The following is a 142352-nucleotide window of genomic DNA, read 5'->3' on the forward strand; positions in this document are numbered from 1 at the left end:
GCTATGAAAATTGCCTCATGCTAAAAGTATTACACCATCAACTGTCAAATACTTATTCAAAATTGTTCTATACGGTTTTCTGGCCCATCTTGGCATGGAAATCTTACTTAGAAAATTATATGATTTTTAATAAAAATTTCTAATTAGAAAAATGTTTCGAAAAAAATGAGGCACTAAGGTCCTTATATTTCTACTAAAAATGTCTTTTTAATATTTATTGAAAAAACCACTAATGGTCTCTAGAAACGTATTTCTACTAAAATGTCTTTTTAATTTCTTCAAGAGCCATGAGTAAGGGACAAAGAGTTTTTTTTTTTTTTTTGTACTTGTTTATGATCTTGCACGTGTGAAATCGACTTCACGCGGGGGTGGGAAAAATTATTTTCTCCCAACTTAAGTATCTCTCTATACTCTCATTTTTTGCTGATACGATGCAGAGCGAAGGCGAGGGCCTGTCGTTGGCGACGGAGGCATCGACGATGGAAACAGAGAAGACGAAAACAGAGGAGGCGAAGAAATCGAAGGAAGATAAATAAATCAAAGGGAAGGGGATGTAGCGGCCGACGAGGAGCTGTCGACGGCGAAAGAGGCTGCCAAAGAGGTGGATGGGAGGGCTCAACGTTCCCCCCTGGCTCTTTAACTCAAACGAGCCGATTTCGGATCTCGAGTTCGGCTCGAGCTCGAGAGTTACCGAATCAAACTGAGCCGAACTGAAGCTGCTCGCGAACTGGATCTGTTTGAAGCCACCCCTAATTATTACCACGTACCTTTGTATGTTCTTTACTTATATGAAAATTTGTAGGCCTTAACTCCTTTAAATCTCCATTTTGATGATGACTTTGAAGTTCTTATGAAACAAAAAGAAAAAAAAGAAACACTTACCAAGTCTATCACACTTGCCTCCAAAATCCATCTTCGAGTGGAGTTTATTATTGGGAAGCTTCTCTCATAGTCTCGTTGGTTAAATATTGTCTGATTGGTTGGCAAACTCATATTATAAGAGAGATAATATTTAACAAATGAGACTATGAGAGTAACTTTCCATTTATAAACTTCATTTAAAGAGTTTTTGTTAATCTATTTTAAAGTTAATTGATAGAAAGAGAAAGGAAAAATATGCCAAATTAAGGAGTATGTTTAATTATTAACATCAAAGAGACGCACAAAAGAGGTTTAACTTCAAAATAAATGGAAAAATGAATATGCCCAAGAGCTGAAACCTGAGTTGGCAGCAAGCCAGAAATGTTAATGGACACGTTCGAAGGAGCCCGACATTGTCGTTTCCTGCAAGTTCTTACCTTACGGTAACAAAAGCACCGGCAGGCCAGCCACTCTACATTGACCGCTCCTATTCAGAAGCGCTCCAATTCGTCAAAGCGAGTGTCACAGTGCCGTTACCGTCAGAGAGCCGTCCTGCTTTCCAAATCCCAAGGAGACCCGGTTACGTAACTCTCTCTGCGTCAATTTCAGTACCACCTTCCTATGTGTCGAGCTTTCTTTGCCTCCCTGCCCCCTTCTCCCTTCGCTCTCTGCTCTGTCCATATTGTCAACTCGGCGGAATAGAAGTGTTTCGACACTCGGGTAGAGATAAAATGAGTATCGATCTAGAATCTCTTTCAGAAGCTACTTCTGGGGCAGTTGGAGCTCTTTTGAGTACTACAATTTTGTATCCGCTCGACACTTGTAAGACTAAGTACCAGGCTGAAGCCCAAGCACAAAGCCAACGGAAGTACAGGTGGCTCCCCTTTTATTCAAATATTGATCTAGGTTTCTCTTCTTTTTTTTTCTTCTGAATTTTACCTTTTTTATTGTTTTTCTTGTAATTCAGTTCTCTTTTTCTTCGTCCTTTTCTCTTGATAGTCTATTCTACATGCTTGTATTGGGTTTAGTTTTCGTTTGTTTGAAGCACTGTTTAGTGTTATTTCTGATTTACCAGTGGATCATGGTACGTCTTTTTTCACATGCGAGTCCTTTTTAATGGAGAATTGTCGTATGATCTCTGTAGCTTGAGGATTTTAATATATTATTTTTTGCCGTATCTTGGGCCTCTTAAGGGCCTTCGAGTGTTATTGCATAACTGATTCTTGTATCTTTCAGAAATATTGTTTCTTTTGTCTCTCCCTGTGGAGGATAATTCTATTAGGATATGTATGTTGTTCATCATTGTTTTTTTCTTCAAATCATTGCCTTTCTAGGACTGCCGCATATATGTCTAACACGTATCTCTTCCTTTTGTTTTGTTTAAACTTTTAATGGGCATAACTTTCTGATCTTGACAATTTGACTTATTTTTCTGCCCCTTGTGCTTGTTTTACTCTTACTTTCATCAAATTTGTTCTGATTATGCGGTAGCTGGTGAAGAGGACTATTAGAATTTTAGATGAATGCCATCTACCTAACATTTGGATCCCTTTGCTTGAGAATTTCCTTGTGGGACTTAATTTGTTCTGATTATGTGGCGTAGCTGGTGAAGAGAACCTATTAGAATTTTAGATGAATGCTATCTAGCTTAACGTTTGGATCCCTTGGCTTGAGAATTTCCGCTTGTGGGAATTTTGAGTGTTAGACTTTTTCGGTTAGTGAGTAAATCAATGTGGGATTGAAAGCTATAACATATTAACCATCGGTTGGGTTAGTTCATGGATTGAGTATGTCGTCGTAGTCGTGGTTGTTTCTGTTTCACTGTTTTTGTCTTCTGGAACAGTGCAGATATAATAGTGGCCAATGAACTCTTAAAATTTGAACCAATTAGTGCTATTTAAGGACATTCAGAGCTCTTTCTCACCTGAAAGATTTCACATTGTCGTGTCCATCCAGCCAATTCTGAATATCAGAGCCAAATGGGACTCTGTGTTCCTACCAGAACTCATGCTATCAGATTTTCTTCTGAATCTAAATACTAAGTGCTTTCACATAGTTCTAACGTTGTTATTCTTTTGCTTTTCGGTATCATTTTGTGTGAAAATTTTCTTGGTTGTCGTTCTGTCTCCTTTACTGCAAATCAAGGACAGACGGTGTAAGAAAGACTTTTTCTTTTGTGCAAAACGAAAGACTTGGAGCATTTCATGGAATTTTGTGATACTTCTTTCTATCAACCTGATGCACGTTTTGATATTCTTATTCACTGCTTTTGTAGAAATATAACAGATGTCTTATGGGAAGCAATCTCAACTCGCCAGGTCTTATCCTTATACCAGGGACTTGGGACCAAGAACTTGCAGTCTTTCATATCCCAATTTATCTATTTTTACGGTTACAGTTACTTCAAAAGGTTATATTTGGAAAAAAGTGGGTCGAAATCCCTTGGAACCAAAGCAAATTTGATAGTTGCTGCTGCTGCTGGGGCTTGCACTGCTATAGTGATCCAGGTAACTTGTTCGCAGGATTTGGAGAACATACTGAATTTATATGTTGTGATTTTGTCTGTTTTTTCTTGTTTGATGGACCTAACATCTAACTTGATGTCTAGCCATTGGATACAGCATCATCCAGGATGCAAACAAGTGAGTTTGGAAAATCCAAAGGACTTTGGGAAACTTTTTCAGGGTGCTCTTGGAGTGAGTTATTTGATGGCTTGGGCATATCTCTTCTATTGACTTCAAATCCTTCTATTCAGGTAATTGATTATTCAAGGTTGAAAAAAAAGAAATAATAGCAGTTATGTGAGAATTTTTCCAGCCTGTAGTTCTGAGTTGATAAATTCCTCCCTTAATTGACTAGTACATCCTGCAAAGTACAGAGTAAATAGATTTTTCTGGCTTTCCTTTTATTTTTTCTTATGTTCTGAGTGTCTTTGGTTTTTTATTTTCTGCTGGCTAAGAAACTTATGGTACTGGTTGGATAATATGACATACTTCATATCTTAATCATGTCGCTGGATCTAATTTGAGTTGAGCAGTTCGTTATATCTTATATCTTCAAAAGCTTCTTAATCCTTTTTTACATTAAGAAGATAACAATATTGAATGGATTAAAGGAGAAGAAAGAGAGAAAAGAAGGAGATAAGAGAGTGGGAGAAGCAGCACTTGAGGCTGCATTGAATGAGGCTCAGAAATCGAGCCGTCTCTTTTTATAAGCTCACTTAAGTGAAAAATACAAGGAAAGGACAATGCAAACCCTTCATTACAAACACACTCATAACTTCATAAATATAAGTCAGAATTCAAGGAAAATTGAAATCTAGAGTCCTAATATGAAGTCTAGCTTGTTGGAACTTTATGGGATCTATAACATGTGAAATGACCAAAATACGCTTCACCAATATTTAACACTCTCCCTCAAGCTGGAGAGTAAGTATCAAACGAGCATGGTTTGTTAGAAAACACCAAATGTTCACACTTTCCAAAGGGTTCCATAAACACATCGCTGAGTTGTTTGGAAGACTTCAAATATGGAGTAACAACCTTCCCTTGCATAATATTATCTCTAATGAAATGACAATCAACCTCTATTTGTTTGGTCCTCTCATGGAATATTGGATTACTGGCAATGAAGATAGCAGTCCAATTGTCACACTTCATAACCATAGGCTCTGGAATGTCAAATCCAAACTCAATAAGAATGGATTTTTCTCGCATAAGTTTACTAATTGTGTGAGTCATCGCTCTGTACCCTGCTTTAGCGCTAGATCTAGCCACTACTGCTTGTTTCTTACTCTTCCAATTCACTAAGTTACCCCTAAGAAAACAACAGTACCCAGTGGTGGACCTCCTATTTATCTTGCACCCAACATTGTTTGGATTAGAATATTCTAACACATTTATCTTCTCATGGTGGGTATACAAAAGACGTTTTCCAGGAGCATCTTTCAAATACTAGAATCCTCTGAGCAACTTCTACCTGGGTTTTCCATGAATTGACTCACCACTCTCACTGCAAATGATATATCGGGCCTAGTAATAGTGGCATAAATCAACTTAACTACTAGACGTCTATAGTCTTGTCCTTGAGTATAGGATTGGGAATCATGAAGGCTAGCATTGACTTCCATGGGAGTATCCATTGGTCACGTGCCCAAGAGACCATGTGCCTGTATCATATCTAAAACGTACTTTCCTTGAGATAAAACAACTTCTTGCTTACTTTGAGCCACCTCAATACCAAGGAGATGGTACATTTTTTCTAAATCCTTTTTTTGAAAATGGGTGGGCAAATATTTTTTTAATTTCTCAATTCCTTCAAGGTCACTCCTTGACAAAACAATGTCATCCACATATACAACCAGAACAATAATCCTAGGCTTACTTTTAAGCAAAAACATTAAACGGTCATAGTGGCTCCTATAAAAACCAATCTACATCACCACATTACTTAATTTTTGAAACCATGCTCTCAGACTTTACTTAAAGTCTATAAATGGTTTTCTTTAACCGAGACACTTTCTTCGTCTCCCCTTGAGCAACATACCCAGGAGGTTGCTCCATATAAACCCCCTCCTTTAAATCACCATATAGGAAATCATTTTTAAAATCTAGTCGAAATAGTGGCCACCTTTTGTTAACAGTCACAAAAATCAAAATATAAACTGAGGAGAGTCGAACAAGTGGAGAAAACATTTCAAACACATCAACACCAGGTTTGGGTATCCCTTTGTCATCAATCTAGCCTTGTATTGGTCAATGGTCCCATCTGCTTTGTACTTACTTGTGTACACCCAGTGACATCCCATGATAGTGGCCCTTGAAGGTGGATTACAAAAGACTCCATGTTTCCCTAGACACCGAAGCATTCATCTCCTCGTCTATAGCTTGTTTCCACTCAAGTGAAGCCATAACATCCTGTACTAAACGAGGTATAAGAGACATTGGTAATGATAGAGCAAAAGACTTGTTGGCGGGTGACAATTTTTTTTTTTTTTGAAATAAGGTGTGAATATATATTGCAAGATGAAGAAAGTATACATACCTAACTAAAGGAGGCCTTCCTCCACAACAAGCTGTTGGAGGGAAACACTTTGTTTAACCTGATTATCTACTAAATGATTAACAAATCTAGGAATATAATTCCATTTACAATGCATTTGGGTAACTAAAGTACAGATATCTTCAAATAATTCCCAATGCTGCCAAGGAAGTTTCGAAGAATTCATACACCAATTGACGACGAAAATCAACGGACATAAATTTCGAAATGGGCTGCGAGTACATGACTTTTTACCTTTCTGAAGACCAATTGTCAAATCCAAATCAGATGGAATTAGACCTGTAGGCAAAGAGGAAGATGGTTGGTCTTAAGGAGGGGCCTCATGAGCAAGAATGTCAAAAACCTCTGGTGTTGGTAATAGGTGACGAGAACGCCTGTTGTACACTTGAAGTGGCAGAGAGGAACTTGGGGTTGGTGCATCCATAACAACAATAGAAATTGGTTCATCAATAGATGGGCCAGATGATGGCTGAGAATTAGTAGAAGATTCAAAATAGGGAGTGTTCTCAAAATATGTAACATTAGCAGAAATTTATTTTTTACGCTTAATAGAATCATAATACTTATATCCTTTTTGATGAGGGGAATAATCGAGAAAAACACATTGGTATGGCGAGGAGACAATTTATCCACAGAGTTACTGAACAAATGAACAAAACACATTGACCCAAAGATACAACGAAGAACATAAAAAGTTTACACTTCGTTTTAAAACATACGTAGGAACTTGTCCTTTCAAAGCAGATGATGGCATACGATTTATTAAGAAACATGATGTTAACACTACATCACCCCAAAGGTATTTGGGAGCATTCATGTGGAATAGCAAGATATGAGTAACTTTAAGAAGATGCCCGATTTTTATTTCAACAACCCCATTTTGTTGTGGAGAATATATGCGGGAAGTTTGATGAGTAATACCATGTACAACAAAAAATGAATTAAACTTGTGATTGAGAAACTCAAGGCCACAATCTGTACGAAAAATATGAACATTAATGCCAAACTTATTTTTTATTTCATTGAAAAATTTCACCAATACATCAAAGACTTCGAACTTCTCCTGCAAAAGATACACCCAAGTAACTCTGCTAAAATCATCTATAAAGTACACAAAATACTTTTTTTTTTGAATGAAGATGTATAAGCTATTAAAAAAGATGAAGATTACAATACCTTGCTTACCAGGGCCTATCTCCACAACAAGGTGTTGGAGTGAGTGTCAGAGGTGGTTCCGGTCCACCTCTCTTGATTAGGTTGGCTTTCCGCACTTAAATGGCTAGTCTTTAGGTTGTATTGATCAGCCTCTTGACATGGTATTAGAGTCAGATCCGGCACATCCCACCTTCGAATCCCGCGGGGAGCGGTAAGGGGCGGGGTGGGTGTCAGAGGTGGTTCCGGTCCACCTCTCTTGATGAGGTTGGCTTTCCGCACTTAAACGACTAGTCTTTAGGTTGTATTGGCTAGCCTCTTGACAGTGAGACGCCTAATTAGCCTGTGCATCAGCTAAATGATTAACTGATTAACTGATCTAGGAATATAATTCCATTTACAATTTAAAGCAGAAGCTAAATTACATATATCATAGAAAGTTAAATCCTTTTAGATTTCTGAATTCCTTACGCAGAAGGATCCACGCAGAGACTTGAGCAATAATTTTTTCAACCAATGTATCTTCAGGAATAAATTTTAGATTAAATTTGCGATTATTCCTTTCTTTCCATAATGTCCAATAAGATGCCCAACACAACAAGATATTAATAATTTTCCGAGCTTTGGGAGGTTGGTATTTGTAACTGAGAGGATGGTAGATGAGAGTGGTGTGATGGTGACAGTGTGAGCGAGAGCCAGAGGGGAGAAGCAAGAGATCGAGAGAGAGAAGTGGGAGAGCAAGAAGTAGACAATGAGGGTCAGAAAGATGGCGAGAACAGTGACAAAGACAACATTTCGAAGAGACGAGACCTGGGAAGTCATCAGATTGGTGACCTCTAGAAGACTGCATCAAGACCTAATGGTGAACATCGACAGGAGCAGGAAGTTGACTTTGAAGCTGTCTTTCACTAGAGGTGTTGATTTCTAGGGGAAACACATAAACACAAGAGTTCTCAAGGTAAGGAGAGAAGAGTAGAATTCTAGCTCTTGGGAGAGAGGAGAGAAGAAACCAATGGAAAGAAGGAAGAGGAAAAGAATGAGAGGTGTATGGATGAATTTGAGCCTAGAGGAAGAGGCTCGAGTGTTCTACCCCATGCCTTGAGGTTATATTTATAGTTGTGTGAATGTGTTTACAATGACTACAATGTCCTTAGTGCTACATGCTTCAAAAGGAAAAGGGCATAAGAAGACATACACTAGTTTGCATAATTACAATTCTATGTCCTCTAGAAAGTTCTTTGTTTACTAGCCATGTCAGCCCTACACACGTAGATAGAGAGGAAAGGGTGGAGCGGCAGTGGCCTTCTCCCTATTCTTGTCCAGAGGGGGAGCCCACTTCTTTTTGTGAGGCTCCCCTTCCCCTTCCCTCTTTGGGTAGAAATAGTGGAAGTGGTCCCTTCTCCTTTACTGTGATAATAGAGATGTGCTATGCCACCCCTCTCTGCCATGGCAGAATGGGGGGAAGTCCTCTCCTCTTCCTCTTCTCAGTGTAAAATTTTATTATTTTGCTTTTTAATATTTAATCAAAATAATTAAAATTTTAGGGCATTATAGTAAGTTTATTCTCTTCCAAGTTAAGCAAATGATAAGGTCATCATTGACTTTTAGATCCTAATTATGAGGTCATGTTGGGAGATACACCATCGAGCCAACTGCATTGGGGAATATGGGATTTAAGAGGGCCATATTTGGAAATTGACCAAAAAGTTTTTTCAGATTTGACTTTCAAAGAATGTTCGTGTTGCATCATTGGTGTGTGAAAATCCCTAATATGCCAGCTTCTTGTTTATGACCAACCCAAGATAAATCTGTTGGTCTAACTGCACTGCTGGTACCTAATAGATTTTGCTGGTTATCTTTGAATCTGACTCCACCTTTCATCTCATGCTGGATTTTGGGAAAGTACTGAACAGTTGCTGTTTTTCTGAATTAGTTTCTGTTTGGAGTTTTATTATCATTTAGTTTCTGGGTATATAGTGCTTTTGTTAACAGAATTCTGTCTCGAGAAAAACTCCACATTTTGGTTTGCTTTCTGATTACCTCATTTGTGCAGTACACAGTATTTGATCAATTGAAACAAAGATTACTAAACAGTAATAGGAGCAAATACTCTGAATCAGCTCCAGAAGCTCTTTCTGCCTTTAATGCTTTTGTACTCGGTGCTGTTTCAAAGAGCGTTGCAACCTGCTTGACTTATCCTGCAATCAGGTAGCCAAGTATTGTTCTCCTCTACTACAGTGAGCATTACTTGCGCCTGTATCATTGGAGAAATACTTTTAATACCATTTAACTTCTGTCAGTTATTATCTATTAAGAGATGCTTCATATGTATTTATTTGCAAGCAGGATAAAAGTCATGATTCAGGCATCTGATTCAGAGGATGAAACAACAAGAACCCAGTCAAAAGCTCCGAAAACTGTGACAAAAGTACTCCATTCGATATGGAAAAGAGAAGGGCTTCTTGGGTTTTTTAAAGGGTTGCAAGCTCAGATCCTAAAAACTGTTCTGGGTTCTGCTTTGCTTTTGATGATCAAGGAAAAGATCTCAAGGGGCACTTGGGTTCTGATTCTTGCCATTCGGAGGTATCTACTGGCGAGCAGGAGTCTGCTAAAGACTGCTTAACTCATGGGCAGTCATATCATTCCCCTGTAGATATAATAAACTAAAAACAAGTGTTTGTTTTTTTATAAATGCCGAAACGTTCTGTAGAAGAGGGCTGTAAGAAATGAGGGGATCAATAAAGCTGTTTGTCCACTTAGGAGATCTTATGTGATGTTCAAGATTTGTAGTGCATGGTTAACTTGCAGCTTTTAGTCGGGTTTTCTCTTCCTCAGGTTTTCTTCTGATACAACCAGAGAAGGGAATAGGTTTGGTGGAATCCCATTCAAACCAGTCAATTTGGTCTGAGTCTTATAACACTAATGAAAAGGTAATATTGTAATAATAAATATATAATAACAGAAAGCTCAGGTTTACTCATCTTTAAATTTACTCATAAAATTTGAACTGAATGATTCAAAATTTAATTTTCTATTTCATATTTATTTAGTATCTCATGCATTGTTATGATGGTTAGCTTTATTTTTTATTTTCGCTTTGGCTCAAAGTTAGGAAATTTATCCAAGTAAACCTAGAGTAATCATCCATTACTACCAAGGTGTAGCACTTTTCGTTTTGGCTTTCGAGTAGATCCAACTAGATCCATATGGATTAGTTGTAGTGGTCTCGTGGTAGGAACTACATTTGTAGATTTAAATAAGGTTTTATATTGTTTTCCAAGCTAGCAAGTATAACAAGGTTTTTTCCTCACAAATTTCTAGTTTATTAGTTCTCTCACCAAATTTTTCTTTGTCGAACTTGTTCAAAGAATCCATTCGAATTTGTCCCTGTCGTTTGTGCCACAACAAGGGTCATCAAGGTTAGCACCCAAACATATAAGACTAGTTGGGGGTAATTTTAAAATGTTGACAACATACAAATTTTTGTTCCTATGACCTTTGAACATAATTTAATCATTTTCATTTTTCACAATGCATTTATCTCTTTCAACTTAGCAATGTTTCCTTTGTCACAAAATTGACTTATACTTAATAAATTATGTATCAACACTTCAACATAATATACATTGGTTGTAAAAGAGATGAGGTACACATTTTGCCAATTCTTTTTATGGTACCTTTTTTATTATCTCAAAAATTTATATGACCCCCATCTTTTGGTGTATGTTCCATGGACTTCTTTTTATTATAGGTCATGTGCCTTGAGCACACATTCTTTGGTGCTTCAGCTTGGAAACATACCTACAAATAAAAAAAAGATCATCTCTTCGAGCTACCAATTAAGTTGGATCCCTTTGGGCAACCATTAGCTCTAACATTTTCTTTGGGCTTCTAAATTTTGCTTGCCTTGGATTTTTGAGTTAACACAATATTTGATTTGATTTGAGTACCCACTTTTGTGTACTGTCATAAACATTCCTAAGTTTGTAAATGTGAGCATAATAGCCTAATTGGTTACAATAATAACATCTAATATCAGGTAGAAGAAAAAAGTTATACCGCTTATTTTTACTTCTCCTATTGTATCTTTTGGGTACATTCTTGTGAGTAGAAGAAACTTTGAGTTTTTGTTTTGGTTTGCCATACTCAAAATTCTTGTGAGTAGATATTGCCATTTTGATCTTTTGTTTCAGGTAAATTCTTATGCCATACTCAAAAACAAACATCATTCCTTTCAAAAGATTTATTGAGCTTTCCTCACTAATAGTCCCCTTCACGCTAGATTTTGCCTTAAAAGCAAGATTTTGTTCTCGTAGGTTGTTTTCCCTCTTTTTTTTGGTTCCATCTCATTAAATTAGGAGGATACCTAACAACTCTTTCCAATCGCATGGTTCTAACATTAGCATTCTCCCAAGTAGCAGTCTTCCTCATGTCCCATGACTTTCGAAGTGCCTTGAAAGCTTGTCATTTCTTCTATAAGGGGAAATTTTTTTCCCCAAGGAAGTTGAACTCATATACAATAAGATTGAATCTAGAGTCCATGTCATAATAATTCACCCATTTGCATTTTAAATTCGTCATATTGGGAAACCAATAGGCTAATTATAGAATTCTTGACCCTAGTGGTTCCCTCATGGGTCACTTCCAACTTGTCCCAAAATTCTTTTGTGGTTTTGCAAGTTGAGACCCAATTGAACTTATTTGGTCCTAAGGCACATATGAGTAGTTAATAGCCTTAGAGTTTATTTTAAGCTATTATTTATCTTCCCTAGTAAGTTCTCTTTGGAAATGTTTCCCTATTGGTCATCTTGTGAGGGCCAAAAGGTCCTCTATTTGTATTGTGCCAAATGTCTCAATCCATAAATTGAAGGAATAACACATTCTTACTTTCCATTAAGCGTCATAGTTCCATTTAATATTGGGTGACAATTGGTGGATTTCCCTTCAAGAAAATACATCTTATCTTAAGATGTCATTGAAATAAATTGACAAATGTAATATAGATTTTATATGATTTAGGCTTGATCTGATACCAATTGTTGACTCACATGACTTTCTCAAGAGGGGATGAATTAGAAATCAATACTTTAATTGCTAAATGTGCAAATAAGAATTGGAGGCATAAACAAATATGCACACACCACAAGGAGGCCAATAATTTTTGTTTTTGATGTTCCAATATTGATAGTCACTACCCAATAACTCTTGCTTGGAAAAATTTCATTAATAAGCTCTATTAATTGAAAATACAAAAGGTATTTTGACTCCTTTAAGCCAAGTGTAATACCCAATTACACTACCCCGAAGAGATCTAATATAACTAGATTCTAGCTCTAGTGGACAATTCCCTTCTACACTTAAAAGTCTCTAGAAAACCCTTTTGAAGAAAGTGAAAATACAAAGCCGAAATGTAAAAACTTACACTTTCTTAGGAGAGATAGCCACTCCACTTCTCCAAGCTTCTAGCACTTTAGGCGTGAATGAGAGATGATTTTGGAGCTTAAAGGAAATAATAATTCCAAGAGAATGTAGGAGTCTTGAAGAATTTGGCTAGAATCTGATTTTTCTCTTACAAATGTGTAAGATTGAAAGTTTGCACTTGAAAGCCTTCTTTAAATGAGTAGGTTTGCCAATAAACGCTCTTTAATTATTAAGGGCTCTATTTATAATTTTTTGGATGAAATTAACCATTTTGGATTGTTATTCAAAAAATTGCACCAAAGGTTGATTGATCGTACCTTGTCATTGATCGATCAATGACCTCTAACAATTATATTTTGGAGTTCCTATGGCCTTATGATTAATCAAAGCAAAGATCAAGGTGAATTTCTAAGCTTTTATGGTGGGGTTGAATGACCATGCTTCTATAGTTGATGATTAATTCTTTATACATTGGCCTGACAATTCTTCAATTGATTGTCCATACTTTACAAAGGTTGATCGGTCATGTTTTATAACTTCTTCCTGCAACATTCCGATTGTTCAATCATTCTTATAGAGGTTGACCGGTCAAGCTTTATAAACTGACATGTCGGCATTCTAGTTGATTGATCATGCCTACAAAGGTTGATTGATCAAGCCTATATATTGAAGGTTTGTTACTTATGTATGATTAATCAACCTATATATGGCTTGATCTATTAAGCCATATATTGGTTGATCGATCATTTTTTTTGTAGTGTATAGAATTAAGTACAAATCAAGATTTTTAGGGCAATTTTAAGTGAATGAAAAATTCCAAAACATTTGTAAGAGCTTTTAAAATATGGTTTTGGAAATAGTTTGCATGTCATATACTCCAAAATCAAATTCATACATAAGATCCAAAAACTATATGGCTAATCTCTTTACATTGCTAGAGTTCTTGAAATTTTTCTATTTTACTTAAAATCTTGGTCTTCAAATCTTTATTACTCATCAAGATGCTTCTTCAATGCGACTGAATCTTCTTTTTAGCTTGAGGTCTTGTGTTTCCTTTGCTTGCTATTCCTCATAGATTTTGTAAATGAGTCTTGAAGGAATTGCGTTTGAAATGCTATAGATTTCAATTTTGTTAGCTTGCTTAGCTTGAGTTATCATCAAAATCTAGGATTGAATCAACCTTAAGTCAACAATTTCCCATTTTTTTATGTTGACAAAACCTAACTAGTGAATATGAAAAATTTGGACCATTGCTCAGGGTCCAAATTTTGATGATTAAATTTTCATATCTACACCTAGATACATAGAAGTATAGATACCTCAGACAAAAAATATGACAAATTTATATATGATCCATTTGGTGAAGCATGCATGGGTTTTAAAGTGACTCCCTCAATTAGCCCATGCATGACAAATGTAATGCAGAAATTTAGAGTTTTGTTCTCCCCCTTTAGATATGCTTATGTTCTCTCCCCCCCCTTTATTCATAATTAAAAAAGAAATAGAAAATTACATACATGAGATAATCGAACATATTTTTCATTAATTTCCAAAATGTGATTACATAAATCAATATAGACATCAAGTAGATATATATATACAAAAAGAATCAAAATACAAGATGTTGGTGAAAAAGCTTAGTAGCCAAAAAAGCTATTCCTCAGGTGGAGGTGGTGGTACTGATGACAGGCAAGCTAGGATAGTGTGAAGGAGTTGTTAGATCCTTGCTTGATCTGCCCGTATCTCCTTTTGGTTTTCCTTGATCTCCGCCACATCTTCTTCCAATTGGGTTAAACAGTCCAAACTAGAAGAGCTTTTCACCAAACTTCAGCTTGACGAACGTGAATTGCTCAGTTTGCTTGTGTACCGGGCTCGCCTCGAAACCAAATTTTCCAACCCATTCCCTTGTGAACCAAGTTCAAGGTGAGGACATTTCCCGTAACGTCCATCATTCTAGGCATGGTGAAGTAAGCATAGTCCAACTTCACTCCTTAGGATAATGCCCACATCTAGAATACTTCGATTTCTCGCAGTATCTCTTCCGTCATCCTAAGCTCTCTTCAGCATTGCTTTAGCGAGGATAAGAAGATGCTTGTAAATCACTGTGGATGGCTGGATCCTGTAGTGGGATGCGAGACACTGATCCTTGCCTGAAGAAGATAGCCAAGATAAGGTTCTCTTCTCTTTCTCATAATCTCTAATACCCTCGATTGGTTTCATTTATTTGCCATTTTCTTCCCAATTTCTCCTCTCCCACTTCAGCAAAGACGGTTGCTCATTGAGAGAAACTATTCTAGACCTCAGTTCTACTCTCGTATCGTTTTTCCATGATTCCCCTCCAGTGTATATATCAGTCACTGGTCTTCCCGAGTCTTCTGTATGTCATTAACAGACAGCAACCTCGTACGTAAAGACTACCTTCCCTCCAAAAAAAAACTAAAAAATTCAATGAGTAGAAGGAGCTCATTGTATGCCACTCATCCCTTCAAACGATGAGTCAGAACTTTATTTCCAGGAGGATTTAAACGCCCGGAAATAAGAGTGCCCACACGTGTTAGAATTGTGCGCTGACGATGTGCTGGCGAGAGAGGATTCTTTGAAACGATTGATTCCGCGGTATAAAAAAATGGGTTGGGATTGTCATTCTTGAGAGTGACGACAAAAGCAGTGGAAGATTATACGAGGCTGCCTGCGCTTTGAATCGGTGATCAGGGATACAGCGTATTTAGTTATTTCCGAGAGAATTGACATTGCTTCTGCAGTGGGTTCGAGTGGAGTTGTGCTATCTGACAAAGGTTGCTGTTTATCATATTGATATCATTGTTAATTTGATGTTGATTTTTTTGATAGAACGATTCCTTCAGCTGCCAAACGTAATTGCCCATGTATGAGTGACTCCATAGGTAATGTGCGAAGAAAGACAATAAACAATTTGACAGATTCTAACTTTATAACAGTTTGGTGTTCTTGGATACTTTGATGGGTAGGCAGAGATTAGAAGATGATGACAATGGCCTAAACGAAAAAAAAATGCATGATGAACCTTTTTAGTTTCCTATAGTAATTCTTAAATAAAAGACATAAAACCAGATCAATTTCTGCATCTTATATGTTCATTGTACAAGAAAAGAAACTAACATAACTAAATCTATTAGATGTCTCGTTTACATATCTGGCTACTGCACTGACCACTGAATTATAACTTTGATCTTGGTTGTTCCTGCTATTTGTGGGTTGCTATCATGAAAAAATCATGTTGGAAAGTTGGCTGCGAAAATTTGAGAGATATCTGTTCTGTTTTAGGCCACCTTGTGGGGAGCAAATTTTGGAGCTAACATATATTATGTCATGACTTATTTATTAAGACAAAGGCAACTTTTTTCACTCTCCTTACTTTACAAATCCATTTGTATAATGGAAATGCCATATCTATAAAGGTTTTGTGGCATTTACTTGTGTCTTCAGAATTGTCTACTCAAACTTCAGTGGTTAGTGTTTGATAGTTAATAGTTGCCTTTTCTTTTCGTTTTCCCACAAATCTTCCTACCATTGTTGCTAGAAATATGTTGAGAGTATCTAAACCAGAATCTGTCATTCTTCCTCTGGTAGCAAAAAATTGTTCAAAGTGCTGACTCTGCTTTAGTGCATCTCACTCTGAAGGTGCAGATTTCTTAATCGTAGAAAATGATGGAAAAAACTCTGCTAAGATGTTGGTCAATGCTATATTTCAGGATGTGAAGGTATTGGTTTTTATTGACTTGGTTGGAGACTCTGTCCCTGTTACTGATGCATCAGAATTACTACAATCAGGTGCTAGTGGGATTTTTATATTTGTGAAGCTTATGGAGATATTGAGTGATGATATTGTCAACAATTTATTTACTTCTACATATGTGGCAAATGAAAGAAGCCATGATGGACTTCTGAGCTTCAGCAGAGTTGGTTTGGCAGAGTTAGAGAGAGCATCTCATGAGAAAATGGGCTCTGTGGAGCTTAATCTATTCACAGAGAAGAAAAAGAAATTTGTAGCAGCAGAACGGTTGGTTTTGCTCGTACCCATCACTACTATCTGCAAAGCTGCATCAATGGTGATAATCTTATATCTAATACTTGGTAGTTGAAGATTCCCATCAGATGTTAGCTGTTGTTTGATTTTTTCCTGTCTGCTTTTCTCTTACTGCCATTATTCATCTGGAATGACAGATGGAGGAGGCTTCACTTCTTGAGGATGCAGTGTCTTGACTTGATGATCTGTTTTTGCTAGTTATAGTGGTAATTGTGTGTTGAACTTCAGCAAATCATCTTACACGGGCTTATAGAAATTGGTATTAGCTCTGAATTTCATAGAACTTTCTTTTATACTATCACAGTCGCATAAAGCTTTTCTTATTGAACTGATGAAACTCGCCCAAGCAATGACTTCTGCTTGTGGGCTGTTTATCCTTTGTTTATTGTTATTTTTTTTTAGTTGTTAAAGAGTATATAGGAAGAAGAAAATTCAAAATTTTGGGACTTCAATATCTGGCTCATGATTTTGGTGCCAAATGCAAGAAATTATTGAGAGAGAGAGAGAAAAGGAAAAATATAATTGACGAGTGAAAGATGACAGAGGAACAAATGATGGTGGAGATAACGCTGTAGTTGAAATCGAGGGAAAAGATGAGTTGTGAATCTTTCTCACCAGTTCAACCCCCCATAGAGGGAAATAGGAGCAATCCTGTCCAAATTTGATACCAAACCAAGATAGGAAACTCTGTCCTACTCTAATACCTAATAGCTTGTGATACACTTAAAATGAAAGCTAGAAAACCCAATGTAACTATTAATCCTATGAAATCTATGTGAAGAGAAAAAAATAGAAACAAGGACTTCTTATTTGTACATTCAGGCTAAATTAGGTGTTTCACTCCAACACTTTGTTGTGGAGAAAGACCCTGTTTAGTTAGGTATTGTAATCTTTTCCTCTTTTTAATAGCTTATACATCTTCATTAAAAAAAAAAAAAGGACTTCCTATTAGTCTGTAATTTCTAGCATGGGTTATGCTGATTTTAGCATATGGTGTCGGAACAAGTGATAAAATAATATCAGTTTTATTAGCCATTGTCAATATTGTTTGAACTCATAAAATTTCTCAAGAAAATGTCATTTTTAATAATTTTACAACAGAATGTAGTATTTTCTATCATCCTAGGTGATCAAATCATGGTCTCTTCTATTTCCAATGAGAAATATGTGAAAATCCTGTTACTCGCAAAAAAATTCTCCATTATGAGAAATCCCTCTAGACACTCTTCTGTTAGAAAGGTGCAATAATGGGTTTCTCTTTACTGTTAAGCTTCTCTACTACCATGTCTGAAACTTCCGGATCCTCAAGTGTTACAGACTACTATAACAAATTGCAAGGGTTGTTTACAGAGATAGATATATATCAGTACATAGAAATAGAATCTGCTCCAGATGTGGAAAAAAATAAAAGACATGTAGGAAAGGGTGAGAGTGTTCCAGTTCTTGTTGGGACTCAATCCTGAATTCGACCAGGTATGTGACCATGTTCTTGGTAAAGAACCCTTTCCTGGTCTTTCTGAAGCTTTTACTCTTGTTTGAGGGGTTGAAAATAAAAAAGATAAAGGGTAGTGTGACTATTGCAATAAACCTAGACATACCAGAGAATCATGCTGAAATTTTACATGGCAAACCTCCCACTTGGAAGAACAAATATGGTAGAGGTTTGCAGGAAGCTACACAAAGTTAGGGAGCAATTCATCCTAATAGTTTCAAGACAGCTTTATTCAGTAAGTAACAGTTAGAGCATCTCTATTGACTACGGAATCAATCCAAATTAATCCCAGTACCTCTGTTACTAGTTCACTTGCTTAAAAAGGTAGTTCTCCTGTTGCCCTTAACTCTTCTTTTGACCACACACTATGTATAGTTGATTCAGGTGCTAATGATCATATCATCAGTCTTTCTCATTTGTTCTTGTCCTATACTTCTTGACTGGTACTCTTAAAATGTATATTGCAGACGGATCTTTATCTCTAGTTGCAACGAAAGGTTCTATCGTTCTTTCTAAGAATCTAATGTTGCAGTATGCCTTACATGTTAGTATTTATGGGTGATTTTTTCCTTGGTAACGTAGTGCTGCCCTTAAAAGTAGTGGTTTTCTATTGCCATTAGGTTGTTGTGGCTCAATGCAAGCTCTTAATAGTTCCAAGCTAGGTTGTCTTTGCTGGAAAGATTTGCCCTTAAAAGTAGTGGTTTTCTACTGCCATTAGGTTGTTGTGGCTCAATGCAAGCTCTTAATAGTTCCAAGCTAGGTTGTCTTTGCTGGAAAGATTTGCCCTTAAAAGTAGTGGTTTTCTACTGCCATTAGGTTGTTGTGGCTCAATGCAAGCTCTTAATAGTTCCGAGCTAGGTTGTCTTTGCTGGAAAGATTTTATGTGGTTGAGAGTGTCCTACATAGTCTATTCAAGTTTTCCTACTAATTGATTTTTATCACTACTTTGTGTTCAAAGTCATATAGTGTGTTGTTTTTGAATTTTCTTATTTGTGTCACCCATATATTTTGACCTTTTTTTTCCTATGAGAGTCCTATTTGTTGTTTCTTTCAGTGTGTGTTGTCCAATTGGATGTTTTGAGGTGCTCTATTATTCAGAGGGAGTTGGAGGAAGATGAATGTTACTGGACCTAGAGTTTCTATTTTGTTTAAGCGAGGGATCATTGGCATATAGTCCCTTCCTTGACGGAGAGAAAGAATATAAGTATGCTAGTACTGATGAAGTTAATTCCAAGAACCGCCCTACAAGTGCAAGTTCAAGAGTTGAAGCTACAAAACAATGACAAGCTGCAAATCTTGAAGACCAAAATTTGTGTACTTTTTCCTTTATGCTGGGAATGGAGAGTGGTGAGACATATTTTCTAACAAGCTGAATCTATTTCTGTAGCTTGAAAGGGAGTAGTAGAAATTTTAATTAGAGTTTATTTAGTGTTGCTTATTTTCTAGGAAAGTCATTGCTTGGAGGAAATATTTTCCTAGGGTTTAAAGGGAGTATGAATGTGATTGTAATTTTGCATATTGTTTTATTTGTAAATAAGGGAAAGATGTTCTAAATTCTAAACCTCTCCCAACACTTTTCTCCTGCAAATTTCCACAACCACCTCATCGATGCCCTATGTAAAACAATCGAACTATAAAGTGGTCAAAGTCGGATTTGGAGAAACTACGAACCATGCCATTTGTATCCTTTTCCTAATATTGAATTGATAAAACAGAAGTTCTGAAGCAACCTAGAGTTTGTTTGGGCATTTGTCTAGTAGAGCAATAAGGAGCTTTTCTTCCACATCTCGAGTCTGGACGCCTGATTGCAGCTTAGAGTAGAAAAAAGCTTATGTTTCTTTACCTGAAAACTTTAGCCCGTTACTAGCAGGGTAGACAGCGAAAGTCTGAACAATGATGCTTACTGTATCTACTTTTTTTTTTTTTTTTAAATGAATCTTACTGTATCTACTTTTCAATTATGAAATCTGGATCTTGTTGCACAATACTTCCTCCAAGGGAGGAAATTTGGTTCTTTTTTTCCTACCTCAAGGATTCATAATGAAATTATTGGTCCTGCACTTTCTAAGGCTTAGGCAAATCCTGCCTGGTAGTTTTCCTTTTTTTCTTCTTCAATGACTGGTCGTTTTCCTTTTCCTGAAGGAATTTTGCACTGTGTAATTGAATATGCATTCATACTTTAAGCTGTATTTGAACTTTTGAAGCCCTGAAGATAGCCCAAGTCCTCATTGTTTTTGTTGAAGAGCAAATATGGAAGAGTCTTACATGACTCTCACAATAAGAAGTCTTACAGAGCCACAATTATTATGGAAGGAGGTCTCATAGAAGAGTTTCAGTTTAAAGGTGTTTTAGTTATGTTAGTCTTCTATTTATGTTGGGTTATTTAATTATGCTAAGACTTATCTTTAAGTGTTAGAGTTTGGGTGTAATTTGGACAAGGGTAGTTTAATTGTAATTGGATTCTACTACTTTCCTCTATTATAAATAGGGGTTCATGTACTCTGATTACAACAAGTCAATGAAGTATTTCTCTTTTCCATGAATTCAACATGGTATCAGAGCAGGTTCTATGAGTTGACTTGGTCAATCCACAGAGATAATGTGATCCTTTTCTGATCTATTATCTTTAGCAGTTTAGGTTCGTATCTATCTTTTTTCTCCCTTTTCAGTCCCTATACCCATCATTCCTAAAGTTGTTCCCGTCATCCTCACTCTGCTGCTCTTTGGCTGTTCTACGCTGGCATCGTCTTCAATCTTGTCGAAAATACTACGACAGTAATCTTGCTGAATCCTCTCCAAAATAAAGAGCCAAAGAATCTGCATTTCCTCCCACTTCAGAATACAGAGACCTGCTGAATTAACAAGATTTTCTGTTGTCTGGAAGATTATCCCGCTGGCATCTTCACTCAGGAGCTTCGGCGAGGAACCAGCAAACCTACAAGCACTCTACCATGTGAGCAGGTTCGTGATTTCTGCCGTCATTCTGAGTTATTGAATCTGATTTATCTGCCGAAGATCTTTTGTTCGCTGGATTATTTCCCCCGCCGAAAACTTTGGCAAATAACCATCCAAGAATCTTATACTAGCTGGTTTATTTCCTTCGTCGAAACCTTCAGTAAATACCCATGATTTATTATCTTTGGGAAATAATTGGCTGGGTTGTTGTCTCTGGTCTCCCGCTCTGTTCGGCACCGTGAGGAAGACGATGACTATTGCGAAATTACATGTTTTCTAAGTTAGGAAACTTATTTAATCCAGTGCTAGTTCTGTCATCCTGGACCAGACCTTGCCGGGTCAACCCATCAAACCAGTGACCCACCAGACTCATTCTGTTTGCTTGGGTTAATGTAGCAGGTCGGACCAACTCAGACTGAGTCAACCCGGTCCGGGTCAACCTGACTCCGTCCACTTATTTTCTGCCTCGCTTATACGGGTTCGGGTCACAAGGTTTATTCTTATTTTCCTGCGACTCGACTATATTGATTTGATATCTTACTCAGTTCGACTTGGTTCTCTATCTCCGACTAGATTATTATCTTGGATTATTACTCGGTTCCAACGTACTATTTGGTGCAACTTCCTTATTTACTGATGGACTCACTACGGACTATTTCATGTGTCCTTATTACTCTTAAGGACTTTCATTATTTAACAGTTATCTACTGCTATATTACTGCAAATTTGGTACATATTATTTGGGCATTGGCCCATTTCAGCTGTTGGTATTGTGTCTCTTTGATTGAGACGTTATTTCTGAAGAAGAACTCCTCAGTTGCTTGCCTTAGGTTTATTATTTGCTGACTATTGTTGGCATTGGTTCATCTGATACGGAATTTGAATTTCTTAGAAAAATATAGCACATGGTGGCCTCAACATTTGCTCTTCTATTTTTCCCATTACCCATTTGTTATTTGGTAGCCCTTCTCCTACCATCTTTTATTTGATTCTCACATACCCCTTTGGGCCAACCTTTTGTGTGTTGCTTCAATTGGTTTACCTTTATACACACACACACACACACACACACATATATGTACATATAGGTGTTTTAAGTCCATTGAGACTTTTTATATGTACCCGTGGGTCTTTCATCTCCGTCTTGTGAATGACAAACATTACCCACTTATCACCCATTTCTACCTTTGAGAATCGGTGCCTGGGTTGGGACATTATGATGGAGGAGCTTATTACTACACATATGTTATTTGGTTCAAGCTGGGATCATTGTCATTACCTCCCAGCTTGAGGGGGAGAAGTACAAGAAAGAGGTATTTTATTCCATATGTTATGGTAAGTTTTATGTGACCAAAATATTCAAGAAAGGGGGAGCACACAAGACAGTTTTTCATCTATGAAGAATTGTATTTGTCAAGAATTTTTTTCAGCAAAAGAAAATTGAAGACCAAGAATCATTTTCATTGCAAGCTGAAGTTATAAACTCCACCTTGAGGGGGATTGTCGAATAGCATATGGAAGAGTCTTATATGACTCTCACAATAAGAAGTCTTACAGAGCCACAATTATTATGGAAGGAGGTCTCATAGAAGAGTGTAAGTTTAAAGGTGTTTTAGTTATGTTAGTCTTCTATTTATGTTGAGTTATTTAATTATGCAAGGACTTATCTTTAAGTGTTAGAGTTTGGGTGTAATTGGGACAAGGGTAGTTTAATTGTAATTAGACTCTACTACTTTCCTCTATTATAAATAGGGGTTCATGTACTCTGATTATAACAAGTCAATGAAGTATTTATCTTTTCCATAAATTCAACAATTTTTAACTCTTTTGGATCAAGGAATTTGTTCTAAAAAAATAAAAGAAGTTTAAGGAGTGCATAATTCTAGATTATTCTCGAAAAGAGAATTTCTTTTAATAAATGTATGATTCCATTAATTTGTGACCGACTGTAGGTATAGATTTGCAATTTTAAGTGCTTACAAATATCTTTTCTAAAATTTAAAAACTTATCTTTACTTACAAATGGGACTTAGCTGATGAGAGGTTTTTAAATAAAGTAATGGTAGTTTATAATTTTTAAAATAAACCTTAAAAGGAGGCTGATATTGTTATTTTGTGTTTCCTTTGATTGCTTTTGCACTCTGTCTAGGCAATATTTTAAACGAGTCATTATCGTATGGAGAAACATATAATCTTAGTCCTCTTCTGGAAATAAGTCATATTTACGTCATCTTTTAGGATTCATTGAAACATATTTGGCAAGAACCCAAAAATAATCATATATTGTAAATATAATATATTGTGAATAATGAAATATAAATACTACTTATTTTAATGTTTTAAATGCAAATAATAATAGTAGCAGCTAAATCTGAAGTCAGAATAACTATCAGAATAGCTAATAACAACAACTATATACTGCATGAGGATATACCATCACTGTTTCAGAAATTTCACCTAGCATGTAAACCCTCTAATGGGGTTTGTAGGAGCTTCCTTTGAGCTGGTACAGACCAAACTTGAAGATTGCTCATAAGATACTAGGAATGGTTCAAAAATAAATAAAAGTACTAAGAGTAATAAGAAATAGTAAATTCTTAAGGCACTCTAGAGTCTGGGGGGACCTTTCAATTTTAATTAGTGCAGTGTCAGAGATTTACATTTTGTGGCAAATTGAATTCTCAATGCTCTGGAAGATTTCATTGCTTATGTTACATAACTTATTGTTAAAATTCTTACATGATGCCAGAAATGTCAAAATGTTTCCAAGTTTGATGGTGCTTTCACTGTATGCTTAGTGTCCTTAATTTTGTATCATATGTTGAGTGCTAAAATAGTTTTTATTCAAGCTAAGCTTGTTCTTGAATTTTTTTGGTTTTCGTTGCAGTCTGTCAATTTCGGAGGCTACTACAGGTATATTTGACATGGTTAGAATCTAGTAACAATCGTGAAGCAAGGCATTCCCAGGAATCTTTTACAAAAAGATGGGGGACTTTAAACTCACAAAAAGTGGTCACTTCAGAATCCTATGCATTGTTAAAGGGAGGAGCTGGACTTAGCTTGAAAGTGCTAGAAGATTTCAGTGCTAATGCTGCTGCAAGACTTTTGAACAAGAAACTCATGAAGTGGTAAGTCTCGACTCTAGAGTTGCAAGTACTATTGATTATCTTCTGATATTCACAATTGGTGCATTATGCTTCTGTTTCTCCTATCTGCTTGTCAAATAATTTTATTCTTTTGTTTTCTTGCACTTTTTCCATCTAAAAGTTTTGACTCATTTGATGTCCTGAGTCTATGGCCAACATCGACGATGACAGCATAACAACTGCCCCCTCCTCCTCCTTTTTTAATTAAAAAATAGCTTGCTTAACCGTTGAACTGTGAGAACTAGTCCAGCCAGACCGACCTCACCCCTACCCCATCTTTGATTACACCATATTAATTGAGGCAGCAAACTGATTCTTTATTTCATTACAAAAAAATTGGAATACATCAAAAGCCCCAAACTTCTTCTTAAGAAGAAAAATCTAAGTACACCTACTAAATTCATCAATAAATGAAATAAAATACCTATGACCAAATTGACTAGTTATGGGACAAGGACCCTAGACATCTGAATGTACAATCTAAAAAAGTTTACTTGTCTGATGGGGGGAGACTAGAAATTAACTCCTATAATGCTTGCCCAACTAACACAACTCGCACCGAAAAGAAATGCTGGAAGGAATTTCTGAAAATACTGAATTAATTTTGCTGGGGATGGATGACCTAATCCTAGATGCCACTACAAAAGTGAGTCTGTTGAGTGTAGCACACGCAAAGTATTATTTGGTAGGTGGCTCTCCAAATAAGATAATCCTCTTTTTCATAAGTGGAACCAATTGTCTTCCTTGTCACGAGATCCTGAAAGACACAATGAGTAGGATAAAATGTTAGTAAACAGTTCATTGACTTTGCTACCTGACTAATAGACAATAGATTCAAAGGAAACTTAAGGACAAGGAAGGTTGACTGAGGTGATATGAAACATGCTAGAGTGACAGTACGCACTCCCTGAACTAATAAAATAGACCATCTCCAAGATTGACATGCTTTATATTCAAGACTCCTTCAAGTCAGAGAACAAAGACGACATACTTGACATATGTTTAGTAGCCTGTGAATTGAGAATTTTGGATGGTGATGGACGTACATGGAAAACTGACATACCTGAACTGGTCCCGGTGGTAGTAGGAATAGAAGCATGAGCCATAGATGCAGAAGATGTAGCAATGGAGATCTATGCCATATGATGTGCAATTTGTTGTTGTTGTTGAATTAATTGTTGCATTCAATCTGGGGCTCCTGGTGTAATAGATGTTCCAACATCAGACACATTCCCACTGCCATCATGAGTAGTTGAGTTAGCCCATGTGGGGTTTCCAAATTTAACCCAACATCTATCTAAGTTATGATTGGTGCATCCACAATGGACACACTTCCTCTCAGATTTACCATCACCATGGCCTCTACCTCTACCTCTGCTAGTACTTGTACAACATCTAGAGGAGTCTACTCAACTTGATACAGTATCTGAGGTAGTAAGAGCAGTAGCTTCACCCAACTTAGCATCTTTACTCGCCTTGGCTACTATTGTTTCTGCAGCTTTCATAATCTTGTTAGTAGAGGGTAAAGCAGGAATCTCATAAGAAGCTAGTACCTTGGCCTTGGTTCCATCAAATTCAGCACCTAAACCATTGAGAAACTTTGCTAACAATAACTAATTTTATTGCTTTCTCAATTCTCATTCATCTGTAGTAAATGGATGATACACATTGATTTCCTGCCAAGTCCTTAGAAAAGCCCTATAATATTTTGTGATTGTCTTATTTCCCCTTTTCAATCCAAAGAAGTCTGTGTATAATTCATTTACTCGTGAAAGATTGTTCTCCTAAGCATATAGAGACTCTAAAGACACCCTCATAGCCTTTGCAATCTCACAGTTCATTACCTTATTCAATAGTGTAGAATCAATACTATTGACAATCATCATCAACGGAACTAGAGGATCATCTCGAATAAACTTTGTTTTCTTTCTAGCCTTCAAGTACATTTCAATTGATTTGGCCCAATTAAGATAGTTTGACCCCATTGATTTCTCATAAGTAATAGTAATTGTGTCCTTTACATCAGATCCTAAAAATTCCCTAGATGGGGTATATACACCTGAATCTGTGCATAATAGTAATATGTATAGCATCACAAATCAAACAGACAACACTTCCAGAATAGTTCCAAGTATAGGACCAATGTGGGTCCTACCTCACAAAATTAGGATTAAGGCAAAACTAGGATGTGTGCACTTCAAACAACTCTAATTAGTGCATAAGCTTCAATTTTCAAGAGAATAATATCAATACTAAATTTCTTGAAAAGAGAAATACTTCACTAACTTGTTATAATTTGAGTACAATGAACTTCTATTTACCATAGAGGAAACCAGTAGTATTCAATTACAATTAGACTACCCTTGTTCTAGTTACACCCAAAGTTAAACACTAAAAGATAAGTCCTAGAACAATTGAATAACTAAACATAAATAGAAGACTAACATAACTAAAACATCTTTAACTGAGACTCTTCTATGAGATCTCCTTCCATGAGACTCATGTTAGACTCCCTAATATTAATTATGGCTCTGTAAGACTTCATACTGAGAGTCATGTAAGACTCTTCTATACTTGCTCTTCAACACTCCCCTCAAGTTGGAGTTTATAACTTCAGCTTGTAATGAGAAAGATTCTTGTCTTTAATTTTCTTTTGCTGAAAAAAATTCTTCATACATGCAAAAACTTCATCTTTTGTTTTTCTCCTTTCTTGAATATTTTGGTTGTCACATCAAAATTATCACATGTGGAACAAAGTACCTCTTTCTTATACTTCTTCTTTTACTTTGGCCTCCTCGAGTTGGGGATAAAAAAGACAGAGAGACCTAGTTTGGAAAAAAAACACAATATGGGAGAAGAAAATCACTCCTAGCCGTACGACAAAGTTCCATACACTAGGCAAAACGGTCATAGTCTAAAACACACTTCACTCAATTTTAAAGGCAAAAAAATGGTCAAACTTTAGGGTACAACGAAATGACTACTCACTTTTTAAGGATAGCTCAAACACAAATCACCTCTTGGTGAAGAATAAAAGACTTGACTCGAGCTGGATGTTGGGCACAGTCCTATACTCTCTGAAGTGATGAAAACACAAGACAGTAAACTGAAGAAATACTAGCTAGAGGAAAACAACTTTAACTAGAAGAAGGCGATTATGTAATACTCATACTTCTAGACGAATCTGAAATGTGACTTGTAGAACTTAATAAATTTGACCAAGTATAAATTTTTTGGGGTGACCACAATTTTTTGGAGTTGACGATGTGAAAAATACATAACCAAGTAACAAAAACGCAAAATTTTAAAACAACATTGAAGTAGGATATTGCATAGTTTGAACGAGCACATCATGGAATGAATAAGTCTAACCAAAACTCTTTGATTAGAAGAAAACTTTGGCTAGAAAACTAAGAATCTAGGAGAAAAGGAAATTCAATTCAAGTCAATGCATGGAAAATAATATGAGAGAAAAAAGGAAATGAGAGATTTTCGGCAGAATTGACCTTTGGTACTTTTGATATTGATATCTCTCAAAATATAGTTCAGAAACTAGACTCAAAGAGCTTTAATTTGACATAAAAAAATGTTGTTCTTGAATCTATTATGACCACTTAATTTGTTTTGTTCTATAGCATGACTTGTTGACTTTAATGAGAATATCTCCTTCCATATAGTTCAAATTGACATGCAAGTTGATCCTTCCAAAACTAGACTTTGATATCTTTTATTGAAGTATAAATTTCTTCATAAAATATACTTCTTTTGAGGGAAAAAAATCTAATAGATTTCGGACTCTGCACTTTGGTTGAATGATTACTCTTTCTTCTTTAGCCAACATGACCATTAACTCTTTTGATATTGATTTCTCCCTCTAGAAAAATCAGATTGAGAATTGGTTTGTTGGGTTAGAAAATAGACTTACAAATATTTCTTTTGAAATATAATTCTCCATATAAAGTCTGATTCTTGATGGCATAAAACGCCTCCAAAATTGAAGTTTTCTATTGCTGCTCGAACCTCTCTTATTGTCTGACTTGTGTTACTTCAAATATCAATTTCTCTTTGTAGAAAACGTCAATTGCCAAATTCATTTTGCATTGGAAAGTAAATTCAAAGATCTTTCCATCAATATATAATTCACAATATGAAAAGTTTAATATGAAGGTGCAAATTCCAAGGAAACGATGGATACTGGGACAGGAAAGAAAGAAATAGGTAAAAAACGAACCTAAACTACTAGAGATGATAAACCAAAAAAGGATCACATTATTTGTGTGGGTTGACTGAATTAACTCACAAAACCCGCTTTGATACCATGTTGAATTTTTTTGAAAAGAGAAATATTTTACTAACTTGTTATAATTTGAGTATAATGAGCTTCTATTTATAATAGAGAAAACAAGTAGTATCCAATTACAATTAAACTACCCTTGCCCCATTTATACCCAAAGTTTATCACTACAAGTCCTAGATTAATTGAACAATTAAACATAAATAAAAAACTAATATAACTAAAACATTGTTAACTGAGACTTTTCTGTGAGACCTTCCATGAGACTCACGTTAGACTCCCTGATATTAATTATGGTTCTGTGAGACTTCTTACTGATAGTCATATAAGACTTTTCCATACCTGCTATTCAACAATCAAATAACCCTTAATTAGGGCTGATGTTAGCCTATAGGATGATGATGCAGGCAATGGTGTAGGGATAGTTGATGCACATCCCAAAGAGACTCAAAGAAACCCTTTAGGGCAATTAAATCATAAGAGATCACTCAATGATCCATAAAACCAATAACCTTGGGGTTATGACAGAGAAAAAAGAGAAAAAATTGAGTTTTTACCAACCAGTAATCGAAAAACTTGATAAATCCTCTTATGAGAGATCACCCCCTTCAAAAAATGATGAATATTGATAGAAGACGCTCCCAAATACAATCTATTGCTTTGTTACAATGTGAAAACTAAAAATAGTAGAGTAGAAGAGAGAAGAGAAGGAAGAGAGAGAGGAGAGAAGCTCAAATTAGAGCTCATTGAGGGTCGTGCACGACCCCCTCTCTATTCAATTAAGAGGGCTTTTGGTCAATTACAAAAATACTCCAATTTACACATTTTTTATCTCCTTATATCTCCCATTCTACATGTCCTGTGTACATGAAAATTGAACCATAGACATAATTCAACATAAGGAACAATATTACATTGAAAAGTAAAATCTACCGATGAGGTGAAATGACCAAAATACCCCTGGATGGATTTTCTAACAGCAATATTAGTAACATACTGGGGACAAATTTACTAGTTTGAATGTGAGACTTGAGGTTATTGCTTGATAAGCTTATCTTACAGTAGAAACTCAGCTACAATAATATCAGAAAATTATTGGCGTTTGAGCAGGACTGGATTTTCAGTATGTCACTTTAATTTTTTCTTAGAAATACTAACTGATCAGGCCTTCTGTTTTTAATAGGCTACTGACAGTATCATATTTTCCTGTGGTGCTTGATAAGGTAAAAAGGGTAGCAGATTCATTGGCACGTGAACTCAAAGAAGCCATGCTCACGATTTCGCACATGCTGTTGACAATCTGCAACGCTTTGTTGAATTCATTGCCTGACCATATCAGGATGCAGCGCAAGATAAACTGAACTATCTTTTGGACGTTCAAGAAGAGTTATCAAATGTTGATAAGAAAATAAACCTCCATCCTGTTTGAAGCATTCATCACTGTAAGAGATGAAGAGTGCTGGAGGCTTCTGCGGCTTAGTTATTCTCTTTGAGAGGCTTGTATATTATTGTTCTGATTGCATTGGTTTTCTCCACTTTTGGTCCAGTCGGTTGTGCATCGGGGACTAAAATGTTGCTTGTGTCAAAGTATATAAAATACGTATATATATAGGCTGATGGTTTGATTCCTTTTGTTGATCTCCTGAAAGCCTTGGAAGTGTCAGTCTAGCTCGGTTGATGATGCCTACAAACCAGTTGTTCATAAATGTTTTAAGTACAAATACTTCATGCGGCAACGCGCAGGTGAAATACCAAATTTGGTTAGTCATCATATTTCTCTTTGCAAAGACGGTACAGATGAAGTGGAATAAAGTATCCTCAACTCAGCCATTCCAGAAAAGTAGTCGAAAATCAGCATTGCAGATTAAAGAACATAAAGCAGGTGACTTCACTACTCTCACTTCCAACTCAACCTCAAGTGTTAGTATGATGGGAAGTAGGGAGCTTTTCATAGTCGGTTGGAGTTAAAACTTTGAGATTATTGATGAGATCAGCCATTAGCAACATGGCAAGTCCTCATGGTGTTTTTACGTTGGGCTTTCCTTTCTTATACCTGAGGTAAGAAAAGTTGGCACCAGCATAAGATGGTCAAAAAGGCGGAGTGAGGATCGCACTAGTTTAAACATGTTTGCTTCTGTAAGCCATCAAAGTGGATTCCTCAAAAGTCTTCTCAACAACAGTCTTAAAAGAAAGGAAGAAGAATCAGGGGCACAGACAATCTAGCTTTGCTTACTAAAGAAAATTTCCACTTTTCATTGATTTCTGTTTGGCCTACGGAAATATGAAAAGATGGGTCACAAATTTAGGTTGGGATTTTCTTTCAAGTGGGGGACATGGGCACAAATTCTCAGTCACCCCCACCATGAAAGCCTCTTTCTGGTGCCTTTCAAATTTCTTTTTGTAGGGCTCATGTCCTTGTAGTGTCCCTCTCTAAAGCATGTGTGCTGGCTGATAAGCTTTTGGACCACCTAAAAATCCTTTCCCAGATAGCTTACTCCAGGTTTGCCTACTTTTAAAAAAAAAAAAAAAAAAAAAATCAAGTATGGAGTAAACTTTTATCTGGAACCTCTTCGCCATTAGAGAGGACAAACAACTTGCATATCAGACTGATGATACTGAAGCTGACCGTACCAACAACAACCAGAGCATTTAAAGAAACGGGTTCAAATTTTTGGAGGGTTTCTCCGCATCTTCTGTCTCCCTCGAATTAGATCCATGAAAGCAAACACGGTAAATGGATTGCTGTCTTTCAGCTAATAATTGATAATCAAATGAAGACGATTGGAAGAATGTTTGTGATTCCTTTTATGTGCTTGAAACCAGATGAGAGGGGAAACGGGCAAATAAAGCGAAACGGTAGTGTGGTCGGTGTACTCGGCCACTGTAAGCAAGTGTGGGGCGGACAAAGCAAAAGCAGTGCTGTGTTCTTTGTGTCTAAACATACCTCTATTTAACATTTCTGGTTTCTACCCTCTTTTTACGCAACAAAGAAATATTAATCAATCAATCAATGACGGCAAGGCAGAGAATCCGCCGCTTCTAGAAGAAGAAAGAGGAGATATTGTTTACTGTTGGGTGGATTTGCCCGACGAAAGTGAAGAGCCAAGTGACAACACTCGCCAATTGCCATGGACAATGGTTAACGAGTATCAAGTGTGTACTGCTTACTGCTTGTTGGTGGGTTTCGCTACTGAAAACAACAATACCGATTTACTCGCCCTGATCAAATTAACGGATCAGTTCTTGGATCAAGAAGGGAGGAGAGATTGCGAGCTTTGTATGGAAGGAAGAATGGGTGATTTGGGATGGATGGGGGTGATGGCAGGCTGAGTTGGCTTGCGGCTAAAGGTGAAGAGGTATGCAGAAAAATCGCTTTCAAGAAATATACGGAGGATCCATGGTTTTCTGTTGGTTTTCATTTGGAAAGGAAAGAGAGAGAGAATAGGAAAGCAAGGCTCTTTCCCTTTTTGTACCCAGTAAACAGCCCTTTTCCGTTTCCTTGTCTGCTTTATTTTGTTTTTCTTTCCCTGACAATTTATGTTAACGAGAAAATGCCGTAAGAAGACGAAGGAAAAAAGGAAAGCCTTTTCTTCGTTTTTTCTTTTCGTCGTTCTGAATTGAAATCTGTTTCCTTTTTAGGAATTATAATTTCTGTATTTGAGAGACTGTAGCAGAATCAGAGGTTGTCTAATTTTAGTGGCGTGAAAGGGCCCCTCCCCCCTCCTCGCATCCGCTCCTATGCACCAAGTCTATAAACGCAACTTTTTTCCCACTACAAATTGCCCTCCCCTGCTTCACTTCTCTCTCATGTTCTCAGTTTCAATCCCCGTTTGTTTCTCATCCTGTTTTCCCTCTGTAACCCACGAGGCCTTCTCTTTTCTCTTCTCCATCGTTTCCCTCTGCAACTCTCCATCTCTCCTCACTGAAAAAACTGACAACCTACGTTCTTCTTGCATTTACATCCTTATAATAGCAGCCTGATTGTTTTCAGTAACACCCTCCAGATTCGCTTCCTGTACTAGGGTCGTCCTTCTTCCTCAGTAACTCACCATAGCCACCATGTCTAGCACAGTGTGGCAAGCTCTGCAGTCGTGTGTTGAACCTCAAGGTTCCCCCTGGGAACCCAAACCCGGGGAAAGCTTGTACGTACACCTACCCAAACGCTCCTTGAGCGCCAGAAGCCTGGAGTTATGCACTGAGAATTTGGGCTGCGAGACGGGCAGCCACGATTTTTCTTCGTCCGATGACGATGATTACGAAGACGATCGAGAGGACATGAATAAGAGGAGTTTGTCGCATTCTCCAAGGGTCAGGTACTCGCCTCGACCATCACGAAGTTGGAGCTTCAACTCGAGGAGGATTAGCTCCTCTAACGACACCAGTCGGAATTTCCCGCCTCCACTGACGTCCATCAGTGGTGAGGACGGCATTCGGATGAGCTCTCATCGAGAGGGCGGGAGATTGGTTCTTAAAGCAGTTAATGCCCCTTCTCCCCACACTTATTTACAAGCGGAAAGAAGTGACGGCCGACTCACTCTTCGCTTTATCCGTCATCCTTCTTTCCACGCCAAACCCGGACAAGAAGTGGAAGGTAATGTCGCTGACAAACAAGAGGAAGACAACGTTGTTGGAAAACCAGTTGGGAGCAATGTTGTTCAGAAATCGGCAGAAAGACATATCGTTGAAGCAGAAAAAGAAGACGAAGCCGAAGAAGCAAATCCCGGAGAAAAAGAAGAAGACGAAGATGCAGATATTAATGGGTTCCAATTGGGCTGCGGTGATGAGAGAAGCACCTTATTCGGTGAGAACAATGGTGGTTCCGATGTCGGCATAATTGAGAAGTTCAAAAGGCCAAGCAGGTGTAAGGAAGGTGGGCATGGAAACAAGCGATTCCCCTGGGAACTGTTCTGGGTTGCCACTTCTTAATTAAATATCTCTCTACCCCTCGAGCTGCTTCCTTAATTTCCGATTTCTAGCCATCTGGGCTTGGATTGATTGCGCTTTTATATCTCATCCTCTCTGTCCTAAATTCCTAATGTTAGTTAATATGGTTATATTGCTCAGAGTAGAGCCTGCCTGAGATCCTTCTGGAGTCCTCTGCCCCTTTCTTACATGTATGATGTACCGCCTGATCTCCTTTTTTTTTAACCGAGGCTTATTACCGTTTACAGTTTACAGAAAAGAGCATGAGTCCTGTTTTTGATCTCTGCTATTCTCACTGAAATGAACTGTTAGCACTGTTGAAGCGGCCTAAAAGCTGATAGTGACTCTCTTTTAAAATGTTGAGAAATTTCTGATTGATGGAAGAACGATGAACTTCAAACTACACAAGTGCTCCATCCAAACATTCATCTCCCATATCTCTGAATTGACAGCAAAAACAGTAAATGGAATCCCACGACAGCAATTCAAGCATAACCAAGTGTTGTTATAGATTTTGTTTGGGAGAAGAGAAATATAAAAGGATAAGGGGAATCGACATCCAGTCGTGTTGTGAAGATTCATCTCCTTGAATTCATGGTAAAGATTAAACGCAGAAGAGAAGGAGAAGAAAGAAAACGAAATAAAAATCACATGCTGAAAAGAAATCGTGGAGAAAACGTACCTTCCATATCCACTTGACAATCGCCTCTTGCAGAAATGTCTCTCTCACCCTATCATCAGAGCCACTTTAGACGACTCCTTCCGTGCATTTTTCATGTGGCTTTCTCGTCATAAGCAAGCTTATGACATCTGAGTCTCACGCGTAATGGTCTCTCACACAACCCCCGCCCAAGCATTAAAAAGGGCAACAAAGAAGTCGTACGGAGCGCACGGATGACAGGGCCCACCTACACGGATCACAACCAAATCCGTGGACCCTCCATCTCCGGACATATCACTTCGAACCCTAAAAACATAATAATGATTAATTATTATTATACTAAAAAATTAAATTTTTTTAAATTTTTTTATTAACTATTTTATGAAATAATAATGATTAAATTCTATTTTTAAAAAAAAAAAGCTACTTAGTATCTAATTTGATAAGACTTAAAGGTTTAGGTAAGAGACAGGGAGGAGTGGAGGGAGTGGGGACCCTAACGACTTAGAAACAACTACCATACGTACAAATACGAAGGATAATAGGAAAAAGAGGAGACAGAGTGGAGGGAGTGGGGACCCTAGAACGTCAGTAAGGTAAGGACTTGGAAACAACTACCATACGTACATACGAAGGATAATAGGAAAAAAAAGAGGAGGAGAGGAGGCATCGTGGATTGTGGTCATCCATTCACGTATAGGTATCATTGTGTCTCCACTTGCCTTTTTTTCTTATCTCTTTTCTACTTTCAAAATACCTTACACTTAAATTATTCAATTTTTAGTGTATTATAAGAATGAGAGACATTGTGATCCTTTTGTTCTTTGACTCCCCCCTAAACAAAGGGAAAGAGATTCCACAACCTGTTCCCTTGTCCCTCCAATCGACTTTTGATCACAGTTTAAGCCACTATTAGGATTATAATTAATGAGCGTCTAATTGTGAAAACATAGTCAATGTCAATGTTTGGACCATATGATTATGTAACATGTGAGCCTTGGGAATATTCTCTCCACCCTCCGGACATGGAAGATATTCTCATGACATTCTCAAGATTAACATGGGACCACTTCTTTTTGACCGTAACGGGTAACGGGTAACGGGTAAAGAGCAAAAGAGCATCCTTGTCATCCAAAGGCAATTTGAACCATGGCCCACCACCCTACCCTGTCTCACAACCTTAGACACTTCAATTTTGACTTGTTATCCAAAATTTGGAACCCCTAAAAAATGAGAATTTATTTAAAAATAAATAAAATGTAAGTTTGAGGGGCATGGTCATGCCAGGTCATGCCAGCGTGGCAATCAAATCCATGGGAAGCTGGTCTAGTGGTCCATCCATTTCAAGGACTCAAAAAAAAAACAAAGTGTCTCAAAGTGTCAACCACTAACCTAATAATCCCACGTCCAAATCTAAATCTCTCCTGGTACAGTAATGTCCTCTCCCGAACTACGCCGTACGGCTTCCTCATGCATGAATTTGCATGGAAAGTGGGCCCACACAGGAACTGGGTCGGTTCATTTGGTGGGGTGGGGTCTTTTGAAGACATTTGGTAGATTTGAAATTTTTTAATGGGGGACGGAGGGAGGGAGAGAGAAAGAGGAACGAATAATGATGGAAATCTGATGAAAATCTGTGGATTCCCAGAAGAGGAAAATGGATGATGGAGGAGGATTCAAAAGACGATCACCCCACTCGCCTGAATCAACGCCGGATGCCCAATCAATTTCGGAAATTGTGAGCTTCTTGTCTATTGCTCTTTTTTTCCTCTTTTCTCTTTCACTCCTCCTCTACTCGACTACTCCCCCCACTCTTCCTGTTTTTGTCATCTCTAGCCCTAGCTTTCCTTCGAATATAATAACAACATTAATAAGCTTTTTCTCTTTTGCTCCTATCCATGAGGAACCACCAGTCGTTGATATTATCCCAAAGAAACGGACGTAGATATTCATTACTGGGTTGATAATGTTCCTTCTCGCTCTCGCAGGGTGTGATGATTAGGCCACCTTACAAGTTGGTCCAAGGATCCGGAGCTGATGTTCACGGAACCTTTATTTGTCACTCTCGGCGGTGTACGAGAGGAGGCATTTTTGTCTATGGTCGGTGGCATTTTTGTCCCAGGGATCAGTGGCAACTTGCACTGTCCGGAAGGGCGGTGATTGGGAAGAAGATGAGAGAGAAAGAGAGACAGAGGCTTGCATGTGAAGCGGCTGTCTAATTTGTACTGGGTAGGATGGGTGGAGACGGGAGGGGTTCTGCTTTTAGCCCAACCATTCATTCATCTCTACTTGCTGCTGCTGTGCTGCTAACTGAATCCATTCGGATTCCACCGGTTTGATTTCCACCTTTGCCCTATCCATTCCAAGCAAACGTATCGTGGCCCTGCTTCTATAAATTTCCAACTCCGTAAAGATAGCCGTATTGCGTTGCGCCTGTTTGTTGTTATTCCCGACTGAGTTAGTCCATCATAGTCCCCAAGATCCGGAGGCAGAGTTGTGCCTAACACGCATAATTGTGAGCTTTGTTTTTTTGGGTGGGTTAAGAAAGATACGAAGGCAGAGGAGATCTTTGATCATGAACATGTTGAGCAAAAGCAAGGGAGACTGTGTCAGACATGTTACCTGTGTTGTCTCCATGTCATTGGGTATCGGGAGAGAAAGAAGGATTTGGAACGGCGCAGTAGCAGGACAAACAAGATCTTGAGGCTGACCAGTTGTTCTAACAAGAGATCATACTAAAGCAGGGTTTGGTGTGGTCAGTGGACGGTGGGGGTGATGCCTGGTGGGTATTTGAGATCTGACATTGCCTTCTCACCATGTTGATCTCCCGCATCCTGCCCTTTCACATCACCACAATCCGCGCCCTCTTTCTCTCTTCCCTTCCTCCTATCGCCTACCATCCCATCCATGTCTATCCATCATTTTATTCTCGCGTTTACCCCTCTCTCTCCTACTCGCTTCTCCCACTTACATTGCATGCCATTAAAAGCCAAACTTCTGCTCGGACACTCAATCATGGGTTAGAACTAGAAGCCTCGGCAAATGGCAATCTGGCATAAATAAACCGTAACGCATATATTTCTCCATCTTCAACCTCTGCATGCTGAAATTGCAGATTTTTTAAGTCTTGCGTTTGAGCACATGGAAAACTGGAATGAATCTGTACTGCGTGAGATTGGCTTGCTTTTTCTGTGTCACGCTCACGGTCACAGTGGCTTCCAAAGGCGGTCCCCTACTCTGCTTACCAACACTCGTGAATTATGGATTTGATCTTCCGCCAAAACCCTTTTTTTTTTAGTCGGAAGGAGACGACGTCCACGTGCATGCCGGCTATCGTACCGGCAATAGCAAAGTCCGATTTATATCAGATATCGGATCTCGTCTCTGCGAGATCTTAGACAAGATTAAAGTGGGCCAGAGCACGGGAAGGGCCCTTAGTCACAAGATTTGATTAGAGGACAGAAACCCCTCTTCGTTTCTGACCCACCTTCAAGCCGTTACATGACCAATAATATCTGATAATTTGTACCTGTTTATTCTATCCAATTACAAAGTGAATTGAAGATTAGGGTTTTTTTGTCTGCTTAACCAATTGTTCTAAATTCCGACACGATCATCAACGTTAAAATTTGACAAGTTTAGGAGCAAGCCTTTATTATTTAGCTAGCAAGAGAGGGACAAGTGCCTCATCCCTTGCTACGGGTTTAAATACTAGCGCCTTGTAAACATCCGACCCACGTCGTGAATGAAGGACGAAGTAACTACGCATTTAGGCTATTCATAAATTAGCCCCAATCAGTGCCCAAAAGAGGGAAGCCAAATTTTTCTACCAAAACCAAAAACGAAAAACTCAAGCCGATACATTAACTCGCTCACCCAAATCTAGCCAGCCCATAACACAGCGCCCCTGAAAGGAGAAAATGTGACCAAACATACAAGTACCAGAGTCTTCAGAAATGACTCAGCAATTCGCCTTCAAGAAGAAAGACGAAAATAACCAACTGAAGAGAGTGCTAGGGGAGAGAGAGAGAGAGAGAGAGTACCAGCACGTAACAAATAGCTCAATCATCAAGGTAATAGTAGGAACCAGCTGTTTTCTGTTCTCTGTCCTTGGTGGAGTCCAGCTTATTAATCCGCGGTCGAAAATTAGTTGGATCACGCCTGAATGTAATATCCAGATGCTGGAAACCAAAAAGACCAGGAATTTCAAACTTCTTTAAGCAAAAACAAAGAACTTAAGCCAAAATTATCAGTTATTTACAAACACTCTGATAGAGGTAAAGGGAGGACTTTGCTTGTAAAAATGCTGATCTGATGATGTTCAGGGGAATTGAAAATGCAGTATGCATGAGCGGCCAGAGTAATGATAGCAGATCATCATTGCTTAGCCTTAACAATGGTGGAAAGACAACATACAATAGTTGCTTGCTGTTCTTTACCAAGATTAAACTCTCTTCTGGTATTCTCAATTCTGGATGCACTATTATTATGTGCAACAAAATGAACGAGAGAAACAATGAGCCTGTTAAAATCATCAAGTGGCTACTGGCTTTCAATCGCCACTCAAGTATCAACAAGTGCTGTATCACCAGGTTTTGGGGCAGGAATAAATTTGAGAAACAGTCAGCTTAAAACCTGTGGGCACTCCTACAGTGAGATGTGATCTCCTGATGCCAGGGAGGAACCTATTCCATTCATGCTCAACGAGGTGGTGACTGGCTGCGTCTAGGAGATCCCATCTCTCTTACTTCAAAGAAAGTGCTTATGTTAATTAATGCAACCCCACCCCCGTGGGAAGAGACTACATGATTTCTATACAGTATTCCCCAGAATGGGCAGTGCATCATCAAACAAGATTATATTTTCTCAACCAAGATAACCTATCCAATATGCTTAAATGAGATGGAAAAATGGAAATAACAGGGGAACTTACAGATAAGAAGAGATTCATTCCAGTCAACAGGGATTGTGGACAGTTGGCAATACAATCAATGGATGGATTCCCCTCATAAACAATAACCCTGTCTGCCAGATATGTTGCCATGATGAAGTCGTGCTCAACTACAAAAGCAGTTTTCTTAGCATGAAGGATAAACCTCTTGATGACCTTTGATGCAACTATACGTTGCTCTGAGTCAAGATAAGCACTTGGCTCATCTATAAGATAAATATCCGCAGGCTGCATGTATGGGAGAAACAATAAATTGAGTCATTGGAACAAAAGAAGTAAAAAGATTAACTGAGTAATAAATATAAGGATGAGTTTTTAGTGTGTTTGAAATTAGTCTGTAATTGGAATTCAATTTCCAATGACTAGTGATTACAAAGTTAGTGATTTCCATTAGCTGTGTAATTACTGTTCATGAAGAATCTTGGAGCCCTCAAATTTTCTCTGACTCCTGCATTTCATTTCAGCTGTCCGCAATCCCAAATAAACTCCAGAGAGGGAGAAAATTTTGGTGCTCTTTCTCCCTTCTCCTATGAGCTAAAACTGGGGAAGTGAGAGTCCTCCCTTTCTCCCTTCCTTTCTGATGGAGGAGAGGGACCTCCCTGAAACAGAAAGGAAGACGGGGTTTTCCCTTTTTTCTGTCCTACTGAAAAGGGGGACAAACCTCCTCCCCCTTTCTATTTCTGTCCGGGGGCTGCCTTCCTTCAGACAGAAAAATAAGGGGGAGGACATCTCCTCCTTTTCTCCATAGATTTTTAAATAATACTACTATAACAATATCAATTATGTAAAAATTTCAAGTCAATTTTGATGATTTATAGTTCTGATGCTAATAATGGTATTGATTATGTTAAAAATAAAGTTAAAATAAATGATAATAAAAAAGTTAAATGTTTTTTTGAAATATAGAATAAAGAAGATTGAGGAAGAGAGAAAGAGAGAAGATGGTAGCAACAAGAAAGCCAAAAGAAGAGCTCTCATTAGGGTTCAAGGTCAACCTAACACCTTTTATAGCTTCAGTAAAAAATTAGAGTATACTTAACTCCTTATAAATCCCACACTACACCTCCAAATAACATGAAAATTAAACTATATGGACACTCAAACATGCTGAGTAAAACAGCACATATAGTGTATATAAAATCACCAAATTACCCTTCATGTTGTTCTCTTACACTCTCCCTCAAGCTGGAGCATACATGTCCATAAACTCTAACTAGTTATAAAATGTCCCAAATTCATGTTTGCCCAAGGCTTTTGTAAGCATATCAGTAACTTTATCACTAAACTGAACATAAGGGGTAACCACTTCTCTCTTTATCCTACATCTCGAACAAAGTGACAGTCAACTTCTATATAAAAAACTAGATTTCCTACAATGAATATAGCAGCCTGATTATCACAATACATAATCATAGGCCCATAGACTTGTAGATTCAATTATTGGACAACTGATCTCATCCACATCAACTCACTGATAGTATGAGCTATAACTCTATACTCGGCTTTAGCACTAGATTAGGCCACAATATTCTATTTCTTGCGCCTCAACTTATCAAGTTTTCTACCAAGAACAAGCAATAACCAATAGTAGACTTTCTGTCCAGTTTAGATCTAACATAATCTGCATTTGAGAAAGCTTCTATCTTTAAGTAATCATGAGGTTTAAAAAATGACCCCTTTCCAGGAGAATCCTTCAAATATCTCAAATATTCTTTGTGCGGCTTCAAGATGTACCTTTCGTGGACGATCCATAGTTTGACTAACCATGCTGATAGAGAAGGATATATCAGAATGGGTAACTGTGGCATAGATGACTATGCCCCTAGAGATCTCCACTGGTTTTGCCTTTGACAAGCCATACTCCTGTAACATATCTGTGAAATCTTTTCTCTATCTCAATACAAGTCCTGCCTTGCTTCTAGCCTCCTCAATTTCAAGAAAATACTTCAAGGAACCCAGATCTTTAGTCTAAAAATGCTTAGAAAGATGTATTTTTACCTCTTCAGTACCATTTAAGTCACTCCCATATAAAAAAACATCATCTACATTTACTAGCAGAACTACAACACCAGATAGCCCCTTCATGACAAACAAGGAATGATTACAATGGCGTCAAGAGAACCCAAAAACTATGACAACTTGATTGAACTTCTCAAACCATGCCCTAGGGCTCCATTTTAAGGCCATATATTGCCTTCTTGAGTCTACACATCTTGTCAGTCTCCCCCCGAGCAACATACTTAGGAGGTTGCTCCATATATACATCTTCATCTAGATCATCATACAAGAAGACATTTTTATCTAGTTGAAACAATGACAAACCCTGGTTCACAACAACATATATCGGAATACCTACCGAAGTCGATCAAGCTACTAATGAGAAGGCTTCAAACGCATCAATGCCATATGTCTAAGTGTATCTCTTTACTACCAACCGAGCCTTACATCGCTCAATGGAACCATCTACCCTGTATTTTACAATGTATACCCAGCAATATCCAGCTATAGTAGTACTAAGAGGCAAGGCACACAAAACCCATGTGCCTCTATCACATAAGGCCTCCATTTCAACATCCGTAGCTTACTTTCACTGAGGACAAAATAAACTTTTTTTACTGGTGAGACAAGGATTAAAAGGACACAAAGTTAGACAAGGGACATCTAGTAGACATATGTACACCTTTCCGAAAATCAATAAGAAGATTCAAATCACTTACCTCAGGATCAACAAGTGAAGAGAATTTTGGAACAAGTGAGAGAGAGGGAACTGGAGCTTGGTGCTCAATGACACGTCTTTTGTGATACACCTGTAATGGTTTGTCTATAGTGACAACAGGTGAAAAAGTAGGACCATACTCAAAAGGAGTTGGAGCAACAAATTCTAGACTTGAAAAAGATAGTTGAAGAAAAGAAGGAGACATAATAAAAAAATATCCCATCAACAGATACAAATGTCTTCTTAGTGGAGGCACATAAACATTTGTATCCCTTCTGTGTATGAAAATACCCCAAGAAGATACATTTTATTGCATAAAGAAACAGCTTGTCTATGATGACCCAAATACATGAGCAAAGCATACACACCCAAAGACATGAGGAGATAAAGCAAGTAGAGTAATAGATGGAATTAACACCCGAATGATCAAGTTTTCAACCAAGAACAAAAGATGGCATTCTATTGATAAAAAAACATGTAGTGAGAAATGCATCACCCTACTATGATTTGGGAACACTCATATGAAGAAATCATTGTACATGAACTTCCAACACAAGACAAATTTTGTGTCCAACAACCCCATTTTGTTGAGTAAACACACGTAATGACTGATGAATGATTCCATGACTCTTGGCAGAAATTATCAAATTTATGATTCGTAAACTCCAAACTATTACTAGTATGAAGAACACGAAGAGATGCATCAAACTGGGTCTTTGTTTCATTGTAAAAAATTTGAAATACAGTAAACACTTCAGATTTCATCTATAGGAGATACACCCAGGTAAATCAACTAAAGTCATCAATAAAGAAAGAGAATACTTGTAACACAAGACACTAGACAAGGGACACGGTCCCTATACAACTGAGTGAAAAACTTCAAAACTACTTGTTTGGCTTAAGGGAAATGTAGTCCAGTGATGCTTGCCCAATTGACATGAATCACACTAAAAAGATAAATTGGAAGGAAAGTCAAGCAAGAGTTGAACCAACTTTGCTAGAGATAGATGTCCTAATCGTAGATGTCACAGGAAGGGTGACACTGCAACATCAAGAGCATGGGAAGAAGCTATGGGACCTTCCAGATGATATAGTCCACCTTTCTCATTCGCGGAATCAATCCTCCTAGTCGTGAGATTTTTAAGAACTCAAACTAGCTTCCCATATATTTTTGCTTCTTCGACAATCAGGTAAACTGACTAGGTATATAGATCTCGAAACGGGAGGGAACAAGCAACTCCAGGTTGGTGTGGTGCAACCCTCGCCTAGCGCGAAAGGCTCTGTAAGACCTCGTTAGCGCAGCCGTTTGATTGCTTCATGATCGATAGCGAGATCCAGTGTACCAATAATAAAGCATAGGTACACCGGTGAATCCAATGGCGTAGGCAGCATAGCCTGTGGTTTTACCAATCAACTTTGCTGGAGATAGATGTCTTAATCGTAGATGCCACTGCAACATGAAGAGCATGGGAAGAAGGTTGTGAGTGACCTTCCAAATGATATAGTCCACCTTTCTCATTCGTGGAACCAATCCTCCTTGTCATGACATTAGGAAATACATAATGAGATAGATACAAGGTTATAGAACAGTTCATAGACTTAGAGAGTTGTCCTACTTATGAAAGATTAAGTGAAAATTCGGGAACAAACAACATTGACTGAGGTGACATAAATGAAGATGGAACAAGTATACCCATTCCTGAACTAATGTCACTAACCCGTCAACTAGGTTGACATGCTTAATAACAAAGGACTCCTTTAAATAAAAAAACAAAGAACACATACCTGACAGATGAATGGTAGCTCCTACGTCAAGAACCCAATAGATGAGGGACGCACATATAAGGCTGGCGTACCTAAACTAACCAGAATGGTAGTGGGAAGTGAAGGCTGAGCTACAGATGCTAAGGTAGGAGGGTCAACCCCCAATTATGCCAATACACTGAGCTAACTACTGCATCTCATCAAGTGCTCTAGAGCTAACTATTGCATCTGATCAGTGCTCCTAACACAATACCTAGAATGGGTCCAATAGACGTCTTTTAGTATTCTCATGAACAAGGGAATTTACCCAATTAGGCTTACCAAATTTACTCCAACACTTATCAAAGGATGGTTGGAGCGGCCACTATGAATACATTTCCTATCAGGAATACTATCACCTCAACCTCAACCTCTGCCAGAACCATCCTTGCCACTACTGGTTCCACCGTGTCCTCTGATTGATTCTGAACCACCCAGAGTATGAAGGCAGATGCATCAACATTCTTACTCCCTATATTCCCCTCAGGATGTAACATGATTCTGTTAAACACAGTAGACAAGGGCAGAATGTCATCTGAGGCCAGCAGCCCTAACTGTATTAAATTCCAGTCCCAAGCCATCCAAGAATTTAGCTACATGTAGCTCGTCCCTATTGTTTCCTCAATTCCCTGTAGTAGAACTCCTAGTAACTCACTGTAGTAGTTAGTAACTGATCTATCACCTCGCTTGAGGCTTAAATAATTGGCCTACAATTCGTAAACACGGGACAAATTGCTCTCCATACAGGGCTTCTAGAGACTTCCACATCTCGAAAAAAAATGATGGAGGTGGGAATTAGTAGTGAAGAGGGAGAAAGGAAGATCCAAAGGGAGGAAGAGTGAAGGATCGAAGATGGCAAAATGAGAAGGGAAAATTACAACAACAACAAAAGCAATGACCAAAGGTGTGATCGTGATGATCGATATGTTTGTGATCGAGATAGAGAATATGAACATCCTCCACAATTCGAGCATGAAGATGACGATATTGATCACCTAGGCACTGCATCTCCAAAAACAACTCACTGCAACAACGATGGGCATGAATAGCAAACTGCCTGAAACAGCAGATCCTGCAAGACAAGAACTACTGTGATCCCACCAGCACTCTCTTCCGATATGGAAAATCCTCCTACATCCATAAGCTGGCTGAGCATTCTGGAATGATAATCAAACTAACAGTCAGGAACCATAACAAAAGATCTTTCATTCCTATCCCCTATACTGCTTGCACTACTTTCATTAAACAAATCAAGACTATCACTACTACCTGCAACAGAAGGAGCTAGACAAAAGAACTCTGGACAGGATTCATCGTTTTCTACTATTGTCTTACTGTACCATGGAAACAGAAAATGCAAGATTACTCAATGCTGAGAGGGGAAATTATGGGACTAATTTAAATTCCAGAGAACACCAACACTGGATTCGGATGGAATATCCTGCCGGAGAACTATCACCAGCTTGGACCACCCAATCACCATGAAAAGCAGCTGACTCAAGCACCACAATTCCCTCCAATACCAAAAACAAAGCCCACGGAAACCCCCTACCAACTAACGATACCTGCCCACTCATCCTCCTGATACACCCTCCAACCCCACTGAAAAACCTCTCGAAATCACCCTCCCTACTCAGATCGTAACTACTGGTCATGAAAAAACTTTCCCTCTCCATTGTTGTCACTGTTGATTGTGATTTGGGTGAATAGTTCATGATCCCTACTTGGCTCTCCAATACACTTCATCTAAACTACATTCTGCACCACTCCTACCTGGGGGAACACAACAGGCTTATCCATTTCCACACCCTAACAGAGAAGAACTCCGCTCTCAAACCACACCCCAAACTGGAACTCAAACTCAGCAGCCTTCTTAAATGGATTCCTTTTGTCTCAAACAAGCCATTTGGACAGTGGATCCACAATCAAGGACTTCCATCTGAACTCTGGCACAATCATGTCTTCGAGAGCATTGCAAACATCTTCAGCAAGGTTGAAACATTGGACGAACCCATCCAGAAAAGGCTTCTTTTCAATGTGGCTCGATCTTTCATAAAACCAAAACAGCCATTGAGAGATGACACCTTTGTTAAAATTTCTGTCAGCAGCCACTTTTTTTGGCTTCAAATTCAATTTGATGAAATCCGACCCTTAACTCCCCAGCTTGCTGTAAATCCTCATCCAGGAAGACGATTACGAGTCCACTCAGATGCACTTGACTCAGCGATCATCAACCAAGTGAACCCAAGGCACCCAGATCCTAGCGGAATTAATGAGGTCAGTGAATCTCATGCTACCCAGCCCGATAATCCCAAACCACCCAAATATTGCCTGATACAGAAACATGAAACTACACTCACCTCCCCAATGACCCTTTTTTGGCTGAAACTTCCCTTAATGCCGGGCAAAACATTGGACACCATGCCATAACCAGCAACCCCGATCTCCAAATAGCATTCTGTCAACCCACCTCTCTTTGGGTCTGCCACCCAACTCTGGAATGTCCAACCCTCCACCTTCCCCTCCTTTATCTCAATACCAAGACGATCAACCATCTGACACGAAATCAAGCACACCCACAGACCAAAGGACCAATATAGACTGAGGCAAAAATCATCCAATTGATCAGCCAGAGGACTCCTCCCCTCCACTTCTAGCCACTTATCAGAGGAAATGGAAATTCAGACCAAGGTGAATCAAGCAATCCGATGAGTTACCCTACTGATCCTAAATCTCAACATCTCCTCCTTTCCCCACCTGGAGAGCGATCTCAAAATTTCATTGTTGCGCCAATCAGAGAAGCACAAGTATGATGAACATACATGGAACAGATGATTGAATTAGCAAACATGATGGGACTGACCTACAAAGGTGAATTACCTAGAATGAAGGATGACTTGGGAGTCCTGAAAACTAGGAAGAAATGATTGTCCTATCCTAGAATATCCGTGCAGTTGGTAGCCAAAGGAAAAAAAACTCAATTCGATGTCAATTGGAATCCAATAAAGCGATTGTTATCCTGCAACAAATGAATGACCAAATTGCTCAAGAACACCAGTGCTGTCCAACCATTGCTTGGAAGATTGTTGATGTTGTTGGGCACTCGAGACGAATTCTAATTATGTAGAACAGCGAGCTGATTCATTGCCTTGATGACATTTTTGGGAACTCTTCACTTGGCTTGAAAATTCGGGACAAAAATACTAGTCGGACTTGGTGCATTGCAAGAGTCTATGCGCCCACCAGGTATTGTGACCGAATTGCTTTCTGGGATGAACTTAACAACCTCTCACAACTTTGGCATGCTCCTTAGCTATTGGCCAGCGACTTTAATGATGTTCCATTTTGCAATAAAAAAAGCCCCCATTTAGTCACATCATCTCTTCTATGCGTGCTTTTGGTTATTTTCATTGGCAGTAATGAACTTAAGGAAATCAATAGTTTGGAAAAAGCATACACTTGGTTGAATGGGCAACAACATCCCATCCTATCTGCTGGATCATTTCCTCACAAATGGTGATCGACTCAATCTATATCAGCAAGCCACTGGAAGAGTCCTCAACCAAGTCGGATCCGAGCTTTGGCCTATTCTCCTTGACACCGAGATGGGGCAATGGAGTCCCAAACAATTCAGATTTGAAAATTCATTGTTGCTGAATAAAGATTTTGATTCCCTACTGCATGGCTGGTAGACTAACCTCCACACCACTGGGCCAAGGGGTTGGCATCTACCTCAGAAACTTAAACAACTGAAAACTAAGCTCCGTTCTTGGTCTTCTACCCAATAGGCTACTGATATTGCTGAGAAAACCTCTCTACTAGCCCAAATTGGTGTTCTTGATGATTATGAAGAGCAAAGGGGCTTCTCTCCCCTTGAATTCAGCAATAGAATTTTTCTTCAAAACAAATACCAAAATATCTCCCTGAGTTAAAAGAGTCCATTGGAAGCTACATACTTGATTCAATGGATAAAGGAGGGTGACAACAATGCAAAATTCTTTCAAGTTGTTGCTTCAGTCTGTCAGAGGATCAATCGGATTACTTCATTACGTATCCATGATGAAGTAATTTTGAGTCAGGCCTCAATTACTAACTCTCTTATTAACTTTTTTGCAGTATTATACATTGAGGAATGTCTTGACCGACCTATGATCCAAAGCCTTCGGTTATCTAAACTTACTCCCACGATTGCCTCCTTTCTTGAACTCCCCTTCTCTACTTGGGAGATAAAGAATGCTACCTTGGGTATTTTGAATGATAAAGCTTCTGAACCCAATGGATTCAAAGGAGAATTTTATAAGAGATGTTGGTTGGGTATTAAAGAAGATATCACCTCCAAGTTCTATTCCTTCTACCATCATGGCAGCACATACAGAAGCATTAGAGCGTCCTTTATTGCTCTTGTCCCTAAGAAGGAAACTCCGGATCACCCGTGACTTTCGGCCTATCAGTCTGATTTCTAGCCCCTATAAAGTCATTGCTCTTCTCTTTGGCAACCAGCTTAATGTAGCCTGACCAATGGTGATTCATAGGGACAATCGGCATTCATCAAAGGAATAACCATTCTTGACTCAGCCATGGCAGCACACGAACTATTAGATCACTTCAAGTAGTCAAGGAAACCAAGCTTTGTTCTTAAGTTGGACCTTGAGAAAGCTCGGGTTAATTGGGATCTTCTTGATAATTTGCTTGATAGGATGGGATTTGGCGTCGAGAGCTACGTATCTTCAGTATCTTACTCCTTACTCATCAATAGAACTATTTGCAGATACTTTCATTGTTGACGAAGAATCAAACAAGGCGACCCCCTATCTCCTTTACTCTTCAATGTCATTGTTGAATACTTATCTTCACAGTTCTATTCAACAAAGGTTATTGAATGGCCAAGACCTGTACCAACCCAACTGAAATATGATGCATCTATCCTACAATTTGTTGATGACACAGTCCTTTTTGGAATTGGTACGATGGAAGAGATTCAGAAAACTAAAGCACTTAGACTATTCAAGATATCTTCTAGCCAGAAAATAAATTGGTAAAAGACGACTCTTATGGGCTACCACATTGACAATGACATTCTCAGCTACATAGCCTCTCAGCTCAGATGTTCGGTTGGTGCGCTGCCTACATCATATCTTGGATTAACTATGTTTGACTCTAAACCAAGGCATCAACTCTGGGCATCAGTGCTTAAAAAATTGGAACAACGCTTATCTACTTGGAGAGGTCGTCTCCTGGCCAAGGCCGGAAGACTTCTACTTCTCAATTCTTGAATTGCCGGAATCTTGAATTACTTTTTGTCCTTCATATCGTGTCCCACTCCTGTTTGCCAACGGATTGAATTAAGGAAAAGATTTTTGTGGTGTGGTTCTTGTCGGGTTTTTAAGTACCACCAAGTTCGATGGAATGAAATTTGAAAGCCTAAGGCTCATGGGGAATTGGGTTTTGACTCTTGACATATGAATAAGGCTCTTCTTCTCAAGTGGCTATGGAAGTTCAACTTCTCTCCTCACTCCATTTGGAGGCCTATGGTTGCAGCTACAATTGGTTGGACTGCTGATCGGTAGACTGTTGGAGGTAGATGTCATAAACTCTCACCCCTTTGGCGCTTGCTCTATCCCCTCCCAATCCTCGGAAAAAGAATTCACTTCTATGCTGGCAGTAGTGTCAAAATCCGTTTCTGCACTGACTGGTGGATGGATGAAGGGCCGTTTTGCGATAGATATGAAGATTTGATGAGATTGAGCACCTGCTGCAATGCCCCTATTGAGGAATCTTGGATAGCAAATGCTTGCTGGAATTTTCAATTCAGAAGGGGGCTAATGAGGCTGAAGCTCAGCTATAACCTCTAGCCTTCTTGATGAGCTTCAATCTGTCAAAATCTGTAGGCACAACCAAGACAGCATTATTTAGATGCACGATGATGGTGGCTTGTTCTCGGTCACCTCAGCCTACAAATTTCTCAACGGCTGGATGATAACTATTGCACCTCATGGTGCTGCTACAACATGGCGGCTCTCTGAGCCCTTAAAAGCTCGTTTCTTTCTCTGGTGTGCTCTCCTCAACAAAATCATTACTGTGGACAATCTGAGAAGAACAAGGAATCAAGCACACTGTGCTCTCTGTCCCCCTATGCAATGGAGCTGATGAAACTGTCAACCACCTCTTATTGCATTATCCTTTTTTCCTATAAAGTGTGGATCTTCTTGGCTCGTGCTGAATGATTCTCGCAACCAACTTGCCAAAACTTGGAAAAGTCATTCTTTCAGCCTGATTAGCTCATATTCTGTGGAGTATTTGGAAGGAAAGAAACAATAGAAGATTCAGCAACAATTTCAGAACCGTTGATGAAGTTAATAGCATCATCATAGGCCACATCTCCTTGTGGGTTCGTACTCTACCTGAGTTTGACATCATGAGAGATTCGTTGCTTCACCTCAATTGAAGGATTCTCACAAGCATGTCTGCCTCTCCTTGAGTTCCCCTCATGGTTGCTTGGACTCCTTTTGTTGGATCTCTTAAGCTTAACTTTGATGGTAGTGCGAGTCGAAATCCGAGGTTAGCTAGTTTTGGAGGTGTTGTTCGTGACTCCACTGTTCCCGGACCATTTCAGTGATCCTCTTACCGCTGAAGACAATTCCGATGTTGTCATTGGCTGGTATTCCAAAGCCAAGTGGACCAGCATATGATAAACATTGATTGCTTGAGGGACTTGAGATAACACCGCCAAAACCCGCCTTTCCGGGATTACCCTGGGAGGAACCATCAAAATTTAACTTAAAGAAACCAAGCTCTGTGGGGGTCCATTCTTGCATGACCAGGGTCTTAGTCCCACGACTCATATTTGCAATAGTGTTCCAATTATCACGGATGGATGAACTAGCAAAGGAGGAGAAAGGCTTCTTAGTAAGGAGCCAAGTAGAGATCTGACCAGTCACACAATCTGCCACTCTAGACACAAAGTTACTTCTAGTATCAAAACACCTCTCCTCTATGCTGCGTCTTGGAAAGATGATGCTCTATGCCTTTTCCAATTTCATCCCGTGGGGGCTTTGGAACGAGCGGAATAAAAGAAGATTTGATGCAAAAAGTGAATCTGTAGACCGGGTTGCGGACAGAGTGGTGGGTCACATATCTACTTGGCTTTTAACAAAAAAAACATTTTCTCCCTATCTGGGTTCCTCCATTCGTGAAAATTGGAGAAACTTGGCTTTGATACACATTGGACAAAAGCCTCCGGTCATGCCAGAATGGACTCCTCCAGCTCCTGGTTATCTCAAGCTAAATTTTGATGGTTCGTCTCTTGGCAACCCTGGTATTTCCGGTTATGGTGGAGTAATTTCAGATCATTCCGGTAATCAGCTCTTCGTATGCAGGCCCCCTTGGAATTTCTGATTCTACTAATGCAGAGTTACAGGCTCTCCTCTCCGGTCTTCGTGTTTTCAAAGAAAGACGTAGTGGGCCCCTCCAAGTTGAAGGGGATTCTAAAGTGGTGATTGGATGGTGTGAGAGAGTGTCTTCTCCTCCGTGGAGACATTGGGATACATTTAACAAAATTTTAGATATTACCTCGATTGTTTCTTGTTGTTGGACCCACATTCCGAGGTCCGCAAATTCAGCGGCAGATGTACTTGCTAGGGAGGGAGCTACCCTACAATCTCTGGTTGTAAGGGAAATGCTCCCTCAATCTTTGTAATTTTCTTCTGTTTCATTAATACATCTTTTTCAAAAAAAAAAAAAAAGTATCAAAATGCCTCCGATTACGTTCATTCCAAAGTCCCCACGAAATAAAACCAGTGCATGCGGAAATCAGAAGTTTACCAAGCCCAGGAAGGGGAGTACTAATGAGCATCTTACTAAAAGAAATTAAATCCACTGACATACAGAATTGTAAACCCATCTTTAGTACAATACCTAGACTCACTACCTAAAAAGTATAGGAGTGTACCCAATATCCAACTCGAGTCAAGTCTTGTATTCTTCACCCAAGAAATGATTTATATTTGAGCTACCCTTAAAAAGTGACTAGTCGCTTTGTTGTACCCAAAGTTGGGTAGATTTTCTGCCTTTAAAATTAAGCGGAATAATTTTTAGACTATGACCATTTTTTACTAGTGTATGAAGCTTTGTCATAAGACTAGGAGTGATTTTTTTCTCCCATATTGTGTTTTGTCCAAGCTGTGTTTCTATCTTTTCTATCCCCAATTTGAAGGGGAGAATAGAAGTACAAGAAAGAGGTAATTTTGTTCCACATGTTGTGGGAATTTTTTATGTGAACAAAATATTCAAAAAAGGGGGAGCACAACAGATGAAGTTTTTGCATTTATGAAAAAAAAATCAGCAAAAGAAAATTGAAGACCAAGAATCTTTTTCATTGCAAGCTAAAGTTATAAACTCTAGCTTGAGGGGGAATGTTGAAGATCAGGCATAGAAAAGTCTTACATGACTCTCACAATAAGAAGTCTCATAGAGCCAGAATCAATATGGTGGAATCTAAGAAAAATCTCATGAAAAGAGGTCTCATAGAAGAGTCTCAATTAAAAGTGTTTAAGTTATGTTAATCTTTTATTTATGTCTAGTTGTTCAATTGTTCTAAGACTTATCTTTTGGTGTTTTAACTTTGGATATAACTAGAATAAGGGTAGTTTAATTTTAATTGGATTCTACTTGTTTTCTCTATTATAAATATAGGCTCATTGTACTCAAATTACATCAAGTTAGTGAATTATTTCTCTTTTTTCAGAAATTCAACAATTATAAGCATAAAGCACAAATTGCATCATTACCTTTCCAAGACATAGACAAAGTGCAACTCTTTGCAGCTCTCCACCAGAGAGATTTACAACTTCTTGATCCATCAGCTGTTCAATTTGCAGGGGCTTCATAACATCCGACACAAACTGAGGATGCATATACGAATCACGAATTTTTTGATGGAGTAAGTGCCTGACAGTAGATGGAAATTTTGGACTAATTTTTTGAGGTTTGTAAGACACATGAAATTCAGGAATTTCAGCATCAGTACTTTCCACCACATCAGGCTTCAGCAATCCTGCCTGCAAAAGAATTTTAGAGACAATGAACCAAGGAACAACATATGAAGAAAATTAAGATGCCAAAAACCTAAAAGCAAGGGACTGTAGGAAATTGTAAATATATATTCGGAAGTTGATTGATCCACTTTTTATCAAACAGAATCAATTAGAAGCAAATCCAATCCAGTGAATTGAGAACAAGTGATCAAAGCAGTCACAATTTCTGCTTCTGATAAAAGCAGTGGTATCTTCCGCCTTCCTTCGAACTGAAAGGAACTATTTATTCCACCAACAAAGTCTAATTATTTTGGAAAAAAAAAAAAACTTTACCAGCATACGTATGAAGGTTGTCTTCCCTGTTCCATTCTCTCCCAGCATGACAATGATCTGTGAATCAGTAAATTCACCTTCGATTACTTTAAGCTTGAAATTGCCCTGAGTTTTACTCATTGTAGGATATTTGTAACGTGCATAAGTTTGAATCTCGTCAGCGCTTTCCTGTGGAGTCTCTGCTACCTGAAACCACATTGATGTAAACACTAGAAACATGGACATATGTTCAAATTGAAAAAGTGCATAGTCACACAAGCAAAAGAATATGTAACAAACTCATTTCAGGAATCATAAGTTTTATTAGGTAATAACGAGAAATTTCAAAATGGATAGGAAACACAGAGGCAAGGGGACGAACAACCAGATATATAAGGACATGATTAAGATATTCATAATAAATCCACGCAACAAACAGACTTCCACCGTAGAATATGACAATCACATTAAATAAAGATAATATGAAACATGATAAGGTCAGATCAATAAAAAGGGTATAAATGGATAAGTAGACAGAAAGGTTCAAGTTTATGTCCACTCATGAATTGGTAGAAATTGGTCAATATAAGAAGCATTTCAGAATACTTTTTTCTCCAGTCACAAAACAACTTAGACCCCTTAACTATTACAAGCCAAAATATGCCTAGACCTCATTCTAATTCATAACAGAGCAACATTTTATGTCATACTAGTTTTAGAACATGGATGTGAACTCTTCATTACCTTGAAAGTAAGTGATTCTTCCCGGAACCTTAGATTCTCAGTGGGAACAAATCCAGCCAAAAAAATATTAATCCCTTCTCTCACAGAAAAGGGAAGGGTTACAACACCATATGCGCCAGGTTTCCCATATAAGCAGCAAATAAAATCTGATAGGTAATCAAGGACGCTGAGGTCATGCTCCACCACAATCACATAGCTAGATAACGAAAAATGCATCAGTGCATGATACTATTGCTAAGAATATCTATAAGCAAAATAAAGAAAGTCAAATCAGAAAGCCTCAGAAATGTAGAATTTAGGCATGAGAGTGCCCACACCTGTTAGGCCTCAGCAAAGAACGGACAACTTGGGCTGCTTTGAGCCTCTGCTTCACATCAAGATAACTTGAAGGCTCATCAAACATATAAATCTCGGCATTTTGGATAGCAACCACAGCAATTGCAAACCTCTGTAACTCTCCACCAGACAAATCTCCAACATTTCTATCAATAACTTGATTCAGATCAAGATCATCGCAAAGTTCAGCCTTCATATCTCTTTCGTCTTTTTGGTCAAGCACCTGCCCAACATTCCCCTGCACTGCTTTTGGTATGTGATCAACATATTGAGGCTTAATTATTGCCTGTTGAACAGCAAATGAATATTTTAGCAAATAACAAATTAGAGAACGCAAAAAAAGAGACATCTACAGAATGCTGAAAATTGAGTATCTATACCAGAATACCAAGTATATATGGTTAAGGTATGAGATGCTTGGAAGGCAAGGTATGAAAGGCTTAGTAGTGTGAACATTAACAAAAAAATGAGAGAATAGCATGCAGTTTGGCCTAATTCTACCATAAGATTCATGAGCCTACTAGGTAAACATGCTGAGAACAAACTACTACTCCATAAACTAGGAACCAAAGCAATCTGATAACATGAAGCATGGTGCTCAAGACAAAAAGATACTGTACAACCTAGAAGGAAAAGCACAAAATTATACACTAGAAACATACATAGCAGCAGCAACATGTGACATGGAATACATGGACCTGCTAACCAGTGCCCGGTTATTTTTCAGAAAGACTCAGATACCACAACAACAGAGACACTCAAGCAATATAATAGGATGAAATTCATGATGTCCGTCAACCTTGGACACTGGATGGTATACTTCAAGAAGTTTGAGTGCTTGCAGAACCTCAACAATAGCAGGAATCACTTCATTTGAGAAATCCTTATATATCCTCATATAGAGGAAGGTGAACCTTGATAAACACTCTAGAATCTATCCCTTATATGGCAATATTTAGCTTTATGAATGATATTCAGATCCAGTTAAAGAATACTTTGGCATAGTTAGGGAAAACCTCCAACCGAAATGTCCTAATTGTTTATAAAAAGCGTAAATGTACTTATAAATTAAAAAAAATCCTCACTGAAAAACAAGATAATATATTATGTCTTATCTACAAAAGGGTGCAAACTATAAAAGTGGACCAAAGTGGGTTTCACTTGGGAGTAGTGCCAATATCTGAGAAAACATGAGAGAGTTCTTTGAAATCATTTGACATTGTTGAATAAAACACAGATGGTTTGCCAAGATCATGAAGAAACCTAATTGTTCACCAAAAGTTCTGTCAATTCACCAGTTTACAGACCACAAAAATAATAGTGAAGAAGAAAATGACACTGGCAGAGGTGATAGAGCACTTAAAGAAGGCCGGGTTAATAACAAAGTCATGAAACAAAAGAAAATAATGCAGGCACAGTATTCATGTATCTGACCCCAAAACAACTGGAACAAGGTGTTGGTGATATTGGGGACAATCAGGAAGACAATGACAGCAGCAAGACGGAAGAAAAAGATGATGAGGATGATTCAACCTTCAGTTCAGGTTTCTTGAAAAAAGGCCAGAAGATTTGCATGACTAGAACTCAAAAAAGACAAAAAGGTGGCCAAATTGAACCAGCTAAAACCTCTCAATACAAGTTACAAACTTCAGTCCCAGAAAGGTGATAACCTTTAGATTATCTTCTAGAATGCGAGTGAAATAATTCTGAAGCTCTGATCCACGAAAGTATGTCAGTATTTCCTGCCAATCAGGAGGATTCTGCAAAGAAAAAGAGTGAGATGTGACATTAAAAGATGAGGTCAAACAAGAAACAGAAGATAGATTCCATACTAAGGATTACATTGAATCGGCCTAAGTTAGGTTTCAACTTCCCGGCCAATACTTTCAGAGCAGTCGATTTCCCTATTCCATTTGTTCCCACAAGACCTAGTACTTGACCAGGTCTGGGAACTGGTAACCTGTCGTTCCACATGAAAATGGAAAGAGTCATTAGAAGCTTTTTTCATTTTTTTCCATTTCTGAATCTATGGATCTAAATTCATGTAATACCTTTCTCCAAAAACAAAAACAAATCATGTAATACCTGTGCAACTTGAATGTGTTAGGACCATAACGGTGGGTTGTGTCTTTATCTAAATCTTTAGGCAGATTGATGATCTGAATGGCCTCAAAAGGGCATTTCTGCAAAAATCAGTGCTACAATTATGTTAAACATAACTCGATTAATATATAAATATATGCAGACAGATGACAGGTTAGAAAGCGAAGGGGATGATGAAATGGATAAAGGGACAAATAGGAGTAACATTCATCCTGATTGATATACGAATCTACAGCTGGTGGCTCAAAAACTTGTTTGAGCCAACAATCAAACAGAACTTTATAAAGAATATCATGTCCTGTTGCATATGCATTCATACACATGGGGAGAAAAAAAGCAGGTAGGGATTATGTTATTGTAGATCAACAATCTAAAAAAATTTCAGACATTTACCAACATTAAAAAAAAGACATCTGTAACCCTTGCAGTATGCATCAAGAGAAAATTATCCGGGATAGTGTGCATACCTTGACACAGATACCACATCCAATACATAACTCCTCGGAGATGAAAGCAATCTTCGAGGCAGGGGTGACCTCAATACACAGTTTTCCTACATAAAAGAAGAAAAGAAAAATCAAATGCTGAACTAAAAGCACAAGAGCAAAGAACATGTCATTCAGTTTTCCTAACTTAATTATAAAAAAGTTCAGACATATTTGATTGGAAAACTTAGACATTACACAGAACAAATTAGAGCATTCCTCAATTCACATCAGCGCTGCAATCTCACTACTCACTGTTCCAGGGGAAAAACAAAAAAACACCACAACATCCTAGTCAAAAAATCCCTTTAAGAGTGAGAGTACAATAAAATGTTGGTTTAACCTCAATGATTGACACAATATAAAAATCAATAGAAAAAAACCGACATATCACTTCTAATGTATTCATAGAGTTAACCAGAAGTAACCGCAAACCATGGCACTGCATCAGGTGTCATAATTCATTTTGAAATGAATCTCCACATACTAGCCATTTTAAGATCCTTGGTAGTGTTTGTATTTGTATTTCTGTAACAGTGGTATCTTCGTTTCAAAAGTTGGTCATCCAGAAAAGAAAAAAGGCCCATAACCTGTTCCTCAACTGGTGGTTTTTTTCATTCGAGTTGTACAGCCAAATAGTCTTTGGAACTTCAGATAACCATGTCAGATGAATTTAAAGTTAAAACGTGATCAACTTCCGCTGGTGAATATATTTCAGTCATTACCAGAAGCTATCTACAAATGCCAGCAAGAAGGCATATATCATATATCAGTAAAACCATCCTGCGAGATTATTTTTAAATGCGTAACAAGGAGAACCCAGTTTTATTTTCATCAGTTTGTACTAATTAGCTACATCTATGTTTGTAAAACACCAGATCAGGATTACTACAAATCAGAAATTCTATTATTCGGGTACGCATTTTCAGCAACTTTGAAAACAGGGTTGATGCTTTCCCTCTCCCGAAAACGGAAAAGATAATCTTAATAACAGTAACCTGTTCATAATTAAGTAAATGGTACCCACGTACCCGACAGTCAAATTCAGAGAAGCTCCCCAAAAGTATCAGTACCTTTAAACAGCTAAATATTTCCCAAAAGCTTGGATTAACAGGGCAATGGTTGAGCAGATGGACAAAATAAACAAGTGTAAAATTTTAAATTAAGCGCACCGGTTTTAACAACAGGACAGCTCTTCTTGCACTCCTGCCGGCATTTCTTCGGCTTGCATCTATCTGAACTCACAATGGCAATTCGAGTCAACCTATCTGCCATCTTTCCTGCTGTAGACGACCTGCAGCCCACAGAAAACCTTCAAAAAAGAAACGAAAACAAACAGAAACCAAAGAGCTCCGCGGCTTACCTTCAGAAAATTATTAGAAATCACTCAGCCCCGCAAGCTAGAAAGGGAAAAAACGTACGAAACGAAGGGAAAAACTAAGAATAAGAAAACCACGAACAGTGGCACATACAATAAAATTGAAGCGAGACACAACGATTGGCAACAAGAGAACCACTGAAAGTACAGGAAACTGATTTTATTCAACAAAGATTAAGTTAAGAAAACCGACTTCCAAGAGAGTAAAATCGACACGTTTAGGGCTTAACTAAAAGATAACTTAAGTGGTTTGCTCTCCCCTGTCGCCGCTAGCTCCTGGAGACAGAGAACAAAACCGTGCCTTACGAGGGGAACGTACGCGGAAGAAAATCCCTCAAAAAGAAAGAGGAAATGAGCGAAATCGATTCAGGGATGGGTTGATGCGAGTTCAAACGCGTAAACCAAATTTAAGGTACTCGCGGAGTCTGTCGAACACTTGCATTGGCCCTAGAGAAATATTGGACCGACAGGGTTGAGTCGGCGGAGGTTTATGTGAAACGCGCCTATGTGAAAGTTTTGTGCAGCCCACGGGCCACGAATCCATCAAAAAGTCAAAACACAGAGACGGAAAAAATTAAACAAATTAAAAAACAAAGCCAGCCTGCCATTAAAACTATTATTGCATCGGGCCAGCCCAACTTTGAACCTGGATTGATCTAAATACATCGAACTTAAGTTCGAGCTCAAACTTAGCCTTGAACTTAAAATTGGAATCGAGCTCGATCCCAAAAATTTTAACCGAGTTTGAGTTCGAGCTCAAGTCAGGTTCAAGATTTAACCTACACTTAAAACTATAAAAATTAAAAATTAAAAACCTAAATAAAAAAATGTTACGATGAACTTAGTACTATTGAAGTGCAAGCTAACGCTCAGAAATCCAAGACTTTGCAATGGAGCATACTAATGTTTAATAACTAGCTTAATAAACCTAAAAGAAAGAGCAAATATCTTCATCCATATTGTTTATTCTATTGACAAACAACAACATTAAATGTTGAGGGACCCAAAAGGGTTGAACTATGGACCATCTTTGAGGTTTGAGGTAAATAAGAGCAACTATCAACTAACTAAAGAGGGAATTAAAGAGAACAATTAGCGTAAAGGATATTTTCATCAAAAAATATATGCTAATGAATCGGTTCGCGAGTTAACAAGCCGAATTTGGTTTGTTATACTTAACAAACCTTATTTCAAGTGTCTTTGGTGCTACGAAATGCAATTACAAACTCATGGAGAATCAGGTAAAGTTTTAGAATCATGCTTTCTAACAGATATAAAAACCAATTTAGAATTCAATATTGAAGGTTGAACTAGGTTTTCTAGGAGTCCCCTTGCTTTTGGATGTTGAAATTAGGGAATTAGAACCACTTTTGCAACCAATGTGGTCATACATGAAACTGACGAGAGAGACACATAAAATTAGTTTTAGGCAATCCAAAATTTTGTATTTGACTAATCTAGACAAAAAATCAATAGTATTGTATTTCAAGCACTAAATATAACACATTTGGGAAAAGAGAGAATCAATTGACATTTCTAAATTAAATGAAAATAATAGAATCGGCTCCATATACAACACATTTATGCAGTTCTTCAACGAATATGATTTACTATACAGTGATAAACATGCCTAGGAACAAATTTGTGGTGTTTCAACTTAACGATAATAGTGCTTGGTGCAGAACACATGCAAGATAGGTAGGTTGTCCACGTGAAATTGCGAAGAGCCTTTATTGTTAAAAACACATTAGATAGTTTTAGATGTACTTGTATTTACAAATTCTCAATGTGCATCAAATGCTGAATACAAAGAGGGCTCCACCCCATTATCTCTTTTTGTCTAGAAACGGATAAAACACTTGAGCATGCCAATTGGGATTTGGAGGTCTGTTCGTGCTAAGGAAGGTGGAGTTTACAATTTCTTTTGCAATCTAATGTTCTTCAACGACATCACAAGTTTTTGTCTCTCCTTCCACCTTGGTGAACTACAAACATTAGATGGATTGATCTACGATTTCTTTGGCAATCTAATGTTCTTTAGTGATGGTACAAGTTTTTGTCTCCCTCCTACCTCTGTGAACTATAGACATTAGATTGATGAATCTATAATTTCATTGACATTCTAATGTTCTTCAGCGACATTACAAATTTTTGTCTTTCTACTTCCACCTCGTGAACTATAAACATAGTTGGGAATGGTGTTCATGCATTTATTTGAGTTTGAATTTTATTGCTCCATTTGTCCTTATTACTTTTAACATGCATTTAATCAATCTATTATGTCTCTGAAGCACTCCAATAGTATTTGATTATCACTATGTCCTTTTAGGAATGAACTGGACCACAAGCAAAAAGACAAATGTCAAACTTTGTTGTTCACTTTCATACTATATACCAAATAATTGTAATTATTTTTCTATTTTTTTTTTTGTTTTTTACCGGTTTCGGAGTCAAACATTTCATTTATAATTATACCTTTGGAAGTGGATGCTTGATTTCTTCTTGGACTGTAATGCTTTTGCAAAATCAATTTCTTGAACAAGTATACTTTATAATGCATTCCATTGCCCTAAAAATCCCTTAAACAAAGGAAATATGGTCCCTAGATGTTCATTTACCTGTTTTAAACACCACTTTTGAGAAGTTGATAACTAATTTAAGAGATGTGATTTAATTATACAAGGAAGTTGAAGATATTTCAAAAAGAAGATTTTTTTTTTTTTGTATACCAAGTGTAGTTGTAACAATTCTTTATGTAAACCATGCATGTTTGAATCCGTGTTATGCTTGTCTAGTGATAGAAGGGACTACTTGCTTCTCCATAGTTTTGATCGGAATTGGTGTTTGCTTCTCTTTGTGATGTTGTATTATTTGTTGACCATTTGGTAATTTTGTATTTGTTTTGATAGAGGAGAATACGTGGAGAACTTTCCTATAGAAATCCACATTTGAGCAAAATTTGGTGTAAAGTAAACAAAAATGCAAAGTGTAAAGATAAAAGTCACACACCACAAATGAATATCAAATATATTTTTATCCATATTCCCCTATTGGTATTCACCGCCCAATAACTCATGCTTGGGAAATTTCACTAATAATTGCTCTATTAGCTTGGAATTACAAGAAAAAGTTTTTGGCTTTCCTTCAATCAATGTGTATGCCCAAATACTTGATTACAAATCAATCTTTCCGAGAGATTAGCTAGATTCTAGCTCTTGTAGGACTTTCTATCTAGATTGAGCAAGATTCTAAATGAACATATCAAGAAATGGAAAATTACAAAAGAAAGGTAAAACTTACACCCTTAAGCAATGAAGAGATAACCTTCTCCTTGAGATATCCAAGCTTCCAACTTTTGATGCATAATTGAATTGATATAAGTTTGACTAGTATGTAAGAAGTTAGATTTGAGAAAGGAATGGAATAGTTTAGCAAAATAGACTTTCTTTCTTAAAATAGAACATACAAAGGAATTTCAAATAATTGAGAATAAATTGTAATAGTTATGCCAATAAAAACTCATTAACTTCTCAATGTGAGGTTTGGTGGGGGTATTTTTAAGTTTCCCAAGCCAAACTAGCCATTTTGTACCCATTTTATAAAAAAGTAGTGATTGATTGATCAATGTAAAGTGATTGATTGACCAATCATGTATAACAACAATATTTCTATCCCAAGATGACTTATTTATCGATTAGTCAGAATTTCTACTAGTAGTGCATAACAAGTATGATCAATCAATGACCTTGTTAAAATTTTGTATGATCAATCAGTGTTTGGAGGTTGATTGATCAATCAACATGATTTTGCTTTGCCTGGATAAAATTGATCAATCAGTCCTCTTGGGTTGATCGATTAGGCTTTATAACACAAAATGACCATGTTTTGAATGATTAATCAACTTACGTTGATCGATCATGTTTTATATTTTTTGCATGTGCACTTATGGTTAATCGATCACGGCGGATGTTGATCGATCAATCCAATATCAGTTTACTATGTGATTTTTTAAAGCAAGAACGTTTGTGATCTTGAGTGATGTTAACGTGTATGAAATGTATGCATACATTGGTAAACACATGTTTTGATGCAAATATATCATAAAGCTCTAAAAATTATATTGCACCTTAAGTTTTTGAAGGATTGGGGCTGCTGCTCTCTTACATAGATTGAGTTTTGACTTTTTTCAATACTTCCTAAACTCTAGTCTTCAATTTTTTGCTTCTTCTTTGTGAGGGTGCTTCTTCAAGAACACTTTGACATTTCATTGAACTCGAGGTCTTTGAGAAGTTTGTGTCGGTTCATTGCTTAAGACCTTTGAGTTTTGTGTCTCTTGAAGGAAATATATTTGAAATGTTTGAGTTTCAATTGTTAGATCAATTACGTTTTGTTATCATTAAAATCAAGAAGGAGGTCATACCCAGTCACAATCTCTCCCATTTTGATAATGAGAAAACCTAATTTCTAAAAATAAAAGTTATATCATCCCTTAGAGTTAGGTCTTTTAAGTTTTTTCTCCCCCTTTGTGTCATACCCAAAAAATATTCTATACAAATGGTAAGATAAACTACAACGAAGGAACAAGCAAATGTAGATAAAAAGGGAGACAAGCTCGATCAAAATAGGCAGGAGGAGCAACTTCTGAGGAGGCAATGGCAGAGCAAAGCGGCTTATGATGAGTTTCAACAAGGACCCAATCCTCCACCGACTCTCTCTAAGCTCGTCTTCAATTGTTCTTGAGTTGCAAGGATAGCTGCTTGGGTCGCGCTATTATGTCATCCACATCGTCTTCAGGTTTATTCCAAGGACAGGGAGAGGATGTGTTAGGTTTACAAGAAGATGGGGGACGGGTGTTGCAGGGATGATAATTAGGTTGAGTTCGAGTTTGACATTTTGGGTTTCAGGGTCAGGAATTGAGGTCGTGTTTGGGTTTTGAGAAGCCAAACCCGTTCCATTTATTGAACAAAAAAGTTTTCAAAATGGAATAATAAATGTTTTTTGTTTTCTTTATCAATCCTGATACGAATTCGCTCCAACTTTACAACTGACGAGAAATAACTCAATCATACATCGATAATTCATATAGATCTCCGTGAGAAACAGAATTTTCTCGCGATCATCCAATATCACATCCCTTTCCTTCCGAATTCCTGACTCGAAATTCCGACTGGCGGTCTCTCTTTCAATCCTCTCATCAACCCACCGCCACTTTCCGTGGAATTTCTGTTTCTGCGTGGTGACATTCGATTTTTCACTGGCGATGCCAGTCTCTTGACGAATCTGGAAGGCGAAAACGAATGCCTTAATTTCGAACTTTTGGGTAATCTTTTAGTGGGACTCAGACAATTCGAGGCAAGTCCGTTCTTCACCATTGCCTGAATCTTCGGTGGAGACTTGATGATGAACCTATGTGGTGTTTGTTGCCTCGGTCGCTCAATGACAGGGGACCTTGTCTTGCAGAACTTTGGCTGTTTCGAAGAAGGCGAAGAGAGAAACAGGGGATTTGGAAAAAGAACAGTCTTTTTAGCCCAAGGTCTGTTTTTGGGGGACACCCGATTAGCCGCAACATGTATGATTTCCTTCTCTGGTTCTTTTCTTTGTGGGGAAGTCTTAAAATTAATGCGAGATCGGACACGTTGGAGTTTCGGAGAACCAGAATCTAACCGCAAAGATTTCTTCTCCGTCTTCCTCTTAGCTCGTAAGTTAGATTGTGTGCTTTTTGACAATGGGCTTGTTCTGCGATCGCTAATTGGAGTTTCTGGGTCTGCTGAAGTCGACTTGTTAACCTTTGACACGGCATCGACGATTTCTTTGGCAAATCGGCTGGTTTGAAGTATTTCCGCCACTGTTTCATCGACTAGCATTGCAGGCAAGGACATCCGGCGCCATTCGGCTATTTCAATCAATCGAGAATTTGCTGAGTGAGTGTCGAAACAGTAGAAGCAATTGGAAACATGTGTTGTTATAAGTTCGATTTTGAAGCAATTGAAGATTTGCAAACACAACTCAAAATTCCGTATAATCAGATAGAAGTGAAAGACAGAACTTGAGAGACGTCGTACCGATTGTATTTTCCGGCCATTTTCTGGACGGTGATATCTGGTCGGCTGCTTTTCTTAACCTGTTTCAGAGAAAAAAAGTCGTCCGTTAGAACACAAGGCAGGTGCAACAGAAAGGAAACCGTTTACCCTAAATGAAAACGGAAATGACCGTGTCATTTGTTCGAATCACAGGAAGACGAATTGTTCAAAATCAACAAAGACGAAAGAAACCAGAGACAGGAAAGCAACAGATAGAAAGTTTCGATTTCAGTTGAACTCACAGTGAGAAGAAGCCCAGAAAAAATAAAAGATGGGGATTACCTATAAGATTCCTGCTTGCACCTGAGACTGGTTTTCAAAAAGCCTCGAGTGCTGCGGGGGCTGAGATTGACCCCAGGAATGGTCTTTGTCCCACCAGAGACGGTAAATTGGAGCTCTTGCAAGCGGGCCATGCACTTATCAACCTTTTGAATTGAAAAGAGGAAGCTAAACACAGAGCGTCCCAGGCAAGGGTCCATGAAGTGAAAGAAACACGCAGAGATGATGGTATTACCTTTTTTACGGTCTCTCTGAGGAGAAGTGGGTTCAGCGCGGCCGCCATTTTCTTCTCCGATGTCGGAGACCTGGCCACCATTTTCTATCTCTCCGTCTCCCTCTCTGGATCTGTACAAACGGAACAAAGATCTGAGAATCGAAGTTGGGTTTGTAAGGTTCAGCCGCTGTAACGTATCTATGGTCCCAACGGTCACATCTATCCTCCTCGAGTGGACTTTTTTAGGAAAAAAGAAGCCGGTTTTTTTCAAGTGATTCAGGCGGTTTTCCCGTTTCCTTTTCTGTTTTCAAATGCCATTGGATGATCGCTGGTGCTGGATGCTGGACCCTACATAGTAGGCCCAAAATCAACAAATTGTTCAGCAGTTGAAGAATAATTACTGATTTGGTGAGAAAATAATCAATTACTTGATGATTTGTACTAATTAACCGAACAATTTATCTATTTAAGGTAATAATTATTTATTTATTTAATAGATCAAATAGAAATTACATAACTATCTAATTAATTAAACATATAATAATTATGTAATTAAGTTCTTCTTCTTCTTCTTCCTCCATTTTTTCTCCATCTTCTTCTCCGTTTTTCATGTTAAATCTTTACCGTTCTGACTCACCTGCTTTGTGTTCATGTTAAATAAATTAAACATATACTAAGATATATAATTAATTTATCTTTTTTCATGTTAAATAAAAGAGAAGTTTTTTTTTTTTTTTACTATTGAAATCGCTGAGTCTTTCTTGCTTTTTGCTGCTCATCCGAGTTGGAGAACTTACTCTCATGACCTGTAAATGCAGACACATCACCTAGTTCAATGCAGCTCATATTTTATTGCAGCTTGCTTGATGATCAATGGCTTCTAAAGGATTGTTCGAAATCTTCTTTGAAATTAAACCACGAAAAGTCACTGCAATTGGAGTTGTCTTAGAGAATTCAAAACCAGACTGAATTCTGGTATTCTACTTCATATGGGAAAAGTTGGGTTGTCTTTCTAACCCACATCAATAAAAACTCCTATCTAGTTTAAACTATGTTTTTGGGTTGAAATAGAGTTCTGATCTGAAGGTTTTCTGAACAGACTTATCTTTGCTTTTTACTTTTTCTTTTTCTACCTCATTTGACTTTTGGATGATCAAAGCTTCGTTCAATAGTTGATGAAAAGATATGATATATAAAAAAAAAGGGCTGCAAGAAGAAAATTGGTCATTAGTTGACTCATAAACAGTGTTGAGGAGCACAGCCAACAATGTAGTTCATTTGAAAACAACCAAAATTATTTAAGATACACGTGTTGAACTCCATTCAAGTTCTGATACTTTATGAAATGATCTATGATATTTTTCTAGACAATTTACAATACTAAACAGGAGGAAAGCTTGCAGGAGTATTTTGCAAGATTTCCTGGGAGGGTTGATGCAAAAATAAAAGTTACACTCCACCATAGTACAATGCAAAAGAAATAGAAGTTACATTCAACCATAGTACAATGCAAAAGAAATAGAAGTTATACTCAACCATAGTACAATGCAAAAGGAATAGAAGCTACATTCAACCATAGTGCAATGCAAAAGAAAGAGAGTATCCTTGCTCATGGCGGGGGTGTAGTCGCCCTGAGTCCTAGGCCTCAGGTGATCCAACTAACTTCCTGAGTTAAAGTTGTACAACAATGCGATAAACTCTGTCAATAATAGAAAAAATTACGCTACCACTTAGCGACCAGAGTATCGAGTTCGCTCATGACCATTTACATCATCAATAATATTTCCATTAATGGGGGCTCATTGTTGCATGAGGCACATTTCTCAATTTGTTTTCCATAGTTCTAAGTGTAAATTAAGCTTTACAGTTCCCAATTCTTCCTACGGTTATTGCATGGGGCTTTGTCTCACCACGAATTGCATAATGGTTTGATCTTGTAGACAAGAACCCACACCACCATCTTCAATGCACAAAAGGGAAAAGAAAGAGCGAAAACAATAAAAAAAAAAAAGGATTGTGAAAGAAAACCACAGATGCACACAACAGGAACACCATATGGAAAAATTGGATGTATTAGAGATTATATTAATTACAGGTAATAACTCTGTTGATGTCAAAATTCAAAAATATTACCGATGTGTTATCCTTTGTCCGCAAAGTTTTTGCTTCACTCAACACAAAATTGGCAACCCTATCAGCCAAAGTCTCTTGATCTGAACTGAACTTTTCCCTTGCCTGCACATGGTTAAAGAATTTAAACAGACTCAACAAGAGACAACTTCACTAAAATTGTCGAATAAAACCAGGTGTACCTGACGCGCCAGCTGCACCGCTTTTCTGATGCTTATAACATCCCATAAGCCATCACTACAGTTTTCAAAGACCCAGACATTACATATCTCCACACAAGTCATACAACATCAGGATGCGGTGCATTTTTTTATTCTTAAAATTTTCCATAAATCTAGTTTGAAAGCAAAAATCTACTTTTTTTAATAATGATCACAGATGCATCTTTTTTTATTCGAATGGCATCACAGATGCATCAATGACTAAATTGTAATTAGATTAGTTGATTTCCCGGTGAATCATTCGAACATCTTGTCCTCGAAATAATACCATTAAGAATAATAGATTAGCAAGAAATTTACCTTGCCATAAGTGCATAGGCCTTGCTACCTTTAGTTATGTGCACACATTGACTCACATAAGGCTCTGAACTGAACCGAGATTCTTGTTCTTTCAGAAACTTATCCCCAAGCATCCGAGCAATGTTTAAACCTGCAGATGGTAATGGATAAACTATCACAACTCAAATACCACATTTACCAATCTTGATCAAGATTCTGCAAAAAGAACATGAGGAATCACCACAAAGGCGAGTTTCATCGTCTGTAATTGGTTGTCCTGTACTTCTAAAGCGAGCTTTTTCTGATGGACTAGTTACTCTATGATCCTCTGTCATTGTCATCTGCTTCTCACCAACACTGCCATAAAAAAGATAAACATCCTTATCCATTAGGATACTATAAAAAATGTGACAAACTAATACAGTTGACAAAAACATTCATGAAAATGATAGAAGAGACAAGGCAAGAACACTGAAAAAATATATATATATAAAGAAGATCTTTTAAAGCCAACATTTTTAGCTATGGTAGTATAGGGAAACTGAAAAAAATTGCATATGATGTTAAATGCTGTCACTTAAAATTTAAGATTATGAATGAAATGAAAGTATATTAATCCTTTTTTTCACAACATGCTCTAGTGTATTAACGCAGACAGTGCAGTGGCTAGGATAGTTGCATATTTTGTACACATAATCAACCACCAAAACTTGAGATCATGTTTGCTCATTCAAAGCATGCAGTCTGCTCATTAGGTGGATGCAAAATTTTCTTCCAAAGTTCTAGTAATCAGAATGGTGCATCATGTGCATACTATGCCAGCCAACAAGTTCAGCAAACTCTTCACCACACTCTAAGTTACATTCCATTTTCCTGATTTATATTCATATATCACATATACTTATATACTAAGCATAAATAATTAATCACAATGTACATACTTCAAAACGCAAGCAGAATCTCCAACATTTGCACACTGGGCAAAGTAGTCTTCATGGTGATCCGCCCAAACCAAAAGAACAGTAGCAGTGCAACCCTGAGAGAATTATTTCCTTAAAAGATTGTGATAACAGACTTAGTAAGAGAGAAAATTTACAAGATGAAAGATGGAAGAGTTAGTTAGATATCAGTCACTGGCCTTCTCATCCAAACAAGATACAAGCACCAAGCACCGGCATCCCATCTAGAAGACTACTAGTCACAATACATCAAGAGTGGAGGTACAGTAATAATAACCATTTGACATCTCCTGGAAAGAACAGGACTATTTTGAACAGTTGAAGCAATTTAAAACACCAATTAAAATCACTTGAACATGCTGTTTAGAAATAAAAACGAGTTACAGGAACTGTTATTAACTGTTACCTGTGTGTAGAATTCCTTATTACCTTTGAAAACATTTTTCATTTCTTTCTAGTACAGCTTTTATCGTTTTGTTGAAGAACAAACAAACGAAAAAGAAATAACTCATTTGTCAAACAGCAGCTCCATGCAAAGCTTTTGCACAAAAAAGGCAGTGACATGAGGAAAAAAACCTCGTACTGATGGTTCATAGCTGCTTCAGTCTGGAAAAAAGCATCCTTCAGGACTTCTGAAGCATCACGGTGGGAAAGAATCTTCTTTCTTTTATCTGAGATAGACAGAAGATTTGCGACCATCTTAGGCAGCGTTCTGGACATGAGAATAATTCAGAAATGACTATGTCAGAACTGGCCATATACACATAAAGAAACCAGTCTATATGCAACTATAAATGCAAATAAATGTACTAACTTGCTAGCAGTTTTTGCTGCTCCTACTCCACCATGCCCGTCAAAAATACCAAATAGTCCAAACTGTGAAAAGATGGAATAGAATTCCATAAAGAGATAATGAAAAAGAGAAACGTGAATTTAATAAAATGAAAAGTGAGACCTGCTCTACTTCAGGAAGGGGCCACTGAAAATAACAAACATCTTCCATTGGAAGCTTCTTTCCACCTCGACGCAAAGCCATAGGATCAGATGCAATACCAACTCCAAAAGGGATTTGATATACAGGTGGTGTAATATGAACCTGTTACCGCAAAAATAAGACAAGACAAGATATGGATGACAAGCAGAAAAAGTAGCCAATGACAATGAATCAGATTTTTATTTTTCAAAAAATATACTGAATCAGATATAAAGCAGGTAAAGATATGGAATCTACCAATAAAAAGAAGAAAAAAAGAATAAGGAGACGTCTATGTTCAATGTACAAGAGGTGCAATCCAAAAAATGGAGTGCTCAGCCAACAAATTATTTTTCATTTTTCCTTTGTCCTTCTTCAGTTTTGCAAGAAATTCATTTAATTGGACAAGTAGATAATACAAGAAGGGAAAGGGGAGATGATCCTTGGGATTTATGGTATTACATAAGAGCATTATGATGAGGAAAGAACACTACATTAGGTTCTACGGAAACTGAAAAAGAAGAAAAGAAATTTTTTTGATTATGTATCTTAATGAGAATTGGACCAGCTCGATTTCAGACGATTAGCCTAGACATGGTTTGAGTAACTGGTTAAGGACATGCAAAAAGCAGATTTTTAGAACAAAGTAAACTTTGCTTAAACCTTCACATATAAAACGAGGAACACCAACAAACTTTCTTTGTTTCATAATGGAAGTAAAAATAAGTGAAGTTTAACACACAAAATTTAGGAATGTTTTTTTTTTTTTAAATGATGATGATTTTATTAAGAAGGAAAACAAAAGAGTACATCAAGGGAGGCCTCCCCTAACAACAAGAGACTGCAAGGAGGGACCCAATTTGGCACATAAATCAGTAGCCGGCAAAATTTAGGAATGTTGATGACCCAAGAAAGAAAAAAGCACTCAATTTTAAATTTTAAATCTTGAAAGAACTTAGCTAGACCAATCCAATTCACACATCCTACTCAATAAGAGTTCTACATAAGGACTGAAACAGAAGGTTGGAGATGAAGAAACTCATGACCCAGTATTTTTCTTCCTTTACCAGGTAAGCATATTCAATAAGCTAGGAACACTGAAATAAAAGACCAGGAAAAATTAGGGCTTCAAAATGTTTGGCAACATAATGAGGTAAATATCTTAAAATAGTTTACGCTTAGCTCTCCAAACTGTTTGTGTTGACGAGAAAATGAAGGTGGTATTTTGTTGGAAAATTATCTTTAAATTAAAAATAAAACTCAAAAGAGCTAATGCCTTTGAGATGTTTTCAGCACTTATTAACAGTTTGGCAATGCTGCATCTGCCGATACATAATACTTTCAGGACAATCCTTAAGGAACTAGAGGCCTAAACTTTCATATTCTTCTATATGTTCCCTCTTTTGTAGTTAAGTCATGTTTACAGCTTTACACATTCTCATCAGCTGTTTATAATGTCACTAATCAATGGAGCAACAGAGGGGAATTGGAGAGTCAGAGAGTTGAAGAGGGAGGGGGGGAAGTCTCACAAGTATTTTTGATGCAGTGCCGAGAGTTATTATGTCTCCACTAGCAATCTCAATTGGCTCACTCCAATGTCTACACCCTGAATCCGGATGCTGCACTTCCCGGGAATTCAAGTGGGTCCCATTCAGACTACCCATATCAGTCAGTTCCCATTTCAACTTCTGCAAGCAGCAAATAAAATCGATATTAAGTTGATAGTAACTATTCATTGTGGGTGCCAAATAACAAATAGGAAAAATATGTATCTACATTTAAATTCCAGTTTATCAAGGCATGTTTCCCTGAAACTTCTGAATCCTTCAATATTAAGTCGCTGGGAGGAACTCTTCCAAGGGTCAGTGGAAGTTGAGAGAAGTTTGTAGACTTCAAGGAACAGCGGAGCCCACAAGAATGACCAGATATGACCTCTAGGGTCAGGCAGCTTCCTGCACTTCTAACAAAAAAGATAGGATGACATGTTTTACAAAATCAGCACAAAATGTAACAGCATAACCTAAATAAATCCATGGGTGAAAGAGAAAAGAGAATACGTTGAAACTCTGCAACTTTCTGCACAGAAATTTGGTATCTACCATCCCCAAATGCACGTGGGGAGTCGTAAAATGGCTCATCCTTCGTAACATGCTTTTGGATTTCGGCAGGCCAGTTTGCTACTGATGATTGTTTAAGTGTTCGATCAGCCAGAAGATCTTCAGAAGGATCAGATATCACATCCAGAACCAAGCTAGCCCCTGGAAGGAATTGAAAGAAGCAGAAAGTACCACTTAAAATTTCAATTTTTTCTAATCTTTATTTATTAAAAATATTACCCATTTTGCTAGTTCTTCAGATATGCTACATAGACAACAGAATCAGCAACACACTGAATGACAAAAATGAAATAGTATATACCCTGACCAGCATATGAATCTGTCAACAAATTTCTTTCTCTACTAATGACTGAGCTACGATGACCTTCATTCTGAACACTGGACCCCACTACTACACTAGCCAAGTCATTGCCTTGGCTTGAGATCAGAGTCATATCATTGCAGAAAAGAGGCTTTTCAAGATCATCCTACAAAGAACAAACAAAAAACAAAACAAAAATTAAAATAAAGAAAGCAGCAGGAGTAACTATATGTGACATAAATAGCTCCAGAATATTCATACCATTCAAAATGCAGTGTAACAATAAGGAGTCATTTCAGACTTATAGAAACCACAAAGGTTAAAAAAGGAACTAAAATATTCATAATCTAACTTAGATGAACTAAATCTCAAAATGATAACAAGATGTTGACAAATGATTCTTGGATGTAAATAGATTCATACAACTCTACTTAATGTTTGAGATAAGATTACCCATACAACAGTGTGATGGCTCAACATCACTACTGCTAGGCCATATTCCCTTTTTTTTTTTTTTTGAATTAGAAAGAATTTTAATGAGAAACAAAGAGAACCAAGAGCAAGCAAGCACTGACCCACCAAAGGAGAACCTAACAATTCTGTGAGCAATAGGTGGATTGAAAAATCTTAATAATTTAAAAGTTCCAAAAGTATCCACTGAAAAATTTGAGATTGTTCTTCTTGTTGAGACCAATTTTAATTCATCCATTAGGCAGCTCAGGGGGACTCAAAACAAATCAAGAAATCCTGCAACCTCCACGAACAGAAAGCAGTCACATCAACTCACAAGCAAGTCTGGTCCTTGAAGAGAAACAACAGCAAAAAGTTACATACTTAGATCAAACCTTGACTTAACAAATGATTAGGTCTGTTTCAATTCAATTAATGTGTAAAATGAAGCTGTTTCAAGCAGGCAGAACATGAGAATGAAAGTAAGCAATAGCAGTTCCATTTCTGGCCTCAAACCTTTTTTTGACATTCTTTACTAAATACACAATGTAATATCTTCTCTAACCCAGACTACTGTGGGCACAAATGGGTTTTGAGAAATCCTCCTCCAGAAGGTTATTAGCAGGCATCACTACATTAATTATGTGGTCATAAGATGATCCAAGTTCAAAAAAACAGTTTTATTTGGCATGCTATATCAGCAAGGTTAGTTATCCAACTCTTGATAATGGCAAATTGTGTTGGAATACCAAGTAGAGGGTGTTGCTAAAGTCAACTGCCTAATTGACAAAGGCTAGGAGGAATTAATTTCAGGTTTTTCATACAGCCTATTGTTAACTCAGAATAGAGAAAGTAGATAAGCACTTAATTGAAAACTTAAGAGGATCTAGAGCTGTAAGTTAGAATATTCCTTGGTCTTCTCAAGGCTGGCATTGTGTTTTTTGCTTCTTCTTTTTTTTGTTCTGTTACTTTAGTCAGAGCTACAGAGAATCCGCCTATGGTTTAAGGCCCCTTTGCTTTTGTCAGCACAGATTTCTCTGGTAATCCACTTCTTGAGCTACCATTGTAGTATGCTTGTTTTAGTTAGATATCCAGTTATGTTCAGAATTAATGGTAAAACAGAAAAACTCAAAGAATAATTGATCAATGAAAGTAAACATTGAGCTCCACGTAACGCAACCCAGCCAAAATTTTGAAGTGTCCTGAACGAGAGACACTTTATGCCATTTTGGAACTTCAAAAAAAGAAATACATACCCAATTTAATTCCTTCAGACAAGTCTCGCATTGTCATCCTCTTAGAGCCAAACAGTTTTCCTATTCTCAGGCAGTGAACATAGCAAAACGAATAGTCCAACATAACAGAGACACGTCGATTTCACCCGGAAAAGATGCGTCATAAACATGAATGAATTGAACAGAATGATCCCAACACTTGCGTGAATTATTATTATTTTTTAAAATAAGATAACAAGAAAATGGGAAGTGCTCATAGATGATATAATCAAAGCCACAAGCACCCGGTCTGAGATTTGCATGAGAAACAAAAATAAGCAAAAACTTACATAGAAACATCTCGAATGGCTAACAACGAAAATAAAACACCAAACAGCTAAACACAACTCGTCCGCACAGGACGATAAATTAAAATGAGATACTTTTGATCTGTCAGTTGATACCAGAATACCCTTCTTCTCACAATACCAAAAAAGAAAAAGAAAAAAAGAAAGCTAACTTGAGTACGAAAAAATTACCTTGTTCGATCGATTGCGAGAGTAAAAAGAAGAGAAGAATTGCCATGGCTTGCAGGCCAAGAGAACGATTATTAGAATAAGAAGCAGCATAAGAAGAAGGAGACCGACAACGCTCTGTATCAACGCCATGTCCATCTCCATCGCCTCTCTCACAAAAAAAAAAAAAAGAGCAAGCGAGAGCGAAAAGTGCGCTTAGGCTTTGCAATGGTCGCATCTACACAAAGCACTTCAATGCGCGTTTGTAACAACTTCCCTTCACACGCAGTTACTAAACCACCACCGCCAAATATATCTCATAATCATTCCACGCAACCATTCCATCCATTTATATGTCTGAATCCACGCCATGCATGAACACACAAAACACAGAGAAACAAAAAAAAGTGAAGGTTTTCTCAATTGCACTAATCAACTACATATTTCTTATTAATAAACTTCTATCACACAAGTCTTGTATCTTAATTCCTTTAAATTGACTATTCTATCCCTTAACATTTATAATTACCCTCCATGTCCCATGAGTATGCAATTGACTAAATTACCCCCAAGATGGGATCTAACAAGAAGAGTTTTCATACTAGTTCCAACAGGCTTTCTAAACCCTAGGTTTTGGTCAAGTAGAAGGGAATGCTAGTGCAAAAATAAAAATATATAAATGAGGCATGTTTACATAGTCCAACCAACCTTGGCCTAATCCATGCTCAAACAACCTACTAGCAAACTATGAGAAGTTAACAGATTTGACTCCTCGAACAGCCACAAGATCTAATCGCTTTATACAAAATCATGAGCTTCTTGCTCATCGCAATTCACTAGAGGTTCACACTCTTATATGAATTTGAATATTAATTAACGTTGGATTTAATGAACCGAGGTTCAATGATTCAATCAAAAAGTAAACAATGATGGGTAACTCGGACACTTTGTGAACACTTGAATCTCCTAAGTTTTGCGAGTAGAACAATTGTTTTTGGAGAAAATGATGTTTGCTTCCCTCACACCAAGCTCTTGCTTCTATTCCTTAATTTGGTGATCAATTACAATTTTGCCCTTACTTACACATGAGTCCTCGATTACATAATAAAAGCGTTGTGCAACAATGTCTATTACTAACAAAATAATCATCTATAATTGAATCAAAATATAATTAAATATATCAATCCAACACCCTCCCCCCTACAAAAGAACCTTACCTCAAGGTTTGGCAAAGTTTAGAAAAATCTAAAGAAAGGAGTCCTCTTCTTCCCAGGTAGCATCATCCACCGGAGGGTGCTTCCTAGGAATTAAGCGTTCAATCTTCAAGTGACCAACTACTGGCACTCATCGCTTGTGTAATACCTGAGCTAGCTCTTGCAACAACTAAAGACTGTTGAATTTATGGAAAAGATAAATATTTCACCAACTTATTGTAATTTGAGTACATAAGTCTATTTATAATAGATGAAATAAGTATAATACAATTACAATTAAACTACCCTTACCCTAGTTACACCCAAGTTAAACACTAAAAGATAAGTCCTAGAATAATTGAACAATTGAACATTAATAGAAGATTAGCATAACTAAAACACCTTTAATGAATACTTTTCTATGAGGCTTCCTCCTATGAGACTCCACCTTAATAATTCTGGCTCTGTGAGACTTCTTGTTGTGAGAGTCATTTAAGACTTTTTCATACCTGCTCTTCAACACCCCTCCTCAAAGTGAAGTTTATAACTTCAGCTTGCAAGGAAAATGGTTTTGGGTCTCCAATCTTTTTTTGCTGAAGAAAATTTTTCATATATGCAAAAACTTCATCTTTTGTGTTACCACAACATGTGGAACAAAATACCCCTTTCTTGTACTTCTTCTTCTACTTCTCCCCCTCAATTTGGGGACAAAAAGGACATAAAAACCCAACTTAGATAAAACACAATATGGAAAAAGAAAATCACTCTTAGTTGTACAAAAAAGCTCCATACAACAGTAAAAAATGGTCATAGTTTTGAACACACTTTGCTCGATTTTAAAGGTTGAAAAACCGCCCAACTTTAGGACTTAAACAAAAAGACTATTCACTTTTTAAGGATAACTCAAACACAAATCACCTCTTGGGTGAAGAACAAAAGACTTGACTCAAGTTGGATGTTGGGCACAATCCTATACGTTTTAGGTAGTGGGTCTAGGTATTGCTCTTAAGTGATAAAAATACAAAATGATAAACTAATAATACTAGAGAAAACCAACTTTAACCAAAAGGAGGCGATTATGCAACACTTATACTTCCAAAGTGACATTTTTTTTTAAAACTATGAGAGACTATAATGGTTGATAGTAGTAAATTTGACCAAGTAAAACGTTTTTGGGGTGACCATAATTTTTCAGAGTTAACTATGCAGAAGATACATGACCAAGTAAAAAAAAAACATAAAACTTGAAAACAACATTGAAGCAACATACCTTGAATGAGCACATCATGGAGTGATTAAGTTTGACCAAAATTATCTGATTAGAAGATAAATTTGGCTAAAAAACTCAAGTTTTAGAAAAAAATGAAACTCAATTCATGTCAATCCCTAGAGAGAAATGGGAAAAAATAAGAGATTTTTGGCAAAACTGACCTTTCATACTTTTGACATCAATATCTCCCAAAATATAGTTCAGAATCACAAACGGTTTATTTCTTAATAAACTAGACTTGGGAATATTTAATTTTATACCTAATTGGATACAAAATATTTGTTATTTAGTCTTTAATGCTTTGTAGTTTGACCCGTTGCTACTCCAATACGAATATCTCTTTAAATATAGATCAGATTGACATGAGATTTTCTCCTTCTGAAACTAGTCTTCAATAAATTTCATCCAAATATAACTTATCTTCATAAAATATAATTATTTTTAGATAAATAATATGATATATTTTGGACTTTGTAATCTGGCCGAATTGAGTACTCTTTCTTCTTTGGTCAACATGACCGTGGACTCTTCCGAGATCAATATCTCCCTCTAGAGAACTCAGATGGAGAATTGGTTGAATAAGTAAGAAAATAGACTTACAAATATTTATTTTTTATACATAATTATCCATATAAGTCTTGTTCTTGATGGCATAAAATAGCTCAAAGGTTGAAACTTTTTGCTACTGCTCGAACCACTCTTGCAGTCTCATCTTTGTTGCTTCAAATATCGATTTCTCTTTGTATAAAACTCAAATTTCAAAAATTCATTTTTTGATGGAAATTATACTCGAGGATCATTCCTTAAATATACAATTTTCAATATAAAAAGCTCATTATGGAAGTACGAATGCCAAGAAAACAATGGGTAATGGGACTAGAAAGAGAAACAAAAAATACAAACCTATACTACTAGAGATGATAGATAAAAAAATGATCACATTATCTTTGTGGGTTGACCGAGTCAACTCACCTAACCTACTTTGAAACCATATTGATTTCTAGGGCTAACACATAAACACAAGAGATCTCAAAGGAATGAGAGAAGAGAGGAGATAATAAACCCAAGGAGAGAAAGAAGAGGAAAAAAAGAGGTGTATGGATGAATTTGAGCCAAGAGGAAGACTCTTGAATGCTCTACCCCATGCCTTGAGGCTATGTTTATAGTTGTGTGAAGGTTTTTACAATGACTACAATACCCTTAGGGCTACATGCTTAAAAAAAAAAAAACATAAGAGGACATACACCAACTTATTCTCCTTATATACTAGTTATGCCACCCCTACACATGTGGGTGTCTCTTAACAGGGGAGAAAGCAAAAAAAACTGAACTTCAAATACAAAATTCATGCATAGGGGGGCCACTTAAAATCAAGTCATGGGATTTTGTATGGTAGTTTTGTGAGTTAGATTTTGTCATCATAAAAAAAAGGGAGATTGTTGACCTAGGTCGACATCCATCTATATTTTGATGATAACAAAACTTAACATTTTTTGTACTAATATTTGTAATTAAGCATTTTAGATGCAAACTCCTTCAAGAGACACAATGACAAGGTTTGCACAAAGAGCTAGCAAAACTCAAAGTAGGACCTTGAGCTCAAACAAGTATCAAGCAATCTTGAATAAACACCTAAAAGCAAAGAAATGAAGATTTGAAGATTATAGTCTAATTTGTATAGAAAAGTCTCAAGAACTTTAGTCGTGTAAGAGGATAACACCAAAATTTTGATTTTAAACTACACAAGAAGCTTTGGAGATTGAGGTCATATTTTAAACTTGCATTGTAGAGTTTTAAACTTGCAAAACCCCTTAGTAAATTCATCATCATGTTTAACATCCAAGTTTCATAATCTAGCATAAAACATGATCAATCAACCTATTGAGCTTGATCGATTGTATAGAATGAGTTTGACAAAAGATTATAAAGCATGATAGATCAATCATATAAAAAGTTGCCCAACAGAAACTATAAAGCACGATCGATCATACCTGAACTATGATTGATCACATCGAGAGCTACATAGCCAGGAATACTAAGCATGATCGGGCAACCTAAATGGATTGATCGATCAACTAACTATTTCTGATAAGTTGAGAATTCGATTGATAGATGGCTTGATTGAACAACAAGCTTAGATAAATAAAAAATATAATCGTTATATATGGTTAATCAATCATACATTTCTAGTGACCAATCAACACTTTTTGCAACTTTTTTAAAATGGGCAAAAATAGCTAGTTTGAAAGGGAAAACTTATAAATTCCCTTCCAAATGTCTAGTGAAGAGTAATTAGAGTATATTATTGGCAATTAAGAGCACTCAACCAATATTTATATTTGAAATTCTTCACAAACCTATTTTTGAGAGAAAAGAGCTAAAAACTTGCAAAAACTTCCCACCTGTCTCAAATTCTTTGTGCATCATGGTACTTTCAGCTTCATAATTTTTTTTCTCTTGTGCATCAAAGGTCAGAGACTTGGAAATCCCAAAGAGAAAATTGTCTCTCCATATTTCAAGGGTATAAGTTTTAATTTATTTTGTATTTTTTTTATACAACTAATCTAGAGCATCAAGGAGAGATTTGCAATCGGGTATTTGAGCATACACATGGCTTAAAAGAAAGCCGAAATATCTTTTGTGTAAATTCTTGCTAATATAACCATTAGCAGATTTTTTTGCAAGAAAGAGTTCTTGAGTGGTAACTATCACCAATGGAACATCAATAAAAAAATGATTTATCTCCTTATAATATGTGTTTTATATTTTTTTAATTACGTTTAATTTTCTATTCAGGCATTGAAAGTTTTAATTGTAAAATTCTCAATTCACCCTCCTCTTGAGAAGCCACCTAGGCCAACATGATTCTCTAAGGTCCGATTGAAATCTAGCTCATAGGCATATTGCAAACATTATGTACGATCTACTAGCTGATAGGTAGAGTAATGACCCAATCATGCTTCTATACAATTTCTGGCCTTAGGTCTGTTCGAGTTGTTCGTATCTAATTTGTGGGACAAACTCATGGGTGTGCTAGTTGATTTAAGATTTTCAGTCTTGAATCTCTTAAATAATCCTCTTGAATCTGATTTATAAATGTTTCATTTTTTGTTTGTACCACTTGTAGTCCAAAGAAGAAAGTGAGTTCACTCGTTAAACTCATTTCAAATTGGTTTTTCATTACTTTAACGAATTCTTCACATAGTAGAAGGTTGGTAGAGTCAAATATGATATCGTCCGTATAGATTTAGACAATGATCAATTTTTTATCGTGACTCTTGGTGAACAAGGTATTGTCCACACTACCTCACTTATATCCATTATTTTCCAAGAATTCACTAAGTCTTTCATACCAAACCATAGTAGCTTACTTCAAATTGTATAGAGCCTAATGCAACTTATATACGTGGTTTGGCTTGCTCAGGTTTTCTAAGCCTTTGAGTTGCTCAATATATATATATATATATATTTGTATGTACCCACTAAGGAATGTACTCTTTACATGTACAACTTGAAGAGATGGTGACAAGCATAGACTAGTAGAATCCTAATTGCCTTAAATCTTACCACAGGTGCATAGATTTCTTCAAAATCTATAACTTGTTCTTGTAAAAAATTCTCAAATTCTCAACTTGTAAAAATGGCTAGTTGATCTATCAATCCAATCAGGTTAATTTATCATACTTAACGAGGCTGGCTATGCAGAGTTCTGGATGATTGATCATTATATTGGGTATGATCGATCATGCTTTATAACTCAATATGGCAGGACTTTGGATGATCGATCAATCAGTGGCATTAATCGATCATGTTTTATATGTTTATGGCAGTGTATTCTTTGTGATCAATCAAACCTATGTAGGTTGATTAATCATGCTTTTATGTCGGATTAATGAAAATTAGATTGTAAGCATGATGGTGATGTAGCTAAGGGGTTTTAAAAATTTAAGGCTTTCTAATGCATCAATTAAACATGATTGTGAAAATATGCCCTAAAACTCTACAAGTCTCTGTTGTACCTCAAAATTAGAGTTTGGTATTGTCTTATTTACATGGCTAAAGTTCTTAAGACATTTCTATACAACCTAAACTCTAGTCTTCAAATCTTCATTTATTCGCTTGTAGGTATTGTCTTGAGTTTTACCAATTCTTTTGTAGACCTTGATCTTTGAATCTCTTGAATGAATTCCATTTGCAATGTTTAATTGTAAATATTAGTATAAACATAGTCAAATTTTGTTATCATCAAAATATGGATGGAAGTCAACATACAGTGCAAATTAACAAAGGTAACCAATGATAGAAAGTGAAATTCCAATGTGAAAGATGGAATTTCACATTCCATTGTTTTGTTAAGAAATGAGGTGATTCATTTTTATTTTTTTAGGTGAAGTAAATTTCACCACGACTTTCCAAGTTAACTAACGTTTTAAAGCTACTTTCAACAGAAAAAAATGAGTTCACTCATCACTTTCCCTGCACACTAAATGGCCTTGGCCTCTCCTCGTTGAAATCTTTTTCTAAAATTTTTAGGGAGACGTGTGTTTCCTTGAAACTCTGTTCTATCTGAAATGTTTTTCTAGCATTTTTCTGAAACGGCACTAACAGGCAATTTAAGATCCTTAGCAAATGCCCGTAGAGAAGCGGCTTTGGTTCCGGTTTCTCCTTAAAACGGGTTGGGTTTCAAGTTTCCAACCCCAGGACACCATAATGCCAAATTCGGACAAAAAGAATCTGATACGAGTCGCCCAACTTTTACCGGTAGATTGGTTCGTAGATACTCTTGCGGGTAGTAGGTAACAAATAAAAGGAGAACCTCTCGCTGGACCTTCATGAATTCCCGTTCGAACAAGATGATGTCGAGCGGGTATACTACTATAGACAGCCAAAATATATCCGAATCTGTGCCTGTAACTCTCTTTCTCTCTTTTAATTTTGTTACACTTTTATTTTTTCCTTTTATTAGATCTCTAGATCTTGCTCTTTTCCTGCAGGCTACCTCGGCTCCGTATCATGTAGCCGTCAAAGTCGCAGGTTAGGCTTTGTCATTTGCAACTAATTTCTTTTTCTTCCTTTTTGTGATTGATCCGGTTTAAATTTCATGAATCCCGATTCTCGTTAATGAATGGATACAGACTCGAATCTTCAGACATTTCCGCCTTCCGCAACGCAGGGAAAGATCTCAGGTGGTTTCCGCCCGCCTGCTGATGCTGATGGTATTTCTTTTCTTTTCGTTTTGTTACTTCTGTACCTTGTTGCTCATTTATGGAAATTCAGTTTTGATTTGACTGAGAGGATGAATGAGTCATTCGAAGCACGTTCCTATTGAGTAATTCTGAAATGCAATTTCTCACATTTAATTTGTGATTCAACTTACTGTCTGCTGGTTGTGAGTTCTCCTTTAGGTCGTTATGACAATTCTAAATTATTTCGCGTAATTTGGATTGATTCTTTTACTGTTATCAAATAAAAAAACTTGAAAGGAGAGCTATTCAGAGCTTCTTTTTAGTCACCTGAATCTACAATGCGAGGTAAATTATAAAGCTCGGGCAGTTTGCCCATTCATAAGAGAAAAAAGAAAAGGCATTAAATAAGTAAAGTACATCTTGCTTTTCTCTCACCTTGTTGGTTTCACGTACTAGAGCGTGGAGAAGGTTGTCATGATCCACCGTTTGTGTGCTCTCGTTTTTTATTTTTTTCCTTTTCTAAAATTCCTCTAAAAGGGTTAGTTCTCCAGGTCTTGGATCATGTAACGGTAACAGAGAAGGGAAGATATAATCGGCGGCCAATACTATCAGTTGAGGAAATCTTGCTCTTGAAAATAATTCTTTATTCTATCCTCAGTGGATGAGTTTTTTTATACTCCTTATTCATAAGCAGTGCCAACTCTACTTATTGCTCATGATTCTATAGATGGCTTATCTTTTTTTTTTTTTTTTATCTTATCAAATATAAGCAAGGAGGAGCACTTTTAATCAATATCAATTATGAACTGTGTTGAAACTTAGGATTCCATGATGTATAATCAAAGTAAAAGAGAATTAAGGGGTGAAGAAGATGAAAGAGAGTTGTGGAGAGAAGGTTTAGGAGTAGAAGAAGAGGTACGAATTTGGAGAAGGAGAAAGAGGATGGAGAATTAGGGTTATGGACTTAGACCAAACCCTCCCCCTTAAGCTATATTTATAAAGTAACAATATTACAATTATACCCTTCACCCTAGTAAGAGTGAAGAAGAAACAAAAAAGATAAACTAATTACATCATATCTTCCAACAAACTGTTTCACTATGTGTTATTTTAGGTCTGGTAGATGAATATTGAAGTTTGGTTTGTCTTGTATGCGCTGATTTTGAATATATTAATCCATTCATTCATCTATTTTTTAGTAATTATTTATAAGCCCTGGTGCTTTGAAAAAGAAATTATTTACAATTTTTGGGGATGATAAAATGACTAAGTTTGTTACTATCCACTCTTTAAAAGAAAATTTTACAAGATTAAATTTGTTTGATCCTGGGTTTGTGATTCATGAAAAATTCTTTAGGTTTTAATACTTGACTGGATCTCACTTATTTTCAACAATTTTTCCAGTCAGATTTTGTACACTAATTCTGACTAATAACGTTGAAAAGAGTTGTGGTTAAGTTAACTATAGTAATCCATGTATTAAAACTGTTATGTAATTATAGTAATTCAAAATATTACTACCGTTATAATCTTATTGTATATTCCAAGCGTAGCCCACTTGGTAACTTTTAACAACTTATTTCTCCTATTAAGCTATGGTTCTGAGTTGGCTTTTCAACATGCTCCACACAAGCAAGTCAGACTGCAGATGACAACACGAGTAAGTGGTAATTTACTATCATGGACGGATTTGACCTGACCAAAGAACACGTCAATTAACTTGTCTTTGCTTTTCAAGATTTTTTTCTTTCAAATAAAATAAAATAAAATGAAATAAAAAACATTGTTGATATAAAAGCAAGTTTCCTTTCCCATGTTAAGGTTAACCTCTCCACCTGAGTGGAAGCAAATTGGTTATCTATTATTTGATTCTTAATATTGCTACAGATTTTTTTTTAAATTGATGTGATAAATTTTTAATGCTGTTATTTTTCTCAACTCATTTCAATTAACCTGAAATGTATACTTTTCAAAAAAGAAAAAAAAAACCCGAAAGATTCTAGTTGTTCTTTGACTTGTGTATGTTGTAAGGCTCTGTAGGCTTTTGCTTGTAGTCTCTGTCTCTTTTGGAGCTGTGTTATATAAAAAGGAGACAATGGAAAAAACTGGTTTTCATTCTGTGCCTTGACAATCGCTTTTCTGTGTTGAGATATTGGTTATTACTGAAAGTCATATTTATCTTTGGCAGATACGTTCTCCAAACCAGCTGGTGATAATTCTGATGATGCTCAGTCAACTGGTCTGTTTAAAACATTCACAATTGGAGCATACAAACCATACTTTGATGTTGATACTTCAGATGTCTTGGAGAGGATTAAAGAGTCTCTTTTTCCATTTAAAGGAACCTTTTCTGAGAAGACAGCTGACAATCCAGACTTGTGAGCCCTATTAACCTTATTTTAGTTTTATTCTACCCTTTTTAATTGACAAGGTTTTATTGTACCTTCGTCTATTGATGTTAAATATAGCACGTAGCTTACTAGTCTTTTTGCCCTTTCGGTGTCAAAAAACTTTTATTCTAGATTAACTTCAGTTTAGTAAGTCTAGTACATTTGGATTCTTCAATTCATGGTATTTAGGATGTGGTTCATGTGGCTATGCTAGGTATGATTAATAAACTAGAAGCACTATTTAATTGTGACTTGTTTCATTTGATGGCTTATATTTACAGTAGAGCTAATTTTAAAACCATCTTTCCAGTTGTTTATCCAGCTGTTTGATCATGTTTATGTAGTTTCCTAGTGTAGCTTGCTTTTTTAACATATGCTAATGACATTTTACTAATATATTTATTTGACCTTTTGTCAACTTTGTCTCTGTATAAGTAATTCTTTGCTTGCAGTTTTTTCCCCAATTGCTACTGCAAGCAATTATTATGCAAAATCACTGAGATTAAAGCAAGATATGCTCAACAACAGCTGACTATACTGTACATGGGGTGTCTAGGCATCTCAGCTCTGCTATTTCAGGTTCTACTAAGATGGTGCACATTTAAATAAACTTCAATTTAGAGGCATAAGTGTCAAATTAGTGGTTAATAAATAGAATATAAATGTAACTCACTTTCGGTATTTCATGGTTTGACTTATAAAAGCACTTGTTTGCTTGAATATTTTCTTGTATGCCTAGGTTTATGGGAAATATATTTATAAAAATTGCTAATTTGTGACTCTGTACAAATTATTTTTCCATAAACAAGTTAAGTGTGGGTGGTACCATTTGAAGCATGACTAAATACATTAAAGAAATATATAAGCTAGAGGGTTTTTTATTGTCTCCAACTCATGAATAGTCCTCTTGATAATTATAATTTAATAAGGCCTCTAATAGAAATTGCTTATTCCACCTGAAAATAAAATTGTTAAGGAATAGTCCCACATGGATTAGTGAATACAAAAATCTTGAGTTTATTAGTTGGAAAAGAGGTTTTTTAAGTTGTCTAGTCATTTTGGGATGGGCCTTGGACCCAACTTCACATGGTATTAGAGAAGGTACTCATATGTGGGCCTACACCTAAACTATCCACTTGTTGAGCCACAACAGAGTGCTTACACCTAAACTATCGACATATAGAGACACAAAAGAGGGCCTACACCTAAATTATCCACTTGTAGAGCCACAAAAGAGGGCCTACACCTAAAATTATCCATTTGTAGAGCCACAAAAAAATGGCCTACACGTGAGGGGGAGTGTTAAGGAATCATCTCACATAGATTAGTGAGTACAAAGATCTTGAGTTTATTAGTTGGGAAAGAGGTTTCCTAAGTTGGCTAATGATTTTGGGATGGGCCTTAGACCCAACTTTACAAAAACAAGAAAAGAAATGAAAAGAAAAGGACCAATTAGAAACTATATGTACTTCAGCTATAAAGTTTTATGAGCCAACAGTACTAGAAGTTATTTGAATGCCAAGAATCACTACAATCGATTTCTTTGAACTTCAACTTTTGTTTTGTCAGAATAGATGCAAGATCATGTCGATCCATTGGGACCATGAAGAAGCTATTCTACATCTTTAGATAGAATATACTCCAGTTACAAGGTTTTGTTTCCTGTCAATGCAAATTGAAATTTTTAGTACAATGAGAACAGCTGCACTACAAACTTTCATGCATTATCCCTGCTTCTTATACTCTATTTCGATATATTCTACTGAAGTTGTATATTTTGAAAACTCAAGTCATATTGTTCATAACATTCAAACAGGTATGGGCCCTTCTGGATTTGCACAACCTTAATATTTGTTGCAGCAGCAATTGGCACGGTTGTCACTTATGTGGCTCACAAACTTCACAAGAAACAATGGGACTATGATATACACTTGGTGACTTGGTCAGCTGGTTTATTCTATGGATATGCGACGGTTGTTCCTCTTGTTCTTTATATCATCCTAAAATACTTCTCTGCCCCATCTGGTATTGTTCAGCTCTGGTGTTTGTATGGATACTCTCTCTTTGTGTTCATCCCTGCCTCTGTAAGTTTTCTCTTCAAAAGTGTGCAAATTTTCTCTATTTGTTTACATCTACTTTCTGGAATAACGAACTCTTCTTTTTCTACACAATGGTTTTTCTTGGCATAGTTCGATGAAAATGTTATAGGTGACAAATGACCTTCTAATACTTCTAGTTTCAAAATTTATTATTGTCTCTATGAGTTCTGGTTTGATTTAATTAACCGTAGGTGTGATATTGTATGAAAGAGTGGAATCCCTCTTATCCCATGTGGGAGACTGAAGCTACAGTAGGCTTATCTGCTGTCACTGAGCCAATGAAGATGATCTTTTCCAAACTTCGAGGGTCTGGAAGCCTCCCCATCTGCAGATTTTTCTCTCCTTCCTCTTCTCTGCCAGCTCCCTCCCCTTAATTCCTTATTCCCGTAATTAACTGTCCTTAAGGGACAGTCCCATTGCTGCTGTTGCTGCTGGGTGGATCTGCCATGCTGGATGCTGAGTTGTCTCCCCTGTTTCTACCTGATTTGCCCTTCTCTTTCTGCTGTATACCTGTAAGATTGGGGGCCTATCATCACCCTCCTGATTGAGAGGCACCTTGACCTCAAGGAAGGGAACTGGGTCAGAATGGTGGTGTAAGGTTCCCACGTGGCCTCAAATTCAGGAAGGTCCTTCCACTGGACAAGCACCTCATAGGTGCCATCTTGGAGTTGTCGGGTACTGAGGATATGAGCTGGTTGGACAGAGAGTACCATATCATCTGTGAGGCAGTGAGGCAAAGGTTGGCTGGAAATGGGAGGATGAGCCGGCCTTTTTAGTTGTCTAACGTGGAAGACGGTGGATATGAGCATACGATGGGAGGTCAAGGCAGAAGGCCACTTCACCAATTTTGGCCAAAATTTTGAAGGGTCCATAGAAATGGCGGTTGAATTTCTCGTTGGGTTTTTGGGCCAAGGAACTGAAGCGGTAGAGCTGTAGCTTTAGGTAGACAAGATCTCCTACTTGGAAGTGTATGTCCCTTCGTTAAGCGTGGGCTTGCATCTTCATTCTAACATGAGCTTTGTGTAAATTGAGCTTGGGTTTCTCTAGAATGGCATCGCGGTCCTGAAGTTGTTGGTCAACTTCGTCTATCGGCGATGTGGTGAGGGAGTACCGAAGTAGTGTAGGTGGGTCCTGACCATATAAAGCTCGAAAAGGTGTCATGCCCGTGGCTTTGTGGAAGGTGGTGTTATACCAGAATTCCGCACAAGCAATCCATTTAGGCCAATTTCGAGGGTGGCTACTCTCAAAATAGTGGAGGTATGTGGATGGACATTGGTTGACCACTTCAGTGTGGCCATCTGTCTGAGGGTGGGGGTGGGGCTCATGCTTAGCTGGGTACCTGATTGCTTAAAGAGTTCTTTCCAAAAGGTACTAATGAGTATTCTGTCTCGATCTGAGATAATGGACCGTGGAAACCCATGTAGACGTATGACTTCTCAGACAAGCAATGAAGCGGTTTAGGGGTGACTGAGGAGGAAAAAATGGTTGTACTTGATCAACCGGTCCACGACTACAAGGATAGTGTCGACCCCATGAGCCCTTGGTAGTCCGCCAAGTCCATGGAGATGTCTTCCCATATTTGGTTGGGGATGGGGAAAGGCTGGTGTAATCTGACCGGAGCATTGTTCCGTTGGTATACCTCGCAGCTAGCAATGAATTTCTGTATATCATGTTTGAGGCTTGTCTAGTAGACCATGTTGGCTAACCGTTTGTAAGTCCCGTAGTAGCCTGAATGCCCGCCAGAGGGGGTATAGTGGAATTCTTCCAATAGTTGGGGAATACAAGTAGCGGAGGACGACAACACTAGGCGGTTCTTATAAGTCAAACACCTCTTGACGATATGATAAGGCGGGTGGCTGTTGGTGTCAAGTAACAACTCTCGCTGAATTTTGAGATACCCGTCATCCTTATGGATCTCTTGCTCCCACTCTTCTAGTCCAAAGGAACAAACTAAGGATACGGTTGATACCTCCATAGTTTCCTCCTTCCCTGACATCACAACAACAACCTTGTTGTCTGCACTGGGTTTGTATTTGATCTCAAAATCAAACCCTAGGAGCTTGGTGACCCACTTCTATTGCTTCTCCCTCATGAGTTGCTGGTCCATCAGGAAACATAATCTCTTTTGGTCGGTGTGAATGATGAAGTGTCGACCAAGATGGTAGTGCCTCCATTTTTTGGACAGCGAAGACGACTACCATCAATTCCGCTTGTAGACTAATTCTCAAGAATGCCAAGGGGTGCCCTTCTTGCATGAGGACAACCCCTATACCCTTGCTAGAGGCGTTGGTCTCCAACACAAACGGCTTGGAGAAATCAGGTAGCGCTAGACTTGACACCGTGGTCATGGCTTGCTTTAGCTCGTCGAAAGCAAATTGGACTGCATCGGTCCATTGGAATCCTTTCTAAGCAATTGAGTGAGAGGTTCAATGATCTATCTGTAGCCTTTGATGAGCCATTGGTAGTTGTTAAGTTGTGGAGCCTAATAAACGCCCTACGCTGAGTTGGTACGCGGACCGACCTTCCTGGTAAGGTCGCCGTGGGGGTTGGAAGGGGGGTGGGAAGTCCCCTTCCCGGGAGTGTGGGGGCGGAGCCCCTACCCTGGTCCACGATATATTAAATGTTTTTCATTAAGGGTAGTTTGGGAATTCACTCTTGTAAAATGGTTGCCCTAGTTTTCTCTTTATATAGGGGGGCGCCTATTAGGGTTTTATGATTATCATCACCGAGAAGGAGCTGGAGTTGTAGCCTGAGAGAGGTTAGAGAAAACACCTGTAAGTGTGTGCGATTTCTCTTGTAAACTATTTCATGTTTATAGTGGATTACTGCAGCGGCGGAAGACAGGAAGTAGTCTCACCTTGAGGCAAACATGTATAAATCTTGTTGTTGTTCTTCATTGCTTACTTTTCCTTCTTTCGCGATTATTATTATTGCTCTCGTTAGTTTAGAATTAGGGTGTCTAATTCCTAACAAGTGATAGCAGAGCTTTGGTTTGTGATTGAGAGCAATGTCTGGCAGAGAAGGATCGACATTTCGAATCAACAAGTTCGATGGTATGGATTTTGTGTTTTGGAGGATGCAGATCAAAGATTATCTGTACAGTAAAAAGCTGCACACACCACTTTTGGATATGAAACCAGAAGATATGAAAGATGATAAGTGGAATCTCCTCGATAGACAAGTGTTGGGAGTAATTCGGCTAACACTGTCGAAGAACGTTGCTCACAATGTGGCATCGGAGAAAACCATTGTGGGGATGATGAAGCTTCTGTTCGACATGTATGAGAAGCCTTTCGCAAATAATAATGCACATCTCATGAAAAAATTCTTCAATTTAAAGATGACAGAAAATACAAAAATGGCATCGCATTTGAATAAGTTTAACATGATTGTCAATCAATTGACCTCCGTTTAAATTTGATGATGAGGTTCGTTCTTTAATTCTTTTGGCATCTTTACCAAATTGTTGGGAGCCTATGAGGGTTGCGGTCAACAATTCTGTAGGCAACGGGAAGTTGATTTTTAATGATGTTCGGTATACTATTCTTGCAGAGGAAGTTCGTAAAAAGGACTCCGGATAATCGTCGACATCTAATTCTGCCGTAAGTGTCGAGAGGAATTCCAACAAGGGCAACGGTAGAGGGAAGTCAAGGAATGGAAGAAGCAAGTCCAAATTTGGAAGGAATGTGGAGTACTGGAATTGTGGCAAATTTGGTCACATAAAGAAGAACTGCATAACACCGAAGAAAGAAAAAAAGAAAAACGATGCTGCAAATGCGGTGATTGAAGAAGTACAAGATGCTTTACTCTTGTCGGTTGATAGCCCTATTGACTCTTGGGTGTTAGATTCAAGAGCTTCTTTTCACACCACCGCACATCGTGAGATCATGGAGAATTATGTTGTCTGAGATCACGAGAAGGTGTATCTTGCTGATAGAGAACCTTTGGATATTGTCGGTATTGGTAATATCAGTTTGAGGATGTCAAATGGGTCAGTGTGGAAAACTCACAAGGTGAGACATGTACCAAAACTGATACGTAATCTGATTTCAGTAGTGCAACTTGATGATGAAGGTCATAATGTGACTTTTAATGGTGTTGCTTGGAAAGTCACTAAGGGAGCCATGGTTGTTGCAAGAGGAGTTAAAACTGGAACTCTGTACATCACTTCCAGTTGCAAAGACATAGTTGTAGTTGCTGATGCTGTTACTGATTATGACTTGTGGCAGGATAGGCTCAGTCACATGAGTGAGAAGGGAATGAAAGTGCTTCAATCCAAAGGGAAGCTACCAAGGTTGGAAATTATAAACAACAGTTTGTGTGAAGGCTGTATTTTTGCTAAGCAGAAAAGTGTTAACTTTTTTAAGGCTAGAAAGGAGTGAAAGACAACAAAATTAGAGTTAGTTCACACAGATGAGTGGGGGCCTTCAACCGTTACTTCCCTTGGTGGTTCTAATTACTATGTGACATTTATTGATGATGCAAGCAGAAAGATATGGGTTTTTTTCCTGAAAAAGAAATTTTATGTCTTTGATACTTTCAAGAGATGGAGAACAATGGTTGAGAATGAGACAAATTTAAAGGTGAAGTGTCTGTAGTCAAATAATGGGGGAGAATACATAGCTGATGATATGAAGCAGTACTGTACTGATAATGGAATCAAGATGAAGAAACCCATTCTTGGAAACCTCAACATAATGGTGTGGTTGAGGGGATGAACAAAACTTTGGACGAGCATGCTAGGAGCATGAGATTACATGCGGGATTGCCAAAGATGTTTTGGTTTGAGGTTATTAGTACCGCTGCCTATTTGATCAACAGAGGTCCCTCAACACCATTGGATTGCAAAATACCAGAAGAGGTCTGGAGCGGCAAAGTGCTAAACCTTTCTTTCTTGAAAATTTTGGTTGTGTTTTCTATATTCATATTGATTCTGTTGGTAGAAATAAACTTAATGCTAAATCTAAGATACGTTTCTTTATTCGCTATGATGGTACCGAGTTTGGTTGTCGCTTCTAGGATGACCAAAGTTGTAAGGTTCTCAGGAGCAAGGATGTAATCTTCAATGAATATACTATGTATAAAGATAGGTTGAGAACAGAGTTTGAGAGCACAAGTGATGAAGCCAAGAAGTCTGAAGTGATTCAGTTGAGAGATCTTCCAGTTATTGAGATGGAGAATATTGCTCAAGAAGACCAGGAAAACATACCCCCAAAAGTAAATCAGGACATTCCTGTGACTGAACTCAGGAGATCTGCCAGAACAAGCAGACCACCACAGAGGTGAACCTTGCACTGAATTATATTTTATTGATTGATAAAGGTGAACCAGAGAGTTATGAGAAAGTCGTGCAAGTTGATGAATCAACCAAGTGAGAGTTGGCAATGAAGGACGAGATTGATTCACTGTTATCCAATCAGACATGGCAGCTGACCAAGTTACCAAAAGGGAAGAAGGTCTTGCAGAATAAATGGGTGTACCGAATAAAAGATGAACATGATGGAAGCAAGCGGTACAAGGCAAAACTAGTGGTAAAAGGCTTTCAACAAAAAGAAGGCATTGACTACACTGAGATTTTCTCTCCAGTAGTGAAATTGACTACTATTAGAACAGTGCTTGGACTAGTGACACATGGCTTCAAAGCACAAGGAAATGAGAAAATGGTGTGCAAACTTCAAAAGAGCCTGTATGGTCTTAAACATGCTTCAAGACTGGTATAATAAGTTTGACACCTTTATGAGTAGTAATGGTTTCTTGAGGTGCCAGACAGATCATTGTTGTCATGTGAAGAAGCTTGATTCCTATATCATTCTACTGCTATATGTTGGTGACATGTTGATAGTAGGTGTTTGCAAACAAGAAATAGAAAAGTTGAAATGAGAGTTGTCCAAAAAGTTTGCAATGAAAGATTTGGGTATTGCAAAACAAATCCTTGGGATGAGGATTACTAGGGACATTGATGTCTTGAAACTGTCATAAGAAGAATATGTGAAGAAGGTGTTGGGCAGATTCAACATGAATGATGCAAAACTAGTAAGTACTCCTTTGGCTAGTCACTTTAGGCTATCTAAGGAGCAGTCACCTTCTACAGACCAGGAGCGAGCCAACATGGCCAATGTGCCTTATGCTTCTACTATTGGCATTCTCATGTATGCCATGGTGTGCACTAGACTAGACATAGCTCATGCAGTGGGAGTTGTGAGCAGATATATGAGTAATCTAGGTAAGCAACATTGGGAAACAGTGAAGTGGATTCTTAGGTATTTGAGAGACACTATAGACTTAGCCTTATGTTTCAGAAAGTTAAGACTTGGGATTACAGGGTTATATAGATGCTTACATGGCTGGAAACATTGATATCAGGAAGAGTACCACTGGATATGTATACACATTGGGTGGTACAACAATTAGTTGGGTCTCTAAGTTGCAGAAAATAGTTGCTCTTTCCACTACTGGGACAAAATATGTTGCTTTTTCCACTACTGAGGCAAAATATGTTGTTGTGACCGAAGCCCACAAAGAGATGGTATGGTTGTAGTCTTTCTGGGAAGAAATAGGTTTCAAGCATAGGAAGAATGTGTTGTATTGTGACAGTCAGAGTGTTATTCATTTAACAAAGAATCCCGTTTATCATGCTAGAACAAAGCACATACAAGTGCGTTATCACATCATCGGATCGGCTATGGAGGATGGAGTCTTAGCACTTGAGAAGATTTAAGGAAGTCAGAATCTGGTTGATATGTTGACAAAGACTGTTACGATTGAGAAACTGAAGTTGTGTGCAACTTCAGTTGGACTTCTCTTTGAGGATTGAGAAGTTGTTGCCACTGCAGAGGAGATATTGATGATGGATTAGTCTCCAAGTGGGAGATTGTTAACTTGTGGAGCCTAATCAATACCCTATGCTTAGTGGGTATGCAGATTGACTTTCCTTGTAAGGTCGCTGTTGGCGTTGGAGGGGGGGGGGGGGGGGGCAGAGCCCCCGCTCCGGTCCACGATATATTAAATGTTGTTTCATTAAGGGCGCTTTGGGAATTTCACTTTTGTAAAGTTGTTGCCCTAGTTTTCTCTTTATATTGGGGGGGCACCGCTATTAGGGTTTTATGATTATGATCACCGAGAAGGAGCTGGAGTTGTAGCCCGAGAGAGGTTAGAGAAAACACCTGTAAGTGTGTGTGATTTCTCTTGTAAACTATTTCATCTTTATAGTGGATTACTGCAGCGGCGAAAGACAGGATGTAGTCTCACCTTGAGGCAAACCTGTATAAATCTTCTTGTTGTTTTTTGTTCCTTGCTTTTCTTTCTTCTGCGATTATTATTATTGCTCTCATTAGTTTGGAATTAGGGCGTCTAATTCCTAACAGTAGTATCCAATGAGGCCTAAGAAGCCGCGGAGGCCCTTGATGTCAGATGGAGATGGCCATTGGTGCATGGCTGCGATTTTGGAAGGGTCGGCCAAGATTCCTATTGTCGAGATCAAATGCCCTAGGTAATTCAGTTGGCGTTGGCCAAATGAGCATTTCTTGGAATTCACCACCAAGTGATTATTTCCCAATAGTTGCAGTGTGGTCTGCACATGAGACAAGTGAGTGGTATGGTCGGGACTCTATATCAAGATGTCATAAAAAAAAAAAATCCAATATGAACTTATGAAGGTGGGCTTAGAAGATCCGATTCATCAACGTTTGAAGGTGGATGGAACATTAGAGAGACCAAACGCTCACCTGCCTTGATGGAGATGGAGTGTTCCTAAGGCCGTCATGGTGGCAAACCAAGTACCAGTTCAAACACCTGAGAGAATTCCTCGAGGAGAGGCCAACTTTGGGGTCATTGCTTTTGTCCGCTCCATGGTTTCATTGGAAGACCATAGAACTCTACGAGGCATCCTTGTTTTTCCTTCTCCAGAATCTTGATCATGGTCTTCATCGATACCACTACGCTGGCTAGGGCAGGGTCTCCTTGGAAAAGGACCTTCTTCCCCTGGAAGATGAACATCATGGAGAGGTTTCTCCAATCGAGATTGACATCTCCTAGCAGATGCAGCCAGAACATTCCTCGAACGACGTCAGTAGCTTCCATAGCAAACATGTGGAAATGTTGTTTAATGGCTACTTCTTGGATGTTCAAGACTAAATATGGGCACATCCCTTCATCTTTGATATAGTACCCATCGCCATCCTTGACTCCAAATGGTCTGCTCTGGGTGATTGGGAGTCGCAACTCTTGGACAAGGGAGGCCCTAATGAAATTGTGGGACATGCTGCTTTCAATCAGAACGATGACGTTGTGCTGATCTATGGTCCTCTTTAGCTTCAATGTCTGGCTAGAAGCAATGCCTCAGTGAAGAGCGTTGACGGATAGCGTGACCAATTTGTGTAAGGGGTTCCAGTTCTTCGATAGGGGCGTCGTCACAGGCGGAGTGTCTCTTTGTCGGCGTCGATCATTACGTGAAGTTGCTGCAGCTCTCAACGATGTCCGGGTGAGTACTTCTCATCGTAGAGAAAGCAGAGACCCTTCTCCCCCTTCGCTTGAACTTCAACAGTAAAGCCAGCCGTATGGGTCTTCGCTGGAGAAAATAGGTAAACTCTAATCTTCTTCCTCTCTGTTCCATGGTTATTTCTCCTTGATTGCCTCCTCCAAAGTGCCGCTCCTCTTGAGTTACCGATGTCTCTCCTATCGGCGATTTATCCTTGGGTCTCATCCCTTCCTGGAGTTCCAGCAGAAGCTCACGTATTGATTTTATGTCGATTTTGAGTTCTTCCATTCCACCCTTCAATTCCGAAACCTCCTTTTCCACTGCTTTGATTCGGCCTTCCATCTTCGATCTCACCATACCTAGCCCGGCTTCAATCTGATACCAAAGTGTGGGAGACCGATGCTACAGTAGGCTTACCTGCTGTCACCGAGCCAATGAAGATGATCTTTTTCAGACTTCCGAGGGTCTGGAAGCCTCCTCTTCTGCATATTTTTCTCTCCTTCCTCCTCTATGCCTGCTCCCTTCCCTTTATTCCTTATTCCCTTAACTAACTGTCCTTAGGGACAGTCCCATTGCTGTTGCTGCTAGGTGGATCTGCCACACTGGATGCCTGAGTTGTCTTCCCCACTTTCTATCTGATTTATGTTTCTCTTTCTGCTATATACCAGTAAGATTGGGGGCAGGGTGACTGATGGATTGTGGGAACCTTAGTCATTTGGTTGGTTCCACGGCTGGATATTGGTTTCCATACTTCTCTAAAGAAATTAGTTTCCTTGTCTTGTCCTCGTTAAGCATGATAATGAAAACAAACGGATCTGAGAAAAATCTAGGTATTTGGCGATCCAAAAATTTGTTTCTCAACCTTATTTTCTCCGTTAACAGAGAAGGTATAGTAAAATGGAAATTTGGAAACCTAGATAGAACTAGAAGAAAGGTGACATAAGGAAAAATAAACCACCGTAGTGGATACTATTTATTTGTGTAATCTGAAATCATGAATTTAGTACCATTTGAGAGGAGCGTCAAAGAGTAGTGCAAATTTGCTTTTCAATGGTGCTTTTTTCGTGTTTTATGCTGTCTCAGTCGTGATTCAGTTGTGTTCAAAACATATAGAAAACATACATTTTAAGGCAGGATTTTCTAACATATTTTGGGTTCGTGTTGCAGTGTCTGTCTGTTGTGCCTGTGGAAATATTTAGATGGGTAATTGCTGGTGTTGCTGGTTTAATGTCGGCTGCATTTGTTGCCCTCAATCTACGGAATCATATCAGGTCAGCAGGTGAAAGTTGGTTTCTGATTGTGGCAGGCATCTTTATGCTACAGTTAGCACTGGCTGTCGTGCTGAAGGTTTATTTTTTCACCATTACAGTAGGGAATTAGTGAGAAGATTTATGTGGTGGCGGTACTGTATTTACAACAGAATATGGAGTGCCTCTGGAGAATGTGGGTGGACCTTTGCTTACTAGCAGAATTCATCATTTGAATTCTTTCATTTTTGACAAAGTTGGTGGCAATTTTATTTTCCAGCCATTCTCAGTTGTTATTTCGCGTTTGTAGTTGCCTGTTAGCTGCATGGTTTTACCAAAATGAAGAAAATACACCGCCCTACAGCGTCGCTGCGGGACCTGTAACAAATACAAAAGTATTAAGTGATGATTAGTTCTTATCATTCAATGAGCATCTTGTATTTCATGGAAATTGAGGATTATATAATCCTTACGCAAAGGCCAGACTAGCCAACTCTCAACATATCATAGGATTGCCGTTCTTGAAAGTTTGCGCTTTCCAAAACCAAAAAACAGATGCGACTCTATGATTTGTTCTAGATTCTTTCTTGGGGCAAATACTTTTACGCATTATCTCTTCAGGTTGATCACCACCTATTGTATTCTTGTAAGATTATACACCAACTAATAATCTGCCTGGTGCTGCATCATAGGCATATTGGGAACATATGTAACAGTAACCATATACATATGAAATGACAAGAATGAAGTACCAATAATCTGGTTTTACTTGTAAATTTCTTTTCCTTGGTAATTGAAACCCAAAAATCTATGAACTAGCTCATGCTTGACTAGCCAAGCTGATAAATGACCTTGCATCTTCATGATCTCTCCCACATGTGTAGGAGTGACTTAACTACTAAAGAAAAAGAATTTATATAGAGATGGCATAAAATTGTAATTATGTAAGTTGGTATATTTTGTCTTTATGTCTTTTTCCTTTTGAAGCGTATAACCCTAAAGACATTGTAAACATTTTCCTTTAATTATTAACACAATAAGGCATGGGGTAGTGCATTCAAGCATCTTACTTTTGGCTCAAATTCATCCTTACACCTCTCTATTTTTTCCTCTTCTTTCTCTCCCTTGATTTCTTCTCTCCTCTCTTCCAAGAGCTAGATTTTCTCTCTCCTCTCCTTCCCTTGAGATATTTTGTGTTTATGTGTTGACCCTATAAATCAACAAGAGTATTTCAAATTTTTAATGAAGTTTATGAAGATTAAATCATTGCTAATTATCTTGGCTAACACTAAAGCATCCTCCCTTTGCCAAATTCACTAATTCATGGGAAGATATTGAACTTTTGTATTTGAAAAATGTTTTAGAAGATATCTTTGAAGTAGATGGGGATTGGTAGAGTAATCCTTGATTGTATTTCTCGTATGAGTACTTTGTTCAACATGAAACTTGTTATTGGTAGTAAATTATTTATTTTCTTGTTAAGATCCAATTCTATCTTCATAGATTTCTCAAGATACTTTCTTAAGAAGTTTCATTATGGTATCCATAATTGTCTCTAGTTTGGGTGGGCAGCCGGACAAATAGACATCCACAAGAATTAACTTATCAATTCCCCAAATGATACTATAAGAATCGGTACTAAACATCCCCCTTGTAATGGTAGCAACTCCCATAGCAATGACATATTCTGGTTCAAACATTTGCTCATAAAATCTCACTAAAGAAGTGTTGGAAGATGGGCTCAAGCCCACATGACCAAGAAAAGGCCTACACGTCTAAGAGAAATGTATTAGAAGATGAGCTCAATCCCACACGACCAAGGAAGGCTCACATGTCCAAGAGAGGTGGAGGATGGGCTCAAGCCCATAGACTAAGGAAGGCTCACACGTCCAAGAGTAGTGGCAAGATTGTAAATAAAGAGATCTCATAAAAATGGTATTGATGTAATTAGTTTAAGATTTATGGGCATAATTATAATATTATAATTTTATTCAGGGGGAGGGTTAGGATACAAGTCCATTACCTCATTCTTCCTCTTATTTTCTCCCCACCATGCCTTTTCTCCTTTTCTCCATGGCGTAATCCATGAAGTCCTGAAAATCATCATGATATCAATGCATTGATTTTTAAGACTCCATAGTTATGGTTTTCAGGATTCTAGAAACCCATTAATTTTCTTTGCTCATATTGATGCTTCATTTTTCATCGTTATTGGAGCTTTTTTTTTTATATTGTTGCTCATTTTTCTCATGTTGCCCGCCATTAATGTACTTTTCTTCTCTAACTTCTTTCTACAAGTTGCAGAGCCATGTAATCTTCTCATCTTCATGAAGGTCTACAACAACTTCCCATGGGGTGGAAGATTGAAAACCACCAAAGAAACCATACCTTTTTTTCCCTTCCCAATCGGTCTCTCTCCCTGTCTGCAACCTTTGAAGCTCTTGTTGTAATCCTTGAGCAAGAAGCTGCCACCCACCTTCCTCATCAGAATATTTTCTAAAAGAGGGTGAATTCTAAATATGTTAGCAGAGATAGAAATGGGCTCAGTAGCTCAAGCAACAAGGCGTCTGTAGCATCTACTCCACCTACCCCACATAGTGAGGGTGAGATCCTGAATTCCTCCAATTTGAAGATCTTCAGCTTTAATGAACTTAAAAATTCTACGCGGAACTTCCGCCCTAATTGGGAGAAAGTGTTAAGGAATAGTTCCATATGGATTAGTGAAAACAAATATGATGAGTTTATTAGTTGAAAAAGAATTTTCCTAAGATGGCTAGTAAATTTGGGATAGGTCTTGGACTCAACTCCTTATGGTATCAAAACAGGTACTCATATGTGGGCTTCCACCCATATTATCCACTTATAAGAACCCAAAGGGCCTACACGTGAGAGGGAGTGTTAAGGAATAATCCCAAATGGATTAGTGAGAACAAATGTGTTGAATTTATTAGTTAGAAAAGAGGTTTTCTAAGATAGTTAGTGATTTTGGGATAAGTCTTAGACCCAGTTTCACAAAAGGAGAATTTGGTTCCATATTCAAAAGCTAGATTGACAAGCATTTTTAGAATCTTTTAATATCGGAATCTACTAGCTTTTCCGTAAGACAAACTTTTTTATAAGAGTTTCACATAGACAATGACGGTGATTGAAACAACAGACAAGGGTGGAGTAGTGGATGGCATTTGAGACATGAAAGAAAAAGAAAGATGGAAGCTTTGGTGGGTGTTTCAGAGAGGCTTGAAGGATGATGAGAGAGGAGTGGACAAATTCTCTTTTTGATAAAGGATTGTAATGTCCCTAGGATGAGACCCTCGGCTCTGATGCTATAAGAAAATTACTTGAAAAATTGAAGAACTTCTCTAATTAAAATTTTTATTGAAACTTGAATGAATGAATGACATAAGGGGAGACATATTTATACAAAAATTCAACATGTTGTACAATGAATTTAAACAAATTGAAGTCTTTAGAGAGAGTCAAACATTTACTTTCCCACTGAAATAATTCAAAATTCCAAGCTATACTTGTCCCCAATATATTTCATTTTCACATAAGATAGCTCAGAATGTTTTTAATTTGGAAAGAAAAGGATCTGAACTAGTAATGGAAGTGGATAAACCTAAGCACTTGTATTCCAATTCAACTGGATTGGATCGGTGAGGCAAGTCTAGTATCATCTTCAATATAAATGGACAAGAATTATGTGATATATATAAATATATATAGTTCTAAAACTTTCTACCACATTTAAGTGTATGAATTCAGTCTTCTCTCATATTTGTCTTTCTCATGAATAACAAGCCATCAGGAGGGTCTTCAATGGAGAAAGGACTCACTGCATCAATGAAAATGTTAACAGCAACTACACTGTGAGATAGATTTCAGGACAGAGAAAAGGGCACAGAGACTGGACTTGAGAGTTCACCAAACTTTCTCACTCTTTAAAAGGTGACTCATGAATGTCAAAGGTTTTCCATCTATTCCCTTGTTATCCAACACAATGTCATGGCCATTTTTAACAAGTAACAATGACATAAACACATTGAAAAAGAGAGTATGGGTTTAAATCAAGAAACTAAATAGCAAAATAGGTGAGACCTAAATTACATGGAACTCCAACTCATAAGAATCCTTTTCCGGTAACCGGTCGAAGTCGATGTTATCTCTTTTACAATAAAATAAAAATAATTACAATGAACAAATGTTTAGGCATACTCTCCATCCCTTAAGCAGGGCATGCAATAATATAATCAGTTTATAAAAAAAAAAAAAGTTTTACAGACAAGCAATATTTCTTTGGTTTTATGGATCTCCAGCATTTACAGCAAATATCTTAACATCAAGTTTCTTGCAGACAATCTTGACCTTTGTAAAGGACAGAGACAAGATAAAACATTTACCAAACCAATTATAATAACGGATCTGAAAAAATTTCAGTTAAACAGCAATGCCATTGTAATAAAATGTCTGTTTACTGGTTAAAATCTGTTCAATTGCCCGTATTCTGACAAATTAGTAAGGCAAACATTTAGGGTCTTCCAAAAATAGTTAGTGAAAATGAGATAATGATCAAATTCCCAGGGGTTCCAAACAAACCGCCGGTAGGACAACCTGCATATCTCTCTATTGTCAATGGCAAAGGAAGAAGGTTCCCCCTAATGCTACAGCACCAAGATATTACCAGTTTCCTCTGAAAACCTTCAAGTAGAGGTGAAAATGGATACAACATCCTCAACACTTAATTTCAAGAGTTTAGTACCAAAGAGTTTGATCACCCATAAAGTTCCATTTGTCAAGGAAATCTCCATTCTTGTGGAGTCCAGACAAGTACGAATAGTCTAAACTTCTTTTGCTCCTAGAATTTCTTATGGCATACCTTAGCTTAAATTTTAGAGGACTTCAAAAGCTTCGGGATTTCTGTTTTTTTTTTTTTTCATTTCTCCTGATGTTCAAAGACACAGGGACCCTCTAGAGGCGATCAAATAAAGAAAGATAAATGGAATCTCAAAGATCAGCAGCAGAAATACATATGAAGATAGAGAAACTACTGAAGTCTGAAAGATCAAACCAGAGTGGGAACAGGAGGAAGGTTAAGTTAAAAAGGGATTACAGGAACAGAAAACAAGAGAAGACAAAAAGATGGATCGCAAAGAGAGTATCTTTAATAGGATATAAGCAACAATTGGTTGTCGTGTAGTCACACTCATGTTGCAATCATGCAAGACAAGAGATTGCCTTGTCCATAGCGAGATGATTTCGTTCCAGTACAAAATTACATGTCAATCCACAAAAACATGGTCATGTTCCATCAAAGAGACATAATGAAAGAGAGAAGGAAAAAAAAAAAATGGGAGGAGGATATGTTTAAAGAATAAGACAGCTCATTTCTTTGAAGAAGAAGATGAATATCGTCATTCAAATAAAGCCTCAATGGGAGAGAAGAACAGTGAAGAGGAAGAAATTAAGCCTCCTTAAATGGGGTGATCTCATGTTCTACTTCCATTAGTAGGACAAGATGCAACATGGAAAAAAGTATAAACAAAAGGAGTAGGTGAGCAAGAGAAGAAGGAGGAAAAAACAAAAATACAGTCGCAATAAATATCAGACTAGTAGAAACAAGAAATGGAGTGACAGGCCAGGCGAAAAGATTGACCTGCATCTCCTCCTCGATGATCGAATGCAACTCAGATTCTGCCTGTCTGCTCTTCAAGCACCTCGTTCTGATGTGGAAGGCCCATATTCCTACAAAACAGATACCATAAAGGAGGAAGAAGACTTTCTCGGCTTCATGAATATGCTAGACTTGCTGGCACTGGTACTGGCACTGGCATTGTCTTCTTCGCAGGCCACTGGGGAGGGATATATAGAACTGAAAGCTCATCAGGCACAGAGCTAGTAGTCATGAGGAAACATTGACGAGTCACAGCCACCATGAGATCCATGTCGATTCATGGAATCCCTTTGGCTACCACTGCTACTTCTTTCTCCATCTTCATCCATTTTACAACCCAAATGAGCAGCCGCTCCGAGATTAAGATAGACCATTCGAGAATCCAGACTGAGGCTAACCATGGAATTACTGCTGGGATGTTCGGTGTTCATAGGTGGGTAGATAGCAGTAGGGCCAGCACTTGCTCCACCTTCCTCGCGGGAGAGAACGAGGGCAGCAGACTGGACAAGTTCGAGGCAGAGTCTGAGTTTGTTGGGTTCGATGTGTGAAAGCCCGGGGACAGCCCCCTTGAAGAGAAAATCGGAGGTCAGTGTTCGCAGCACATCGAGCGGCGTCACCCCGTCGGAACTCCGAACATTGGGGTCAGCGTGGTGGTCGAGGAGGACGGCCACCATATCGGGACAAACCATTTCGGCTGCAAGATGAAGCGGCGTCTTGCCGGCGGGTCCCGCGGGGTAATTGACGTCGGCTGCTCCGAGCTCGAGCAACGCTTTCACTACCTCTCTACTGCAATTCTTGACGGCGTAGTGAAGAGCGAGGGCCTCATCGAGGTTGAGCCCTTCGCCCATAACCATGAGCTTGACAAGCTCGACGTCGGACGAGTCGAGGGCCCGCTGCATTCGACGAATCTTTTGGTCTTCCAGATCGGCGTGCCCACCGATGTCGTGGTGGTGATGATGGTGATGATGATGGTGGGGCAAGAGCGAGCGGCGGGCGAGTGAGGACTTGAGGCGGAGCTCTTCGATCTTGGCGACGACATCGATAGGCAAATGCTTCGCCAGAACTTCTGGCGGAAGGCCGGATTTGGCGACCAGGTGAGAGCAAGTGGTCCAGAGTTGGTGCATGTCTTGCTTCCTGGAAGCCATTAAAACTTTCATGACGTCCTCAATGGAGGCTTTCTCCACTATGCTCGCCAATTGCTTCTGCACATAAGAGAATAATCGTGTCGTCTCAGTTAAACGCTTTCAGTGAAACATCTGCACATTTCAACGATTCATACACTCCCAAAGTTTACATCCTTTTTAGCAAGATTGTCTCGCAAGAGACCCAACTCAGAAAACTGGAATATTATATAAAGGGGTCTGGACTTACTATATGGGGGCTAGAAAAAGAGTGTGAGATCTATATCGGGAAACTGGTGTATGATATGCAGCAGAAATAAAAGACTTCAAGAAGCTAAAAAACAACTGCATGCATGCATGAATCCGAATCACATCGGTTTGTTCGTAAGAAATGAAAAATCTCAGAAAGAAAAAAAAAAAGAAATAGGGGAAAAAGCAGAAGCAAAAGAACCAGAAGCCCATGAGTAAATCAGTTTTCATTATAGAAAGCAGAAACAAAAGAAAACCACATTCAGAAAGCTAAAATACAACCGCATGAAATCAAAGATATAACATCTTCAGCTTCAAAGATCAAGTAATTCGTGAGAACTCCCTAAGAAAAGAAACCATTAGAAAACTTTTTTTTTTTTTTTTTCCAGTGGGAAAAACAAAAGGAGGCACCAGTTCTTCTTCCTACCAAGATAAATTAGAAGATGGATTTACCAACCGAGAACAATCAGCAGAGAGGGTAGAGGAGAAGAGGTAAGAAAGGAAGCAGAAAACCCAGTATAAAAGAAAAAAAATCAAAACTTCAAGCACAGGAGAAGTTCCAATATAGTGACAGTAGTCCTTGGCTCCTTCACGAAGAGGAAGAAGGATTAACAAGAAAAAAATAAATAAATAAATAAAACACCAACTACAAAACCAACCAACACATCCAGGGGAAATAGAACAAAAAAGGAAAAAAAAAAAAAAAAGGACAGCAAAAGAATCATGGGAGAGGATGACAGAAGAGAAAATCACAAATAGGCGAGAGTCAGAAGATAAAACAACCTGAGTAAGCAAAGCGAGCTGTTCGACCCCAAAAGATCTAGCGGCAGCGAGAGTGTCAAGGGCGAGATCAACGGCGGAAGTGCAATGGGTGTGCCAGCAGCCTCGCTCACCACAATTAGGGCGGGGCTCATGCTTCTGCGGCATAATTGATACTTGCCCACTGTAGAGGAACTGGAGGAGGAGGAGAAACACCTCGTAGCCGACGGAATTGACGGGGATGACATGGGAATTGGGAGAGGGGGAAGAGAGGACGCCGGGCGGAGGGTCAGGCCCGCAGAAGAACTTCCTGAAGAAGAGACTGCGGGCGGCCAAGATGCATCGATGGGCGTGGACGAGCCGCCCCTCCACGCTAAAAGTGACGTCACTGAAGGCCTGACCATTGATCAGGAGATTGAGGTAGTCCAAGGAGAGGGACTTGAAGGACTCCTCAAGGCTGCTGTTCATGATGATGTAGGACAGAGCAGATGAAAGGAGGAGCGCCTTCAACAGAGTCCAGAATATAGACGAGAGAAAGGGAAAGGAGAAAGAAGAAGAAGAAGTAGAAGGTTTTCCTTTTTCCTTCTGTGATTCGAAATCTCGGATGGGTTAATGGGAGTAGATGCAGTAAGTTAACAGAAAGTGAAAAATGATGAGATGGTGGAGCGAGAGTCCCCTTCTCATGGTTTGCTTTCTCTGGTTCCTTCTTCTGCAAATGCCACTGTTGCGTCTTCTTCTATCTAGGCTTTGTTTCTGTTCCGAGATTTCCTTATTTTCTCTCTTCGGCTTCCGGAAAGAGAGAGCGAATTTGGATGGCTGGCCTGGGCGGCTGCCTCATTTAAATAATCATCAAAAAAATCAAAATAAGAAAAGATATATATATTTCCTCTCAAATTCAACCCCTCCTTCTTCCCAAAATTACAAAAAACACCTTCCTCCTAATTAACAAACCATAACTATTATTACCCTTCACTAAACACCACGCTTGAAATTTAGACCCAATGATAACCGACAAGATGATTATGATAAGGAACCATTGACTCGGTGGACCCACCGAGAATGTCATCCTCGTAAATTTTCTCCAATGTAGGGGGTCAACATATAAGAGGCCCATTTACCGGAAAGACGGGGACGGGCACTGAGGTCACCCTCCCTGTCCCCCTATCCTTCCAAGTAGCCCCTGGCTTTGCCTAACCGAGCCGCTTCATTTACCCATCGGTTCAATGCGGGCGAGGAGCTCGCACGTGAGACCCGATCACCGCGCAGCTGCACGTGGGAGAGAGATCCCGACGATTTGATCGGAAGCGATTGACACATCACTGACTGTCTTATGATTTGAAGCCACTGATTTGACCTTTGACTACTCATTCTCCTCACCTGTTTCACCTCCCATATGCCACCTCACCCCATCCTGTCTGCAAATATCCGCCGTCCGATCTGTAACACGCAAAAGTGATTGACAGCTGTTGAAAGTACGTTTACAACATATGGGGTTAGGACAGGGTGGTGAGCCTCTCCCACTGTACACGTGTTAGGTGTGCGTGCGACACGGTTTGGATGGAGCGGGCTCACTCGGATCCGACTAATCGGACTCCGGTTTTGGACAAAGGAGGCGGTTTTAATAAACGAATAAAAAAAAAATTCTCGGTTCCTCCCAATGATTGGGGTCCAATAATTTAAGTGAAACACTGTTTTCTTATGGTAATTAGTTGACATGTAAGACCAGTGAGGCAACACATTGTGGGCCCGCCAAGGAATTTTAAACGGTTAAAACAAATGGAGGCCTGCAAGAATCCGAATAGATTAATGAGAGAGAGGCTATTAATAAAGGAAAAAAAACCGAAGTGGGAAGTAAAAACGATCCCAATCCATGCACATTTGTAACAAAAAACCGACAGAAGAAGAAGTGGGCCATGCCGAGAAATTAGGTTGGATGTGAAGATATCTACCCGTCCGATCAACCTTTTACGTATAAAAGTAAGAAACATCCCCATCCATGCAAAATTGAGCGACAAGACACTTGTGGAAGTGGCTCACAGCTTCCAAACTCATCGCCAGAATCGACGAGAATAATCGCAAATCAAAGTCGTCGGTGATTGATCTGTCCATTTTATTAGTACTTCGACACCCCCATATTCCAAATCCAGGAATTCTAATCTAATCAAGAATCACGGCTAAGCGTCACCGCCTTTTCAGATTAGACAGCTGAGATCATCCCAAACGATTGGGTCCCGTCTCTATACCCTAGCTTCCTTCTTCTTCCAAATGACTCCGAAGAAATGCGATACAGAGAATTAGGGTTTTAGGCAGGAGTTGGGGATGAAGATGAAGAAAAGTGCAGGTCACATCTGGGACCTGGTTCGATGCGAAGACGGACCCATTTCAGTAGGTCGAGTAGGGACAAAGGGCTCCAGAAAATAATGGGCAGCTCGTCTTTATTCTGTTATGCTTTTAAGAAGCTACAGCTAGATATCCGGACCTTCTCCATTTCTTTCCTTTTATCTTCTTTTTCAGCAACTTTGCTGGATTCTTAAGGATAATCCATATAGTTGAATCCCCATTAACGGAAAAATCAAACGATTGGTAACCTTTCCTGCGATGGCGGATCAGGTGAAACTGAAACGGAGACACGAACAGCTTTTGCAGGAGTAGAAGGACCTGCGTGGATGAATCCATCAAGTCTTCATCACAACTTAATGGTGACAAGTTAATGCAGTAGCTGACATTAAAAGGGTGAACACAGTTCTGTACCTCGCTACTGTACTGTGCTCGAACTACTAAAATTCTGTCTGGTGCAGAGGAGATCACCTCCTTTTCTATATCTCTTCTCTTTCTTTCCTTTTTTTTTTATTTTGCTCAAAACATTGTAAAAAGCTCTCTCCTCTTGGATGGGTGTTTTGGGTGTATGAGAGCATTTGATTGTTGTAGCTAAAGATATTGCATAGAAAGATTTATGAAAATAAATTTCATATTGCTATAATAGGATACAATAGGAAAAATAAACCAAGAATCACTAAAGTCGTTCTCGATCATTTACGTCTTATTTTTATTATTTTAACAAATAATTTATGTCTAGTGTAAATATAAACAACATAACTAATTTTTTCGTTGCTTCCTATCGCCTGACAACAAAATAAATTCTCAACGAGAAAATTAGTCAAAGGAAAAGTATTTTTCCAGTTGTTTTGTTTTCTTACTGTGGCACAAATGGTCCATAGATAGAATCGACAAAAAAATTACAACCTGAATTGACATGAAAAAGCTTTCCACTTTATTCTCATTCATATTCCTAAGAAAATTAAGAAAGCAAAAGAATATTTCTAAGCATCTAGGTCCCAAAAAACCACAAAAGGGGTCCATCATAAGCTTCACCACAGCTCTCTTGCATATGACCTCCACAAATATCTCTTTGGTGTTTGCTTATAATATCACATCACACAACATAATGCTATGAGTCAATATAGCCACATAATGTATCTAATTCACTACCTATATCACCATCAATTTCCAAAATTCATGAGTTGGGTATTCAAAGCTCTCCTTTTCTTCAGTGCAAGCCAACACAACCTGTGTGCACCATGGGGGACATCTAAATTAACTTATAATATAATCGATCATAAATATTATTTTATCAGTTTACTGTGTCAATAAACACTCACATGTTAAGGATTATGTCAAAAAAATATTATTCTATAGATGCCTTTCATTAATTAAAATATATAATTTATTATTTTAAAATTAAAATTATAAAACCCAATCAACCACAAACCAACAAGACCTTTCTATTCCCTAATCACATGTATTTTTAAAAAATAGGGAAAGGAAATAGAAACTTGAAAGAAAATTTTAATCAGTAAAATTTTTAAATTTACTTTTTTATTTTTTTATTTTTTACGTGTATCCAAACAAACGAAACTATATTTTCTCTTCTATTTTCTCTCTCATTTTCTATGGGTATCCAAACAAGAAAAAAAAAAAAAAAATTTATTTTCTTTTCGTCTTTCTCTTTCTCTTTCTCTTTCTCTTTGTTTCCTTTTCTTTTCTCTCCACTTTAAGTGTTCCAAACACAGCCTAAGGTTTTCCTAAACAGATAATTGGTCAAAAGTTCATAGCTTGTAATGCCACTGACCACCATGGAATTAGCAGAAGCTAATGCATTGCAAATCATGGTGAAAAATAACGCAAATTACTAGAGAACTTTGAAGGAGGTTTTGAATTCGATTATAAACGGTATTTTGTTCGTCATTTTCTGCGGTATTTTTGCGATTGTCGGAGGGGAAAAAGGAGAATAATCGCTTTCAAGTTCAACAACAAATTCAAGTGATCGATACAATAATTCTGCTTACTATAGCAACCCTAGCTCGGAGCATCAAAGAGGCAATTGAAGAGCTACATGCACGTCCTGTTTGCTGTGGGCAGAGAAAAGTGATCTCGACGACTCCTTACCTCCTCTTGTGCAATCTCTCCTCACCATCTTTGCTTTTTATTTCTTCTTAAAATAACAGTTTCTTGGATGCACTAAACCTTTGTCCATGAAAAAGGTTAAAAATTCATTAGTTTTACAAAGAAAACTAAACCTTGTTAAAAAAAAAAAAAAAAGCAAGAATGCTTGATTTCTGCACTCTTTTTCCTTTTGAAGTTCAAAGAGGAAAAATGCCAGAATCATCCTACGGTTTACTCTGCAGACCTGCGCATCATTTCTGTCAGTTCCCTGAATGAGTCATAAATGCCTGTTAGAAGAGTCTCATTACCTAATTGTCTGGTCCAACCTCAAACCCAGTTATCCCGAGCACTCCATAACTGCATCATAATTCACTTCTTTAACCCCCAAGCTCCTGAGCCAGTATCTGAGGAACTGTCGCATCAGAACAGGCAAAAATGAAATAAAAGAGAATTAGAGAAAGTAAACATTACATCCATTTGGAAGCATCCACATTGGAAATTAGTACAAGTTTTGACTTCCACTTTCACAAATGATCACCTTGGTTGGATTTGATCAATCTCATTGATTTCTTCTTCACTAGTTGTTCTCTCAGTGGCGGTGAGTAGTAGTTCCAAATTCACAGCGCTTTATCTACTATTTAATGTGGGGGAAGATAATTCATTAATCATAAAGCTTCTGCTACTGTGTCTTTTGCCTGAAGTGACCTCACCTTCTGCAACAATATCTCTCTCCTGGTGTCGTCTCCACTGTTAAGCGCTTCCCTTTCAGAGGCTTGGTCCGCTGTCCTTGTGAGATGGAGCCGCCTAGAACTTTGCCATATCATGTGAATCGCCCCATTTCATTGCACAGAGCAAGGAAAAGCTATTGAAATATCCAGGTTTACGACAAGTTCTTTATGGTTTTCAGATAGGACAGGAGTAAAATCAAAATACTGGTTATTCCCAGTGTAAAAAGGGTAGATAAATTTTATCAGTTTCCAGAAAAAAATGATGAGCAGAAGTTGAACATTATGTGGCCAATAATTAGTTCAATTTTGACGCTCAAAGAGTTATTGCAGGCGCTGATTATCTGCCTCCCCTTTAAAGCTGTGCCCATCTCTTCCCGGAGATATTTTTCATGAATAATGATAGAATACAGCAGAGTTCGTGCCTTCATATGAGGCATGCACTTGTCACCTTGGACAAACATGATTTGTCATTTCTGACCATTTATAGAGATGATTTCCTCTATGATCTTAATGACTTAGGCTAAAGGTTCACAACCACTAAGGATGTGGGAATTTAGTTGGACATTGTTTTTCTAGTGGCGACATGCATGGGTCATTCTATCCCTACATTGTCTCTTATTTCTGATTCCATTTTTAAAATAAGCAAAAAAAATTGAGAACATGATTGTTTTCTAATGGTGACATCAATGTCAATCAATCACTGATTGGCAATAGTGATTGCTTTGATTGAAGATGACGACTCTCTTGAGCATGAATCTTAAGTCTTCTTTTCACTGCACATGAAGGGAATTGGATTTTATGAAGAACCAATTAAGTCCTTACTTAAAAACGAGTCTCCTCTACTGTGAATTTGATCAGTAAGTCTCACCTAAATCCATTTACAGTCTCCCCATCGAAGACTTAGTGAGCCTTCCTCAAAGAATCCAGGCACGGTAGTGTCTTGACACTTGTGCACCAAATCTATTCCATGATTGAACTTTTCTGGTTCTTCTGTCTTATCGGTCTAACACCAAAACTGCACTAAATTCCTCTCATCAAGATATTTTTGAAAAAAAATCAGAAATGGGTTCATTAGACCGCTAATGCTCCTGCGTGTCAATAGGTTTTGCATGGTGTAGATTTTTTCCGTAAAAGTATTTTGGATTCATTTATGTGCTTAATATGTTGACTTAGTAAAGCCGAACCCTTCTTCCCTTTTGACTCTTATCAGAGGATGATGCATAGTGAGGTCTCTTCTTGAATGTTTTCACGAAATTGACTTTCTGCGGTCTTCTTCTTTCTGGCAAGGGCTCAAGGGCGAGAGCTATAAAATCGTCCCAAGCATTTTCCATTTAAGGAAGTGGGAGGAATCATGTTGAAGATTTGTGGAGGCAGAGAGGTCAACTGGCACCGACGGGTTTCTCTACGTGGAGTTGTAATCGAGTCAGCTTGTGACCATCCCCTCATTCATTAGGGAATCATCATGTAATCCACCAAAGCAGACGTCTCTCTTTCCCTTCTATTTGTTATTTTTTTCATGTCAGGCGTACCCATTTTGACGTGAAAGATCCGTTCATGAAAAGACTAGGGTTCAATATTTCTTTGCGGGTGCTGCACTGCAAATGTGGCTCTTTGCGGCTTAGTAGGGACGCCTATCGGCAACAAGTGGGTTGTGGATTTTCTCAGTTCGACGAAAAATCGCAGACTTTTTTTTTTTTTTCATTAGGTTCAATAAAATAAACAACCAAGTCTCCGTTTAGTGTGTTCTTTATCAAGATACGCAGACGACCATAGCTTTGTTTGTAAGGAATTATTGGTCAGTATATAAGGGGAAAACCAGGTGAAAGGGCCGCAAATTGTTTTGTATTGCAAGAAAGAGCCCAGATACCTTGATTTAGCATTTAAATTAATGGCGAACGATGCGGGAAATGAATCTCTCCAGCAAGGCAGTTCACGCAGTGTCCACATGCTTCTCCCCACTCATATATTCTATTGCCGTCGCCATCTCCCTAGCTGAGTTTTGTTCATGAATTGCTTAAAACGGGGACAGAAGGCTGTCACAGGCTTGATCGCTAGCGCCGTACGTCAAGCTCTGGGAATATTGTGGGCAATGGAAGCAGGAGAGATGGAAAAGAAGAGTAATAGATTTTCAAAGTGTTTCTGTGTTTGTTGTGGAGGATTTTTCAAAGCAGAGACTTAGCGGCCACTCACGTCCGAGTGCTTGATTACTGGACATGTTGATGGCTTTTTTAAGGTTGAATAAACCTGAAATCATCATCTCTTTTGTTGAATAAGAAAGATATTTTCAGCTTTTAAAATAATGGTTGGGAAGTCACGGATGGCGATGACATTCACTTTTCCTCCATCAGTTTCTGCTGGTTTATGACACTACCCCTCTCTTGTTCTTTCTCTCTCTCTCTTGCTTTGCCTGAAAAAAATGTTAGAATCTGCATATTTCAGTAATGGAATGAACACCGGAAAGTCTTACCAGGGATGGGCATCTAGAAAATTTTATTTTTCTGTAAGTTCTTGGAAACTATAGTTAGAAGTTAGAACTTAAAAATCTGTGGAGTCCATGGATATTGATAGAGGTGTCGGAAAGGGGTAACATCTTTGAAGAGAGTAAAGACAAAGCCACTGGTCAGAGACAAGAATACGAAAGGCTTCTTGCAAAATCCACTTTCTTCATCTTTGACCTTCATCAATTAGGGCAACTCTGTAATAATGGCATTGAATGTGAGTGGAGAGAGATCATTTGTAGCTTCTTCTTTTACTTTTTCTATAATTATTATCGTCTCAGCTTAGGACCCACTTTCCCTTGCAGGGTACACGAATCTTCTTCTTCTTCTCAATTAATTTACTGCGCTCGTTACTGCCGGTGTTGCTGCTGGTGTGGGGTGGAATCAGAGAAAATTAATGGAAGATTACAGACACCGTACCACTGTGAAAGATAGAAGAAGATTAAGAAACTAGATTTTTTTCGCTATCCAGATCATTATGGGTATCTTGACAGGGGAACACATTGATTAGTGGGCGACAGCAACAAAAGTAATCTCCTAATTTGGACAACCTTGGATCCTAAATTCACCTCGGAGCAAGTTCCCTACCCAAAGAAGCTCGGACTCAGAGCGTTATTTTATTCCTTGTTCCTTATATGCATGACAGGAAAGTTTCCATTGGTTGGATGCATTTGGTTATGTGCATGCCACTGTTTTCATCCGGTAAATGCCAAATAACGCACTGTGCACTCACAAACTAACCAGTTTTCACCCCGCCGTGAAATATTCTCGTCCGGCACGAAGCCGGCGAATTGATCACAATCTGAAACGCAGCTGGGAAACAACTCCTGGAATATAAATGATCTGAGAAAACTCCTGCATAAACATTAAACGAGAGCCTTGTTGTCGAGAGACTCGAGACTGAAGAATAGACAGAATGGAAACGTCTGAACTTTCTCTTGTCCAGTCCGACTTTTGGGTTTTCAATTATTAAGATTTAGACCGGTGGGAATAAATGTGGTCGGCAGAGGCATTAGCAATGGCTCTTGGACAAGTCTCTGATTTGACGAGCCAAACCAGGTTGTGGCATTTGGAAAAATGATTACAAGCTGAAATGGGCAAAGCTCCGATCTGGACAAAAACAAACAAGGGAGGCGGAATCCCCACCTCTCCTCTCTTCCCGTGTTTCTGAGAGGTTCTCTTCAATGAGTTGACGCTTCATGATGATGATGGGCTTCATAAAAATAACCAAAAACTCAGATTCTCGTTCCGGGTCTTCGGAGTGACCGCAGGAAACAGGAGACCCTTTATGGTAATTTTACTTTTCCGTACGTGTACTTCGTATTTATTGTGAGGCTACAGTACGGATGACGTATATACGGCGGGGGTTGGGGGATGGAGACGTGTAATGAAGTGACACATGTCGGGATCAGGAGTCAGTTAAGAGCCGGGCCCCCACTTGACGTGCTGTCGCCTACCGATCCGTCTGATCTCGTCAACTCATTCCTCCCACACCAACGGCATCCGTACTCTCGACTGCATACGTGTCGAGAAAACAATAAAGGGTTTCCAGACAGTTTTCTGAGTTGACAGTGGCACTGACTCTCACGTGCCAGCTACTATCTGACACGCTCGCCACACCTCTTATTCCTTCTGCCTCCCTCCCTCGAATCTGGACAAATACCCCAGACCCATCAGCTTTCTCTTCTCTCTTCTCTCTCTGCTCGTTAGGGTTACAGATTTAACTCTTAGCCTCCTTAGTCTTCTCTCAGTTTTGTCTTCCTCTGGTTTCTGGAATCTGGGTTTTACCGTTTTACGGAGTCTCTCTCTCCTTTTTAATTTTTTTGCTGTGTTGAAGGGGTGAACTATACTGTTGGGGTGTGAGATGGGTATACAATGATTGAGTTGGAGTGAAAGTTTGTAACTATTTAGAATTTACTTCGTTTTGATCAGATAGACGATAGATGCATAGGAACCAAAAGCCAAAAAGCGTTGCATGGCTCATGGCAATCACACAAGTACGATCATGTTGGGAACAGAAAGGTTCACAGTTTTTAGCAACAAAAAAAAAAAAAGGAAATGAAATGAAATTTACAGATGGAACTGGGTAAGGGAAGCAATTCGCAATGAGTTTTCCCTTCGAGGTGATGGGGCCCGAAACGAGACTGCAAAAGCATAAAGTTTTCAGGATTTTAGCTGGTGATGCCAGAGGCAGAGGCCTGTCTTTGCTTGCAAATGTTATCGTCTTTTTTTTTTCCCCGGAGTCGTTGGTGGACGATTGAGTGGTTTGATTTTAAGAGAAAAAGAATAGAAAAAAAACACAGATGAGGAAGAAGGAAAAGAACAGGAACTGTTGCAACTATCGGTCTGAACAGTAGAAGTTTTGTGGATCGATGAAGAGAAACAGTGGAAGGAGAAGAGAAAACGTAAAAAGAAAGCAAGAGATAAGAGGAAGATGTCGTGGTACCGGTACGCGCCCGTGAATAAAGCCTTTTGGAAAGGAGGAGGAGAAGGTGGGAGGAGGCCTGCCGGGTAGTCAACTCCACTCCCACGAATCATAGCTTGACGGGACCCACCACTCAGGCGTGAGATCGTCTCGTCAAATCAGTCCCTTTTTATTGGGCTTCGGGTTTCGCAGCATTAAGGATGGCGACATTGCTTTCCAATCTGCGACGCCATGCCTCCCTTCGTTTTCCATTTTCACCCTTTGTTGCCTCCTCTACGTCTCCTTCTATTTATTATACCACAATAAATAATTTTTTCCCTTCAATAGAAAATAATTTTTTAAATAATTTCGAAATAATCCTAAATTTTTTAGTTCAAACTCCTTTTGATTAGAGTTGATAAAACTTTAAGTCAGTGTTTGAAGGGTTTATGTAGAAGATTCATTCTTCATTGTAGGTAATCAATTTTATGGCCGAATATTCAGTTTTTGTGTTCGATCAATATTTTCCCCTTGGGTCTAACATTTTTAAGTTATTCGATCGTTTCCAAGGTATGATCGATCAATCAAAATTCCTTCTCGTAATGCATTGCATGTATGATTGATCAATGAAGTCTCCATGATCGACCATGCTTTATATCTCCAACTGGCAAAGTTCTATATGATCGATCAATCAATGTAAAATTCACTTGCTTGGACAATATTGATCGATCAATCCAAGTGGGATGATCAATCATGCTTTATAGCACGACTTGCTCATATTCTGGATGATCGATTGATTGACTTAGGTTGATCGTTTATGCTTTATAATCTTGGCATGTGCTCTTCTTGATGATCGATTATTAGCAGATGATGATTGATCATTCCACTCCTAGTTAAACTAATTGACTTTGAAAACATGAGAATGAATAATTCTAATTTTTTTACAATATATTTGATATATATATGATGGTTGTAAAACATTTATTAATGCAAAGTACACCCTAAAGCTCCAAGTTTGCATTGTACCTCAAATCGAAAGAATTGGGCAACTCTTTTTTACATAGATTGGGTTTTCACATATCTCAATAAATCCTAAAATCTAGTCTTCTCTTTGTCTTCATTTTCCAAGGATGCTTTTTCAAGATTTAACTTTTCATGATGTTTGACGTCATTGAGAAACTTCATTCGTTTTGATGTTTTAGACCTTGAGATGCATGTCTCTAGAAGGAAAAGTATCCGAAATACTTAATTTGTAATTATTATCTCTATTAAGTTTTTTTATCTTCAAAGTCAAGAACGGACTTAACATACAGTCAACAATCTCCCCTTTTTTTATGATGAGTAAAACCTAACTATGAAAAATATAAGAGGATGTTCTCTTCCTACTTAAAATGATAGTTTTTTATTTGTAATTGGTTGATGTAACTTTTGTTATGATGTCTATATTGACTATGGACAAACAGATTTTGATTCTTGCAAATGAGTCTTTGAAAGATTCCATAGTGCACTTTGATTCAAGATCACTTTCTACCCTTCTCATCATTTGTGATATTCATGTATCATCAATTTGACCAGCATTTTCTTTCTTAGAACTATTTGTAGTGTTTTTTTTTCCTTCTTAATGGATGCTTGAACATGCTTGTTATTTTATATTGCATGAAGAAGCATGATATGGAGGCTCCATAAGCTGGTGAGAATGAAAAATGTCTTTGCCTTGATTATTCAATAAATACATTGTCTGTGAGCAATTACTTATCCTCATGGAGCTAGTTTTTGACTGCTTATTTTTCATTAGAGCAAATGATGTACCCCTTTCTTCCACCTGTCATACAATTAACCTTAAAGCCTACTTATGGCAGATCAATACAAAGAAATTTTGAGCTGGGTGTGTTGCACTCTTCCATTGAAACTTTGAAAACAAGGTTGAGAAGACTAAGTGCCAAAGAATTTTAGACTAAGTTTATTATAAGAAAAGAGCGCACATAAATGACAATGGATTTTGGTTTATTTTTTAGGGTATGATTACCAGTAGTCTTTTTGTTAAAGAATGGTCCTACATGGATTAATGAGTACAAAGATGTTGAGGGTATTAGTTGGGAAATAGGTTTCTTAAGTTGGCTAGTCATTTTGGGATAGGCATTGGACCCAACTTTATATGATATCAGAAAGGGTACTCATGTGGCCAACACCTAAATTATTCACTTGTAGAGCCACAAAAGAGACATACACGTAAAATTATCCACTTGTAGAGCCACAAAAGAGGGCCTACACCTAAAAATTATCCACTTGTAGAGCCACAAAAAGATAACCTACACTTAAATTATCCATTTGTAGAGCTACAAAAAATGGCCTACACGTGACAGAGAGTGTTAAGGAATAATCCCATATGGATTGGTGAATACAAAGATCTTGAGTTTATTAGTTGGGAAATACGTTTCCTAAGTTGACTAGTCATTTTAGGATAGGCCTTGGACCCAACTTTACACTTTTTATTGTGGACAAATGCTTTAAGATTTGTTGGAAGATAGGGTCCAAGCCCACACTACCAAAGAAGGTTCACATATCCAAGTGTTGGAAGATGGGCTCAAGCCCATAAGACCAAGGAAGACTCATGCATCCAAGAGATATAGAAGACGGACTCAAGGCCCATATATAAAAAGAACGCCATAAGCCTACTTACCATGATGATAAATAAAGGGTCATCTCATAAATATGGCATTGATGTAATTAGGTTAAAACCTTAAGTTCAGGTATATTATTATAATACAGTAATTTCATTAATCTATAAATTGAGCTTCAGGGGGAGGGTTAAGAAATCAAGTCCATAACCTTTTCTCCTCCAATTTTTTGCCAATGGTGTCTCTCTCATTTTTCTCCATGACCTAAATTCATGGAGTCCTAAAAATCAACATGGTATCATATCATTGATTTTTAGGACCAAATCTATGGTTTTCAAGATTAAAAAAAAACCATTATTTTTTTCTTTGCATACTTTGCTTACTTTTAGTCATATTGTTGTTATTTTTTATTTTTATTCTTACCCTATTCAGTTGGCTTTCTCACTACCATTGCTGCCATAGACCCGAGTTAACTTTCAATCTCTTCTCTCTTTGACGGGAAAAAAAACAAGAATTTGGAGAAAGGAGGAAGGAGAAATATCAGTTTCTACCAGTTTTGCTCGGCCCGTGCTGCTTCACCGACCTCTATTCTAGCAAACTCATCACCAGCTCTATCTCTACGGAAACAAAAATATGTTATATTTTTTCTCCGAAACTCTCTGCTGCTGCATGTTTGTATTGTTGCTTGACTGGAAAATAACTGGTTGGCATCCGAAAATAGCATTGGAGACGACAACTTCTCACGCCACGGAGGTCTCACTAGTCACCGCGACGATACATCTCTGCTCTCTCTAGTTTTTCGCTCTATTCGAAACCGGAGAAGACGACTCTGTTGTGAGACTGTCGAGTCCAGTTTCTGCTCTGTGAGGAAGATGACTCGTTGTTCAGCGCTGTGAGGAAGACGAAGGCATTCCGAGAGTCCTTCGACATGGTAAGTTTCTGGACTATTTCCGCCGAGAGTGCTTCGACGTCGTGAAAAAAAAAAGGATCTGCTTGGTTGTCGCGGGACGATTCTACTGTACCGAGTTGTTCGGTGTCGTGGGAAAGAAAGAGACGATACTATTGTCGATGGTGTTGGGAAAGAGTCCAGAATCCGAATTTTTTTTTCGAACAGTCGAGTCTTTCGGGCGTGAAGAAGATGACACTGTTGAAAAATTTACGTTTCCTAACTTAGGAAACTTATTAAATCCGGGTCGCTCGCCTGTTCTGACCAGTCCGAGTTCAACCAACGACAGTTCTGCTAACCCGAGGATGCTCCTGTTCTGCTGAGCCAACTCGGAGCGAGTCAACCCAGTCCGGGTCAACTAGATCTGAGTCAACTGACTCGGACCACTAATGTTTCTGCCTCGGTATACGTATCAGGGTCCCAAAGCTTATACATATTTCTACCGCGACTCAGATATACTGGTGGTCTACTATTTGACTCAATGCGACTCGGTAAATTTTTTCTTTGGCTGGATTATTACTTTGAAGAATTGACATATTACTCTTTGGTCAGCATATTATTTGGTACAAATATTTGCATTAGTTTATTTCATGGATAAATTTTACAAGGATTATTTTGGTTCGTGTTATATAGGCCCAAACCCATTCCAGTAGCTGCTATCATGTCTCTTTGGATGAGACACTATTATTGAAGAAGAGGTGACCTCAGTCTATGTTACATCACCGTGACAGAAGAGCTTATTACTATATCCACTACCTGTAAGGACATCTATGTTATTTCACCGTGATGGAAGAGTTTATTACTAACTCTATGTTATACCCCCATGAATTGCCATTTATTACTCCTACCACTTGAGAGTCGTTGTCCTGTGGAGAGACACGGTACCACTTGAGAGTCGTTGTCCTGCGAAGAGACACGGTGATGGAGTTTTTTTATTACACTTCCGAACAACGTATTACCTACATTAATAGGAGTGGCACTGCCTATAGAAGATAGGAGGGTGTCGAACATCCAGCATGAGTTATAAGAGTGAATTAAAGAGCAATGTCATACGACTTGAAGTGATTATACTCTCACTTTTTTTATGTCAGCTGGGCCTCATGAACGAGAGCACCAGTGTGAGGGGGAGTGTTGGAAGATGTGCCACATTATACAAAAAAAGATTTTATACATCATTTGCAACAAGTTGGGAGTTCATGTTGTTCTCTCACCCCCAGCTTGAGGGGGAGTGTTGGAAGATGTGCCACATTATACAAAAAAAGATTTTATACATCATTTGCAACAAGTTGGGAGTTCATGTTGTTCTCTCACCCCCAGCTTGAGGGGGAATGTTAGAAGATAGGGCCCAAGCCCACACGACCAAGGAAGGACTACATATCTAAGTGTGTTGGAAGATGGACCCAAGCCCATAAGACCAAGGAAGATCCATGCATCCAAGAAATATAGAAGACGGGCTCAAGGCCCATAGATCAAGGAGAACACCCATAGGCCCACATACAATGATGGCAGGATGGTAAATAACGGGTCATCTCATAAAAATGGCATTGATTTAATTAAGTTAAAGTTCCAGGGTTAAAACCCTAAACCCTAAACCCTAAGTTCAGAGGTATTATTGTAATACAATAGTTTCATTAATCTATAAATTGAGCTTCAAGGGGAGGGTTAGGAAATCAAGTCCATAACTTCTTTTCCTCCAGTTTTCTCCCAATGGTGTCTCTCTCATATTTTTCCATGACCTAAATTCATGGAGTCCTAAAAATCAACAAGATTTTTGGAAGAAATGTATCAATTGATTTGTACAGTAACATTCTTAAGATCCAATAAGTATAAGCACTGGGAATCCTGCAGTAATGAATCGATTACAAATTCTCCCAATTGTATCCATCTGTTAGATTGTTATCAACACCAGCCAGTATAACCAGACAGCACAAAGCATATGTAGACAGGCATTAATCTCTGGACACTGGACTAGTATTATGGACTATGAAAACTGACATGGCCAGCATGCTCAACATGGAGTCCTTGCAACTCGGCCAACTTTTATCCAATTTAGACGTATCACACCCACCTAAGCTACCAAAACCAATTCAATCCATCCTGAGTTCCCGTTCAACATACATACACTTGGACTAGAATTTACAAGTCATCAGCTAAGAGCTACAAAACTAGCAAAGTCTGAATGGCCAGCATTTTGTCAGATTTTGGAAAGACCTCACAGGTGAAATAAACATCGAAAAACAAATGAGTAGTTCAACATAGAAAGACAAATGCACCTCCTACGTTATGACATCCAGAAAAAACAACCAATTCTACATCATAACACAAGCTATTCTCCTTTAAAAGAGTCAAGAACTACAGCTGTATTATAAGTCTCTGAAAGGCTAGATGCCATCAAATGAGCAAAGGATCAGAAGAAAGGACAGTTAAATTAACAAAGATTTATTATTGAAGATTCAACATTTAAACATTTTTGGCATTAAGAACTGGCAAAGCTTTGTTAAGATTTCTCGGAACTCAGCTTTTGAGTTGTGGATGTGAAAGTCACTGGGTTTAATGGGTGATCCCTCACAGTAAGGTGCAGCACCGCGGGCTTCGCATAATGTCCAACCACATCAAAATCAAATTCCCTTGACACGATCTCTCCAAGATCAGCAAATAATTTGAGTATGGAGCAGAGTATAATTCTCAAATAAGTAAATGTCATGCTCACTATTACTTCAAATTTATAGACATCTGGCTTACCAAGATCAGCAGAGATGAGGGCTTCTCCTTCATAATTACGTCTTGCCAAAATGGATCCGGAAGCAGTGATAAAAACACTTCCTCCTGCACATACGACTGAATCAGGGGAGAGATCATATTCCCTACCACCTCACAGATTCTGGGGAGGTGGATAGTCTTTTCTCCAACAAAACTGACTAGCTGAAAGAACAAAACATCCAACTTCCAGTGCAATGTGTGTCACAGAAGCCTGTCATACCTCCCTTGCATCAGCTGTAGGAGCACAATATATTTCAACTCCTATAAGACAGAGATAACATTGTAAGAGGGTTTTTTTGGTAAACAGAAACATTCCTAGTGCCAGTATAACTCATCACTGAAGTCTCACTGATATGGTGATGAAGGCAACTATAGGCCATGATGTCTACATCATAATCTCAAAAAAAACATTCCTCCAACGAGATAGAAATACATAGTGCAGCACATTTCCTACACTTTATGACGCTTACCTTGAGCATATAAAGCTGTTATCAGAAGAGGCATTCTGTTCTCCCAATAGATGAGAGCACCAGTCTTTCCATCTGGGGTCTCAAATACAGGAATGGCACACCCCATCTCCAAATCCCCATATCACACGCTCTAATGAAGTTGGCATGAGCTTTTGGTGGTTGCCCACATATTGCCATTGAAAGTCAAAAAACAGAACCGTGCAGTAAAGAGTGTATCCATCCCTCTCTATGACACCCATTACAAGACATACCTTACAATTTCCAGCAAGTAGGCTGCTAGTTTATCAACTTCAGGATCAATGACAATAATTCGCATATTAGAAAACAATTTCAGAATGTCTTCAAAGAAAGAATTCGTCTGGAAATGATTTTTCAGTCCACTACTCTGCATAAACCTACCTAGGAAACAAAGTTCGGCATCTTACCTGGTACATCAATGGCTGCCACATGATAGTTTCGGAATTCCTCTTTCCCCTTTGTTGATCGACTGCCTATTGTAACACAAAAGTTTGATCCACGGGGATAACCACCAAGTAATGCTTCTGGAAACACAACTAATCGGGGACCCATATGCAGCAGCGTCCGCAATCAATCTCTCAGCTTTATCTGCCAGCAGGAATTGAGAGCACCGCTTTTTTTACTAGACAATGAATACAATTGGAGAAGAAATGCACAACGTTTTGCAACAGTAAAGAGCGTAGACCGTTCACTTAGAGGGCCCTAGAGCAGAGGAAACTCTTAACAAACCAAATCCATCAGATAAACTATAATTTTGGGGTTGTTTCCCTAGCATCAACTATCAATCTAAGAAGAAGAAGACGCACCCAGTGCAGCAGACAGTCAGAGCAGTAGTCTCTGAACCCAGATCGACTTCGGTCATGACAGGGCCATCAATTTGGGGAGGCTGAACCAGAGTTACGGAGCAATGGGCACGGACAGGAAGGGACAAGATTACGGCCCTTTAGTGTCCTACAGATAAAACGAAAGTGCACGAGCGAAAATAACCCCAAACATGTTAATGTGCATACTAGGTAATTCACTTTCACTCGTTCTTAACAAAAACAAGTGAAACTGAAATCCTAAAGCTAGTGAATTCACTTTCATTCACACCCTCACTTGCTCTCTCACTCTTGTTTTGCCCATTCGGCCCTTTCACTCTTGTATTTAGATATTATAAAATTAAGAATTTGTTTTAAGTATTTTATTTTATATATTTAATAAAATAAAATTTTAATTGATTTTTTAAATTTTTAAACAAGTTGAAATTTATCTTATTTTATTAAAAATTATTTAAATAAAAGTATCTTATAAAAATTAAATCAATTAGAGTAATTTTATAAAATAAAATACCCTCTTTTCTATTTATATAAATTCATGATTTTAATATTACATTTGATTTCTAATTTAAGAGTGAGAATTTAGATATTAAAAAATTAACAATTTGATTAAGTATTTGCATAGTATATAAGTAATTATTAGTTATTTTGTTATTTTTTATTTATTAATTTAAAAAGTTAAAATTTATTTTATTTTAGTCAAATAAAACTATCTAAAATAAAATTTAAAACTATTAAAGTAATTTTATATAATAAAATAAATTTCTTATTTATATAAATTTCTTATTTTTAATAATATATTAATGACTATTTGAAGAGTGAAAATTTGAGTGAAAAGGGTACAATAGGTCCATATGACTCTCTCCCTCTCTCTCTCTCTCTCTCTAATCTCCTTTAAATCTCATTTTAAATCTCTTAGTCAGCCACTCTCACTCTCATATGAAATAATTGTCAGCCTTCTCACATGCTTCTCAGGAAAAAAGTGATCTCATTTTAGTATCATGGGGACGCAGAATGAACCACCAAACTACATACAGCTCACAACCGACCGGACACGCCTAGGAACGAGCAGGTATGAACCGTCCGGTAGACCGACCAGTCAAAACGCACTGATATTTCCCCCAGTCGCCTCCTTTTTCGTTTCGTTTCCTCGCATTTCCCAGTCTTCGTCTTCAACTCCCATTTCTAGCTACCTTGAATCGGTCGGACCTTTCAATTTCTTGGCTTCTTTTGAGAATCGTCGGTGTAAAATACTTCTACTTTGTTGTAGAAGAAGCCGATCGCTAGTCTCGACTGAAGTGAGAGATGCTGAAGAGAGAAAAAGAGAGAGAGAGAGAAGGAGAATCCCCACTTTGTCAGCTCTCTTTTCCTGTCTAGTTTTACTGGCCATTCCCGGAACCTATCTAGTTTAAAAACAAATTGGTGAGATATAGAAGGCTCCGGCAACCGGTGGAGTGGGAGAAAAGATGGCGTGTCCGCCGAGCGGCAGGCTCCAACAGATGTTGCAGGCGGCGGTGCAAGGAGTTCGATGGACTTACAGCCTCTTCTGGCAGTTGTGCCCACAGCAAGGGTAAGGCCAATAAATGTTCTAAATGAATACAAATATGATTCACCGTGAACGAAAATATAATATCGCTTCTGTCTCTCATGGGAGCAGTGCAGTAGACTCACAAGTGGAAATTATGGTGGTGGCTAGGGTTTTGGTGTGGGGAGAGGGGTACTACAATGGTTCGATAAAGACGAGAAAAACGGTACAGCCGATGGAGGTAAGTTCAGAGGAGGCATCTCTCCAGAGGAGCCAACAGTTGAGAGAGCTTTACGATTCGCTGTCGACAGCAGAGGCTAACCAGCCAGTTCGCCGGCCGAATGCAGCACTCCAGCCGGAGGACCTAACAGAGTCGGAGTGGTTCTATCTCATGTGCGTCTCTTTCTCCTTCCCTCTTGGAGTCGGGTGAGTACTTCCATCTCTATCTCTCTACCTTCTCAGACTGTTCATTTGCGTTGTGAAGATCCATCTTGCTTCCATATATTGGCTTCGCATCCCACTGATGGGAAGTGGTATATATGTGTAGGCTACCGGGTAAGGCATACGCCAGGAGGCAACATATGTGGCTTACGGGAGCCAATGAGGCTGAAAGCAAAGTCTTCTCCAGGGCAATTCTAGCCAAGGTAAGAGAACAAAAAAACGCAGCTTGAGAATTGAAAACCTTCACTAGCTTTACTGTAATTGTCTAATTGATCGTCTTCCTGTCTGCTGCTGTCCATGGCAATGTACCCGCAGAGTGCCCGAATCCAGGTTCTTCTTCTGCTACTTTCTTTCGTTAAAAAATAAACATGACTTTGCCATCATCATAAAATGTGCTTTTTTTTTTTTTGCGTTTTTAATGCAGACAGTGGTTTGCATACCCGTCTTGGAAGGAGTTCTTGAACTCGGAACCACGGAAAGGGTGAGACGTAATCTCGATCAATTTCTGAACTGCCGAAGCGTTTCGAATCAACAATAATTAATCGAGCTCTTACCTGTGGTACCTAATCTAAAGCAGGTTCAAGAGGACTTGGGATTGGTAAAGCTCGCCAAGAGCTTCTTCTTGGATGACTCCGACCAAAAACAACAGCCTAAGCCTGCCCTTTCCGAGCAATCTACGTCGAACCCTTCATTGGCGGGTACGTCTTGCTTACAGTCTCGGCCTTTTCCCAACATGTTTACCCCGTTAGACCTTCCAGCTGGAGAGACTGACCAAGTCAACGAAGAAAAAGAGGAAGAAGAGGAAGAAGAGGAAGACGAAGAAGACGATGAAATCGACTCAGACTCGGAAGCGGAACCCCGAAAATATAGCCTGGTGAACCCGAGTCATGATGACCCCATCCAACTGTGGGGACAAATCTCTCATGACCTTCCTCCGAGTCAACCTGTAGCTGAGGCGAGTGAGTTGATGCTAATGGACATGTCGGAGGAAATCAGGTTGGGCTCGCCTGAGGAGTTCTCTAACAACTTGGACGCGGAAATTCGAATCCTAGACGCAAGCAACTCGGGTAGCCAAGCAGATCCGCAACGCCTGGTTGATTCGTACAGAATCGACTCAGATCGTGATTGGCCACTGTTGCAGGAGAAAATGAGTAGTGGCCTTTCAGGTGCTCTGCCGATACAAGAAGTAAGCCAAGAAGACGTGCAATACTTCCAGACAGTTTCAGCCATCCTCCAACGGAACTCCAGCCTATGGAGTTCTCATAACTCCTCCTCCGGCGGTTACTTGGGCTACTCACAGCAATCGGCTTTCTCCAAGTGGAGTTGCGGAGGCGAGCTTCTCCTCCGTCCCCATCCGGAGGCGGCTTCCCAGTATATGCTCAAGTATGTCCTCTTCACCGTTCCCTTCCTTCACACCAAGTCTCGAGACGACGACAACTCCCCCAAGTCCCTTGACGGAAACCCCGCCCACAAATTTCGGAAATGCACGCCTCAAGACGAACTCAGCGCCAACCATGTCCTTGCCGAGAGGCGAAGGAGAGAAAAGCTGAACGAGAGATTCATTACCCTTCGATCCCTCGTCCCGTTTGTCACAAAGGTCAGCAAATTAGTTCGTTTGATCTCCTGCTCTTGTTTAGGATTTTCACGAGTGGTTGAGGCTGATCGCTCCAGCTATACTTGTGCTGCGCAGATGGACAAGGCTTCGATTCTTGGTGATGCGATCGAGTACGTGAATCAACTGAAAAAGAAAATACAGGATTTGGAATCCCGAAACAGGAACACAGAAACGGACCAAAGATCCAAGCTGGGAACAGAGACCCACAAGTCTAATAGTTCGAAAGAGCCATCGGATCAACTAGCTAGCAACTCCGGTAAGTTTGCCGATGCAGTAGTCTCCAACCTTGCATGCGACAGAAGTAGAATTTCCACCATGGAGAGGAGGAAAGTGAGGATTGTGGAAGGGAGCGGCAACGCAAAGACTAGGGCAATAGCACCAGTCAACAACAGTCTACAGGTCTCCATAATCGAGAACGATGCACTCTTGGAGCTGCAGTGTCCTTACAGAGAAGGGAAGCTACTCGAGATAATGAAGACGATGACCCAGCTTCGGATGGAGGTGACAGCGGTAGAGTCTTCCATTACAAATGGAGTTATTGTAGCAAAACTACGCGCTAAGGTAAATCCTTGACCAGTATCCTTCATTCATCCAATTTGGTAACGAATTCATTAAAATTTCAGGTGAAGGACAAAATAAACGGAAAGAAAGTTAGCATCATGGAAGTGAAGAAGGCGATTCACCAAATAATTCCTCACCATTGAACTCGACAATAATACAGAACACAGACACCTATACTTAAACCTGTTCATACCCCAGGAAAGAAAACAAGCAAATGAATGATCACATGCTACTTGTATTATAAATATGTACACATCGTTGTCTCTCTTTTAGTGTCTAATTGATCATCATGTTTTTTTATTGTAAAATGTTCTTAAATCAAACACTTTGTTACTTTCCTTATGTATCATGAACCATGCTCATCTACAAGTCACAAGTAGTGAAAGAGTTTTAGGTGAAAGTGATGATTAACCCTTTACTAAGAACTCTATAAAGTGAACATGCACCATCAAGTTCCCCCTGGTTCCCTCTTTTAAGTGGGCATGTAGTCTAAGCTCACTTGTTCCCTTTTTTTGGCAAATGTTTGATCCCATCAATCGATTTTACTAAATCACCGTTCACTTTGCTATATTTATCGTAATGTTAGTGTCTTCATTTTGTCATTCAAAATTTTTTAAATCCAAAATCGGCATCGACCATAAACTCGTTAAAAAACTAAATTTTTATAGTAGGGAAAATAATTGAGGCATAAAGTTTTTAAATATCAGGTAAAATATAGTAAGCTTGATTACCAAACTAAGCATGAAAACTTACAATTTAGAAATTGTTCTTTTGTAGTCCTTTATGGATGTGACCAGTTCTTTTTAAGGGGCAAATTTTTACTCGACCTGGTAGTGACTCTCAAAACTAACCCATTTATTTGGTCTGGACCCAATTCAGGTTAAGAATGATTGTGTTGGTTTATACACATGATCTAGTTGTTAATTGAGCCACATTTAAATTTGACTTTCTACTCAATAGATCCTAGTTAAATGATTCAAAGAGCAAGAATTAGACCAAACCATCCAATTCGAGTAAGGGGACCAAATTGATGGTTCTCATATATCCCTAAGGTAAGTTGATAGAGTACCAAAAAAAACCCACAAAAAAAATAGAAAGTAAGAGGGTGCCTAGCAAGGAGGGGCCGAGAAGAAATTCTCCATGGCTTTGCATGGAGGCACCAATTCATGGGAAAAGACTGGATTTTTTAAGCTAGTCAAAGTAAAGTCAAAAACAATCTTAATTATCAATTTCTTGTAGTCTTCTCCTTTTACATATTTTTAAATATTCTTTTGTTATTTTTTAAGATATTCATTGAGCTAAATCAAATCCAACCCATCCTGGGTCTAGGTTCAAGATCCCATTTGGCCCAAATTTCATTAGCAATTTTACATGTAGTAACTCGGTTAAATTCATTTGACCAGTTTATCGCTTAGAAATTTAGTTTAACTTTGTTTTGTCCTCTTTTGTCAGTTCATTATTGGGTTTAGCCACTCTTTCTCCATCTACAATCTTGGATGGGGAGAAAAGATTGTCCTGGATGGCCAATTCTTACTTCCCAATCTATTGATTATAAGAACTATTCCATTCTTATTTTTTCGATAAGAATAGTTCATGTTGTTGAATGGGGAAGGTTGGCAAATTGGCCTCCCAAAAGAAGCATTTTGTTTTGAGTTATCATTAGATTTAGTTCAAGCGATGATTCTGCATTAGTGATTGCATGCAGGCCATCAGAGGATTATAATCTGGAAACATGAAAGCTACAAAAGATATAGCGAGAGACACTCTGTTATTGGAAAATAAAAACTTCACTATTTTATTGGCTCTTCTTGGTACCAAAGAGGATGAAATTTACGCTAATATCATCAGATAGACTCCATTTTCCTGTCAATGGGTTGTAGACGAATCCAGCCATCTCCTGGACCTGAACAGACAGACACAGTCAGTTGCAAGACATCAGTGCATAGGGTAACCGAAGGATGAAAAAAGGAATGGCGCATTACAGAGATGGAAGCCCGCTGCAAGATCAACACTAGCTCTTCCGGAGTGAGGAACCTAGACCACTGATGAGTACCCTTTGGTAGCTGCGGGTCAGAAATTAATTAGCTGTATCCAAGAACCCCGTGAAAGTTTCACTATATTCACTAGCCAACTAAAATTGTAACATACCCATTGAAGGATGTACTCGGCCACGACTATTGCAGATGCATATGCTCTCATGGATCGGTTAATGGTAGAGATTATGGTGGCTCCATTGGGAATGGTTAACGCTGATAAGGACTTGCAGAATTCTGCAGGATTAGCTACATGTTCGATCACCTGTGTCATTCCTTGCCAATTAGTGTCTTTTTCTTTGGGACCTCTAGTAACCAGTTCTATTATTAAATAAAACGTCTAGGGAGAAAACGTTTTTCTAATACTCTTTTGTTAAGCATTAATCTAGAGGTGAAGATTAGCTAAATCCAGCAAAACAAACAAAATAGCAAGGGTTTAGTGTAATACAAATAGCATCATTGGTTTACTGATCTATTAGTTTTATTGAGAAGATGTCACATTCCACATGCAACAATGAAGGTATCTCAAGATCAATATGCACAATGAAATCAATTATGTAATAGATCGCATACCTCAAGGGCAATTACAGCATCAAACTTCCTCTGTTCCTCAACCAATTGCTCTGTTCAGATATTTGCATCCACATTAGCCTTCTTAAAATAAAGCATACAAGTTTAAACAGCTGCTTGCAGCAGTAATCGATCTCTTGGTAGATCTCCAGAACCTTCTCTTACACAAAATACATTTTAACATGAACATCAATCAATCTAATAAATTCACCTCCAAAACTTATTGTAGCTTTGCTAGGATGAGATGATATTTGTCTCCTAGTAAGACGCAAGCTAAAACACAATTATCAAGACCATAAACATTGCCTGTTGCATACTTCTTTTCTTTTTCCAGCATAAGATATAACGTCACTAAAGCAACAGATAACCAAGTTATATTGTCAGCCCATACCAAACCCTAAAGGTAGCCAACCTAAAGCCACTCATAGATAATTTTGCAACTAATCTAAACACCTCATGACCAGAGGAAATGGATGTGAATACGACTATAAAAAGCAACACATACTTAGTATCACATAAGCAAACACTGACCAAAAATGACATTGTGACTTGCCTTCTCATTCATACACAACTTCTAACCCATTTATCTAAATCAAATTCATCTCATTCAACTCTACCAGCAAAACCAGATAACCAATTCCAGAGATAAAACTAGCAAGTGAGGAGTGAAGTTGTATTGCAAGGAAATGAATGTCAAATGATCAGTTATAATTGCTTTCCTCAAACCCAGAAAACACCAGAACAGAGTAAATCTCAAGTGTCAGGAAAGTCACAGGAGATCAATCATTGATTCCCTGACACTAGCTGTTTGATGAGTAGCTAGCCAAGTTTGATAGCTGCCTAGTAATGACATCATGTGAGACATTTTTGACAATTTATCCAAAGATTTATCTGAACCTTCTTTGTGAATCACTGAAAGAGTACTTACTGAAGAAAAAGAACAGTCTTGAACAGACATGAGCACCACAACCAATAGGACCAAATGCCTACGTCAAACACTAACTAACCCCCTCCCACCCAAAGAGAAAAAAGTGTAAAAATATAGCTTATGCAGGAGAGATAACAAAAGCATGAGGCACAGTATATGGATATTACACAAATCCCAGAGATACAGGCTTCAATTTTTTCCAAAAAGGTTAAGCTCATGGATCTATAGCATATGCCCTAACAATGCATAAATAATTCAGAAACAATAGTTGGACAAGTTCATCTCAAAATTATTAGTCAAAGTCAGGAAGCTTCCTCCCAATTAATCTTCCAAGCCCATACTGATGAGACGCCTTTCTCTCACACCAACATTTTTAACTCAAAAAATAAAAAATAAGTCTGAGACAGAAAACACACACATAGCGAAAATAAATGCTAAGATTTTTTTTAACCTACCAACAGTCTTCCTTATGTCCAGACTTAAATAAATAACCTAGCATATGCAGGGAAAAAAGGAAGATAGACCTCCTAAATTGTTAGATAGAGTTAATCTCAAAATCATCATTCTGCCTAATTTTGATGGTGACAATGAGTGAAACTAACTGTTAGTGCCTAGCCAAATGTTCCCAACAGACCTGTCTAAAAAACCGGCCCGGTAGGAACTTCCCGAAAAGCTAACGCACCCCCGAAATCTGTCACCAACAGTAAACGTTCCTAATCCCCCCCCACTTGCTGGTCCGGGGATTCGAACGCCGAACCTGGCGCCCAGCTCTGATACCATTTGTTAGTGCCTAGCCATGTGGTTTAAATAGAGTTTAGGCAGATTTTTTAGCCAATACAATGTCCCAAGGATGGTGGACAGCCGAATGACCAAATGGCATACAGATGATGATGCCTTACAGAAGGACTTAGAAAAGGGAAAATCAGCTTGGGATCCAAATGCCAGAAAGCCATTATTGGAATGCCGCAAATAGAGAGCAACAGAAAATTTTCAGCATCTGAATGCTCAGGCAATAGAAACCTGCCAGCATCTGAATGCCAATAATCTGTCAGCATTCGAATGCCAGAAACAGTGATTTTGGAGAATTTCGGGCATCCAAATGCCCAAGCCAGTATCCAAATGCCTGAACCAACAGAAGTTTATCTGGTAGCAGCCAACATCCAAATGCTGATGAACAGAAATTTGAAAAACAATAATTCAAGCTTCAATCTGGCTTCATAAGGTCACCAAATCCTGTTGTGGCCTACTATTGTGATCAGCAGCTCAAAATGAAGATTTTAAATATTTCCTCATAATCTTTTGGCAAAGTTTCCATTGGTTGGCCCCTTTCTAGCTAAAATGACTAGTTTCCGAAACATTATAAGCCATTTGTTTAAGTGATTTTTTGCCCCATTTGAGTCGCCAATGAACACTGTAGTGACCACGATCACTACCAAGCTCTCTTTTACTCTCAAATCAATTGCAGATATAGAACTTGACAACAAAAGGCTCATCCTTTGGTTTTTCAAAAAACTAATTCTATTTGATCCATTTTTTAAAAATCTTTAATTGTGTTTAGCTATTTGAAGCTGAACTTGTGCTTATTTTATTTCAAATCATTTGATTTTATTCAGCCATAAGTTTGTGGCTCTCTCTCCCTCTCTCTCTCTCTCTCTCCATGATCAATGTTCATTTGAGATTTTTCCTTATTTTTATTAATTTTAATAAAGAAAAAAATATTATAAACATAGTAAAGCAAATGGCAATTCTTTAAACAATATGACTTTTCTAAGGACGACAACAATTTTTTGCTGGATTTGAGTCCAAATCCTCCTTTTTCTCATATACGCAGATAGACCACAGCACACACCTTGGCTAGAAAGAACATACACATAGGCCAAATATATAAACAAACTTCCGTTTAGATCACATTGATACCTTGTAAAAAGGAGAAATTGTTTTTTTTTTCTTAAAACAATAACAAGGAAAGAAATAATGATCAAGGTTACCAAGTTTGTTAGCAGGATCTTCCAAACATAAACCAATCTAGAATTGTTTACTTAACAAATTTTTCTCATTTTTAGACAACTAGCCTGCGACAAAGTACATACTTTCAGGCCGTAGTATGCTTGGATTTTTCCTATCCACCAACAGTCTCCTTCAAGATCAACCTAAACAAACAACCTAACCCAAGGCATGGATAAACTTCACAAGGGCCACAGTACAAGAGCACTGGCCACAAAGAATATAAACATAGTTCTCATAAAACTTGAGCCTGAAGTCTCTCTCATACCATGTAGAAATAGGGAGGGTTAGGTTTGTTAACCACACATATAGATGGGAGTGAATAGGTTTGTTAACCTTTGCCACTAAATTTAACTCCTTTTGTTTAATGCTTATATGTGTATATTTATACGTTAAATTAATTCAAAGTGTCAGGCCAATCTTACACTTTATGTTTTTGCACAATAATCAAAATACAAGCGAAAACAATCACAAACAAACTAAACACAGGATTTTTAGGTAGTTAGTCCACTCCCCAAGATGTCTTTAGCACCTTGAGGCTCCACAAGTTCAGGTCACCATACAACATCTACAACAAATCGACTCAAAGGCCAATTGCAATGTTGACACATGAACTTATGTCACTCAATTGACCACAACAATTAATTTCCAATAGCATATTATCACTTAGATTACAACAACAAACTAGGCACACTAGCCTAAACCCACAAAAGGACTTTCCAGCAACTCGCTAGGTTACACAAGCCTAGACCCACACTAACCTACACCAACAAAGGGATTTTCAGCACCACCTACTTATGCTAGGTCTTAAGGCTCACACAACAACAAATCCACTTTGTCCACCCCTACTTTTCAACTACAACAGTTTCTCTAAAAATTTTTAGGTGAAAATGGACTTGCCTACTAAAGACTTGACTCAAATTGTAAGGATTACTTACTTAAAATGTAGCCCAATGTAACTTGCCTCTCAATATGCTAATTTGACAATCCAATAGAAACAAATAAGTACAACAATCTTAAGTACCTACCAATGTAATTAGCAGATCAAAATAGTCTTTAATGACTTGATTTAAAATTTTAGACAACTCATATAGTCCTTAATGACTTAATTTTAAAATATTGGCAGCTCAAGATAATCCTTAATGATTTGATTTGAAAATTCTAGCTCAATGTAAATTTTGGGGTTGGTTTTTTGAATTGGGAAATGTACACAAACAGCTCAATGTAATAATTGATTTCAAGGTATCAACCATGAGTAGAAATCTGAAGCTTAATGAATGATTTTAAAGTGCTATAACACTAGTTCAGTGTGCTCAACCAAGTATAAATACTTGGATTTGAAATCTTATCCCCAAACTTAATGTTTTAAACCCCTTTTAGATACCCCAATAACTCAGCATATAAGCATGTAAGATATGGTTTGAAAATAAAAACTAGCCTTTTATGAATATATGTAGTACTATTCCCAACGTTCAAAAACTAGCCTTTTATGAATGGATAAGGCTATTTTTGGCTTTTAGCAAAAAAAGGAGAAAACTAGGTCCACAAATTGTGAAAAAATGCTCAATAAATTTTATTTTATTGTTGAATAGATTGGAAAGTCACTTACATGATTTTGAGACTTACAACATCTAAATCAGCCTCTGACATTTCAAAAATTTGACTTTCTGTAGCATGAGGTCGACTCCTACGCTTGGGGTCAAATCCTTTTTGCTTCCAATGGTTCTTTCTATAGTCGAATCCTTCCTTGGGCTAGATTTCTTTGGCTTCTACTCCCTACAAGGATTGACCCCTATTTTAATTCTAAAATTCATTGTTAGTAGGGTTAGACTCCTTTTTCTTTTCTACTTGTCTAATGAGATTAACTTCTTCCTTATATAATCAACTCCTTCTATAGCTTCAGTATAGGGGTCGAATCCTTTTCACCTTCAAAAGTCTCAGTTTCTTCATACTTGACTCCATGTCTCTTTCTATTAAGACAATGGATCGACCCCATCCATGGGGGTCAACTCCTTTTACCCCTTCTTCATATTTTTGCCTCTTCTGAGCTGGTTGTTTTCAAAAATGATTCTTCCTTTCATTTGTTCGGTCATACGGTGTTGTTGTGTTGTTTGGATGATGTGCTTTCTGGCATGAGGTAAATGCTTACCTTTTTGTATGAGCCATGTCTAGTCAACTAAATATGTTGCCAAAAATTTCCTTTGAGAACTTTGTGAACTACACAACATACTTTTTTTTTAGTAAAAAGGTGTGTATATATTGCTAGAGGAAAAGGAAAAGAGTACAATACCTGGTTAAAAAGTACCTTCCTCCACAACAAGATGTTGGAGGGAAACGCCTAATTTAGTCTGTATATCCGCTAGGTGATTAGCAGATCTAGGAATGTATTTCCAATTACATTGCAATTGAGAAATTAAATTACAGATATCCTCAAACAAATCCCAGTGACGCCAAGGAGGTTTAGACGACTTCTTGCACCAATTAATGACGACTTTTGAGTCTCCTTCAACGCAAAGAGGGCCCACCAGCCGTTGCTTGAAAAGTTTTAAACCATTATACAGCCCAGAAAGCTTAGCAGTAGTTGAGTCAGATACTTCAATAGGCCCAGCAAATAAAAGAAGAAGATTCTCATTCTCTTCATGGATGATCCCTCCAAATCTAGCAAACCCGGGGCAGCCAAAAGCACTACCGTCAAAATTTAATTTGAAATATCCCATTGGGGAAGGAGACCAAGCTTCCATAACCGGGGGGCGAGACGGGTAAGACAATTTTGCTATAAGTCACCAATTCCCTCGCAAATTTGATCCTTTTAAAATTTGAAGTTCTTTCCGCATTAGGATGATAACAAACATTCAAGTTAATAATAATGTGCATTAATTATGTTGTGTAGTGACTTCAATATATTTTTATAGTTTAAGTTATTGTCTTATGGTGTTAGCAGGCAATTAATATACCCTATTTTCTAAGTTGTTTAATCAGCCCCCTTTGTGACCTAATTCAGCACCTACTAAAACCTTAACACTTGAAGTCCTCACCGTTTTACATGAATTGACCTGGTACGGTAATAGGGTTTGGTTGACCCAATGATGACATCACATGACATTATATTTATTTTCTTAAAAATATAAAAAATTAGATCATGAGAGTTCATTCTTCCATTGATCCATAAGATGGTTAAATTTCTTGAGATCGGGGTGGGGTCTCCTACTCTCCCCACCATCATTAAATATTAGGGAGAGGAACCCTCCCTCATTGTTGAGAATAAAGATAATGAGGGAGAAAAGGGGAAGCAGTCCCCCTCCATCTCTCCCTCTTTGCTAAAACAAAGACAAAGAGTGGGAGGAGGTTCGTATCCCCTCTCCTCCCCCTTTTTCGTGCCATCAAACAAAGAAACCCTACCAACGGCAAGAGTAGAGACTCCACCCCTAATGGTATTAGATGAGAACCCCATCCCCTGTAATGCATCACATCAAAGGAATTCCTCCTCGTGATGTGTGGCCCAACCAGCTAGGTCAGCCAATTCAGTAGCTGAAAATGCTGACTTGGTCAATCAGGTTTTGACCATTTTCAGGTCTTAGGGAACTGGGTTTGATTGAAATCAACTCAATTGGCCAATTTGGTCCAGGTTTTATAACAGTGCGAAGGATAAAATCCTTACTATTGATCAATAGTGCAAGCTGCAAGGATATATCTCTAAGTGCTCACTAATAGCAAACCTGAATGTGTTGCTCTAAAAAACAAATTGTACCGAATAATCTGGCAAACTCTCATGTGAGAAGGATCTACCGGCGGCACCTCACATTCAACAACTCCTTTTATATCATTCTTTGTATCTTTATTGTCATGTGTTTTTTCGTCTTTTGGTTGTATTTCTTGTGAAAGTGTAAAATTAAGAAGAAACAGAGAGATGAGAAAAAAAAAATGCAGAAGAGAGAGAGAGAGAGAGAAAGAGTAAAGCAGTTCCAGCACTCATTGAGAGGTCTGAAATTAATCTTTCCTGCACTGAATATCACTTAAGTGTAAAATAAGGTACATGGACAGAAATTACCTGTATACACTCAACTCCTAATGTCTCCCTAATTACATGACATAAATAACGCAAAATTGAACCATATAACTGCCATATGAAGCTAAACACTTACCTACTCTAAAGAGATAATACAAGTAACGCAAAAAGACTAAAATACCCTTTAAATATAATTCAACACTTCCCCTCGAGCTAGAACGTATATGTATTCAGAAGCTCCAGCTTGTTACAAGAAAATGATAAACTCTCACTTTCTCAAAGTCTTAGTAAATATGTCTGCAGTCTAAGCAACAGAATTAACATGTGATTACCGCACCACTCATGCACTGGTTCCTTTCATTGAATGCCGATTACTAGTTCAGAAGATGGCAGGTTGGTTATCTTAATGCATCATTATAGCACCCTTAGTGGCAAAGCCTAATTCCGTTAGAGCTAATCTCCCCATAGAAGTTCACTAGCAATATGAGTCACTACCCGATATTTGTAATTGCACTAAATTGGGGCACCACATTCTACTTCTTGCCCTTTCAGTTAATTAAATTTCTTCAACAAACACACAATAACCACTAAATGGATTTTTTGTCCAAGTTAAGCCCTACATAATATCATCACCTGAATATCCCATAATTTACAAATGACCACGACGATCACAAAATAAGCCTTTACCTAGCGCTCCCTTCAAATACCTCAATATTCTATGTACAACCTCTAATTGGATCTTTCTAAGGTTCTCTAGAAATTGGTTAGCCATACTTACAGCAAACCAGATATCTGGTAGAATCCCTATGGTATAAATCAGTTTACCAACTAATCTTCTATACATAGTCTTGTCCATGAGCACTACACTATACAACCCTCATTCTTCCAAATGAGTCTAGAATATAACCCTTTTTAAAAATAAAAAAATATGGGAAGATTGTAACGGTAGAACTGAAATAACTTAACAAACCAATTGGACCAAGTTTGATCAGGGAAAAAATTTTAGGGGTGAGCTTAATCTTTGGAGAGGCAGAAGATAACGCAACCAAGTAACAAAAACGTAAAACTTGAAAACAATATCCAAGCAAGATAACGCATACCTTGTAGGAGCATTGACCAAAACTTTTTGATTAGAAGAGAAATTTGCCTAAAAAACTAATACTCTAGGAGAAAAGGAAAGTCAATTCAAGTCCATGCATGGAGGGAAAATAGGAAAAATGAGAGATTTTTGGCATAACTGACCTTTGGTCCTTCTGATGTCGATATCTCCTAAAATATAGCTCAGAATCACAAAAAGTTTGTTGCTCAACAAAACTAGACTCAAACAGCTTTAATTTGATACCCAATTTGACATAAAAATATTCTTTCTTGAATATGATATGACCGTTTGATTTACTTCATTCTGTAGCATGACCCTTGCCGACTCCAATGAGAATATCTCCTTACATATAGATCAAATTGACATGAAAGTTGCACCTTTTGAAATTAGACTTCGATATTTTTCATTCAAGTATAATTTTTTTCATGAAACATACTTTTTTTAGAGAAAGAATTTGATAGATTTCGAACTCTGCAATCTAGCCGAACTGAGTACTCTTTCTTTTTGGGCCAGCATGACCATTGACTCTTATGATATTGATATCTCCCTTAAGAAAAGTCAGATTGAGAATTAGTTTGATAGGTTAGAAAATAGACTTATATATATTTTTTTCACATATAAGTCTGCATATAAAGTCTCGTTCTTGATAGCATAAAACGCCTCAAAAATTGAAGTTTTCTATTGTTGGTCGAACCTATCCTATTGTCTGAAATTTGTTGCTTCAAATATCGATTTCTCTTTGTAGAAAACTCGGATTACCAAAATTCTTTTTACGTTGGAAAGTAGACTCAAATATCTTTCTGTCAATATATAATTTGAGATATGAAAATTTTAGTATGGAAGTCCGAACGCCAAGGAAATAATGGGTATTTATACAGAAAAGGAAAAAAATGTGAAATACAAACCTAATCTCCTAAAGATGATTAACTAGAAAATGATCACATTATCTCTATGGATTGACCAAGTCAACTCATAGAACTCGCTCTGATACCATGTTGAATTTTTGGAAAAGAGAAAACACTTCACTGACTTGTTTTAATTTGAGTACAATGAGCTTTTATTTATAATAGAGGAAACAAGTAGAATACAATTACATTTAAACTATCTTTGTCCCAATTACACCCAAAATCTAACACTTAAAAGATAACTCCTAGAATAATTAAACAACTGAACATAAATAGAAGATTGTAACTAAAACGCCTTTTACTTGAAACACTTTTGTAAGACATCCTCCATGAGACTCCTGCAGGATTCCGTCAAATTAATTACTGCTCTGTGAGACTTTTTTAATAAGAGTTATGTAAGTCTCTCACGTACCTACTCTTCAACAATCCCCAAGATATTTGCCTTCCTCTTGGCCTTCAGATACATCCCAACAAACTTGGACCAACTCAAGTAATGTTGACCATTCAGGTTCTCAGTAATAATTGATTAGCTTCCTTACTTCCATTATTTCTAGATTCCTTGGCAAGGGTAATAACTTCACCCAAATCAACCATAATCTACACCAAACTAATCAACCCACACAAATCAACCTGGAACAAGTTCACTCACCAACCAGCCACACAAACACAAGGTTATTCTACCTGCGCAAATGAGGTAGGGCCCACACAAGATAAAATTTAGGCACCATAACCTCAAGCCAAACCACTACTACTAAATCAACTTATTAATAGCAATAACTCACCTCAAAATAATCAAATCAAGTATCAACAATGAAGACATCAGCATACAAAAAGATGATGTAGTAAAAAATACAAGAATGGAAGACCTGCACAGGTATAGGATTGAGGGAAACCACCATACAACCCTCTAGGGGCACATAAAACTCTTAAAACTGCTCAATTGATAACACAAGCCATCCTAGGGTTATGGCAAAAAAAGAAGAGAAAATATCTAATCTTGAACTTCAATCCCAAGAGAAATTGCAAACTTAGGAGGAGAAAAACTGGTTGAAAACTCTCTACAAACTGGATCTTATTGCTCTGATACCATGTAAAAGTGTGAAATTAAAACAACGAGAAAGAAGAGAGCAGACGCTCATCGAAAGATCTGAAATCAATCTCTTCTCTATTACATATCACTCAAGCGTTAAATAAGATACATGGACTTAAATACCCCTCTACTCTCAACTCCTTATATCTCCCTAATTATATGACCCAAGAAACTGAAAATTGAACCATATAACTGCCATATGAAGCTAAACAATTTCCTACTCTAGAAAGACAATACAAATAAGGTAAAAAGACAAAAATACTGTATAATTCAACTGTTCTTTTTCCCTCCTTGCATTTTCCTTCAGTGTTAACCATTATGTATTCATTTCTCTCCATTGATCTTCTTTAATGAATTATATTTTTATTGTCTTAAAAAAAAGGCAATCATAAAGTGCAGGGGTTGGAGGGGAAAAACAATAGGCTTTGACTCTCCAATAACAACATTTGAAAAGACAGTCATCTCCAGCACTGATACAATATTCAATCCAAATAGTTAATATTAAGGATAGAGAATATTATGGATGGAGAATGTTAGGATACTTTTCATGTTTTCTTTAATTATTACTTTACTCTCTTGCTTGGTACTTCAGCCAGTATCTGATCAGCTCAATGCATCTTTGGTCTTTATAGTTTTGCATTCCATGGATTGCAACAAGGAGGTCAATGCTCTCCTCAAATTGAACCACCATTCCCAAAGTTTTCACTAATTTCATTTATCACACTGTTGTATCTCTTAATTAGTCCCCATAAATGGCAGAGGATCGTGCCAGGGAAAGGACATGGGCATGAGTAACACTCTGAACGCAGATCATGAACATCAATAAGAAGATATATAGCTGGTAACAGACTTCAGCAGAAGTTTTTGTTCCTATGAGAAAATTAACTTCTACCGTTCAATTTTACAATACTTCTTTTGAAGCCTGGAATTATGAAAAGATCTTGTAAAAACAATAAACCACAAATAGACCAACAGAAACAATAGAAGGAGCTACTGATGGAAAATCAAATAAATTATAGTAGACCCCAAGAAAAAGCTTTAATATTACCTGCTGTGGTGCAACAATATTCAATTGATGAAGTCAGTGGATCCAGACTCTGTAACACAGAAATATTTAAAATGGAAATATGGTCAAAGGTGTTTCTCTCAGTCAAGACAAATTTATGAATATTGAGCATCCAAGATGGACTTGGTTCAAATACAAAGAAGCCAAAGTAATTTTTTTAACTCAGTAAAGAAGTTTGATAGGCCAACAGTTAAATGCAACTATTGCTTTCTTCAAATGATCTCTAAATACAAAATGACATAAATACTTACAGCATGAAGGCTCGCTATCTTTATATTTTTATCCACAGCATCTATACCCGTTACAGTAGCTCCCATTCTAGCAAGAGGCTGTTGACACATCAAGAACCACACACAATTGTAAAAGTAACAACATGATAATGAGAGCTAAGATCAAGTGACTTGAAAAAGTGCTCCTTCAAGAAGGAATTAAACTACATCTAGCATAAAACATTTACTTCAATGTGCACTTCTATATGTGTCAGCATACATATCAGAGTAAGATATGGATAGACAGACAAATATAGATATAAATTTTTTTTATAAAGATAAATATAGATATACATACAAACAAATAAGTGGATATTAACCTCCTCAGATATTAACTTCGTGAAGTTGGGTCCAAGACCCATCCCAAAATGATTAGCCATCTTAGGAAACATTTTTTCCAACTAATAAACTCAACATATTTGTTCTCACTGTGGGACTATTCCTTGACTCTCCCCCTCACGTGTAGGCACTCTGGGCTCTTATATGTGGATAATTTGGGAAGAGGCCCATATATGAGTACACTTGCTTTGATACCATGTGAAGTTGGGTCCAAGGCCCATCCCAAAATGACTAGCCATCTTAGGAAACCTCTTTCCCAACTAGTAAACTCAACATATTTGTTCTCACCGATCCACGTGGGACTATTCTTTAACAAACTTAAAACAGAGGGATCTTTTTTTTCCAAGTTTTGACAGGTTAGACACATGTTTCAATAGGTCTTTTGAAGAGTGAGAGGTCAAACATACAATCATGACAAACTTACTTCTTAATTTGCATTAACCTACACATCCAACTGTCAATCGGATAATAAACAGAAATACAACATCCCTTTAAACACCTGCATCAGATTAGGTTCCATGGATAATAGGAGCAGCCAACGGATAAATGGATAAGAATGCATATACCCCTCACACATTCAGTTTAATACCCTTAAATGCCCCAGTTCCATGGCTGGGTACTAAAACAGATTAACATTTAACAATTATGAGGCCGGAAGTAATTTGTAACTTGTGACAAGCTTACACAACGGATGTTTAATCTAGTTTATGACTAACTTTAAATTTTTCAAAAACAGTTGCAAATACTGTCAGTTTTTCTACTGACACTACTCCTAATTTATTTAGGTTGAAATGGGACAAGTATAACCCAACTATTAAACCAAATTAAATTACTTATTCATCTTCAAGAAAGATTATAATAATCCTTAATTAGCCAATTCAACCAACATCTAACCCCTCGTCTGACAAGGTAGTTCTTGTCTCCTAAACAAATGCAAACACTTGAAGAAAACAGAAATTGTTGGGAAAAGATCCCACTAAATAAGGTTTTTTCAAGATAATCGTTTAAGTATAGACATCTGCCAAGTTAAAAAAAAAAAATGAATTTCACATATACAATTTTTCTATTGTTTGTCTGCAGCACAGCTTGCTGATAAATCTATTTAAAAACCTTCCTCTTATAGAAAAATAAATGGTAGAGATACAATTTAGCCACATGATATTGGACACCTCCTAAAAGACAATGACTACTTGAGCCACAGGAGACCCTGCAAATAAACATTCTTATACGCAAGAGTATGGCAGTATCATAGAGAATACACGGAAGGACAATTCAGGTCGCAAGGTGTTCCTGGAGAACACTTTCTTAAAGTGGTAAAGGATATAAATGTCACAGAGTTCAGGTTTTTCTTGGGCCAGCAATAAAAGATATTGATGTCAAGATATCAGCTATTAGATCAATTCAAGACAGGAAACTAAGGAAAACTGAGCCCCTTCAAATCGTATGATGTACCTCTGAGAGAATCCCTCCTCCACAACCAACATCAATGATATTTAGTCCTTCAAGAGGCCTAGGGCAATATGGATCTTTTCTGGAACAAGAAAAGTAATTAGAGTAGGAAAACAGAATTTAGCCATCTTACCAAAAAAATTATAAGTTGCCTATAAGTTTGGGAGCTTCGACCAGCTCACTGCTGATTTTTCCAATCTATCGTTGTTTTACAGCAGCACCTTTATTCACCTACCTAAAACATCGGCAAAGAGCGGAACGGATGAAGGAGAGTCTCGTAGGGTTCATCAAGTGCAGTGGCTTAAATGGCCCTTCAAGGTCCCACCTATTAATCAATTACGCGAAGTGAACAGTAGGTTTCTGCTTGGTGATATAGTCAAGTACGAATCAGATTATTATGGACATAAACAAAGACAACGGAAATCTAACCAGGTTTCTGCGATGGCAGCGAATTTGGCAATCTCGGAATCATTCAAAGAAGAAAAAATGGTCTCCACTTTTCTGCTGTCGCTGAAATTCGTCATAGAGGACTTTTCACGGAGGATTGGAGAGGAATCAGCCGATAGTGGTGAGGAAACAGATGAGTATATCCGGGTCTCTAGTTGTGAAAAAATTCCTAAATAAATTGAATTTGATGGTAAAATGTGGCGACTGAAACTCATAAAATGCGGATTGGGAAACTGAGATTTGCCTTTTCGTAAAGTTCGAAAGAGAAGTGACCACCGCCAAGCCATTTAGGAGAGAGAATGGAGGCCGAAGGGCGACACTTCCGAGCTACGAAGGTATTCTCAGCTGATAAAGCCTTTATTAGTCTAAGTTTGGCCTATGCAATGTATCTTTTTAAGCAGTTGGACGGAGGGGAGGTAAGTTTGGCCTACGCGATGTCTCTTTTTAAGCAGTTGGAGAGAGGACATCGAAGTTTATTGGAGGAGTCATTCAGAGTTTCTGCGTTTCTGCGTGCGCCCAAGTTGGATCCTGTTTCCGATATCTTGAGTGCGGCGAGAGGTTGATTTGGAAAAATCGGCGAGCCCGCATAGAGCGAGAGAAGAGAAAGACGAGGGTTGGGCAGCAGAGAATGTCGAGAAAGACGAGGATGCAGAGAGCGTCGAGAGAGAGGAGGACGCACTGCGTCGAGTGAGCGAATGAACTGGGTGAATCCCGGAATTTGAATTTTTACGGTAATGAAACAAGAAATAACAGGGGTTGAGGTTACGGTGCCTTCAACTATTGTTAGTGTGGTCATTCTATCATTACATCCTTGTTTATTTGTATTTTGTTCAAATATATTATAAAATACAAAATTACTTTATAGATAGAACTATTTTCAAGTAAAATAAGTAAAATACATATTACAAATATTTACTATACACTTGAAAATTTGATTGCTAAAATTAAAACCTCATCTGGATCATCAACATCAATTAATGATCTAGATCGAATAAAAGGAAAATCAAAGGAAAATGC

The 142352-nt window shown here is 38.0% G+C and overlaps 10 protein-coding genes and 1 long non-coding RNA gene across 18 annotated transcripts; 5 read left to right on the plus strand and 6 right to left on the minus strand.

Moving 5' to 3' along the window:
• Positions 1-1422: 1422 nt before the first annotated feature.
• On the plus strand, positions 1423-9973 carry LOC137960116 (peroxisomal adenine nucleotide carrier 1-like). The gene is made up of 5 exons (XM_068807610.1): positions 1423-1735; positions 3137-3368; positions 3470-3616; positions 9128-9282; positions 9421-9973. Exons 1-5 carry the CDS (start codon positions 1593-1595, stop codon positions 9695-9697), a joined length of 954 nt encoding a protein of 317 aa, XP_068663711.1. The 5' UTR covers positions 1423-1592; the 3' UTR covers positions 9698-9973.
• A 4576-nt stretch (positions 9974-14549) lies between these two features.
• LOC137960446 (uncharacterized) lies at positions 14550-30140 on the plus strand. Of its 2 annotated transcripts, none has more exons than XR_011114163.1 (5): positions 14550-14668; positions 16227-16608; positions 16699-16820; positions 23896-24136; positions 29672-30140. It is a non-coding gene; the product is annotated as an uncharacterized lncRNA (long non-coding RNA). The 2 variants fall into 2 exon arrangements; XR_011114162.1 differs by having other exon boundaries at positions 16227-16583.
• Positions 30141-32251: 2111 nt separating this feature from the next.
• On the plus strand, positions 32252-33717 carry LOC137959941 (protein FANTASTIC FOUR 1-like). The gene has a single exon (XM_068807366.1). The coding sequence runs from the start codon at positions 32508-32510 to the stop codon at positions 33372-33374; it is 867 nt and encodes a 288-aa protein (XP_068663467.1). The 5' UTR covers positions 32252-32507; the 3' UTR covers positions 33375-33717.
• A 3933-nt stretch (positions 33718-37650) lies between these two features.
• On the minus strand, positions 37651-58308 carry LOC137959310 (ABC transporter E family member 2). 3 transcript variants are annotated; one of them, XM_068806718.1, is made up of 13 exons: positions 57878-58308; positions 57687-57808; positions 56497-56582; positions 56012-56109; positions 55769-55886; positions 55597-55686; positions 53908-54212; positions 53591-53786; positions 52868-53053; positions 52289-52558; positions 38966-39211; positions 38076-38213; positions 37651-37939 (listed from the first exon to the last, which is right to left on the minus strand). In XM_068806718.1, the coding sequence occupies exons 2-12, from the start codon at positions 57787-57789 to the stop codon at positions 38094-38096; spliced, it is 1818 nt and encodes a 605-aa protein (XP_068662819.1). In that variant the 5' UTR covers positions 57790-57808; positions 57878-58308; the 3' UTR covers positions 37651-37939; positions 38076-38093. The 3 variants fall into 3 exon arrangements, with proteins under 3 accessions (XP_068662819.1, XP_068662818.1, XP_068662817.1); XM_068806717.1 differs by having other exon boundaries at positions 37651-38213; positions 58123-58308; XM_068806716.1 differs by having other exon boundaries at positions 37651-38213.
• A 4201-nt stretch (positions 58309-62509) lies between these two features.
• Positions 62510-64614, minus strand: LOC137959970 (microtubule-binding protein TANGLED1-like). Of its 2 annotated transcripts, none has more exons than XM_068807408.1 (4): positions 64487-64614; positions 64255-64397; positions 63955-64013; positions 62510-63785 (listed from the first exon to the last, which is right to left on the minus strand). In XM_068807408.1, the coding sequence occupies exons 1-4, from the start codon at positions 64565-64567 to the stop codon at positions 63019-63021; spliced, it is 1050 nt and encodes a 349-aa protein (XP_068663509.1). In that variant the 5' UTR covers positions 64568-64614; the 3' UTR covers positions 62510-63018. The 2 variants fall into 2 exon arrangements, with proteins under 2 accessions (XP_068663509.1, XP_068663508.1); XM_068807407.1 differs by having other exon boundaries at positions 62510-63809.
• A 1668-nt stretch (positions 64615-66282) lies between these two features.
• On the minus strand, positions 66283-73867 carry LOC137958724 (protein phosphatase 2C 70-like). Its single transcript, XM_068805819.1, has 13 exons — positions 73649-73867; positions 71446-71611; positions 71085-71285; positions 70804-70979; positions 70557-70715; positions 69010-69150; positions 68869-68930; positions 68631-68766; positions 68037-68131; positions 67337-67452; positions 67117-67246; positions 66778-66832; positions 66283-66700 (listed from the first exon to the last, which is right to left on the minus strand). The coding sequence occupies exons 1-13, from the start codon at positions 73787-73789 to the stop codon at positions 66551-66553; spliced, it is 1728 nt and encodes a 575-aa protein (XP_068661920.1). The 5' UTR covers positions 73790-73867; the 3' UTR covers positions 66283-66550.
• A 7003-nt stretch (positions 73868-80870) lies between these two features.
• On the plus strand, positions 80871-95935 carry LOC137960270 (uncharacterized). 2 transcript variants are annotated; one of them, XM_068807833.1, is made up of 6 exons: positions 80871-80997; positions 81082-81121; positions 81223-81273; positions 83462-83651; positions 85480-85747; positions 95406-95935. In XM_068807833.1, the coding sequence occupies exons 1-6, from the start codon at positions 80920-80922 to the stop codon at positions 95616-95618; spliced, it is 840 nt and encodes a 279-aa protein (XP_068663934.1). In that variant the 5' UTR covers positions 80871-80919; the 3' UTR covers positions 95619-95935. The 2 variants fall into 2 exon arrangements, with proteins under 2 accessions (XP_068663934.1, XP_068663933.1); XM_068807832.1 differs by having other exon boundaries at positions 80873-80997; positions 81223-81303.
• A 4992-nt stretch (positions 95936-100927) lies between these two features.
• LOC137960147 (BTB/POZ domain and ankyrin repeat-containing protein NBCL-like) lies at positions 100928-104058 on the minus strand. The gene is made up of 2 exons (XM_068807651.1): positions 103310-104058; positions 100928-102358 (listed from the first exon to the last, which is right to left on the minus strand). Exons 1-2 carry the CDS (start codon positions 103751-103753, stop codon positions 101378-101380), a joined length of 1425 nt encoding a protein of 474 aa, XP_068663752.1. The 5' UTR covers positions 103754-104058; the 3' UTR covers positions 100928-101377.
• Positions 104059-119293: 15235 nt separating this feature from the next.
• LOC137960257 (uncharacterized) lies at positions 119294-120929 on the minus strand. The gene is made up of 5 exons (XM_068807819.1): positions 120578-120929; positions 120153-120440; positions 119903-119943; positions 119665-119748; positions 119294-119562 (listed from the first exon to the last, which is right to left on the minus strand). The coding sequence occupies exons 2-5, from the start codon at positions 120256-120258 to the stop codon at positions 119488-119490; spliced, it is 306 nt and encodes a 101-aa protein (XP_068663920.1). The 5' UTR covers positions 120259-120440; positions 120578-120929; the 3' UTR covers positions 119294-119487.
• A 1279-nt stretch (positions 120930-122208) lies between these two features.
• LOC137959138 (transcription factor BHLH42-like) lies at positions 122209-125408 on the plus strand. 3 transcript variants are annotated; one of them, XM_068806459.1, is made up of 8 exons: positions 122209-122558; positions 122646-122939; positions 123061-123157; positions 123270-123284; positions 123379-123435; positions 123532-124551; positions 124645-125130; positions 125193-125408. In XM_068806459.1, the coding sequence occupies exons 1-8, from the start codon at positions 122455-122457 to the stop codon at positions 125271-125273; spliced, it is 2154 nt and encodes a 717-aa protein (XP_068662560.1). In that variant the 5' UTR covers positions 122209-122454; the 3' UTR covers positions 125274-125408. The 3 variants fall into 3 exon arrangements, with proteins under 3 accessions (XP_068662560.1, XP_068662561.1, XP_068662562.1); XM_068806460.1 differs by having other exon boundaries at positions 122646-122906; XM_068806461.1 differs by having other exon boundaries at positions 122685-122939.
• A 1438-nt stretch (positions 125409-126846) lies between these two features.
• On the minus strand, positions 126847-141989 carry LOC137960258 (ubiquinone biosynthesis O-methyltransferase, mitochondrial-like). Its single transcript, XM_068807820.1, has 9 exons — positions 141318-141989; positions 141124-141213; positions 140892-140970; positions 139083-139160; positions 138814-138862; positions 127737-127786; positions 127279-127428; positions 127113-127193; positions 126847-127033 (listed from the first exon to the last, which is right to left on the minus strand). The coding sequence occupies exons 1-9, from the start codon at positions 141620-141622 to the stop codon at positions 126926-126928; spliced, it is 990 nt and encodes a 329-aa protein (XP_068663921.1). The 5' UTR covers positions 141623-141989; the 3' UTR covers positions 126847-126925.
• Between the last annotated feature and the right edge of the window lie 363 nt (positions 141990-142352).

This window comes from Aristolochia californica, unplaced genomic scaffold, assembly GCF_029961685.1.
Source record: "Aristolochia californica isolate CCGP_79_NKW_82.1479 unplaced genomic scaffold, dmAriCali1.0.hap1 SCAF_3, whole genome shotgun sequence".
Taxonomy (NCBI): Eukaryota; Viridiplantae; Streptophyta; class Magnoliopsida; order Piperales; family Aristolochiaceae; genus Aristolochia; species Aristolochia californica.

Bases quoted from the DNA above. Each gene is read 5' to 3' on its own strand.
- LOC137960258 (XM_068807820.1), bottom strand. From the start codon at position 141,622: ATGGCTTGGCGGTGGTCACTTCTCTTTCGAACTTTACGAAAAGGCAAA. The intron at 141,214-141,317 runs GTTAGATTTCCG...ATTGATTAATAG, and splicing joins GCTGCCATCGCAGAAACCTG to GTGGGACCTTGAAGGGCCAT. The intron at 138,863-139,082 runs GTAAGTATTTAT...TCTGTGTTACAG, and splicing joins AGATAGCGAGCCTTCATGCT to AGTCTGGATCCACTGACTTC.
- LOC137960147 (XM_068807651.1), bottom strand. From the start codon at position 103,753: ATGAACAGCAGCCTTGAGGAGTCCTTCAAGTCCCTCTCCTTGGACTAC. The intron at 102,359-103,309 runs GTTGTTTTATCT...TCTTATGTGCAG, and splicing joins AGCTCGCTTTGCTTACTCAG to AAGCAATTGGCGAGCATAGT.
- LOC137958724 (XM_068805819.1), bottom strand. From the start codon at position 73,789: ATGGAGATGGACATGGCGTTGATACAGAGCGTTGTCGGTCTCCTTCTT. The intron at 71,286-71,445 runs GTATATACTATT...AATTCCTTCCAG, and splicing joins AGATTCATATGCTGGTCAGG to GGGCTAGCTTGGTTCTGGAT. The intron at 70,980-71,084 runs GTATTCTCTTTT...TTAGAAGTGCAG, and splicing joins GAAAGTTGCAGAGTTTCAAC to GAAGCTGCCTGACCCTAGAG.
- LOC137960270 (XM_068807832.1), top strand. From the start codon at position 80,920: ATGAATTCCCGTTCGAACAAGATGATGTCGAGCGGGTATACTACTATA. The intron at 81,122-81,222 runs GTTAGGCTTTGT...GAATGGATACAG, and splicing joins TGTAGCCGTCAAAGTCGCAG to ACTCGAATCTTCAGACATTT. The intron at 83,652-85,479 runs GTGAGCCCTATT...ACATTCAAACAG, and splicing joins ACAGCTGACAATCCAGACTT to GTATGGGCCCTTCTGGATTT.
- LOC137960257 (XM_068807819.1), bottom strand. From the start codon at position 120,258: ATGGGGTGTGCCATTCCTGTATTTGAGACCCCAGATGGAAAGACTGGT. The intron at 119,944-120,152 runs GTAAGCGTCATA...TCTGTCTTATAG, and splicing joins AACAGCTTTATATGCTCAAG to GAGTTGAAATATATTGTGCT. The intron at 119,749-119,902 runs GTATGACAGGCT...TCGTATGTGCAG, and splicing joins CTACAGCTGATGCAAGGGAG to GAGGAAGTGTTTTTATCACT.
- LOC137959970 (XM_068807407.1), bottom strand. From the start codon at position 64,567: ATGGTGGCCAGGTCTCCGACATCGGAGAAGAAAATGGCGGCCGCGCTG. The intron at 64,014-64,254 runs GTAATCCCCATC...TCTCTGAAACAG, and splicing joins TGCAAGCAGGAATCTTATAG to GTTAAGAAAAGCAGCCGACC. The intron at 63,810-63,954 runs GTACGACGTCTC...ACACTCACTCAG, and splicing joins ATGGCCGGAAAATACAATCG to CAAATTCTCGATTGATTGAA.
- LOC137960116 (XM_068807610.1), top strand. From the start codon at position 1,593: ATGAGTATCGATCTAGAATCTCTTTCAGAAGCTACTTCTGGGGCAGTT. The intron at 1,736-3,136 runs GTGGCTCCCCTT...CTGCTTTTGTAG, and splicing joins CAAAGCCAACGGAAGTACAG to AAATATAACAGATGTCTTAT. The intron at 3,617-9,127 runs GTAATTGATTAT...TCATTTGTGCAG, and splicing joins CTTCAAATCCTTCTATTCAG to TACACAGTATTTGATCAATT.
- LOC137959941 (XM_068807366.1), top strand. From the start codon at position 32,508: ATGTCTAGCACAGTGTGGCAAGCTCTGCAGTCGTGTGTTGAACCTCAA.
- LOC137959138 (XM_068806459.1), top strand. From the start codon at position 122,455: ATGGCGTGTCCGCCGAGCGGCAGGCTCCAACAGATGTTGCAGGCGGCG. The intron at 124,552-124,644 runs GTCAGCAAATTA...TGTGCTGCGCAG, and splicing joins TCGTCCCGTTTGTCACAAAG to ATGGACAAGGCTTCGATTCT. The intron at 125,131-125,192 runs GTAAATCCTTGA...TTAAAATTTCAG, and splicing joins TAGCAAAACTACGCGCTAAG to GTGAAGGACAAAATAAACGG.
- LOC137959310 (XM_068806717.1), bottom strand. From the start codon at position 57,789: ATGGCAGATAGGTTGACTCGAATTGCCATTGTGAGTTCAGATAGATGC. The intron at 56,583-57,686 runs GTGCGCTTAATT...TCTTTTATGTAG, and splicing joins CTGTCCTGTTGTTAAAACCG to GAAAACTGTGTATTGAGGTC. The intron at 55,687-55,768 runs GTAATCCTTAGT...TTTTCTTTGCAG, and splicing joins CTAACTTAGGCCGATTCAAT to AATCCTCCTGATTGGCAGGA.